This window comes from Neomonachus schauinslandi, chromosome 12 (genome assembly GCF_002201575.2).
Source record: "Neomonachus schauinslandi chromosome 12, ASM220157v2, whole genome shotgun sequence".
Taxonomy (NCBI): domain Eukaryota; kingdom Metazoa; phylum Chordata; class Mammalia; order Carnivora; family Phocidae; genus Neomonachus; species Neomonachus schauinslandi.
In genome coordinates, this window is record NC_058414.1 from 24,100,352 (window position 1) to 24,244,530 (window position 144,179).

The window sequence follows — 144,179 nt, forward strand, 5'->3', positions numbered from 1 at the left end:
CTAAACACAACGAAAACTATGTGAGCATTGTGAGAGATCATTTTTTACTGTGATAGGAAATTTACTGGAGAGACAATTGCTCAGGAGGAGATGATTAGCATCACACAGCATTTTAAGTGGATACTTGGAATACTCGAGCTCATTGTAATAGCAATAGGAGGTGACTACAAAATTATTACGGTACACTATGTACTATAGTGAATTTTATGTGGTTATGATTTAATACTTCATCTTTATATTTGCTGACTTTTCTCTCAACTGTGAATGGCATGTATGGTCCATGTGTATAAGTTTAAATAAATTTTAACTTATATTTAGTGTATATTTTATGGTTGTAAGTAAGACTAGTATCTATAATACATATATTATGCATTCATGTCATACCTAACTTTTTCATATTTTTTTTGTTATTTCTAGGCTATGTGGTTCATCTTTGAGTTTTTTCAAATTGTCAAAAGTCTCCAAAAGACTTTTCCAGCATATTTATTGAAAAAAAAATGCACATACAAGTGGACCCATGCAGTTCAAGCCCATGTTGTTCAAGGGTCAGCTGTCACTAAGTCTGGATTTTTATCCATCCATCCACCCTGGGTCTTTTAACCTGTGAGTTTACACACTGACATTGATATTTAGGGTGATTATTGATAAGTGAGGATTTACTACTGCCATTTTATCTTTTGTTTTCTGGTTATTTTGTTTCTCCATTTTTGTTATTCCATATCTGTCTAACTTTGTAAGTTGGTGGTTTTTCATGGTAATTTGTTCGGTCTCCCCCCTCCCTTTTTTTTTTTCTTCCTAGAGAGAGAGCAAGTAAGTGTGAGTGGGTGGGGGAGGGGCAGAGAGAGAGAGAGAGAATATCTCAAGCAGGTTTCACACCCAGCACAGAGTCTGATGCAGGGCTCAATCTCATGACCCTGAGATCATGACCCACGCTGAAATCAAGAGTCAGAGGCCTAACTGACTGAGGCACCCAGGTGCTTCCAGTCTCCCCTTTTTTTGTGGATTTGTATCTCTGCTCTAGATTTTTGCTTTGTGGTTACCAAGGTTTACATAAAACATCTCATAGTTGAAATAGTCCTTTTTCTGATGATAGCGATTTATCTTCATTTGCCTATAAGGGTTCCATTCTTTTATTCTTCCCCTTTTATTTTTTGATGTCACAAATTACCTTTTATGCTGTAATTTAATTACCCAGTGGTAGTAACTATTGTTATTTTTAATTTTCTTTTTCTTGAAACTTGATACGATAATTTCAGAATTTAATAGACTATTTACAAAAGAGTTTTCTAATTATGACTGTATGCTTATCACTTTGATCAGAGCTTTGTGTACTTTTGCCTTTTTGTTTCAGCTTGAAGACCTCCTTTTAACATTTTTTAAGCAGTTTGAAAGGTGATAAACTCCCTCAGCTTTTGTCTGTCTGGAAAAGCCTCTATTTTTCCTTCAAATCTGAAAGGTAACTTTGCCGAATAGAGTATTCTTGGCTGGCAATTTTTATCTTTCAATATTTTGAATATGTCACTTCATTCTCCTCCGGCTTATAGAATTTTTGCTGAAAAACTGGCTGGTAGACTAATGTGGGTTACTTTGCAGGCTACTATACAATTCCACCCCACCCCCCCCCCCCCCCCGCTGCCCTTTAACTTCTTTATCATTGATTTTTGGCAGTTTTAGTACAATGTGTCTGGGAGAAGGTCTTTTGCATTAAGATAATAAGATGTTCTATTAGCTTTGTGGATTTCTATATCCAATTCCTTCCCCAGGTTTGAGACGTTCTTAGCTGTTATTTCTTTAAATACACTTTCTGCCCTTACTCCCTCTGTTTTTCTTCTGGTATATCCATTAATCTTTTTTCGTGTTTTTAAGATATAATCTTTAAGTAATCTCTATACCCAATGTGGGGCTCAAACTCATGACCCTGTCACATCTCTACTGACTGAGCCAGCCAGGCACCCCTATTCATTAACCTGATGTTGACTTTCCTAATGGAGTCTGATAGTTCTCATGGAGTTTCTTTACTTTTTAAAATCTTACTTCTCTCTACTCTTCCACCTGAATTATTTCTATAGTCCTATCCTTGAGCTCACTTAATCTTCTCTATTTCCCAATCTTCTCTATTTCCAATGATTTCTAGTGCAGTTTTCATCTCATTTATTGAGTTCTTCAGCTCCAGAATTTCTGGTTTGCTTTTGAATATGAATCTCTTTGGTAATCCATCTGTTCACGAATTTTTATTCCTGAGAACATTGTATTACCTTTCTGAGTTTTCTTGTAGCTCATTGAAAACAACTATTTTGGATTCTGTATCAGTTAGATTGAATATTCCATGCTTTCGGTTCAGTTTGCTGGAAAATTGTCATTTTCTTCTTGTGAAACCGTAATACCATGATTTTTCATAGTGTTTGACAGGAAGTGCCTCTGCATGTGAAGTACTAACACCTTTCTTATTTAGGTAAGGTTTTGTTTACATTGATTCTAGCAATTCAACATGTTGGCAATTAGGAACCTTCCTTTTGTTTTCCAGAGAGTGGCACTAGAACACAAGTTTCTGGTTTCTTTGAACAGAGCTGACTCCATACTAAGGTTGGGAATGCTCGCATAAGAAAAGCTGGCAGAGAAAAAAAAAAGGGGTGTGGCAACAGACTGGGGTGAGCTGTGTGCTTAGCACTGGGGGTTTGAATGTGCCCAGGGCCTGGTAGTGTGGATCTTTCTAGGGGTGGGGGTAGGGGTCGCGGGCAGTGCTCTTGCCAGAATCTCAGGGCAGACAGCAAGAAACATTTCCCTTCAGTTCTTGTTCTTCCTTCTTTCCTTTCCTTTAGCACCCACCAGTCACTGAGGTCACTTCTCAGAGAAAGCAACGGGTCTCTCCTGCTGCAGGGCAGAACCAGGCAGACCCCCACTCACTACCTTCACCTTCCACCTCTTCTGCCAGAGAGGTTGTGCTGGCCACTGTGGGACCTGTGACTGTCACGACTCCCCTCATTCCACAGCCTATTCTGAAGTCAAATCCACCCATGTCAGGGTGCACAGATGGATGGACTCTCAGGTGTCCTGCGCAGAGGTGCTTTTCTAAGTTAAGAATGTTTGCTCAAGGCGCCTGGGTGGCTCAGTCGGTTAAGTGACTGCCTTCGGCTCAGGTCATGATCCCAGGGTCCTGGGATCGAGTCCCACATCAGGCTCCCTGCTTGGCGGGGAGCCTGCTTCTCCCTCTCCCTCTACTGTTCTCCCTGCTTGTGCTCTCTCGCTCTCTCTGTCAAATAAATAAATAAAATCTTAAAAAAAAAAAAAAAGAATGTTTGCTCAGCTGTAAATGGGAGAGACAAAACAACTCTTGCCACCATGATGCTGACCACACTCTGTCCCAGTTCTTAAAACCGTGTCTTTCTCATCCGAAACATCTTGAGATATACTGATAAGTATTCTGGAACTGTTTCTTAAAATATCTCTCAACGTAGACCAACCTGTCATGCCAAAGATAGTTGGCTAAAAGTAATTTGGGAAAGCAGAACAATAAACTATTCAGGAATCTATCAGAATTTGCAATGGTCTGACTTAATCCAAGGATATATTTTTCAGCATCTATAGGAATACTACATATCCCTCCAGCAAAACTCCGTAACTACTGTCTTGCTCAACTGAACAAATATTGACTAATAAGAAACACCGGTGTGTTTTATTCATCACTTAGATATAACACTTAGATATATGCTCATCACAAGTGCCCTCTTTAATACCCATCACTCATCTAGCCCATCCCCACCGACCTCCCTCCATCAACCCTCAGTTTGTTCTCTATCATTAAGAGTCTCTTAATGGGTTTTTTTCCCCTTTCTCCTCCCCCAATATGTTCATCGTTTTCTTTCTTAAATTCCAAATATCAGTGAGATCATATGGTATTTCTTTCTCTGACTTATTTTACTTAGCATAATACATTCTAGCTCCATCCACATCATTGCAAATGGCAAGATTTCATTCTTTTTGATGGCTGAATAATATTCTAGTGTGTGTGTGTGTGTGTTTGTGTTTGTAGCACATCTTCTTTATCCATTGAACAACTGATGGACATTTGGGCTGGGGTGAGCTGTGTGCTTAGCACTGTGTCTAGTAAGAAGTTGCTATGGCTAAGGTCAAAGATGTTGCTGCCTGTGTTGTCCTCTAGGATTTTAATGGTTTCCTGTCTCACATTTAGAATTTATTATAAATTTTGAATTTATTTTTGTATATGGTGTAAGAAAGTGGTCCACTTCCATTCTTTTGCATGTTGCTCTCCAGTTTTCCCAACACCACTTGTTGAAGAGATTATCTTTTTTCCATTGGACATTCTTTCCTGCTTTGTTGAAGATTAGTTGACCATAGAGTTGAGGGTCCATTTCTGGGCTCTCTACTCTGTTCCATTGATCGGTGTGTCTGTTTTTGTGCCAGTACCCTACTCTCTTGATGATGACAGCTTTGTAATCGAACTGGAAGTCCGGAATTGTGATGCCTCCTCCTGCTTTTCTTTTCTTTTTAGGATTGCTTTGGCTGTTCAGGGTCTTCTATGGTTCCATACAAATTTTAGGATTGTTTGTTCTAGCTCTGTGAAAAATGCTGATGGTATTTTGATAGGGATTGCATTAAATATACAGATTGCTTTGGGTAGTATAGGTATTTTGACAATGTTTTTCTTCCAAACCATGAGCATGGAATGCCTTTCCATTTCTTTGTGTCCTGTTCAATTTCTTTCATAAGCATTATATAGTTTTCAGAGTACAGTCTCTTTATGTCTTTAGTTAGGTTTATTCCTAAGTATCTTAAGGGTTTTGTTGTAATTGCAAATGGGATCGATTTCTTGATTTCTTTTTCTTCTGCTTCATTATTAGTGTATAGAAATGCAACAGATTTCTGCACACTCATTTTATATTCTGCAACTTTACTGAATTCAATATTTTAGCAATTTTTTTCAGGTTTTCTACGTAGAGTATCATATCATTGGCAAATAGTGAAAGTCTGACTTCTTCCTTGCCAATTTGGATGGCTTTTATTTCTTTTCATTGTCTGATTGCTGAGGCTAAGATTTCCAGTACTATGTTAAATTGTAATGGTGAAAATGGACATCCTTGTCTTGTTCCTGACTGTAGGGTAAAGGCTGGCTCTCAATTTTTCCCCATTGAGGATGATATTAGCTGTGGGTCTTGCATGTGTGACTTTTATGATGTTGAGGTATGTTCCATCTATCCCTACTTTGTTTATCAAGAAGGGATCCTGTATTTTATCAAATGTTTTTCTGCATCTATTGACAGAATTGTATGGTTCTTATCCTTATTTTATTAATCTGGTATATCATGTTGATTGATTTGTGGATATTAAACCACCCCTGCAGCCCAGGAATAAATCCCACTTTTAATGTAAGGTTGAATTCAATTTGCTAGTATTTTATTGAGAACTTTTGTATGCATGTTTATCAGGGATTTTGGCCTGTGATTCTTCTTTTTAGTGGGGTCTTTCTCTGGTTGTGGAATCAAGGGAATGCTGGCTTTGTAGAAAGAGTTTGGAAGTGTCCCTTCCATTTCTATATTTTGGAACAGTTTGAGAATAGGTTGACTCTTCTTCAAATGTTTGGTAGAATTCCCCTGGGAAGCCATCTGGCCCCGGATTTTGGTTTTTTGGGAGATTCAATTTCTTTGCTGGTTATAAGTCTGTTCAAAGTTTCTATTTCTTCCTGTTTCAGTTTTGGTAGTTTGTAGGTTTCTAGGAATTTGTCTATTTCTTTCAGATTTCCCAGTTTGTGGACATATAATTTTCATAATATTCTCTTATAATTGTTTTTATTTCTGTGGTGTTTGTTGTGATCTCTCCTCTTGCATTTGTGATTTTTATCTATCTGGGTCTTTTTTCTTTTTGATAAGTCTGGCTAGAGGTTTATCAGTTATATTAATTCTTTCAAAGAACCAGCTCTTAGTTTTGTCCATCTGTTCTACTGGTTTTTGTTTGTTTCTATATTTTGTTTATTCCTGATCTAATCTTTATTATTTCCTTCCTGCTGGCTTTAGGCTTTATTGCTGTTCCTTTTCTAGCTCCTTTAGGTGTAGGGTTAGGTTGTGTATTGGAGACTTTTCTTCCTTCTTGAGGTAGGACTGTATTGAAATATACTTCCCTCTTAGGACTGCCTTTGCTGCATCACAAATGTTTTGGACTGTCATATTCATTTTCATTTGGTTCCATGTATTTTTTTTTAATCTCTTCTTTAATTTTCTGGTTAACCCATTCATTCTTTAGGAGGTTGTTCTTTAACATCCATGTATTTGTGGTCTTTCCAAATTTTTTCTTGGGATGACTTCAAGTTTCATAGCATTGTTGTCCAAAAATATGCATGGCATCATCTTGATCTTTTTGTACATCTTGAGAGCTGATTTGTGACCCACCATGTGATCTATTCTGGAGAATGTTCCATGTGCATTCGAAAATGATGTGTATTCTGCTGCTTTAGGATGAAATGTTCTGAATATATCTGTTAAGTCCCTCTGGTCCAGTGTGTCATTCAAAGCCATTGTTTCCTTGTTGATTTTCTGCTTAGGTGATCTGTCCATTGCTGTAAGTGTGGTGTTAAAGTCCCCTGCTATTATTGTATTATAATACAATAAAAAAAGATTTTACTTATTTATTGGACAGAGAGGGAGCACAAGCAGGGGGAGTGGCAGGCAGAGGGAGAAGCAGGCTCCCCGCTGAGCAAGGAGCCGATGTGGGGCTCAATCCCAGGACCCTGGGATGATGACCTGAGCCAAAGGCAGACACTTAACTGACTGAGCCACCCAGGCACACATATTGATGAGTTTCTTTATGTTTATTATTAATTGACTTATATATCCGAGTGCTCCCAAGTTGGGTGCATAAATATTTACAATTGTTAAATCTTCTTGATGGTTAAACCCCTTAATTATGATAAAATGCCCTTTTATTTCTTGTTCTCTCTTGTTAAGTCTTCGATTTAAAATCTAGTTTGTCTGATATAAGTATGGCTACGTCAGCTTTCTTATTACATCCATTAGCATGATAGATGGTTCTTCATCCCCTTACTTTCAATCTGCAGATGCCTTTAGACTCTAAAATGAGTCTCTTGTATGCAACATATAAATGGATCTTGTTTTTTTTTTTTTAATCAATTCTGATACCCTATGTCTTTTGATTGGAGCATTTAGTCTATTTACATTCAGAGTGACTATTGAAAGATATAATTTAGTGCCATTTTGTTACCTGTAGAGTTGGTGTTTCTGGTGATGTTCTCTGTCCTTTCTAGTCTTTGTTGCTTTTGGTATTTTTCCCCACTCAGAGTGTCCCTCAATATTTCTTGCAGGGCTGGTTTAGTGGTCATGAACTCTTTTAGTTTTTGTTTGTCTGGGAAACTCTATCTTTCCTTCTATTCTGAATGGCTGCCTTGCTGGATAAAGAATTCTTGGCTGCAATTTTTTCCCATGTTGAATATATCCTGCCACTCTCTTCTGGCCTGCTGCAAACCTGACCTGTCTTCCCTTGTAGGTTAATGACTTTGTTCCCCCTTGCTGTTTTCAGGATTGTTTCTTTGTCCATCTATTTTGTGAATTTGACTATGATACGCCTTGGTGACAGTCAGCTTTTGTTGAATTTAGTGGGACTTCTCTGTGCTTCTTGGATTTTGATGTCTGTATCCTTCCCCAGGATAATTTGCTTGAGTAAACCTTCTGTCCCTTTTTCTCTCCCTTCATCTTCTGGGACTCCTATGATATGAATGTCATTTCATTTTAGTAAGTCACTAAGTTCCCTAAGTTTACCTTTATGATCCACTACCTTTGTTTCCCTCTTCTTTTCAGCTTCATTATTTTCCATAATTTTATCTTCTGTATCACTGATTTGTTCCTCTATTTTATCCATCCTTGTTTTTATATGTGTATTCTGCTGCTTTAGGATGAAATGTTCTGAATATATCTGTTAAGTCCCTCTGGTCCAGTGTGTCATCTTGGTTTTAGCATTTTTAACTTCAGCATGACTAGATCTTAGTTTTTTATCTCTGCAGTAAGGGATGCTTGTCATTTTGTAGGGGAAATCCCCCCCAAAAAAACCCTAAAAATTATAAAATAATATAAAAATAAAATACATATAGGAAGCTAGATCCTAGGTGTGTTTTGGTCTCCTTCTTATAAGAAGCTTGATAAAGCAGAGAAAGAAAGAAAAAATAAAAATTAAGCAATACACAAAATAAAATTCAAAAAAATTTTAAAAATTGCTTTCTGTATGCAAAAATATGAAACAAAACAAAAAAGGAAAGACAAGACAAAACAAAAAGAAATAACCAAACAACCAAAAAAAACCCCAAAGGACACAGGATTCTGTTTCCCCTAGAGCTGAAGCTTTGTAGTACTCTGAATTGGTAGACTTGATGTGGTTGAGGGGTTTGTGCTGGTCTTCTGGGGGAGGGGTCTCTTGCGCTGATTCTCAGGTAGAGTTGCTGGAGTGGATATGTGCCTGTAGGGGACAGGAAGGCAGGGCTTGGTGTAGCTGCTCCTTTCTTTACTTGGTGGTGCTGTTTAGCTCACTGGGGTGGCTTAAGCTTATGGGTTCCTGGAGAAAATGACTTTACCCTGTTCTCTCCTTTTCTGAGTCGAAAATACATGCCACCCCTCTTAGGTAAGCCCTCTCAGATGCCCAAACAATGACCCCTCCTTTGTCCCTGGTTTCCATCAGATCCCCACTTTCACCCTGTGCCCAAGCTGTCCGCCTGCCAAATTGGGCAGCATTCTGGTGTTTCATCTCAGGAGCGGCTGTGTTTCAAAACCTGACACTGGAGGCGCCTGGGTGGCTCAGTTGGTTGGGCGACTGCCTTCGGCTCAGGTCATGATCCTGGAGTCCCGGGATCGAGTCCCGCATCGGGCTCCCTGCAGGGCGGGGAGTCTGCTTCTCCATCTGACCCTCCCCCCTATCATGTGCTCTCTCTCTCTCATTCTCTCTCTGTCAAATAATAAATAAAATCTTTATAAAAAAATAATAAATAAAGTTTCATTGGGCGCCTGGATGGCTCAGTTGGTTAAGCGACTGCCTTCGGCTCAGGTCATGATCCTGGAGTCCCGGGATCGGGTCCGCATCGGGCTCCCTGCTCGGCGGGGAGTCTGCTTCTCCCTCTGACCCTCCCCCCTCTCATGTGCTCTCTCTCATCCTCTCTCACACAAATAAATGAATAAAATCTTTAAAAACAAAAAACAAAAAAACAAAACAACCTGACACTGCAGAGACTCCCGTGGCAGGTATCTGCATTGATCTCTGGGGGAGGGTCTCCCTGTGCTGTGGCCAGTGCCAGCTTGTCCCAGAAGACAGTTGCACAACCATACAGTGGTTTGTAGTTTATGGTAAATTGCAATACACAATGGCACTAGGGTTTGCTGCCCTCAGCTGTCATCTTCGTTTCTATACTGGTAAGTGGGATAGTTCTATGGAGACTCCAGAGTCCTTTGTCTGCAGGGGGCATATCACCTCTCCCAAATGCACTCCAAGAGAGGCAACCCCTTCTCCCCATGTGACCCTGGGCATCCTTGCTGCCTGCTGCTGTGGCTCCACCCTGCTCTACCACCAGAGCACTGTTCAGTTCCCCAGGTGCGAACCTGGCAATGTCACAGACCTCTGAAATTTGCGCTCTGCTCTTTATAGAATACTGGTGGTATTGTAACCCTTTCCTTTTTCCCTGTCAATGGTTTTGGGGAATTGTTTTCTTGCACAGTCCCCTGTGTGATTTTTTACTGCCCCCCCCCCCCCCCCCCCCCCCCAGTGCTTTCTCGCTCTTTTCTCCTTCTCTCTTGCTACTCCCCTCCGCAATCAGGGCTTCCTCCCCTGCAGCTCCCAGGGCTCTTTTCTCCCACCAATCAACTCTCCACAGTTCCTACCTTCCACGGGTCATTTTTCCGGTTGCAGCTTTCTCTTAAGACTCCTGATTGATTTCTTGGGTGTTCAGAACGACTTGATATTACCTAGCTGTGTTCAAGGGAGGAGGCAAGCTTAGGGTTGCCCTCCTTCCCCATCTTACCTCTCTCTACAATGAAACTTTTATTAGAAAATACAGAGTCAAAATCCTAATCACCTCTCCCTGACCTAATAGAAAAGTTAAAATTAGTCTTGGTTCAAGATACAAAATGATACTTGATGTATTTTGTTTTTCTACGGTAGATACGTTTTTTATTTAGAGAAGCAGAGAAGTGAGATAAGATAACTTTTAAAATATTCAGCTTATTTTAGCTTTAAATGTGGCCCAAATCTAGCTGGAAATGTTATTTTCCACCTTTAGTTGGTTCTTTTGTTGCACTCAATGCTACTTCTGATTACCCCGAATAGATTAATATAATGCATCTTTTGTTGAGTAAAAAAAAAATTCACTTATTTACTTCTTGATTTTCTTAAATTACTATGAAATGTATTATGCTATGATCATAGATTACAAAAAGGAAGGGGATATCTTTTTCTCTCTTTCAAAATCTAGCCTTTGAGAGCTTTGATTTTTTGACTCTTGAGCTCTTGTGAGGACTGACATTCAGTCTTGAGTTAGGGTAGGACAGGTATTGGGATTTTAAGTATTTATATTAATTTAATCCTAAATGTGCACATGAAGCCTTATGGATTGAAGATAATCATTTTTCACCTAAAAGTTAAGCAATGATAGTGTAATTCCCTACACTCTAATATTTACCTCTGAATAATGAAATGAAAGCTAGGTGTCATGTCCTATCAATGCAAATATCAAAATCTGTGTCATAGGAGGGAAACAGTAAAATAGATTTTCTCAGTTTTCATACAGGAGAAAGAGGCAGCTGCTTCCCCTATACTCCCAAAAGGAGAAAAATATTTTTTGCTCCTTGGAGATGAATGAAAAGTATCCTCTGTTCTCACTCTAAGCTTTTAGAATGTAAATATATCTCTCCCAAAGCCAGATAAGATACACTGTCTCTGGATTTTATGACTAAAGATGAGGTCCTGTGCCTCATTTTCCCCTTGAAATGTAAATTCATACCTCTAGAGTTAGGTCAGTATCTCTAGAGTTCTCTAGACCATCTATACAAATGCCAACTAACTCCCCAAGTTTTATTCCACGCTGAGAATCCCCCATTTCAACAAAATTCATTCAAAAAGCTCTAACTCTCCAGAAACATAAAAATCTTTTATTTCCTCTCAATAGATGATCTCAGGCTTTCTTGGAAAGAGGTCATAGGATGAAGATATTGGTAATCCATAAGTGGAGTAAGGACGATGATCAAGTAATACACAGTATGCAGATGTGGATGTTCATTTAGCCAGGAGAGAGGCTGTAGTGAGTACTTGCCATGTTTGGATGTCAGATTGTGGGATAAGATGAAGGGGGGGAATCAGAGGGGAAGAAAAGCCATGAGAGATTATGGACTCTGAGAAACAAACTGAGGGTTCTATAGGGGAGGGGGATGGGGGGATGGGTTAGCCCAGTGATGGGTATTAAGGAGGGCACATACTGAATGGAGCACTGGGTGTTATACGCAAACAATCATGGAACACTACATCAAAAACTAATGATGTAATGTATGGTGATTAACATAACATAATAAAATAACATTAAAAAAATTCTAACATGAAAGATGTCAGAGTCTGGCACAGAAACTCATAAAAGAAACTTTAAGTCATGGTACAGAAAGTAGTTTTTAAGAAAATGTATAAAATTGAAGAAAGTACTATCAAAAAATAAGAACAAGATATGGAATAAAGACTTAGTTCCTTATTATAAAATTTCTAAATTATATACCTAGATATGTGCATTCATTCTTTTTTTTTTTTTCCAGGGACAACTGGTTGAATATTTTTTTAAATTTTTTATTGTTATGTTAATCACCATATATTACATCATTAGTTTTTGATGTAGTGTTCCATGATTCATTGTTTGTGTATAACACCCAGTGCTCCATGCAGAATGTGCCCTCTTTAATACCCATCACCAGGCTAACCCATCCTCCCACCTCCCTCCCCTCTGGAACCCTCAGTTTGTTTTTCAGAGTCCATCATCTCTCATGGCTCGTCTCCCCTCCAATTTCCCCCCCTTCATTCTTCCCCTCCTGCTATCTTCTTCTTTTTTTTTTTTTTTTAACGTATATTGTATTATTTGTTTCAGAGGTACAGATCTGTGCGTTTCAACAGTCTTGCACAATTCACAGCGCTCACCATAGCACATACCCTCCCCAATGTCTATCACCCAGCCACCCCATCCCTCCCACCGCCCCCCCACCACTCCAGCAACCCTCAGTTTGTTTCCTGAGATTAAGAATTCTATAGACATTCATTTTTGGAGCACTTGTGGACCCTTACTGAAAATTCATGGCTCCCTTCTAAAAAATTTTCTTGTGTTATTTCTTTGGTAATTTCTTTCCCTCTATATTTTCCAATTGCATTTAAAAAAAAAATTTTCCCAATCAGGTTGATACTAGATTTGTTGGATTCGTCCTCTCCTTCCTCTTATACTTCCTCTATTTTTGCTTTTTTTGTTCTATGTTCTAGAAGATTTCCTTGACGATTGTTAAAACCTTTTAAAAAAAATTCTACAAATATACATTACAAAAACTCACTATTAGTGTATTGGTCATAGCTTTTTATTTGTATTTTGTGAGTGATATCTTCACACATGTATGAGGATATTAATCAGAATATTTAATTTTTTCTTTTTTTTAATTTAGGTTTCATCCAAGATGATTTTTTTTCCAGGTTTCCCATTTGTCTACTCATTCATATCCTTTTTTTTTTTTTTTATGTTATATGACCCTTGGTTGTCTGTCCCCACGTAACAATGAAAAGTGACTGGAGGCTCTAAGAGACAACTTCACTTTGGAGTGAATGCTATAGACGGTGTATCATTAAATGCTAAGAGAAGGGAATCTCAACTCTATAGGGCTAACTTCCACATAATTTTTCCTGATTCTTTCCAGACTTTTTTCTTTTTTTTTTTGGAGACCCTTGATGGTTTTTAGTTAAACTTAAACATGTGACTGTAGGTAATGTATTGAGTTATTATTGGAGGAAATGAACTTCCTTGTAGACTTCCAGTTCAACTTTTTAATGTGCCAGCCTCACTCAGGCCCTTCTTCAACATACAGTCCCTGAGTTCTGAGTTTCTCTTGAGCTACACTTCACTCTGTGGAGACTCTCCAGTTTCACTTCCCACTTAAAATATCTTAGGTAGAAGTTTCCTCTTTTCTGCTTCATCAGCTAACACCCTTCTCTCTTCCCTCTGCCATCTGTCTTTTGTGCCTTTGTTTAAACTCTAATCTGCGGAAGTTTCCTTCCCTGCTGCTGTATTGCTGTGCATGTGTATCATTTTTATTCCTTCCCTATCATTGTGTGTTACCTGGATGTTCTGGAATTAAACACAGGCACTTGGTTTCAAGTGAGGCACTAGGGTCAAGGTCTCACTTCCGTAGCTAAGAAGATGAAATCTGAGATTCTTTGTGAGAGAGCTTAGTGAGGAGGGAGCTAAAGTGAGAAGCCAGATCCATGTTATCTTAGCCTTAAACCAAATATCATCTGTCCTTAAACAAAATATCATCCAAACAAATGAGCAACAACAAACCCAAATGGGCAGTAAATGGGATGAAACCAAATATAAAATTACTGATTTTTAATTAACAATGTAATTTGACGGTTTAACAGCTAAGTATGAGTGAAAGAAACCAACAAATAAGCTGAGCAATCTCCCCTATGGGGATATGAAAGCTATGAGAATCTTACAGATCATCTTGATCCCCTGAAAGTAATTACTTTCGATTCTGTTTCTGTGATTATCGCATTTACTTCCTCCCCTGCTGTACCAACAATTCCTTGGGTACACTTAGAAGCTACAAATATTTCCTTTATAATCCCATATCAGACAGACCAAAGCACAATAATCAGAGCTAGGGTTGTTCTACATTTTAGAGGATCAATTTCTTGGTGTTAGGAGAAATCATTAGATTTAAATTTATGCTAATCATTACTGGTTTGAATGGACAGTAGATGGTACATTTGTACATTGGTACATAATTCAAAATTATGCTAATCATTACTGGTTTGAATGGACAGTAGATGGTACATTTAGGCAATCCAGGTGCCAACAGCTAATGATTTGGTTCTCTGCATGATAAATTAACATGTACATGAATATATGATTGGGACTACAAAACCATAAAGTTATGGTTTAGAAAATAGTTTATAATTAAATTTCAGATTCATTGAAGTGCTTTAACAAATACTGAAGACTATTTTCTAAGGATTCAGATAAAGTAAAATGATGTATTTTGTAAAATGAGCAATATTTAGGACTATATATGAAAGGTTTATGTAAAAAAAATAAAACTATAGTTTTAAAATAATAACACAATTATGATGAACAAGTTGAGTGGGTTCTAAAATAACAAGTATGCATATAGTTCTAAAATTTATAATACTTAAATGTTTTTAACAGGAGCGCTGCCTTGGTCCCCACCATCCAATATCATTCTCTTAAGGCAATTTATGAGATGATAGAGATATATATTACACTTTTCTTTTTGTCTTAAACACATATATTCCTATTTTTACTCAGATACAATTCACATACCACAAAATTCACCAATTTAAAGTACACAATTTGGGGTTATTACCTATCCACAAATCTATAACAGGATGAAACCATCACCATTATCGAATGCCAGTAGATTTTCATCACCTCTTAGCCCCACCCCCCTTGAAAATCCCATGCCCGTTAAGCAGTCATGACTCCCACCTCAACCAGCCCCAGGCAACCACTAATTTATTTTCTGTGCATTTACCTATACTGGACAATGCATATAAATAGAACCCTGACTTATTTAACCTTTACTGCCTGGCTTCTTTCACTTAGCATAAGGTTTTCAAAGTTCATCCATGCTTTATCAATACTTCATTCCTTTTTATTGCTGAGAAGTGTTCTATTATATGGGTATGCCACATTTTATTTACCTATCAAGCAGTTGATAGAATTTGGGTTGTTACCATTTTTTGGCTACTATGGATAATGCTGCTATGAACATGGATGTACAAGTTTCTGTGTAGGCATATATTTTAAAATTCTCTTGGGCATATACCCAAAAGTAGAGTGACTGGGTCATATGGAAATTTATGCTTAACTTTTTCTTTAAATCAAAGTAGAGTTGACATACAATATTAGTTTCAGGTGTACAGCATAGTGATTCAACAATTATATACATGAAAAATACCACAATAATGTAGTTACCATTTGCTGTCCTACAAAATTATTGCAACACTATTGACAGTAATTCCCATGCTGTATTTTTTCATCCCTGTGATTTATTTTATAATTGGAAGCTTGAACCTCTTAATCCCCTAACCTATTTCACCCATCAGTTTGTTCTCCATATTTATGAGTCTGATTTTGTTTTGTTTTTCAGATGTCAGATGCAAGTGAAATTATATGGCATTTGTTGTGCTCTGGATGACTTATTTCATGCAGCGTAATATGTTCTAGGTCCATCCCTGTTGTTGCGAGTGGCAAGATTGCATTCTTTTTTACGCCTGAATATTCCATTGTGTATATATACCACATAATTTTTATCTATTCATCTATTGATGAACACTTAGGTTGCTGCCATATCTTAGCTGTTGTAAATAATGCTGCAATAAACATAGTAGTGCACATATCTTTTTGAATTACTGTTTTTGTTTTGTTCAAGTAAATACTCAGAAATGGAATTATTGGATTCTATGGTATTTTTTTTAACTTTTTAAAGGAACATCCATACAGTGGCCCAGAGTGGCTGCACCAATTTACGTTCCTAAAAATAGAACACAAGTGTTCCTTTTTCATCACATCCTTGCCAACTCTTTTTATTTCTTGTCTTTTGATTTCTAGTCATTCTGATAGGTGTGAGGTGATACCTCATTGTGATTTTTATATGCGTTTCCTTGATGATTAGTGATGTTGAACATCTTTTCATGTATCTTTTGGTCACCTGTATGTCTTCTTTGAAGAAATGTCTGTCTGGGTCCTCTGCCCATTTTTCAATCGGATCGTGTGGCTTTTTTTGGTATCGAGTAACAGGAGTGCTTTACACATTTCGGATATTAACCCCTTAAACAATAAAGCGTTTGCAGATATCTTCTCCCATTCACTAGGTTGCCATTTTTATTTTGTCCATGATTTCCTTCACTGTGCAAAAGATTTTTGGTGTGATGTTCTAGTTTGTTTTTGCTTTTGTTTCTCTTGCCTGGCGAGACAGGTGCAGAAAAATTCGGCTATGACTAATGTCCAAGAGTTTACCGCCTATGTTTTCTTTTATGATTTTTATGGTTTCAGGCCTCACATTTAGATCTTTAATCCACTTTGAGTTTATATTTGTATATGGCATAAGAAAGTGGTCCAGTTTCATTCTTTTGCATGTAGCTGTCCGGTTTTCCCAGTACTGTTTATTAAAGAGACTCTTTGCCCCATTGAATATTCTTATCTCCATTATCATAGATTGAGTGACCATATAAGCATGAGTTTATGTATGAGTACCCCCTCCTGTTCCTTTGATCTGTATGTCTATTTTTGTGCCAGGACCATACTGTTTTGATTACTACTTTGTAGTGTATCTTGAAATTTGGGATGGTGATACCGCTGATCTGCTTCCCTTGTCAAGATTGCTTTGGCTATTCAAAGTCTTTATGATTCCATACAAATTTTGGCATCATCTGTTCTAGGTTTGTGAAATAATGCTGTTTGTATTTTGATAGTGATTGCATTAAATCTGCAGACTGCTTTGGGTAGTAAGGACATTTTACCCAATTTGAATTCTTCCAATCTGTGAGCACGAGCATGTCTAATTTGTTTGCATCATCTTCAATTTCTTTAATGAATTTTTATAGTTGAAGAGCTTTTAAATGAAAGTATTTGATCCATTATGAGATAATCTTCACATTTGGTGTGAGGAAGGAGTACAACAGACTTTATTCTTTGCTTGTGGCTGTCTTGTTCTAGCACTATTTGTTGAAAATATTATGTTCCCTCATTAAATTTTCTTGGGTTCTTTGTCAAAAATTGTTGTAATCTGGGGACACGTGGGTGGCTAAGTGTCTGCTTTCGGCTCAGGTCATGGTCCCAGGGTCCTGGGATTAAGTCCCACATGGGGCTCCCTGCTCAGTGGGGAGCCTGCTTCTCCCTCTACCCGCCTCCCCAAGTTTATAAGCCTGCTCTCTTGTGCGCACACGCTCTCTCCATCCCTCAAATACATAAATGAAATCTTTTTAAAAAATCATTGTAATTTGGAAGCATTAATATAGTATTTTAGGTTCTGGCATATAACTTTAGAAATCTGACATCAATTTTATATTTATTTGGTTATTTTCTCTTTCTGGACCCTTGTAGAAAAACACATTATTAAATTGTTTTGAATTTTACTATAAATGCTTTGGTGTAGGAATTTCTATACTCCTATGCTAGGCCTTTATTCTGACATTCAAGTGGTGGCAGTTTTAAAACATCTCTGCAGGGCGCCTGGGTGGCTCAGTCGTTAAGCGTCTGCCTTCGGCTCAGGTCATGATCCCAGGATCCTGGGATCGAGCCCCGCATCGGGCTCCCTGCTCAGCATCAGGCTCCCTGCTCAGCAGGAAGCCTGCTTCTCCCTCTCCCACTCCACCTGCTTGTGTTCCCTCTCTCGCTGTGTCTCTCTCTGTCAAATAAATAAATAAAATCTTTAAAAAAACAAAACAAAACAAAAACAACAACTCTGCAAATCTTTGACACTACTCCAACACAGAGATGGGGTCTGTGTCCTATCTGCTTGAATCTGGCTTTATTTAGTGACTTGTTTATAACTGACAGATACATTTTAAATGATGTTATGTGACCTCCCAAGAGTATGTTGTAAAAATGATGCAACTTCTACATGGCCTTCTGAAGCACTCACGCTGGTGGCTTGAGCCACAAGGTAAAAAACTTGACTGCCTTGTAACTTCTAGTCTATGGGGAAGGCCAGGCCACCTAGGGACACCAGATGGAGTTCATATGGATTCAGCTGAGGTCACAGCTGCAAGATGCATCTGTTGCAAGACACATGAGTGAAGATGACTTCAAATGATTCCTCATAATTCAATCACCCCTAACCACTGACTATTCCCAGCTGAGGGCCCAGAAACTGTGTAGCAGAGATAAGGCATTCTCATTGTTCCCTTCCACATTTTTATATTTTCTAGTGTTAATTGAAATTCCAGTTAATGTACAGTGTAATATTAGTTTTGGATGTACGGTACAGTGATTCAACACTTCCATACAACACCCGGTACTCACCGTAAGTTTATTCCTTAATCCCCATCACTTATTTATCCCATCCCCACTACTCACCTCCCTCTGGTAACCATCAGTTTGTGCTTTATAGTTAAGAGCCTGTTTGTTGGTTTGTCTCTTTCTCTCTCCCCCCCCACTTTGCTTGTTTGTTTTGTTGCTTGAATTCCACATAAGACTGAAATCATATGGTATTTGTCTTTCTCTGACTGATTTCACTTAACATAATACTCTCTAGTTCCATCCACATCATTGTAAATGGCAAGATTTCATTTTTTTATGGCTGAGTAATACTGATTATATATATATATATGATTATATAGATGTGATTATATATATAGATGTGATTTTATACATATATATAGATATAGATATAGATGTGATTATATATATAATCACATCTTCTTTATCCATTCATCAGTCAACAGACATTTGGGCTCTCTCCATTGTTTGGCTATTGTACATAATGCTGCTATAAACATTGGGCATGTATCCCTTCAAATAGAAACTTCTTTGTAGATATGTCCCTTGAGGCAAGGGAAACAAAAGCAAAAATAAACTATTGGGACTTCATCAAAATAAAAATCTTCCACACAGCACAAGAAAAAAATCAACAAAACTAAAAGGCAACCTACAGAATGGGAGAACATATTTGCAAATGATATATCTGATAAAGGGTTAGTGTCCAAAATACATAAAGAACCTATCAAACTCAACGCCCCAAAACCAAATAATCCAATTTAAAAATGGGCAGAGGACATGAAGACATTTTTCCAAAGAAGACCTACAGATGGCCAACAGACACATGAAAAGATGCTCAATATAATTGATCATCAGGGAAATAAAAGTCAAAACTACAATGATATATCACCTCACATCTGTCAGAATGGCTAAAATCAACAACATAAGAAACAATAGGTATTGGTGAGAATGTGGGGAAAGGAGAACCCTCTTGCACTGTTTTTGGGAATGCAAACTGGTACAGCCACTCTGGTTAAGAGTATGGAGGTTTTGGGATGCCTGGGTGGCTCAGTCAGTTAAGCATCTGCCTTCGGCTCAGGTCATGATTCCAGGGTCCTGGGATCGAGTCCCGCATCGGGCTCTCCGCTCAGCGGGGAGCCTGCTTCTCCCTCTCCCTCTGCCTGCTGCTCCCCCTGCTTGTGCTCTCTCTCTCTCTTTGTATGTGTCAAATAAATAAATAAAATCTTTAAAAGCATTTAAAAAAAGAGTATGGATGTTTCTCAAAAAGTTAAAAAAAAAAAATAGAACTACCCTATGATCCAGCAATTGCAGTACTAGGTAATTTACCTGTCCAAATTTTAAACCCTGAAACTGTGAGTGTGATTAAAGGATTATTCAAAGCAGCTAAATTTTAGGGTATAGCAGTAATACTGATTATTTCTATTAATATAAATAATATTTAACATAACTGAGCTTTTGTGATATCCAGTACTATACTTTGTCATTGATGGGTGCTTTTATTTTCTTTGTACTGTATTTAGAAACTCCTTTTATTTTTTGTACTGTCTCTAGAAACTTTTATTTTCTTTCAGAAACTATATATATATGTGTGTATATATACATTAGAAACTATATATATATAATATCACATATTTCACATTTTAAATCACATCTGTATTTCAAAATCTGTGAACATAGGTTTATATTTTTTCCTAGAAAGGTTGGAATCTAGGAGTTACAGAAGGTAAAGGAGGAACTGGGCAATTCTTTTACTCACAGTGCTTTGGGTCTGACTAGTAAATTAATTACAATACTTTCTGTTGACAATACACTTGGGGAATTTATTTAGATCTACTCTCAGGGCTGACTTCCCAAGGGAATGCAAGTCAATTATGGTTCAAGCTCTTCCTGTCTCATTAGCTATTTGAATAATAATATATTTGAATGATGGCCCAGGAGACTAAAATTAGGAACTGCTTGTCTCAGTCCCAAATGAGCTTCTTAGTCAGATAATCTTAAGTGTCCATTATTAGTTCAAGCTCTGCCATGACTGATTCCTGGATGGTCTACTCAATCCCAGAAAAACTGGTAGGATATATAGCTTTATTTCTTTTTAATAAACATCCAATTGTACTAGACATCTGCAGTTTAGCAAATTTTCAAATAATCAAAACTGCTAAATCAAGAGATCTGATAGGTCAGTTTTGCTCATTTTCAACTTATAAACATAACTAATGTGTTCTAAAAAAATAGGGAGTTTTAGAGATTTTTTCAAAATGACTATTGCTCTGTAACCAAAAGTAACACCTAGTGCAAAATTAGGTTGTATTATTGGTGGCTAGCTGTCCTGTGATGCATGGTGTGATGAGATGCAGATCAATCTATAGAGTTCCACAAATAATGATGACCTAGGTCATTATTTAAGTAAGTGGTTGAAGAGAAATTATTTTAAAAACTATATTCCAAATGCTTGGAAAAAAAAAAAAGGTAAACACAATACAGTATGATTGAAGTAAGACTATATAAAAGAAAAACATGAGCCATGCAGTAACAATGTGAACAGTAGTCCCAGAAAAAATAGGATGGCTCTTTTATAAGTTGCAATTTTAAGTATCTGTAAAAGTGAAACTAAGAATAAAATCAGCCTTTGAATTAATCTTTATAACACTCTAGAGAATAGCAGATAAAAGATAAAAAACCCAGCACTATATCCCATTCCCAAAGTAGGTGTTTCCTATGTGATTACTACTCCATTTTGATAATGTATTTAGCCAACTTGAAGACGTCATTCCTTACTTGTAGTAAAAGCTCTCTCTCATCCTATGACATGCTGATCCTTACTAGTTGGTACATTAACCCTTCATCTCAGAAACCTCAGAATTAACAGATAACATGAACTTAATCATCCTCTAGTTCTTTTTTTTTTTTAAGATTTTTTATTTATTTATTTGACAGAGAGAGACATAGCGAGAGCAGGAACACAAGCAGGGGGAGTGGGAGAGGGAGAAGCAGGCTTCCCGCTGAGCAGGGAGCCCGATGCGGGACTCGATCCCAGGACCCTGGGATCATGACCCAAGCCGAAGGCAGACGCCTAACGACTGAGCCACCCAGGCGCCCAATCATCCTCTAGTTCTATCTAAATTCTGTATCATTAAATTCTATCATGTGTTAATACAAAATGTTCTCATAGAAACACTAACACTAGAAAGGCCTACATTAACAGAATAATTTTTAATATTTTTAATATTTATTACTTATAAAGAGATTTCTGCTTTTTGTTTTCTACAGAATTTATGTACATTTTATGTATATTATGTACTTTTTTTTTTTAACATAGTATCTGGTGCTGAGTATACTGGATTTTATGAATTGATAGATTGCCCATGCATGTGAAATGACTAGATTATAGGTGAGTTTACTATTGATTTTGGCTTCTTTGTTGATAGATGGGAATTACCACACTATCAGTGACCTGTGTTGGTTAATACCGATCAGCACAGAAACTATAAAATGTAGCATACCTTTTGTAGGTGCAGTGACCAAGTGAAAACCTAACTTTAGTGAACATATATCATTTTAAGCATAAAGATCCCAACTAAAATGGAGATAGAATTATTTTAGAAAAGATTAGCATCGGGCGCCTGGGTGGCTCAGTTAGTTAAAAGAGTCTGCCTTCGGCTTGGGTCATGATCTCAGGGTCCTGGGATCAAGCCTCGTGGTTTGGGCTCCCTGCTCAGGGAGAGTCTGCTTCTCCCGCTCCCTCTCCCCTCCCCCTGCTTGTGTGCTTGTCCTCACACGCGCTCTCCCTCTCTCTCTCGTATAAATAAAATCTTTCCAAAAACAAACAAAAAGGATTAGCATCATCATTCTATGGTAAAATATATTTAACTCATCTTTCTGGTGGCCTGTCTTTGGATGCTGTCTGTAAACACATTGAACTTATTTCCATTAATTTAAAAAAGAGTGAAGAAACTTCACCTATAAATGTTTTAAATAGATCTCTAATGGTAAACATTCCATCATAACCGACAGCACCCTCCATCTGTTCTCATAGTTTGAAGACAAATGTCTTGGCCTATGTAAGTCTGTGTTTTCTCATGCTAATTCAAGAATCTATTCTCATTAAAATAACTTGCTGTATGTATTAGTACTAGACTTCGACTCGCTTGAATACTCTGAAAGCAGGCTGCCTATTAAAATATGATGACAATTCTCTCTAATTGTGCAGATGCTATGGACTAAACTGTGTTTCTGCAAAATTCATGTGTTGAAGCCCTAACCCGTAAGGTAACTGTATCTGGAGACAGGATCTTTAGGAAGTAATTAAGTTTCTATGGGGTCCTAAGGGTGGAACCCTAATTTGATAGGACTTTGGCCTTATAAGAAGAGGAAGAAATCTCTCCCTGTCTTCCTCTCCCCTTCTCCTCCTCTCCCCTCCTCCCTCACTCCACCCCCAAGCCATGTAAGGACTCAACAGGAAGTTGTAGGTGGCTCTCTACAAGCCAGGAAGAGAGCTCTCACCAGAAACTGAATCCTGCCAAACTTTGAACTTGGACTTTCTAGCCTCTAGAGATGTGAGAAAATAAATTTCTGCTGTTTAAAACACTCAGTCTATGGTATTTCACTGTGGCAGCCCAAGCTGACTAATACAGCAGTTTATAATTAGTGTGTTTTGATAGAAGATTTGCTGGCACATTGAACAAACTGCATCACAAGTTTTAAAACAAACTGATTAATTATGAATTGTACTTAATTGGACAATAGCTACAGACAAAAATCAACACTTTCTTACAATTATAGAATGAAAAGTATCTTTTAAAATGTCACTGCTGGGGCGCCTGGGTGGCTCAGATGGTTAAGCGTCTGCCTTCAGCTCAGGTCATGATCCCAGGGTCCTGAGTTCGAGTCCCACATCGGGCTCCCTGCTCAGCGGGGAGACTGCGTCTCCCTTTCCCTCTGCCTGCTGCTACCCCTGCTTGTGCTCTCTCTCTCCTGTCGAATAAATAAAAAAATCTTTAAAAAAAAATAAATAAAATAAATAAATAAATAAAATGTCACTGCTATATTTAACAAAGGCTTTAAAATACTGTGCTTACTAGGAGTATGTCTATCGCATCTGTAACAACAGTTTCAAATCTTTAAGTTTGATAACTCTAGAATAATTAAGATACCTCCTCCTTCTTGAGCACATATCTCCTAGGAGACAGTTACATTATTTAAATCTCCTATTATAAAGTAGATGCTGTTTTTCCCTTTTCACAAATGATGAAATTGACCATGGGCATGCAAATGAGAATACAGGGATTACACTTAACTCATTTAAGACCATGGTACCCAATGCTACACTTTTACCATATATATACATGCCTGCCACATAAAATATGTGTTTATGGGATAATGCTGAAGATAACATGCCAGTTTGTTCTTTGTTCTCTTTCTATAGATGATGTTTACACCATTTTCCTTCCATGAATATATTTTTTTCAATTCAAACAGAAAAAGAATTGACCGAGATAAGAGCTTTCTCACTTATAATCACTTTACAGTCTTTCATCCTTGAGCTTATACTCCGGGTTTGATTGAATACTTAGGTCATTTTTGGCAAAGGGCTATACTTGGTCCTTAGAAAGTTTCAACAGACAGGGGTGCCTGGGTGGCTCAGTTGGTTAGGCGTCCAACTCTTGGTTTCAGCTCAGGCTGTGATCTCAGAGTCCTGGGCTCGAGCCCTGCAACGGGTTCTGTGCTCAACAAGGAGTCTGCTTGAAGATTCTCTCCCTCTCCTCCTGCCACTCCCCCCTCAAATAAATCTTTAAAAAAAAAAGCTTCAACATATAATTTATTCTGAGAGTGACCATAATTTCAGTTTTTGAAAATGCTTTACTCTTTACCTATAGAGAAAAAGTTAAAAAAAAAAAAAAAAGTGTGAGAGAAACATCTGTCTCTGTATGCCAGGAAATACCCAGAACGGAGAGTTTCTGAAAATTTGTGGGAGACACCAGTAGGCAAATGACCACAGAAACCGTTTTTAGGATAACCTCCTGTCTATACAGCTTCTCCTAGACCATCAAAATGGAATGGGGCAAGGGAGAGTCATAGACTCAGCAAATTCTCCCATGGACTTTAGAAAAGCGAAGAGGGCCAAATTGCTAAGGAATACATTAGCAGGAAGCAAATGTTGAAATGGTAGCATTTTCTGGTGCTTTCTGCCACAAATGTCCACTGGGAGGATCAGTACTACCTGGCCCCTCATTCTTCCAAACATCAGCTTCTTAGCCAAAACAGGCTGTTGCCATATTTTCTCCAAGTCTAGTGTTTATATATGTCACAAAACATATATTAAACAAGCAAATACAAACACAAACTCATCAATATAAACAATCAGAGGTCTGTCATCCAAAAACAATATTTTAAGTATAACATCTCCATAGAGGGAATAATTTTTCCTAGGAGATAAAATATATTATTCTTAGGGGCTGCTTATGATAAGGACTTGTGGAAAGCATTCCTTGAGAAGATAGGAAATCCACGAGAGGGTTAGAGCAGTAGCTGTGTGGATAGTTGAGGCAGAGCAGGTTTCCCAGAACCCTGACTTATGCTGTGGACTTGAAGCATATGCCTAACCAAGGGCCATAATTATTGTGGCCATCTTAAGGAAATTAAAAAATAAAAGATAGGGAAAATTAAACTAAAAAGTAGAAAGCAGCCAGTTAAGTACAAATAAAAAGAAGGAAATAAAATAGGTACAAAAAGATGAGAGTTTTAAAGAGCAATCTGTGATTTAAAAAAATTGAAAATCAGAAAAATAAAAATTTAATTATAAGATAATTACAATATCAAAGAATATTAAAAGGAAAAGTTCATAAGTAAAAATAGAAATAAAATATTTCAATGTTTATAACATAAGTAGGTAAGATTGTAGAATGAGAGTAAGAATTAAGAACTAAAAATGTTGAGCGTAAATTACAATATAAAAACTGTGACAATAAACACAACCAAGAAAAATTTTTAAAAGGTAATGATTAGACAACTAGGTAATAGAATTAAAAAGATGAAAAGCAATGGAATTCAAGTCAATAAAAGAACTAAAAACATATCAAGACATTAGACTTGATTCTATCAAGAAGTGTGAGGCCTTGATGATATGCTGTGGATCAGCAGTGGCAGGGCCTGAGCTTAGTATGGCCATCCAAAACTTCTACAGAGCAGATATTAGTAATTCCACAGAAGAAGAAATTAATCTACATCTGTCTAAATACACCTATCTGTTTGTGTTTAAGAGATTAGCATTTCAGACTACATAGAAAAAACTTTGTAAACTGATTCTGCTAGATGGGAAAAGGAAAAACATTTCCATTTTAGTATAAACTGAAGTGTTTATCCATATCAAGATAAACTATGGATATCTCAGCTTGGGCATACTTCTTTGTGAATCTGTCTTGGCACCCAAGAATGATCTTCAAGTACCAGAAAAATGAACTCTGTGAATCAAACAGCTGAGCAATTTAGTAAGATATGGCCTTTCAAAGTTTCTTTGGTCTTGATCCTGGTGTGATGTCCTTTTCTGGATAAAGAAGATATCTGCTCTGTAATTTTTGAATAGGATATCTAGCCTTTCCTTTGCTTGGAGTTCAGTGGTGGAGAATGACACGGCCAACAGCCTTGAGTTGGTAGGATAATGAGCCTGTGTGAGCTATTAATGCCTACATTAGCTTGTCCATACAAAAAGGAGTTGAAACCAGAGAGATAGCAAGGGAAACAGGAAGTTGAGTCACAACAGAGGAAGCTCTGGGCTGTAGTGAAGGTGCTTGACAAAATGTCTGAAAGATGAAATGCATAGATTTATGAACTGGTCATTGGGGAACTTAACTAATGCTCTATAGAAGTCAAAAGTTTATAGATTAAGATGTTTGTTTTCTACCTTCCTTGTCCCCTTAAGGACCAGTCCCCTAGAGAGACTGCAAGTCACAATTTGGCTTTGGCTTCATCCCTGCGTTTCGTTGGTCCAGGCCAGCTTAGAGCAGTCTCCTTTCCCCTGCTCTTGGGCTCAGTGTCCTCTTAGTCCAAAACCACCTGCTGCACCAAGAATCCACACACGGCCACCTTCTTTACTCCCTTGGAAGCACTCTTCACTAAACCTTTTTTTTCTACTCAGACTCACGGTCCTCCCCTCAGTCTCACGTCAGCTGGGTCTAAAAGGAAAGCAATTAGATTATAGGAATTGATACCAAAAGTATGAATAGCTGATAACCCACACCCACCTCCAAACCCTTTGAGAAAAATTGGTATTTTAAAATAAGACACTTCAACCTCAATAAATACTCATTTGGTGGTAATGCAGTCACTATGAGCAAGTGAGAAAAGGAAAAACAGCAGGGATTGTGAGAGAACTCGGAAAAGGAAGGGCATAATTAATAACTTCTGAGGTGTGTGATATAAGTAGCTATGTAATTCATGTCCAAATCCCATTCTTGAAATGCTGATATTTGCCCATTAGTGCCTGGTCACATATTTCCTGTGATTTTTGCCCAATTTTGCATACGTCATTCAGTAATATTGTAGGTACAAGATTCCTCTTGGTTACTTCTTGGATGAAACACTTGGTCTTTATTGGCAGCACAAATTAGTGTAATCCTTGTCATGCGCCAGTTTCTTTCCAGGTCATAGTAATTTAATTTCTGCTCATTAGATGAGTGAGTTTTTGTTTTTGGTGGAACAAGTTCTATTTTGTTAAAAGGATAGCTGTAAATACAGGTGAAAGGATCTCTTATAGATAAGAATGAAAGAAAAACCAACATAACTATCAGCATAATTAGAGACATGTTCATATAGTTCGTTGACTGACATTATGATGTACAGATTTTATACACATACATTTCTCCCTAGTCTTTTCCATAATGAACATTTCCCACTATGGAAAAGCTATGTGTGCACAGCAGAACTGTGACAGGAGCCTTGTGTGTTTTCTGCTGGTATTTCTTGTTCTCCAACATTCTCTTCTTTTGCTGGGTATAAATGCATGATCCAGAGTGTTAGTTCCAAGGAAATGGATACACAGTTTGGAAATTGTCATATCTGAATTTGAAATGAATTTGGGGGGGAAGTATAATATGGAAAAAAGGTGAGACTGAGCAAACAAATAGGTACATACATAGTCTAAAGAAAATCCCAGAAGCAAAAGAGCTCTAGTTTTAAAGTGAACAGTTCACACTTCCTACATGGCCCTTCTTCTTTCTTTCTTTTTTTTTTTTAAGATTTTATTTATTTATTTGAGAGAGAGAATGAGATAGAGCATGAGAGGGGGGAGGGTCAGAGGGAGAAGCAGGTTCCCTGCTGAGCAGGGAGCCCGATGCGGGACTCGATCCCGGGACTCCAGGATCATGACCTGAGCCGAAGGCAGTCGCTTAACCAACTGAGCCACCCAGGCGCCCTGGCCCTTCTTATTTCTGAGTGCATCTGTGAAAATGGAAAATATTAACCATGGACTCCTACAGATCTGGGCCTGAATTCCAATTACGGTCTTACCTCAAATGTGAATTTGGAGGAGTATTTTTTAATCTCTATGCCTTGATTTCCTATTATATGAAAATACGGTTAAATATGTTTACTCTGTGTATTTTACATAGTCCTTGGAAGAACCAAATAGGATATTGATGAGAAACTTCTGTATGCTCTTAACTTTAAAAGATTTTTTTAATTTGAGAGAGAGATAGTAAGAGAGAGAGAGAGCATGAGTGGGTGGCAGGGAGAGGGAGAAGCAGGCTTCCTACTGAGCAGGGAGCTCAACTTGGGGCTCTATCCCAGGACCCCAGGATCATGACCTGAGCCGAAGGCAGATGCTCAACCAACCGAGCCACCCAGGCGCCTTAACTTCTTTAAGCACAAAGTTGTCACTCCTTCATAGAATTTCCCTTAAGAAACAAAAGTTAATAGCTCTACTATTTAAATTAATATGTGCTCATACTTACCAATACAGTTATTGATATCTGCAGGAACTGCCAAGTCAAGCATACAATGATACATAAAGAATATTCATTTTGGCAATAATTTAATGTTTTACTGGATCCATGTGGTAGATTAATATATGTCCATTCAGTTGTTGATTTAATATGTTTGTATTAATAGGGAGTATTTTACAAATATAGTTTATAAAAACAGTTTGCAGGAAAATATATATATAACTGTTATGGATCGAATGTTTGTATCCCTCCCAAATTCATAGGTTGAAGCCCTAACCCCCAATGCGATGCTATTTGGAGATAGAACCTTTGGGAGGTGATAGAGGTTAGATGGGGTCTTGAGGGCGAGCCCCTCTTGATGGGATTAGTGCCCTTACCAGAAGAGATACTAGAGAGCTTGCCCCTCTCTCCCCATGGGCCTTCAAAGAGGTCATGTGAGCACATAGCCAGATGGTGGCTACCTGAGGCCAAAAGAATAGGCCTTAGAAAGAAACTTGCCTTGCTTATATCTTGGACTGATCTTGGACTCTTCATCCTCCAGATGTGTGAGAGCTAAATTACTGTTGCTTAAGCCACACAGTCCCTGGTATTTGTTATGGCAGCTTGAGCCAAGATAGTTATATAGTTTACTTTGTTAAGAACCCTAATATGTGGGGCACCTGGGTGGCTCAGTTAAGCGTCTGCCTTCGGCTCAGGTCGTGATCCCAGGGTCCAGGGTCCCTGCCCAGCGGAGAGCCTGCTTCTCCCTCTGCTGCTCTCTCTCTCTCTCTGTCAAATAAATAAATAAAATCTTTAAAAAAAATCCTAATATGTGTGTATTAGGGCAATAAAGTGGAGGAGGAGACACCATACACTTAACGGTGGTTAGCAGTGGGATTTAACATTTGGGGCTTCTCACTTTTTACTCTCTAAATTTGTACAAGATATAGATATTTTCTAATGTGCATGCATTATCCTTCTGACTTGAAAAGAGAAAAAGATACTTTGATGTAAAAAGTAAATCACAATTAAAATCTTAGAATGCTTGAGTTTAAGGTTAAAAGAAGTGAAACTATTCTTGATCATGTTAGCCCCATGCATATCTTTGGCAACTTTGTCAAGCTTTCTAAGCCTCAGCCCCTTCATTTGTAAACTATGTATAATGATATCAGCCCTGCCCAAGATCCTGGAATTTTGCAGGGGGAAAACAGATCTAAAACATAAGAAAATTTTTAGAAACTATAAAAGTATTTTTCCTATGTACAGTATATCATAAATAACTTTGTCACTACATATGTTAAGAAAACCTATTTCTGAATAAAAAGGAAGGAGGAAACATTACTTAGACATGAGAACTTTAAGAATCAGCAACACACAAAGACGTTTTTAAAGTTATTCGACTGTATGGAAAGGAGTGAAAATTGAAACTGTTAACTTCACCAACCATGTCCGAGGACAAAGAGCACTTGCCTATTATTCTGAGATGTCACGTATTTCCAGTGGTATGTTCTTGTCTTGTTTAAATCATTATTCAGGTCTTCTTTGTCCGCTAATCTTATCTTCTATTCTTTCCAGTTTCTCTGCATTTCAGTCTTTGTATATTTCAGAAAATAGTTCATAGTTTTAGTTCTGATCAGACTAGATTAATCACGATCTGTGGCTCCTCATCCCTTTCAACAGTTCAACAGGACCTATTGACAGAAAACAATACTCTGGATTTTCCTAAGAAAAATAATATGTGCCATTAAAAAAAAAAAAAAACACCCAAACCCGTCTTTTATATCTTAATTGATGCTTAGTTAACTTTAGCACCGTGTACAGTAAGATATTAAAAACAATCTAGGGTTGATGTTGAGCAGCTTTGCTGTGTATTTGACAGATAATTTACTCTGAAAAATAGAGTACCATTTTCCTGTCACTTACCTTCTTTTTATTGTAGGAGTAAAACGTTTGGTGAAACACAGGTCATATATGGTATTAATTAAAAACACAAAACAAAAACGCTGCCATTGCTTCCTTAGAGGACAAGTTTTCTATGGAATAACGGGCATTTGTGGCTAAAAATAAGTCTGTCCTTGGGGTCCTCTTTTCCTCAATAGATACATCGCCTTGTTAGAAGACGTATGGATACCCTGTCATATATATGTAGTCATGGACATCCAAAAGCTCATATTTTCCATTGGAACATTAGAAGGATAAAAAATTTGCAAGAAAGAAGACTCAGGGTTTCAAGTTGTCACTGCAGATTAAAAATGTAGTATGTAGTGTTTTCACATTAAGTATGGAATGAATCTGGTGTTCTATTAGTTTCCTAAGTCTGTGCTTTTTTTTTTTTTTTAAGTCTGTGCTTTTTAAGAAAAAAGTAAATAGGGCGCCTCGGTGGCTCAGTTAGTTAAGCAACTGCCTTCGGCTCAGGTCATGATCCTGGAGTCCCGGGATTGAGTCCCGCATCGGGCTCCCTGCTCAGCGAGGAGCCTGCTTCTTCCCCCTGACCCTCCCCCCTCTCATGTACTCTCTCTCATTCTCGCTCTCTCAAATAAATAAATAAATCTTTAAAAAAAAAAAAAAGAAAAGAAAAAAGTAAATAAAAGTAGAATTCTCTCTCCAGGTTCTTTGGGTTCAAAGACTCCCTGCCTAACTAGAGAAGAAACAGGTATTGATATAAAACACAGGAAGATGTGAAAGTCACAATTTGAGCTTTCAAAATGAAAATGCTTTAAGGGAAAGTGGTTTTGTAAAAGGCTATTTGATGCTTACTAGTGTTTTATTTGTGTATGTACTTATTTTAATTTCAATAGCCTTGGGTTCTAATTCACATACCCTACAATTCACCCATTTAAAGCATACAATTCAGTATTTAATATACTCACGTGATTGTACAACAATTACCACAAACAAATTTTAGCACATTTTCTTCTCTCCTAAAAGAAACTCAGTCCTCATTAGCAGTCAATCACCATTCCCACCCTCTAACTCTGATGAATGGTTAATCTAAAGTCTGTCTCCATAGATTTGCCTAAATATTTCATATTTATAAGGAATCCCATAATACCTGGCCTTTTGTGATTAGCTTCTTTGACTTAGCAAAATGTTTTCAAGGTTTGTCTTTGTTGTCCTGTGTGCCAATACTTCATTTATATTTATTGTGAAATGATACTCTGTTTTATAGATACATCATATTTTATTTATCCATTCATCATTTGGACCTTTGGGTTGCTTCTACTTTTTTGGCTATTGTGAATAATGCTGCTCTGAACATTTATGTCTATTTTTGTGTGGCTGCATTTTTTCTCTTGGGTATATAAATAAGAATGGAACTGCTGGGTTATAATGGTAGGTGTGATGAAATACTGCTGGGGATGGTGAATTTGAGACTCATTTTTAGAAGGATGATGAGTGATAAGATAATATGAAAATAAAGATCACTAACAGTTCAGAGCAAAAGAGAAAGTGGCAAAATGCCTCAAGGGTATGTCCATAGTTAAGCAGTCAATGGAAAGGTGACATTGAAGGGAGTAAAACAGAGCTGTAGGGACACTGAAGAGGAAAGGCATGCCAATGCTGCAGAGAGTTCAGGAAGAGCAAGAATAGAGACGTGGATACTAAATGTGGCGCAAAGGAGATCAAGCATTGGTGACCTTGGGATGAACAGTTTTCGTAGATTGAAAAAAGTCGTCCTACATAACAAAGGCTTAAAGAGTAAGAGTCAGGGAGATGGCCAGTGTGGGGTAATATTTAGCAATTTTGATTTTTGAAAGGAAAGACAGTGACAGGACTATGGTTCAAAGTAGGAAAGCACGTTTGTAATCCGAGAAGGAAAGTCAGGACAAAGAAAGGAACTCTGAAAGAAAGGGAATTGTTCATTGAGGAAAATGACAAATGAGGTGAAGAGTATAAGGCAAAGAACACAACTAATTGCAGGGTGGAGCCTTTGAAAGAAGGAAATACCATTCTAACAAATACACATTTGTATTTGGGTAGGGAGAGAAGTTATTCTGTGAGGAATTTTTGTTTTAGTTCCAGAAAATACTAAGTAGCTCATTGAATGATTATTTGACATATATTAAGCATGTATTTTGTTCCAGAAACTATGTCAAGTACTTTATGCATGAAATCTAATTCTCACAGCCATTTTATAGAATAACATCAATTTACAGATGATAAAATTGAGGTTTAATGTTCAGGCAACTTAAAAGATCACAGAAAAATGAGGATATGATTTAAAACCCAGGCTTATGTAACTTTGCTTTTAACCAGTATATTAGTCTTTTTATTTTGTTGGCCTTCATCTTTTCTGTAAATTAGAAGATTTCAGTTGCTGACATTTGGAGTGTGCTATATGGCTGACTGAATCTGTGACTGTTTTAATGTGTAGGAATACAAATCTAGAGTAGATTAGAATATGAGAGCTGAAGCTGCTTCTGATTTCTAAATGTCTATCTTTAACAGTCCATGTGAAGACCAATGATGTGAAGTCTGGTTGAAGCAATGTCCTGCTCATGGAAACCTAGCTTTGCCCTTCTCCAGTAGGGGGCAGCACACACCAACATACGCCCCCATTCACTGTGCCTCCAACCAACACAAATAATACAAAGAAAGATCTTTGAAGAGTCCACTGTATAAAGGTAGTAAAAAAACTGAGCCTATAATAATAGGGTCCTGCCCTGAGGAAGCATTTTGTGAAAAACATAGATTAGTTTTGGTTCTTCCTATATGATTTATTCATTAGTTAGCAGAGCTATGTTGTCAATTCTCCTTGAGAGTCATATGGAGATACTAAGAAATTGACCTGATAATAAATTAATCTCCCTCAAATAAATTGAATATAAAAACATAATTCTTAAAACTCAGAACAAAGAATTTCACAACATCAGTGCTTGGAAATTGATGCATTTAAGATCTCCCAGCATCTAAAACTTTGGGATATGAATAAGGATATATTAGTTATTGGCTATATGAAAGACAACATAATAATACTAGAAGATGGAATTTATTTTTGTATTTTCAAGGCCACTCAGCTGTTTTAGGTTTTTGTTAATATGACACATCCTATGTTTGCTATTTTATTAGTTAGGTTCAAATCACCATTATTTCATCAGATACTTTGTTTTAAAAAATTATTTTAGTTTGGTATAATTAATTCACAGACCCCCCCCCATATATATGTATATAATTGGTTGCTGAGAACAGAGACTAGAAATTTTAGAAATAAAAGGAAAATAGAACGCATCTAGTGATAGTTTTTGCTTAAAACATCAAATTTCAAGGCAACTTTGGATATTTTCCTTAACACAAAACTTAAAAATACATTAATTCTAGTTCTAGAGTGTTCCATTACCCATACAAAATAAGCTTAGATTGGCTGAGTGACCTAATTATGTATTACTTAATAGACAATATTTTATAGCAGAAAAAAAAAAGGGGGGGCTACCCAGTGTCACATAGCTGGTGAAGCTAGGATTCAAACACAGGCCTACCTCCAGATCCCATGATCTTTCTGAAAAGCACACCACATCATTCCCACGATCCTACTATAAGTATTTGAATCTACCATATAGAATGCTTTCTCATGAGGTGAGAATCCTAAAGATTGAGGCCAAGATGTCTCAGAAGAGCCAGTAACAAAGTAGATTGCCTTCCCAAAGTTTCCTTTTCCCCCTTCTCCAGGATACTTCAGACCAAGTCTAAAAGCAAGGATGGGGTAGGAGGAGGACTCTAGATACAGACAGTGTCTATCATCCACAGAAGCAATTAAAGAGCCATGTCTTGAAAGAAGAACCTCTTCCTTTGGTTCCTATGCCTCTCTTCCCTGGAACACTGTCCTACTCAGGAAGCCAGTTTCCTTCAATCTTCTTCTCTTGGATCATTCCCTTTCATGTGCTATGCTGGGCTTCCTTCTCTTACTTGTAGTCCATTCCAACATTTTAGACAGACTCCATACCAAAAAAATTTCAGGCTTTGCCATGCAGACTAATAACCAATCTATGAGGTACATTTAATAATGGCTGCACCTTGTAATAGTTACTGCATATTTCACAAATTAACTGAAGCATAACTGAAATATAATCAACTGTACATATTTAAAGTATGCAATTGGATTATTTTTTACTTTGGCATATATCTGTAACACCAACACCTTAATGAGGGTAACACATATTTCCATAACTCCAAAAAGTTTCTTTGTGCCCCTTTGTGATATTGTAATTTATAATAAAAAAAATATTTGGCTCTTGTCCCCATCTCTGGTATGAAGCTTCTAAAACCCTTGGAATTTTCAAAGTGATAAGATCAACAAAGATGTCTTTTGTTATTCATAAGCCCTTTCAACCACCTGAGTTCACGTCAATGAGGTGATTTTCGGGAAGCCCCTAGTAACCACGGGATGGGGTTTGGTTAACAAAGGAACAAACAGTATGCTTTTTGGTTGCAGAGATGCACTGGAGGTTGAATTAATCATCAGTGGCTGATGATTTAATCAGTTATGCGTATGTAATGAAGCCTTCATAAAAACCCAAAAGGATGGGGGCCTGGGTGGTTCAGTTGGTTAAGCATCTGCCTTCGGCTCATGTCATGATCCTGGGGTCCTGGGTTCCAGTCCCACATTGGGCTCCCTGCTCAGCGGGAAGCCTACTTCTCCCTCTCCCTCTGCCCCTCCCCTCCTCCACCTTTGTTCATGTGCTTTCTATATATCTCAAATAAATAGATAAAAATCTTTAAATAAAATCCGAAAGGATAGGTTCCGAGAACTTTGGGGTGGTGAGTATGAGGACGTCCTGCCAGTGACATGCTTGGAGAGGATCTGGAAGCTCTGTGCCCTTCCCCACCTACTTTGCAGATGCATCTCTTCCATGTGGCTGTTTCTGAGTTGGATCCTTTTATAATAAGTTGGTATTCTAATAAGCAAACAGTTTTCCTGAATTCTGTGAGCCATTCTAGCAAATGATGGAGCTGAAGGAGGGGATGTGGAGCTTCTCATTTATAATGGGTTGGTCAGAAGCATGGATGACAACCTAGACTTTATTGTCATCTAAAGTTGGAGGAAGTCCCGTGTGACTGAGCCCGCCCTTAACCTGTGGGACCTGATGCTATCTCCAGAGAGATACTGTCAGAGCTGAGCTAAATAACACTCAGCTGGTGTCTGGAGAATCTGAGAATTGCTTAGTATGGCAAAACAATGAAAACAAGAAAAAAACAACAACAACAACAACAAAAAGCCCAAACCCAAACTCACGTATCTGGTGTCAAAAGTAAAATACTGAGGGTAGTAATGGAATTGTGAGTAGACAGAAAACAGGAGTTTTTCTTTGTACCCTTGCAACCCAGCTGTTACTCCATTCCTGTCCACAGGCAACCACTGATCTGTTTTTGGTCATCCTAGATTTGTTTACAAGATCTTGAATTTATATGAATAGAATTATACAATATGTAGATGGTATATGAATGGTCAAAAAACTACATGAAAAGATGTTTAATACTTTTAGTCATCAGCAAAAAGTAAATTAAAACTATAATGGGATACTGATACGTACTTATTTGATTAGCTAAAAGTACAAAGCTGGACTTTTTCAGATGTTGGCAATGATGTAAAGCCACTGAACCTCTCATCATGTACACAGCTATGGGGATGTCAAATGGTACAACCGCTTGCAAGAAACCGTTGGACAATTTTTTTTGTTTTATTTTATTATGTTAATTGCCATACATTACATCATTAGTTTTTGATGTAGTGTTCCATGATTCATTGTTTGCGTATAACACCCAGTGCTCCATGCAGTACGTGCCCTCTTTAATACCCATCACCAGGCTAACCCATCCCCCCACGCCCCTCCCCTCTAGAACTCTAGAATTCACAGAATTCTCAGAGTCCATAGTCTCTAATGGTTCCTCTCCCCCTCCGATTCCCCCCCCCTTTTTTTTTCCCTTCCTCCTTTTTTTTTTTTTTTTTTAACATATAATGTATTATTTGTTTCAGAGGTACAGGTCTGTGATTCATCAGTGTTACACAATTCACAGCGCTCACCATAGCACATACCCTCCCCAATGTCTATCATCCAGCCACCCCAACCCTCCCACCCCCCACCACTCCAGCAACTCTCAGTTTGTTTCCTGAAATTAAGAATTCCTCATATCAGTGAGGTCATATGATACATGTCTTTCTCTGATTGACTTATTTCGCTCAGCATAACACCCTCCAGTTCCATCCACGTCGTTGCAAATGGCAAGATCTCATTCCTTTTGATGGCTGCATAATATTCCATTGTATATATATGTATACGACATCTTCTTTTTCCATTCATCTGTCGATGGACATCTTGGCTCTTTCCATAGTTTGGCTATTGTGGACATTGCTGCTATAAACATTGGGGTGCATGTACCCCTTCAGATCTCTACATTGGTATCTTTGGGGTAAATACCCAGTAGTGCAATTGCTGGGTCGTATGGTGGCTCTATTTTCAACTTTTTGAGGAACCTCCATACTGTTTTCCAGAGTGGCTGCACCAGCTTGCATTCCCACCAACAGTGTAGGAGGGTTCCCCTTTCTCCGCATCCTCACCAACATCTGTCGTTTCCTGACTTGTTAATTTTAGCCATTCTGACTGGTGTGAGGTGATATCTCATTGAGGTTTTGATTTGGATTTCCCTCATGCCGAGTGATGTTGAGCACTTTTTCATGTGTCTGTTGGCCATTTGGATGTCTTCTTTGGAAAAATGTCTGTTCATGTCTTCTGCCCATTTCTTGATTGGATTCTTTGTTCTTTGGGTGTTGAGTTTGATGAGTTCTTTATAGATTTTGGATACTAGCCCTTTATCTGATATGTCATTTGCAAATATCTTCTCCCATTCTGTCGGTTGTCTTTTGGTTTTGTTGACTGTTTCCTTTGCTTTGCAAAAGCTTTTTATCTTGATGAAGTCCCAATAGTTCATTTTTGCCTTTGCTTCCCTTGCCTTTGGTGATGTGTCTAGGAAGAAGTTGCTGCAGCTGAGGTCGAAGAGGTTGCTGCCTGTGTTCTCCTTTAGGATTTTGATGGACTCCTGTCTCACATTTAGGTCTTTCAACCATTTGAGTCTATTTTTGTGTGTGGTGTAAGGAAATGGTCCAGTTTCATTTTTCTGCATGTGGCTGTCCAATTTTCCCAACACCATTTGTTGAAGAGAATGTCTTTTTTCCATTGGACATTCTTTAGTTGGAAAATTTCTTAAAAAGTGAAATGGCACCTACCTACTTTCAGAATTCATTTGAGAGAAATGAAAGCATATGTCCACACCAAGACTTGTACATGGGTATTCATAGCAGCTTCATTTGTCATAGCCCCAAACTTGAAAAACAAAAATCCATCCATATGTAAATGGATAAACAAAGTATGGTGTATTGACACAATGGAATATTCCTCAGCAATAAAAAGAATGAGCTACTGATATATTCAACAATATGGCTGAACCTTAAGGGGTTTATATTTTTAAAGCTACTGTCTGCCCTTAAGGGGTTTTTAGCGAGGAGGAGCCCGGGGGGAGAAAGGGAGAAGGGAGATATGGCTTTACTGTAATCATTTGAAGATTTTTCCCCAAATATACACACAAGATAGCTTCCCTGGTGTATATCAGGTGTAGGGGGTGGTATGCAGAGATAATTTGAAATGTTAGCCACCTTTTTTTTTTTGTCTTTCCTGTCTGCCTTCCTCCAGGGCAATTTCAAACATGAAAGGAGTATGGAACCTTCTTGGCATGTCTTGAGTCAAAATACATAGCCTCAGATCTTCTCAGGCAGAGCTAACTCTAGACAGTAACAGCATGAAAGTATCATTTTAAAGTCTTTGCCCAAAAAACCGTAGGTCTATGAGGAGTGACAGACAGCTAAGGAAACTCAGGAGCGTATGGATCTACTTGAGTTCCCAAGGCCCAAGTAAAGATCCAGCAACATCCTGAGAGCCAGGGTGCATTTTATTTGGGTAACATTACTTCAGATTTGTTCTACTTTGAAGAAACCCATCTTGAGTTATAGCAAAATAGGAACTATTTCAGGGTTAAGCAAAATCACTGTATTCCTTTAATTAAGAGTCTCTCCCATAGCCTAATTTTTTCTATAATTTGTCATCTTTTTCATAAAGCTCATTTAATTGGATAACCTCTTGCTATATATTCAGCCATCATCACTGAATCAAATGATCTTCCTATTATGAAAAATTCTTGATGATGCATTTTGATGTGGTCTGTTTGTCTAGAGGCTTCCAGTTGCTTCGTGAGCCCTGTGCCCTTTATTTTTCTCATTAAGAGCAAACCCCACTCTTCTCTAAGGTTTTTAGTTAGAGCAATTACGGAAATCAACAGAAGCTTTTCTTTACCCTCTCACTCTTTCCTGCTAAATTTCATCTTACTTTGTTGCAATAAACAAACCACATGCTCAACCCTCAAGCTGGTTGAACTGCACGGATGCAGTGACTCCCACATCTTTCTATGTGACCCAGGCCAGGGTCACTTCCCAAGCCAATCCTCCACATCTGCATGCAGCCTAGGTATTTCTCCATTTTTTGTTTTGTCCAGATGTTTTGTAATTGCTCTCATTCTCTACCCTACAAACGAAGACCCCATAATATTAATAAGAAGCAATCTTCTGCCGGGATCAGTTAAGGCCAGTATGTGAGAGGCAACACCTCCTGGATGAGAACAGGACCAGAATCTGCATCCAAGTTTGGAGAAGGCAGATGATTTGGAAAGTCTTGATCAGCATGCACTTAACACAAATGAAAATGCATGCTTGTGACTGTAAAGATTTCAGTAAAGGTAGAGGGAAAATAAACAGCTCCATACATTTTACAGCTAATGGGAAGAGCGTTACATTTTCGTTCTCTTTAATACGATAAACATTTTAATCTGGCTGAGATTATTCACTTGTTTATTTTTTTTTAATTTTATTATTTTTTTTTAAGATGTTATGAGAGAGAGAGACAGAGAGAGCATGAGGGAGGGAGGGGCAGAGGGTGGAGAACAAACAGACTTCCGAGTGGGAGCCAGACACAGGGCTCGATCCCGGGACCCTGAGATCATGACCTGAGCTCAAGTCAGATGCTTAACCGAGCCACCCAGGCCACCTGGCACCCCGAGACTATTCACTTCTGTTTAAACATGCTATCACAAGGTTGTAATTTAGAGTTCAAAAACATAATTATTAGGTTTTAAAGTATCTTTAATCAAATTAAATATACTAAAATTTGAGAAATGTAGATATGTTTTACATATGTATATTTTAAAGATTTTTATTTGTTTTAGGGTGAGACAGAGTGGGGGTGAGGGGCAGAGGAAGAGAGAATCTTCAGCAGACTCCCACTGAGCGGGGACCCCAATGTGGGGCCCAATCCCACAACCCTGAGATCATGACTGGAGACGAAATCAAGAGTCGGGGGCTTAACCGATTGAGCCACCCAGGCACCCCTGTTTTGCATATATTTTGTCCTAACCTGAGTTTTCCAGAGAGCAAACCTGAAGAGAAAAAATTCCTTAGGAATCACTTATTTGGGAAGTGATCCTGGGGAGTAGAGATGAAGAATAGGAGAAGTGAGAATGTACACCAGAGAAACCCAAGGTAAGGATGTAATGTTGAGTTGGCTATTACTCTACCTAGTGCTCCATCATTAGGGTTTTCTGAGGAGCCTAGAAACTGCCTCCCAGAACTATCTATCCAGAGAGGATAAAAGAGGAAAGCATTATGGATAAGCTTCTGACCTCCTTTGATGCTGGCTGGCCCCATCGGTGTTAACCACCCTTACTTCCCAAATGCACTTCTCTGAATGTCCAGTGGACTCCTGAGGGTGTCCCACAGCACAGGATTAGAGTTGTCCCCAGTCAGGAAGCAAAGGGATGCTGCATGGCCCAGACAAAGCACTGTACAGTTTCACAGGAATAAAGCTGGTGAAGCCCTGGCTGAGGTAAGAAGAGAGAAAGCCAAGAGGATGTGAGGAGGTTCTGATTCATAGCCATTGATATAAATGTCAGCACCAGTGGCAGCAGGTAAGAGAGTTCATGAGCCATTTGCTTAAAATGCAAATGTTACGAGGTAAAAGTGTATTTCCACATCTGGGTAGAAATGTAGATCTACAGCGATCTCAATACTGAGAGTGTACATACTTGACTAAATATAGTGATAACACAAATAGTGATTCCAATATAAGCTGGTTTAGAAACACAGTTTATAGACACTTCCTAAGTTTGATTAGTCAAATCCCAACAAATGCAAGACCACCCAACTGTCTCTGCCATTTTGTGCTTTCTCAAAATGTGAATCTAATGTGCGATGGTTCAAAGAAATTTTTATCCCCTTTAACATTTTATTTCTTATACAAGTAATACTCTAATGACATCAGTGAGATTTCACATGGCTCAGAAACTGAATCATAGTAACCTATCTCCTAAATGGTTATATATATCCTTCTAGCACTTAACCCTATGCTTGTAACGTGGACAAAATTGCAGTCAGACCGAGTATTCTCTTTATATTCTGTTTTAACATTTTCTTGTTGTTCTGCAGTGGTCGTTATTATGATTTTTAACCTGGACATTTTATTATATCAAATTGAACTATCATGTATCTGGCTATTCTTCTACCATTGTACACTTAGTATGTTTCAAAATATAATCCATATTTAGGCCCAAAATATGTTGTAGTGAATGTTTTCATAGCCATAATCTTTTCCTTCTTTTGCATTACTTCTGTAGATAAATGTCTGGATTTTAGACAACTACATTTAAAAAAGTGGGCATATTTATTCTTAGGATATATTGTCTAAAAGGCCTGTATTGAATGGAGCACTGGGTGTTATATGCAAACAATGAATCATGGAACACTACGTCAAAAATAAATAAATAAATAAAAATAAAAATAAAAAAAATAAAAGGCCTGTATAAATTGTTCTTAGCACATTCTCATGAGCATTAGGAGTTACATCATTATACTCATTAGCATTAAGAATTTTTTAAAAATTATTGTCAAATTAATAGTTGATAAGATTTCTTGACATACCTTGTGGCTTTACAGTTTACTCTTTTGTTATTACCAGAATTTTTTCATTTGACTTTTTTCTGGGTGTTAATTTTTTTTTTTAAAGATTTTATTTATTTATTTGACAGAGAGATAGCAAAAGCAGGAACACAAGCAGGGGGAGTGGGAGAGGGAGAAGCAGGCTTCCCGCCGAGCAGGGAGCCCGATGTGGGACTCGATCCCAGGACCCTGGGATCATGACCTGAGCTGAAGGCAGATGCTTAACGACTGAGCCACCCAGGTGCCCCCTGGGTGTTAATTTTTTAATGCTACAAATAACAAACTGAGTGACTTGAAACATTATAGTTTTATTATCTTATAAATTCTCTTGATCAGGAGTCTGGGTATTGGTTAGATGGATTTTGCTACCTCATGTCTCACCAGGCTGAAATCAAGCTGTTAAGCAGGGTTGCAGTTTCATCTGAGGCTTGGGGTGTTCTCTTCTAAGCTCAGTTCTTGGCAGAAATCAGTCCCTAATTGCTATGTGACTGAGGTCCCTGTTTTCTTGTTATCACCTCCTAGAGACCACAGATCGCCCACCCACTCATAGGCCCTCTCACAACATGACAAAGTACTTCATCTTTCAGACCAATGGAAGAGCATCTCTCTGACAGTGCCGTTTTTAAAGAGCTCATCTGATTAGGTCAGGCCCACCGAGTGTATTATCCCTTTTGATCACCTCAAAATCAACTGATAACTAATCACAGGAGTGATATCTAATTATATTCACAGTCCTGCCCACACTCAGAGGAGGGTATTCCACAAGCTGTGTACACCGGAGGGTAGAAATCTTGGAGCCATCTTAGATTTCTGCCTACTACATTGAGCTAAAGTTAGAACTTAAGATTCTATATTGAACAGATAGAAAATTATGTATTGAACAGGTCAGGAGACCTGTTGAATGATGAAATGGAAGACAAACATAATCATATAAGAAATAAGGAAGTAAACATTTTAACCTCAGTTACATGACGGTAAGGATAATTGCCTTAATTTTTCACATGGATTTGAAATGTCCTAATGTTAAAAGTTGTCAAAGAACTATCCATTTTCATGTCATGGGAAAACCATATTGATTATAGACATGTCAGTCCAGGTAATTACTTTAAAATACAATTTAAGCTATAGGCATAATAGCGACATAATAAAAACTAGAGAGAAATGAGAAAAGAAAAAAAAAAATGAATTACTCATGAGGTCAAACCCGAGCCTCTCCACTGTATCTCACCGATCTCCCTAATTCTTGCCTGGATGGCTTGCTCATGATGTTCATCCTTACCTGCTTCCCTGCCCTTCCTCTGCTGTTCTCTGTCAGACCCCAGACAGCGCATTCACTTGCTTTTTCTCTAATTACACCCCTTTGACTCCAGCTCATCATCCATATCAATTCCTGCCATCTGCGGTCATGCTGAGTGCATACGGAGTCCGGCCTGACTTCTTCCCATTACCTTGTGCCATTTCACAGGATTTTCAGTATGGCTTTATGTATGAATACCTCTAGGTCGTGTCCACTGAGCTTCCATATTGGTATTGAAAAAACTGCACATCACTTTTCCCTTGAGAATTAGCTGAAGTGGACACAGGTCTTGGTAGTCTCTGGTACAACTTGGAGATTTTCTGTTGATTTGCAAGGTCAGGTTTCTATATTGTCATTTCTGTATTTCTTGGAAGGCTGAAATCACAAATACGAGAGCATTTATCTGATGTTTAATATGTCTCAAGCACTGTACAATATGCTTTATATACACTACTTCTTGTATCAGCTCAGTAAATGAGAAAACCATTATCACCACTGCTCTAGATTGAATGTTTGTGTCCCCCTAAAATCCATATGTTAAAATCCTAACTCCCAATGTAATGGTATTAACTGGTGAGGTATTTGATAGGTGATTAGGGTGTGAGAGTAGAGCACTCATGAATGGCTTGTGCCCCACCCACTTTTGACAAGTGAGGATGTGGTGAAGAGTGAACCAGGAAGTAAGTTGTCACCAGACACTGAATCTGCCAGCATCCTGGCCTCCAGAATTGCAAAGCAAATTTCTGTTGTTTATAAACCACCCAGTCTTTGGTATTCTGTGATAGCAGCTCCAACAGACTAAGACGTACTCATTAAGGATGAAGAAAGTGAAGCTCAGAGGTGAGGTCACACATTTAGTAAGTGGTAGGGCTGGGATTTGAACTCAGGGAGACTGCATCCTACGTTGGCATTCTAGATCTGACAGGGCTTGGCAGTGGGTTGACTGATCACACAGAATCATTTTCTTCAAAGACAGCAGTCTAGGAGAGCAAGGAGAGAGTGGATAATAGGATTTCTCTCACTTAATAGTCTGATTCCCTGCCAGGGTTCCACTGATTGTAGGTGCCTCTCCTACAGAAAGTTATGATTTACCCTCTAAGCTACAATCTCATAAATGTTTTCTCCTTATTTATGTCATGTTCAGTTAATCAACAGTGTATTAAAATCTCTATTACTGCTACCTCAATTTTTTTTCCCTAGAATCATTGCTCCTATCTTGGAAATTTTCCAACTTTATACCAAAATTTAATGAGAGTATAAAGAGACATTCTTTCTATTCTTTTTCACTTTATTAGATCACCTTTTTCTAATTTAGTTCTGTTTGAGATCTCAAAGACCTATCATTCACACAAAGGAAAATGTATACTTTTAAAAAAATTAATGCATGATTTTCCACTATTCTTTGGTAAAATGGCTCTTGATTTTTCTCCTCCCATGTTCTTTTACTTTTCCACATATAGGCTTGTTTTTTCTTTTTAATTTGCAAACCCAAGTGAGTGAGTGGAAATTATGTCTCTGCTCCTCTAAATAGAATAACTTTTGCCCATCCCAAATATTAAAAATAAAAGTGATAAACTCTAAACTTTAATTTTTGTCACATCACTGCAAATTTATTTTTAAAATTCTCCTGAAGTGAAAAAGATTATAAATTATCGAATTATTTTAAAGTTAGCCTCTTAACCTTTCAGTAAATAATGATAGAAAAAATATACATGACTTGAACTAATTTACCCTCAGTTTGATTTTTGTTTGTTTTTAGAATACTTGGATTGAATTAGTTGAGTCTAGGAAATGGACCTTGCTTCACTTCCTATCCTAAGGATTTACAGTTCTTACAGATTCATGAGATTGGAGTTGAAAAGACAGAAATAACATCATACTCCAAAGTTAGCATTAAAATATTCCTGAAAAAAGACATGAGATCTACACTCGAAATGAATAAAATATTTATTCTTCAAAAAAAAAATACTTAGATTGAAATAGCATACCACATATCTATTTAAGGTAATGTGATTATTACAAAATTTAGAGGACTATTTTGTGATTCACCTTAATTTGAACTGCTATTTAAAGGTTAATTTTCTCAGCTGCATTTTAGATCATTCCTACTCATTTATACATGTAGTTAGTGGAAACTGAGTAAATAAATGAATAAGTAAATGATTTAATAAATGCAAGATTGGAGATAATACCTTTATTATAGAATTCTTCTTGAGATACCTGGCTTATCTCCTTTGCTAGAATAGTTGGTTTTGAAAGTAGATACTAATCTAATCCACTCACATTTCCCTCAGAGGTCTAAATCGGAACATAGTTTAAGGGCTTTGTTAACATTTAAACTAAAAAATTTTTTTAAAAAGAAATTAAACTGACTAAAATTTTAAAGATCTTACTAGCTGTGTTCACTGACTTAGGAATCAGACAAAACCCAATCTAACAGATGGAAAGGAGCTCCAAGGAGCAGTACAAGATGAAAAACTTCTATAGGCAGAAAGGAATGAGAACAAGGAAGTCCCACGATGGCTGAGGGAGGGACAGAAGGAGAAGCAGACTCCCTGCTGAGGGGGGAGCCACACATGTTGCTCGATCCCAGGGTCCTGGGATCTCAACCTGAGCCAAAGGCAGATGCTAAACCGAGTCACCCAGGCACCCCTCCTGTGTAGAACTACTGATAGTTCTTCTCCAGTTTTGAAAATTTCTCCTGTGTTGTCTTGTCCCTGTACTCTCCCTGGTCTGAATCTTAGCTGTATTTTTCTTGACTTTTGACTCTCTTCTGCAATCTCCCCCTCTTGGCCAAATAACTGTTAACAATGTCCCAAGCTCTTTTTGATTTCTACTCTGGATCCTCAGACAATCTCATTTGCATCCGCAGTTTCTATTTCTCTCTATTTCTTGATGCTTCACAAAAATACCTGTCTCTGATCTGGACTGCTCCTCAAAGTCATCATGTTCAACACCATTTTCCTATACTCCTCCTTCCTTCCCCACGCTTGGTGCTCTTGACCATTCCCTATCTTGGTAACTCACCACTATCCCTAACATTTTCTCTCCCTAACTGTCCACCATGTCTCATAGTGATGAATTAATCACGTCTGTTGCAATGGCCTCCAGAATACATTATAAGTCTGTCTGCCATTTTATTCTCCATCTCTGTAGTCCTAGGTTAGGTTATTATCTCCTTTTGGAGCATTTTGAATAGCTTCTCACAGATCTGTACAAGTCCAGTCTTCTTTTAGTCATTTTTCCACAGCATGGCCAAGGTGAACTTTTCTAATTGTTAATCTTATCCCACCGTCTCATTTCTGAACACTCATCCTAGCCCAGAATAGTTCCCTTCCTCCCTTCATCTCATTACTGCATCCTCATTCCTGGGTCAAGTTTATTTACTCAGAAAAGAACTTGCCCCATCTGAGTAGATCACTGTTTGCATGTTATGTGCTAATGAGATCACATTCACTGCTTTCATAACATACATTGCATTTTATACTCACTATGTTATTAATTTGTGTAATGGCTTTCTCCCTCCCAGAGTAGGAATTTGATGAAGGCAGAACAAGTGCTTGTTTTTGCTCACGATTATAGACCCCTAATTTGACTTAATGCCTATGCTGTAGCCGGTGAGTGACACATATTTACTGAGTAAATAAATGAATAAGAAAATGATTTAACAAATGCAAGAGATAATACCTTTATTACAGAATTCCTCTTGAGATACCTGGCTTATCTCCCTTACTAGAATAGTTGGTTTTGAAAGTAGACACTAATCTAATCCACTCACTTTTCCCTCAAAGGTCTAAGTTAGAACACAGTTTAAGTGCTTCGTTAACATTTAAACTAAAAAAATATATAAGTGGAAATAAAAATTTAAATCCGTGTTTCCTTTTTGATGTTTTAAGCAATGTTTCCCCTACTACCTAATCATAGCAATCACAAATTCATGGATGTTCTTCAGCAGAATCAGAGTGGGAACCTCAAATACACATTTTTAAACAGTCCTCTCTGGTGTTAGCAAGACTAGTTTGAGAGATACCAATTTAATATCATTAATGTATTTATATTTATAATAGACATAGTAATGAGCAAAAAATGACATCATTCACACACGTCCAAAAAAAATACATTCTTCTATTTTTCTTAGCTTCTTTTTTTCCAACCATACATTCATACTGATGTATTCCAAAATCAAAATCAAGTTTATTTACAGCAGACTTGCAAATTGTGTCGTCTTTTTCCTGAATCATAAGTACACTTGGGATTTCCTCTATCAATTTTTTGCTAAAGGAAGAAACATGTTTGTCTTCCTGTGTGATAAAGGAATTGTTACTTAGGTCTTCAGGTTGGGGATATGCTACTTAAGATTGGCTGCTGATAGTGTGGTTGTACTTAATGTATAATTTATTTTGCTCTGCAGTGGTGCAATTAGTCTCATACATCTTTTGTATATTCTTTTGGGAAATCTCAACCTAAGTGCTAACGTTTTTCTAGGTTCAACTGTGTGGGTTAAATTGTCTGGAAAATAGCTAAGCTGAGAAAGTCATGTTAGGATTATTACAACAGCATTTTAGTGAAAATTTAGAGTGTCAAGGAAGAGTTGTACTGAGATGAATGACCTCATATTGATTTTTATACAAAGGGGCAAGGGGTTTCCTAGGGAAAGAGAGAAAGGATCTTGTTTCTGTCTCAGCATTTTAAAATGATAATAAATTAGATTAATGACATTCTGATGGTTTCAGTTTTAGAACAGTAAGATTTCTGCTAGAGTTGGATCTGAGTTTCTGAATTAGGATTTCATAACTTAAAGATGGCTGTTCAATGTAGTTCAGAGTCAGGATGAAAGTCAAAGCCCTGGAGAACCACAAAGGCCTCCCCTTATTCACAGCTTTTTGTTTTTTTAAAGAAAATTGCCACACAAAATGGTATCTATGATCCATTCTGTTAAAAAAAAAAAAAAAGGCAGTGCTGACTCCCAGCACAAAAGCATTACCTACAAGATGGCCATACCATGCCCAGGACATGGCTCCTTGTCTTGCTACCTGGACTTGGTCAGTTATTAAAACTGCTTTTTACTGTGCTGCAATCTGTTTCCCATGTGTGTGGTCTAAAGGAATACAAAATAGGGCCCTTATTTCACTGAAATTTAGTTTGTGGCCATGTCACCTTATGCTGACCAAAAGTGAAAACCATGAAGTAAGTAGAAAAGACCTTTGCCCAAAAAACCTGTCACAAAATCCATGCAATAATGTTATTGCTGTGAATTTATTATCTAATATTGCCCAGACTGTATTTCCCAGAACTACCTGCAACAATAGGGGTTCCAAAAAGGAAGCTTTATACTGTGTCTTCTCAAAAAAACACAGCATTAAAGAAATGTTTAACTTTATTTAACCTATGTTAAAAATTTGTCTGAGAAAGCTCACCCCTCAATCCTTACTTTTACTGATGTTGTCCTATGTGGGAAACAGTTCTATGAATTTGAAAGTATATTGGTAACAGAGACCTCATATTAAACTTGAATGATTTCACAGAAATTTTCAAAGTGCCAATTTGCAGTAGTTGAAAAATTTAATAAATGAATGGGTTAGTGGATGGATGGATAGATGGAAGGATGAGCAAGTAAATAAATTAATAAAAACTCTTAAGCCTAATACAATGAATGTAACATAGATATAGTAAAGATGAAATCAAGTTTGCTAAACTCAGATGCTACCAGTAAAATGAACCAATATTTGCAATATATATATATATATTTATATATCCTCTAATATCCTTTTTAATCAATGTATTAACCTTTTAGAGGACATTTCTTCCAAATCTCTTCCTTTTTTACCTCCACTTTCCTTCATTCCCTTCCTCCTACCCAACCAGGTTCTCTGTTATACCAAGAACCATCTTCATATTTCTGTATACGACATTGTAATTGCATGTTAATTTTTCTGCTCCCTCCGTTAATAACCAATAATCTCTAACATGGAGCAGGCATTCTTCTAAACACTCCACACATATTACCTCATTTAGTCCTGGACTCTGACCTGTAGCTGTTGTTACTCTAATTTTATGAATGTGGATACTGAGGAGTTAAGGACCTTGCTCCAGGTTGGCAGCTAATCAGTGAGAGTTGTTATCAGCCCAGATGTCTAACTAAAGGACCCTTACTTGGCACTGCTCTTTTCTGTTTATGTTATCTCCACACTAAAGAGGAGGTTTCTCTTGCCTCTTTGTCTTTAAAGCTAAGAGCACTTTTGCCAGATCACTCATATTAGCTCCTCACATGTATAAGTTCTTATGACAATGAATAAAATAAAACCCACATGCCTAAAACGAAACTAAGGCTATTGTTGTATTTCAATATAGTAATTATTGTTCATCATAATGATGATGGGACATTAAAGAAAGAAGAAAATATGTTGAATATATCCTATCTCAGAAGATAGAGTAGTCTCTAGTACAGTTGAATAATTCATTATGGTTTAAGATACCAGGGTTTGAAAGGAGCAGATACTCTAGTAGTTTGAAAACACCCTATTTAGTAAGAAATCTCCCATTAGACAGATGATAGTGTCCTTTGAGTTCCAGATGGCACAGTTTTATCATATTCTGCTTATACAACTTGTGTATCAAAACAGAGCTTTTTTTGTTTAAAATTCATACTCAGCTATACTATTCTTGCTCCCCTTGTTGGAATAGTAATAAAATGTGGCACCAGATGAGTTACTTGATGAAGCAATTTAAAACTGCAACATGTTTCCAATACAGTTCTAACACCCGGAGTCAGCTGATGGTTACAGATTAATGTCACAATTAGTATGTGGATGTATGATATGCCAATCTCCTGGGTTTGGAGCACTTGTAAAATGCTATGGGCTCAGCTGGGCGTTGTGTTGTCTTTGCTCACAAAGGTAATATAAACAGACATCTTCTGGGCTTCTGCTGAGATGGGGTTTCAAGATGGGCCTCTCCTGAAGTAAGACTTGATTTGACTTCAAGGAGAAAAAAGAATTCCAAAGTGAAAATATTTTTTTCAGAAGGCAAATATCACAACACCTTTTATAGACAATTAAATGATCATCAGGAAGTCAAATTGTGTACATTCACCATTCACACTGTGGGAGTTTAATAGATGGCAGAGCTGTTGTAGTTTGGTCATTATGCATGAGAGAAAATCTGCCCCTTCAAATGTCTTTAAAAATTGAAACTTGGGCGCCTGGGTGGCTCAGTTGGTTAAGCGACTGCCTTCGGCTCAGGTCATGATCCCAGAGTCCTGGGATCGAGTCCCACATCGAGCTCCTGGCTCGGCGGAGCGCCTGCTTCTCCCTCTGACCCTATCCCCTCTCATGCTGTTTCTCTCTCTCTCTCTCTCTCAAATAAATAAATAAATAAAATCTAAAAAAAAAAAATTGAAACATGCTGGTTATATTTTTAGAATCGAAACACAACTGAGAGAGAGCACAGAGTACATGCACAGTAAATTCCTTGAATCTTTCTTTAAAGTTTTTTATTGACCTTTTTTTAGATTCAATTTTTGACTTTTTTAAAATTCAATTTTATTGAATTTTTTTAAAAAGCCCTGGAAATTGAATAAAACGTTTACAACCCTTAACTGGTTGGACTTTAGCTGCTGATTTAAAGGACTAAGCAACTGGCAGGTTTCATTAGTTTAAAAGACACTTTTTAAACTGTGTTTAGCAAAGGTGTTTTAGGTCTTCCTGAAGCATGAGATGATTTAGGCAATTATATTTAGCAACTTGCCTGCATACTTTATAGCAAGGAGATAAAATTACTGAAACTCTCTAGATTTGGTGAGTTTATAAATTTAAGGGATGGCAGTAAAAGAAATCAAAAATCTCATGATTAAACACCCTCTAATGGAAATGATGAAATTCCCAAATCTATATCAAAGATCATGATCGCTAAACTTCATTGAGAAAAAGTATTGATTTTCAACTGAAATCTACCCCGAACAACTAAATATATTCATGTACATCTCAGTGAAGGAAATGTTTTTTTACATAAAAACATGTTAAAATGTGAGAAACTTGAAAGAAAAAATATATTTGGATTATAGAAAATATAGAAGTAAGCGTTTCATTATTACCTACTCGTGTTTATAGGCATTGAAAGGTAATTTATTCATTAACTTTACAAGTTATATTGTAAATTTTGAGATGTAAGCATTTTCCAAAGCTCTGTGATAGAACTTTGATTGCACATATGATTTGCGCTCTTTTGGAAAGTTACAGATGGGGTCATTTCTACTACAGTTGCTATTAGTGTTAAAAGTGACTGATACTTTGGTAAAAATCTGATTTATGTTTGTAAAGCAGTTGGATACATATGCAGTTCAAAATCTGTCCTGTTTTTAAGAACAGAATTGCTTTTGCAAGGCTTAAAGACAGTGTTTTTTTCTTTTTTTTATAAAAAGAACATAAAAATATTAGTAAATCTGAACAGGTTAACATCTATCATAAAGCATAAAAAGCTATGAAATGTCTAAAGATTCTAAAGGTTGGTTCCTTTATTATTGTGTTTTGCTGTTCCAGGGACAGTGCTTCATGTGACAATTCTATCTTTATAAGCTGGTAGAAAAGAGAAATGCTCACATTTTAAGGTTTGTTTTTCATGTAATGGACGAATTATTACAGGCTTTTGTGATATGCTGCTATTCATTATCCAAAGCCTCAAAAAAAAAATCTGTTTGATGTACATGTCTGCTCTGGATCAGCAGTCTCATTTCAAGCCTTCTGAGTTATGCTAGACAGGTTTCTTTTTATGAAGGGACCAGTGTGGCAGCAAAGGCAAGAGTGGTGTTGCTTTCTTTTCAAATGTCTTTAGGATGATACTGTTATTTCTTAGAATAGTGATGGGTTTGACTTCCTCTCTAGAAGCTTGTGTAATTCATATTCTACTAAGAAGCCATGGTAAATAGCTTTGAGAAAACAGAGATTGCTAAATATTCCTGTAGCCTCCTTTGGAATATAAAATAGAGAGGTAAAGAATGGCTGATTGGAAACTTTACCAAATGCATTCAAGATTTTTTTTTAGGTTTGAATTGGGTAGAAAATAGGTTGGTTTTTTTTTTTTTTTTTTTTGGTCATGATACATGACTTTCTTTAGACACTTTTATTATCCCTTGCTACTGCATCAAGAACATTGACAGAGCTGTGAACTTTAAAACACATGGACACAAATCAGATGGTGTAAATGATGGGGTTTTGGAATATAGGTGAAGTTCAGTGGGGTGAGGTCCGGAGCTGACGACCAAGAAAGAATTCTTGAGGCATCTTTGGTGCAAAATGGTGGTTTATTAAAGCACGTGGACGGGACCCTTGGGCAGAAAAAGCTGCTGCCCCAAGGTTGTGAAAGGTGGCTGATTATATACTATGGGGTTGGGGGAGGCAAGGAAAAAAAGGGAGGTTTTGAAAGAACTTTCCTGTATTAAAGAAGACACACAGGACACCAGAGGCTTTGCTATTTGTCAAGTTAAGGTTGTTTTTCCTGCTAGTAAGACCTTAACAGTAAGATAGTTGGGAGCTTCCTGGAGGAATGTTGCATTCCTCCTATCACAAGTCCTTATCAATGGGCTATAGAGTTACAAGAAATTCAATTTTATTTACATTTCCTTCTGCCTCAGCCTCCCTCAATTTTATGGAGGGGAGGGTGATATTAGGGCTTCAGGAAACTGAGTTATGGGTCTCTGGAAGTTAGGCTATTGATAAGAAAGCTTCTTCCTTGTAAATCACTAGGACATTTGTAAACTGAGGGAGACTCAGGTCTTGCAGGATTGTGATCTCTACAAGTTAACTATTTGTTTTTCCTTTAGGGCAGCCAGCAGTGCCTGAGGAATGTCACACATATCCCAAGGCGGTGGAAGGGGTGGGAGGGTTGGTTTACAGGGTGTCAGCTTCAGCTTTGTCCTCAGCTTGCCTTCTGTTCCCTCATCATAAACAGAGCCTACATATAACTATGCTTATCTTAAAGTGGATTTTGTACTCTTCACAAGGACTGACACGGATTTACTTGACTTCATTATCATGATAAGGCTTACAAAGGAGACATAAGGTGGTCAGGGAGCACAAAGGACAGACAGGTAGCCAAGACCTGGGAGGTAAGGAGAGAATGTCTGAAAAAAAGTAAAAACTTAAAGATTGAGTTAATCAGTCAACAAATGGGGAGAAGGAGGAATATTCTAGGAAGGAGCAAATTTGCCAGTGGATTTAGATTGAAGAATGGCAAAAGATTGAACTAGAGAGGTGAAAAGGTTTTGGGGCATAGAGGACATTTAAGCATCATGGCAGTTGGACTTGATTCTGTAATAGTGGAGAACCAGGGAAGCACTTGAAGCTCTACATGAAGTTGTTTTGCAATTTAAAACGAGCACCATCATCTTGTCAGTTGGTTGGAAAATAGATTGGAAGTGGTGAGAACAGATGCAGTGTAGACAGTTTAAGGCGCTGTCCCAGAAATTTCTGCAAGAGAGAGACTTGAATTCAACAAGGAATAATGATGATGGAAAATGCAGGCAATTAAAGAAATACTTAGCATGCAGAATCACTAGAACTTGTGAGTAATTAGAGTTGGGTATCAGATGAGGGGGGAAAAAAGACAAAACCTAAAGTTGGCATTGAACAACTGAGAGACATCATAGGAGGAGGGATAGATTCAGTGAGTTTAAATTTAATTAAACTCATTAAATCATGACTTTAATTTTTGAGTGTTGAGTTTTATTTGTATATGTCTCAAGAGGCAGTTAAGGTATACATCTAGAGATCAGAAGACTGATCTTACCTACAAAAGAATGAAGTCATAAAAAGTACTTAAGATTCCTAATAGAGAATGTGTAGAGTAGTAAAAGATGGTCTAGATACATATTTTTAGTAATACTAATATTTATAGGATGGCCAGAGGAGTTGGAGGAGAAGACACTAGATAGGAGGAAAATCGGGAAAGTATTGTATTCCAAAGGCAAAGAGAATAGAAGCTTTCCAGGAGAAATTAGTAAACAACCATTGATTCATCCATTAATTCACAAATACTCAATAAATTTCTACTTTGCATCAAGCACAATTGTGGAAAACCCCTATAAGGGCTCTGCCCTCAGGGAACTTACAGAAAGGTGGGAAAATAAATGTAAATTAAATAATCACAAACATTTCATTGTAAATTGCAATTAGTCAAAAAGAGTAAAATTATCATAAAGAACTCTAAAAAATATAAAGCAGTTGAACTTCTGTAAGTTTTGGGAGCCCCTGTCTGAAGAGGTAAACTCTGATTTAAGATTTAAGGAGGAGCTAACAAGGCATGAAGTGGGAGGGGGCAGTTCTGGCAATGAAATAGCAAACATTATGCACCTACTATGTGAGGGACTTGGCCATGTACCCTGAGCTCTACGAGTTAACTTGAAACTTTTAGCGTGAGAATGATCTCAGCTTCCAGGAATTTTTAAAAAATAAATTATTACTTTTAGGGAACCAACCATGCAGGATGGTGGTCCTAGACCAACAGGGATGTTGGAGTTTGGTACATTTCGATTTTAGGCTGAGAGGTAATTAATTATGGGAAATATGAACTTAATAATTTATTAAATATTTATTCCATTACATATAATATGTGTGAGGTACTATGGGGAAGAATGAGTTCCGTATTTTTTTAAATCAACTTTATTATAATTTGAGGGACAACTTATATATTCACCCATTTTAAGTGCATAAGTCAAAAATTTGGTAATTTTACTAAGTTGTCACATTATCTTTAATGAAATTTTTATACCTTAATTGATGTGTTTTTCCTCCCTTGGATGGCAAAAGCCTCTACCAGGCTTAACGATGAAATCTTGCCTTGTCAAGCCTTTACTAGGGCCAGTGTTAGATGCTTGAATGTTCTACCCAGCAATAAATAACATTTCTAAGCCCTCAACTTAAAACTGAAAAGTAAAGGAGATCACGAATTTTAAACATTAAGTCACATATTGTTAACCAAAAAATAATCCATTTTTCTTCCTATTTCTATTTTCTTTAAGTAAATCAAACAAGAATGCTCAATAAATATTGATGACAGTGAAAAAAAATAATAATTCAAACAAGAAAGAAAATATAGCCACCTTGTAAAATTAGGGATTGTTCAAGTTTCCATAGGGAGAGAGTTCATCCTAGAACTGATACTTAGGTTCAAGTTCTCAAGCACAGTGCAGAGTTCCCTAAAGTTACCATGTCACCTGTTCCAGAGACAAGATACAGTTCAGGAGAACTTTTTACCACAGATTCACAATGAAACACCCGACAAGTAATTTGCTGTTGGAATCTCTGAGTTTAATGGAGGCTTCTAAGCATGGTGGTCCAGAATAGAACTGCCCAGATATCTACATTACTGTTTCATAGAAAAATAATACTTCTTTTTTTATATTTAGAAAAGGAATAGACGTTTGTGTCTGTTTTGGGGTGATGTATATGGTAGACATATAGAGAGAGAGTTCCTCACATGAACTGAGATCAAGAGTCGGAGGCTCAACTGACTGAGTCACCTACACGCTCCAGATTATATATATACTTTTCATAATAAAATTCTCTGCCTTTTGTTTCAAGAGGTGGGGGTGATAATTCTCCACCACTACAGCTATCATTGGGGGGCAAACCATATACGTGAATAAAAAATGTGAAGTGATTATTTCTTGAATGTAATAGAGACCAACTAAAGATTTGTAGACTCACTATGATGAATTAACTTGACTTTATGAGGGAAATAAAATTGTTTCTTTTGTTGGAAAACTATCTCACATAATTTGTGCTATTGCAGGCGTATCTCAGAGATATTGCAGGTTTGGTTACAGACCACCACAATAAAGTGAATATCATACTAAAGTGAGTCCAGTGAACTTTTTGGTTTCCCAGTGCATGTAAGTTAGGTTTACACTATTCTGTAGTCTATTAAATGTGCAATAGCATTATGTCTAGAAACAATGTACAAACCTTAATTTAAAAATACTTTATTGCTTAAAAATGCTGGCCATCATTTGAGCTTGCAGCGAGTTGTAATCTTTTTATTGGTAGAGGGTCTTGCCTTGATGTTGATGCTGCTGATTGATCAGGGTGGTGGTTGCTAAAGGTTGGGGTGGCTGTGGTAACTTCTTAAAATAAGACAACAATAAATTTTTCCTCATCTATTGATTCTTCCTTTCACAAATAATTTCTCTGTAGCATGCAGTGCTGTTTGATAGCATTTGACCCACAGTAGAACTTTTCTCAAATTTGGGTTCAATCCTCTCAAACCCTGCTGCTGCTTTATCAGCTAAGTTCCTGGAATATTCTAACTCCTTTGTGGTCATTTCAACAATCTTCACAGCATCTTCACCAGGATTAAGTTCCATCTCAAGAAACTACTTTCTTTCCTCACACGTAAGAAACAACTCCTCATTCATTCAAGACTTCTCAGGGATTACGGCCATTCAGTCACATCTCTAGGCTCCACCTCTAATTCTAATTCTTGTGCTGTTTCCACCCCATCTGTAGTTATTTTCTCCACTGAATTCTTGAACCCCTCAAATTCCTCCATGAGAATTGTAATTAACTTCTTCCAAACTCCTGTTCAGTTTGATATTCGACCTCTTCCCATGAATCACAAATGTTCATTATGGTATCTAGAATGGTGAATCCTTTCCAGAAGGTCTTGATTTTGCCCAGATCCATCAGAGGAATCACTATCTATGGCAGCTAGAGCCTTATGAATTGTCTCTTCAGTAATAAGACTTGGAAGTAGAAGTAACTCCTTGATCTATGGGCTATAGAAAGGACATTGTGTTAACAGACATGAAAACATTAATCTTGCTGTACATCTCCATCAGAGCTCTTAGATGACCAGGTGCATTGTCAATGAGCAATGTTATTTTGAAGGGATTTTTTTTTTTTTTCCTGAGCAGTGGTTCTCAACAGCGGGCTTCAAATATAGTAAACACGTTGTAAACAGATGTGCTGCTGTCATCCAAGCTTTGTTGTTCCACTGATGGAGCACAAGCAGAGTAGATTTAGCGTAATTCTTATGGGCCCTAGGATTTTCAGACTGGCCGATGAGCACTGCCTTCAAATAAAAGTCATCAGCCGCTTTGGCCCCTAATAAGAGAGTCAGCCAGGCATTGACTTCTCTTCTCTAGCTATGAAAGTCCTGGATGGCATCTTCCAAAATAAAGCAGTTTTCTCTACATCAAAAATCTGTTGTTTCGTGTAACCGCTTTCCTGAATTAGGTCTTCTGGTGAACTTGCTATAGCTTCTCCAATAGCACTTGGTGCTTCACTTTGTACTTTTATGTTATGGAGACAGCTTCCTTCTTTGAATGTTAATAACCAACCTCTGCTAGCTTCAAATTTTTGTTATGCGGCTTCCTTCCCTCACTCAGCTCACATAAAATTAAAGAGAGTCAGGGTCTTGCTCTGGATTAGGCTTTGGTTTAAGAGAATGTTGTGGCTGGTTAGACCTCCTATCCAGACCACTAAAATTTTCTCCATATTAGCAATAAGGCTATTTCGCTTTCTTGTCTTTCATGTGTTCACTGGAGTAGCACTTCTGATATCCTTCAAGAGCTTATCTTTTACTTTCACAACTTGGCTAACCATTTGGTGCAAGAGGCCTAGCTTTTGGCTTATCTCCACTTTGGACATGCCTTCCTCACTAAGCTTAATCATTTCTAGCTTTTGATTTAAAGTGAGAGATGTGCAGCTCTTTAACTTGAACATTTAGAGGTCATCGTGATGTGGGAAACAAAGGCAGAAGGAAAATTATTAAATTTCCTTACTACTTACGGCCCATTGACAAGTCCTTGAAAGAAAAGGCAGAGTGACATTCTTCTAGGGACTCAGCTGCCTCGATGTTAAGACTGTGCTAAGGGCAAAGGCAATCTTAGCCCAACCCTCCAGGATCCTGTAAATCAACTTTAACTTATAAAAATTCCTTTGGGAACTTTATCTCTGCCCCCAAGATATATGTTGGCAATCATCCCCCAAGCGTATGACCCACTGAGACACATGGGAAGGGTCTCATGACTAAGGTTTTGTTAGACGGTAATAAATGACCTTTTCCTAAGAATAGCCAGCCCCCTTAAGGTCCTGGAATCCTTGCTTCCAAACTTCCTTCGAGACTTACCCTATCCCTAACTCCTCCTGCCCAACTTGAAAGTATATGATGGGCCACTCCTCCTGACCCCGGTGCAGCTCCTTCTGCCCAAGGGTCCTGTCCCCTGCTCTAATAAAACCACTTTTTTTTTTTTTTTTTTGCACCGAAGACATCTCAAGAATGCTTTCTTGGCTATCAGCTTCTAACCCTAAGGTCTTTCCTACATCAGTTGTAGGGTGGATAAGCTGCCTAATTTCAATATTATTGTGTCTCAGAGAATAGGGAGGTCCAAGGAGAAGGAGAGAGAGATGAGGGGGAATGGCTGGTGGGCAGAGTAGTCAGTCACAGATCACCACAACAAATACAACAATGAAAAAGTTTGAAATATTGCCAGAATTACCAAAATGTAAAGAGACGAAGTGAACAAATGCTGTCAGAAAAGTGGCCCCGACAGACTTGCTGGAGACAGGGTCAAACCTTGAGAAACCTTCAAATTGTAAGCAAAAGATACTGCAAAGCACAGTAAAGCAAAGTGCAATAAAACAAGATACACCAGCATATAAATGTACACTTCTACAACGGTATTTTTTAAGTGTAGTAAAATATTCAGATTTTAATTGGATAGGATAAATAATCCTAGCATACAGCACCTTTTTCTTTGGCATTCTGCATGTGGGGCTTTTTATGCCAAACTTTCTTACGCTAATTCTAAGTACCATCATCTATTGTTTTCTCCAACGTAAGGCTTTTAATATGTTAAGGTAGAAACGGTCACCACTGTTTTTGATGTTCTAATGCAATGTCTTATTTGGCCATTTTTCTTTATCAAAAAAGAAAACACCACAATCTACCCTGAAAAATACTTTCCATCACATATATGTGCTAGGTTTAGTTCCAATCTGATGAATTTAAAAAACATCAATGTCTTTCAAATAATCACTTGGCCTGTGTGTCTCATATATTATTTGCTTTCTGAAGGGTGTCAAAATTAGAGGGCTATTACTGTCCGTCTGAAGTAAACTGGGGCCTTTTTATTTCCTCTTTCTTTCGTGTGACTCTATTTACTTCTTAACTAGTGTGACAAATGTGGTTTCGAGTAAAAATTGTGCTATTTAATGAAAAATGCGTTGGCAGCCGCAGAGCTGAGAATCGCAAAATGTCACAGGGCACTTATTTTCCTGTCGATTTGGTGGAGTGGTAGTTAAGGAAAAAGTTGTAATCAACATAATAATGGGATGGTTAATGTTCTAGCAGAGTGGAATTTTACTTTGATTTACTGAAAAGAAACCCATCGAAAAGCAGCCATTTAATTACTATTCATGAAACAAGAGTTGTTAAACATCAAATTATTTTTTCTCCTACATTTCACCATAAGCTAATCAAGATTTTGGAAACAATATAGATGAATGGAAAACCCCACTGTACAAAATGAATGGTAATTTAGATTTAAACAAGAGCTTGGAAATGGCAAAAAAAAAAAAAAAAAAATTAGAGCATGAGCAAAGACTAAATACCTGTATAACACTGAACAAATTTGGAGCTGTTATCATAGCTTTGTTACTCACAGATTTGACTAAAGTAGCGTGTATTATGATCAGAAGATTATCGTATGCTGCTGAGCTGGAAGCACAAAATGAGCTATGTTTCTTAATAGGATTTGATTATCTGTCCCATTAAAGCTATTGGTAATCTAAATTTATTATGTTTGCAACATTTGGGTAGAAAAACACATGATGTTAGTGTGCCCCCGTGTGGCTGTAGACTGGTCAGTAAGCATGTCAGAAAAGGCCGACAAAGAAAGAGGGTCATAACTGGTTAGATTATCAATTGAATACTTGCTGCATCCAGGCAGAGGGTGGCATCTCCTGTTTTTAAAGTTATTCTGAGAGGATTCACAATTGCTTCTATAGTTCTTATGAATATTTTACTTTTAGTAGTTACTCCTGCTAACTAGCACATCCGTCTCTGATTCTGAAGTCGTGTCACATCGGAAAAACACATATCTCTACAAGAAAGATTTCTTTTTTCTCATGTATGTAGCGTGTGATTAAGTCAAGCCTGATGGATCTGTGCAAGTATTTGCAACTATAGTTCGTGATTCAATAGGATAGTAAGAAAACTTGTCTTAGGACAGGCCCATAGCCTGAAAGAAACTAGTTTGCCAATTTGTATGATGTACATGAAGACTGGTGTTCGTTTTTAAGTTTTGCGAACCAATAGGATATGGGATATCTATAACGTATGCTGTAGACTTCACAGAATTTGAAACCCCTTTTCTATAGAGCTGCTTTTAGAGTCACCAACTTCAATATTTTGACTCCAGGGTATTACCAATGAATACTCTTCTTCATTTAACTCTCTAGTCACTAGTCCCAAGATGCAAAGACTTATCTGTTGACCAGTTCATGCTTCTGGAAAAACTCAGTTGTCAGTGACTCTGTTAGCCATAAGCCTGCTCCAGATCCCTGAGGTGGTGCAGTGTATCTACAACTGGACACATTTTAGAAATGAATGAGTTGGAAGTGTTAAAAATCTGAGGCAAGAGGATTTAAGGACATTCTGAGTGAGGAAGAGAAACCTCAAATAACAGAAAAGGAAAATAGTATAATAACATTTGAACTTTGATAAACACGAAGACTGCTTCTTTGAGACACGTCAAACAAGAACACTACCTGTACAGCTGGAAGGTTGAAATTTCCATTGAAATAGGTATTTGAATTCTAACCAACTTTAATATTGCTAGTCTCAGGGCAACTTTCTTCTGGCTAAAGCATGGTTTTCCAGATTTTCCATTTTGTTACTCTCTTTAATTAGTTCAAAATACTCTGTGTCTAGGCCAACCTTTTTTGTTAAAAATTTAAAAAGTGAAATCAGACATAGACTCACTTTTAAGGAGGGTGATCACTAAAGTCATAATGCAAACATCTATTTTCTCTACTAAAGATTTCTCTTTTTAATTAAAATGAATTGTTTGGCATAACAAGTGTTGTGATTGTGAAGGAATTTTTAAAATTCCAATCATTGGGTTGGAAAGAATAGGTTTTGTTTTGTTTTCCTGTAATCCAAAGTAACCTCTAATTTTAGTTTGATCACTTAACATATTTTTTTAATTTCTCACAGAATAGTATTTTATAAATATTGATACTTGTCAAATTTTTGCACATAATGAAATGAGTTACATATTTTTAAAAGACAAATTGAGGGCGCCTGGGTGGCTCAGATGGTTAAGCGTCTGCCTTCGGCTCAGGTCATGATCCCAGGGTCCTGGGATCGAGTCCCACATCGGGCTCCCGGCTCAGCGGGGAGCCTGCTTCTCCCTCTGACCCTCTCCCCTCTCATGCTGTTTCTCTCGCTCGCTCTCTAAAAAATAAATAAAAATCTTAAATAAATAAATAAATAAATAAATAAATAAAAGACAAATTGAACCATTTCTGACCCCACCATTTACACCGAAAAGAGAAATCCTAAGGGTAAGACAAAGTCAAAATCCAAATAAAATAGTAATACTTCTCAAACTATCTAACTCCATTATGGAAAATTCTCTTCACACTGTTAGAGAAAAGCAGGTTAAAGTAGAATGGGAAAAAATAAAAAGACAAAGCAAAAGATGAAATGATAGCATTTGTGATCTTAATTTAGAATCTCTGAGCATTGAATATCTCCTAGCAAAATGTTGGGTTTTTGTCATATAGATATTGGTTCTTAGCCAGAAAATTTTATTGAATTCTTGAACTAAATGTTTTCTCTTTTTTCTGTCCTTGCTATCTTAGGCTCCTTAATAATTTATATTCTGCAAAGAAATTTCCAATTAATTTTTCTTACTATCACATTTTTATTGGATTATATTTGTTGATAACTCCTTTGTGTTCTTTGAAAGTAAAGCCAGAAGCACTCCAGTCAAGGCTATTTATTGAATAATGATCATTCCTAAGTGTTTAGAATGGAAATGTTACAGAACCAGGAAGAAGTGACCCTGAGACATAGCTACCTAAACCCATCTAAGCTACAGATTGGCAAATTGCTTAATTTCTGATTTCCTAATTTAGCTTGTAAAACACTAATTAGCTCTCTTTTCAGGGTAGTTATAAATCTCATCCACTGACCTACTATTCTGACCTACATATCACCTTCTACTAGGATAGAGAGTAAACAATATTGAGACCTGCTTGAAAAGGATATGTTGTAAGTGGTACATACTTTAAAAAGGAGAGGTCATCTTTTCTGTTTGCAAATGACATCTTTTCTGTTTGTAAGGCACCAAATTAGCTTTTATAAAGTAGGCTTGACCATTATCATGCAGTCGAACATTTAGAATGGACCCTACGGTACCAATAGAGAAGCTCAATATTTCTCTTCTACAAAATCTCCTAATTATTAACTCTTACTTCCTACTTCTTAGTCACAAAACCAAAACATACTAAATGCCAAGAAACGGAATTATTTTTCTCTCTTGTGGTCTAAAATTATTGTCCCTCAACCATCAGTTGTAATAATGCTCCATGCCACGTTGGAGTAAAATGTGGGAAATGAGTACTCCATTAAGGACTGTTGTTCAGCCTGATCAGCCTTACCCTATATATTGACCGCACACAGTCCCATTTTCTACTAGGCTGGTACAAAAAAGATGGATTGTTAAAATCTCCAATTCTAAGGGTAAATTCAGCATGAATGACTTTTTTCCCTAAGAAAAATGTAGCAGATAAAATTGCATGCATTTCTTTTGCATATGGAATTTCTCATCGACAAGTACATGTCTAGTGAACATTTCATTAACAACTTACTGATTGGAGGAATTGACCAATAATGAATAGTCGTTATAGTAAAGACACAGTTACGTATCAGTGAAAACAAATGTCTCTCAAAATGTGGCCAGTGAAATAATACGGGATACCTTGCATTTTTTGTTGTTCTATGATTAGAAATAGATCACAATACAGAAATTTACTACCAAGCAAATTCACTGTCATTAATATGTACCAATACATTACCAAAATGTACGTTTTCAGACCTGAGGACACGGAAGACACCCCCCATCCTCAATGTCCCAGAGAAATTGAAACTTAACCAGACAGAGCCGACAACATAGTAAAATTTTTGTATGAAAACTTTTTGTTTTAGAACACTAATCTGTTAAAACTAAACACATCGCACAACACCTTTCCTTCTGTATCTTGAGAAGTGTACATGAGCAAGAGTGGAAGAAAATAAGGACTGATTAGAAAAGCCCACAGTCTTTTATTTCTTTTATTTTTATTTTTTTTAAAGATTTTTATTTATTTATTGAGAGAGAGAGAATGAGAGAGAGAGAATCATAGAGAGAGAGCATGAGAAGGTGGAGGGTCAGAGGGAGAAGCAGACTCCCTGCTGAGCAGGGAGCCCGATGCGGGATTTGATCCCGGGACTCCAGGATCATGACCTGAGCCGAAGACAGTCGCTTAACTGACTGAGCCACCCAGGCGCCCAAGCCCACAGTCTTTTAGGTTCTCTTTGATTATTATATCTGTAACTGCATCCAACACGAACTTGACATCTTGGGTATCTGTAGCACAGGTCATGCGGGAATAAATTTCCTTATCTTCTTTCTTTAAATTCAGGTCTAGAAACTGGTTTTTGATGTAGTTCCCTGCATCTTCAAATGTATTTGGTCCTTGTTAAAAAAAAAAAAAAAAGAAAAGAAACATTAATTGCATTTTAAAAGGAATAAAATTAGAAATATCACTGAGTTTTAGGATTTTACTTTGTGTGCTGCTATTTGATACACTCAGTGTTGAAAAATCAAGATGGCAATGGTCAGTTATCTGGGATTTATGCGATACTAAATTTGTGCGGGGAACCATGCATGCCCCACTGAGTGGGGGCTTCACTTGCCTCAAATACTCACAATACAGTAAAAATACTAACATATATACATAAATGAGCAGTAAAGTCTATGTATATGACAAAGGCTGTTCATTTATCTGTGTACGTGGGTGTGTGTGTGTGTGTGTTAATATGAACTACAAGAAGAATGGCATTTGTAGATGAGTGGACCGCAGAACGAGGTGGTGTTTGAGCTGGATCTTGACGGGGAGCTAGAAGAGAAAAGGAAGCAGTCTGAGTGAGGCCAAAAAGTGGGAGTGAGAATGGCCTGTATCACTGGACTTGAGGGTGGGGTTGAGAGTCAAATGTGCACTTTGGAGAGTCTAGTTGGACGGAAAGGACAGATTTTTGCAGAGGAATTGTAGCAAATCAAGTAGAATGGATGGTACGGGTCAGATTATGGACTATGTTGCTAACCAAACGAAGGAGTTGAGATGACATAGGTCAAACCAGAGAGAGCTGTTCTTGACTGATGCTTTAGTGGAGCTAAATGGAAAGTTGATGAAGGGTGGGCTCGGGCATGGTTAGCCCTGTAGCAGGACATACAACGGATCAACTGGGAAAAGGCAGAAATAAAATACGAATGCTAAGAAACACAAGGCAGCTAAAAGTGATCCATGTTGATGGGCTTTATAACAGAATATACTTTCAGGGAACCTAACATAGGATAGGGCAGCAACGTGAAAATTTTCCAAGGAGATACAATTTGTGTTCCTCACTTTATTGTAACTAGGAGAAAAATTCCATGAGAGACAATCTTTAAAACCGTGTAACGTGGCTAAAGTCCAAAACACTAATAATACCAAATGCTGGCGAAGATGTGGAGCCACAGGAACTCAAAATGGTACAGCCACTTTGGACGGCAGTTGGGCAGTTTCTTACAAAGCTAAACATAGTTTTACTATACAGCCCAACACATGTGCTTCTAGATATTTGCACAAAAACTTACACGTACATAGAATCCTGAACATAGATGTTTATAGCAGCTTTATTCATAATTGCCAAAAGTTGGAAGTAACTAAGATGTCTTTCGATAGGTGAAAGATTAAACAAACTGGTTTTTGGAGTGAATTATTATTTAGCAATAAAAGGAAATGGACTATCAACCCATGAAAAGACACGGAGGAAATTTAAATGCATATAGTTTTTATAATGGAAAGTGAAAGCCGTCTGTCAGAAAATGCCATATATTGTAGGATTACAGCTCTGTGACATTCTGGAAAGGGCACAACTGTAAAAAAGATCAGAGGTTGCCACAAGCTGGATAGGAGAGGTAAAGCATAGATTTATAGTGGAACACAGATGATTTTTATGGCAGTGGAACTATTCTGTATGTTATTATAATGGTAGGGACGTGACATGAATTTGCAAAGCACACAGAACTGCATGACACAGAGTGCCCCTAGTAAACTATGGACTTTAGTCATAACGTATCAATACCTGTTAGTCAATTGTCACAAATATACCACATCAATGCAAAATGTGAATAGTAAGGGGAATGGGAAGCTGACCAGAGAGGGAGTAGGTGAGAACTCTGCCTTTTCCATTCATTTGTCCTGTAAATGAAAAACTGCTCTAAGAAATAAAGCCTATTAGTTAGAAGAAAATATACAGAGCTTTATTGAGTCTATATTTAGTTTGTAAAAATCAACATGGAATCATGATTATATTTAATCACATGATAAATGTGTTAACACATAATTAATATTTACAAAGCTAGAAGGAAGATAGAAGCACTAGTTTTAGATTAGCATAAATAGCTACTATGACAGAATGCCATGCTTCTAGTAACATCTGGGCTACCCATGAAACAAAGTGGTGGAATTGGGCTTCTATTTGTGCTTTTTTAAATTAATTTTTATTTTTTTAGAAGATTTTATTTCTTTGAGAGAGCAAGAGTGCACATGGGGGGGGGGAGGGGCAGAGGGAGAGGGAGAAGCAAATCCCCCACGGAGCAGGGGGCCTGACAAGGGGCTCCATCCCAGGACCTAGAGATCATGACCTGAGCCAAAGGCAGATGCTTAACTGACTGAGCCACCCAGGCATGCCTACTTGTCGTTTAATTCATAAGTATTTCCATCTTACACATAGTTTCATTAACAGAGCATGTAGCTATATTAAAAAAAAAAGTGTCTCTGAAGGAAAAAAAACCCACTTATAGAACCTGACATTTATAGTCATTAGCAGGATCAGCACTAACATTCTAGGAGCTAGGAAAACTGGAAAATGAAAACTGGAAAGAGAAAATGTCACTATTCTCAAAAATCATTCAAACTGTCCCTCAGGAAACTTAATTCAGACTTTGAGAAACAACTGCATGATAAAGTTTCATCAGGAGATACATAAAGAGTGCCAATCTGGGGGGGGATGCTGGGTGGTGTAGTCAGCTGGGCCTCTGACTCTTGGTTTCAGCTCAGGTCATGATCTCTGGATCTTGAGACTGGGCCCTGCATCAGACTCCCCACTCAGCGCAGAGTCTGCTTAGGACTCTCTCTGCTCCTCCTGCTTGTTCTCTCCTCTCTCTTGAATAAAATTAATCTTTAAAAAAAAATGCCAATTTGTAATATATTATATTGTTTATAATGTTTAAGAGAACACAGTTTGCGGTGTTGTTTAATACATAGATTAGCAACGCTGGTCCATCTAATCTCCCATTTTTTCATTAGAGCTTTTCTTTAATGCCGACAGTGTAGAGAGGCATTTCCTATTTAGCTGCAAGACTTCTTCCAGTTTGGATCATACATGTGACTCAAGCAATTATCATAAGCCTCAACTTCATAAATGTTACCTGTCAAGATGAAGACGGGAAAATAGAGGTCTATATAAGAGTTTTGTATGGAATTAAAAAAGTATCTTATCAGTGTATTCCGGAAAGCAGACACTAAGATGCACTTTGGTTACTTTTTCTTGAAAAAGATCTTTTTTATTGAGAAACAGGACAATGGAGGTGGTCACAAAGTACTTGTGATTACAGATGCTGTTGAGCAAGTGAAGGCTCTCGTGCATTCTGTTCTGTTAGGGATAAAGATGAGCATGTGTAGGATTATTATTGGCAAAATATTAACATTGGGCATTATAAGCAAGGATCTAGAAGTAACATCTATGTTTGGAAGATCTTCCCTGAGTTGGGGAATGTGGTAGTCATGTTGGGAAGCACCGATGCTTGGTTTTTTGTTTGTTTGTTTGTTTTACCCTGGCTTTATTTTCCTTTGAGACTTACCACTTCCTCATCTTCCACCAGGACCATGTCATAGGCACTGAGTGCTGCGCAAAATATAATACATGTAACACCTTCAAAGCAGTGAATCCATTTCTTTCTCTCAGATCTCTGTCCTCCTACATCGAACATTCTTTAAAAAAATAAAAACAGAATAACAAGTCTCAGAAATACCCACCGAAAGTTACATTAATATTAACATTTAGAACTATAAACGAACGCTCTCATATCTTTAAAAGATAGTCTTTCGTTTTCATTGATTATAAAATATTTTATTTGACCAATTTGCAGCTCAAGGACTACAGAAAAAAAAGGTCATCTTTTTTTCTTTCTTTTTTTTTGTATCCATGCACGCTAGATAAAATCGCATACTGACTTTGAGGGACTGGGCAATTTTTAGCAGTTTACAGTTTTAGTAAGAAATTTACTAGACTTGAGAGATTTTTGATCAAAGTCTATGCAGAGTGTGGAAGTATTACATCGCTATGTTGTACACCTAAAACTAATAGAACACTGCATGTGAACTGTACAGGAACTAAAATTAAAAAAAGTCTACGCATAGTCTTAAATGAACAGAACCTACAAAAAGATTGGAAGCTAACATAATTCTAATACTATGATTCTTGCTTCTTCTCTTAGTTCTTCCTACATTCATTCATTCATTCATTCATTCAATTATTGTTTGCATTTTTTGTGCAAGACACTGTGTTAGGCCTACCAACAGAAAGATGAAAAAATATGGTCACTCTCTTCAAAGAGCCTGTTGTCTCGGAGAGAGAAAACCAGAATGTTATTATAGGATTATATGATAAATAATCTTTTATTTTAAAGATTGTATTTATTTGAGAGAGAGAGGGAGAGAGAGAAAGCGAGGGGAGGGGCAGAGGGAGAGGGAATCTCAAGCAGACTCCTTGCCCTGACAGGGGGCTCGACCCCATGACCCTGAGATCATGACCCCAGCCGAAATCAACTGTCGGACACTTAACTGACTGAGCCATCCCGGTGCCCATCACTATATAACGAGTATCCTAATACTCATTTACAAGGTAAAATGTGAGCCCAGAGGAAAACCTAAATCAGCCTGAGTCATCTTGGAACTTCCTCAGAGGAGGTGTTTGAAAATGTGCCTCTCCCCCAGTGCTAGCATTTTGGTAAATGTCCCCATCATGGACCTAGTAACTCAGTAAAGAAACGAGGAGCTATTCTTTTTTTTTTTTTTTTTAAAGGATTTATTTATTTATTTGACAGAGAGAGACACAGCAAAGAGAGCGAACACAGCAGGGGGAGTGGGAGAGGGAGAAGCAGGCTTCCCGCTGAGCAAGGAGCCTCATGCAGGGCTCAATCCCAGCACCCTGGGATCATGACCTGAGCCGAAGGCAGACGCTTAATGGCTGAGCCACCCAGACGCCCCACAAGGAGCTATTCTTAAGACCTTCCTTTCCCTTACCCTCCATATAACACCCATACAAAATGCAGTTCCCAATTCATCCACTTCTCTCCAAGGCCCCGTCTCTTGTCCCAGCCACCAACATTTCTCAGCACAGCCACGGCCAGAGTTCTGCAACTTCCTGCAGGCTTCTCAGCCATAGGACAACACACAGGCTGGTCTGATGACCCCTAAAGCTCTGGAGATTTTGGTTCCTGCTTACTTTTCCCAGCTTAATTCATACCACTTCCTTCTTTAATACAGTGAGATCACAAGGCTACTCTAGAAACTCCTTTAGTATAAACCTAACTTTTTGCTGCTTCAGGACTTTGGCACAGCCCGTCTCCTTCCCAGGTGACATGATTCCTTTCTTCATGACATGACCCTGCCTCATTCTCACCTCACAGGTCTTACAGTCAGTGTCTCCTCCACAAGAAAGCCGCCTTCAGCCTCCATGTGAATTGTGTCTCTCCCCATCTCCATTTACTTTCTCTCACATCATTTTCTTTCCTATAAAGGATTGCTTTATAGGATAGTATTAATGGGACCGGGGGGGGGTTTGATATCAAGTGCACATGTCAGTTATCAAGGAAAGAGAGAACATGGCATGTCTGGGATAAGCACAGAATTTATATTTTCAGGAACGTGAAAACTTAGCTAAAACCATTGAGATAAATGGCCTGATAATTATTCATTTATTCAATGAATATTTATTGATCATGCCAGGCATTAGAGATTCAACCTCAAGAAGTTTCTAATCTATGTGGGGGTGGTGGTGGCAGTGGTGGTGGGGCGTGTGTGTGTGTGTGTGTGTGTGTTTGTGCACAGACTTAGGATATAGATAGAGGGAGTGTAGGGGTGGGCCATAATTTGAACTAAACTAACTGGAAACTGCTAATTAAAAATTTAAGGAGTTGAAGGATTAAGCCAAGCAAATGTCTGGGGAAACGTTCCAGGTAGAGGCAGTGGAGGAAACAGGAAGAGCAAAGGATTTGAGCAGACAAGAGTAAACCTGACATGTTAGCCCTGAAATGGATTAACTGGATCTTTTGTATTACACAAGAAGATGACATTTATATTGCAATCAGTGGGGGAGCTATGGGAGATTTGGGGGCAGAGAATTAACATTGTTTGTTTGCTTGTTGTTATGTTAGGTCACTTTGATCTGAGTCCATAAGATAGATTTGATAAGGAAGAGACTAGAGGCAGAAAAAGAAATTATGGGGCTTTCATAGTTTAACCACAACATGTTAATTACCGAGAAACATCCAAGCTGTACAGAGATTTCAAAGGCAATAACTGTACCTGGGGTAATAAATGCCAATCAGCTGACTTGTTGAAGATAATCAAAAGTAGAATACATTGTAGAGTACATTCTACTTACTTTACACTTGATGTGTGAGCCAGGCAGAGAACAGACATATAGAACTGAGTTCCTCAAATCTACACACACACACACACACACACACACACACACACACACACACACACACCAACCAATGCAAAAAGATTTCAGTAGTAGATTGAAAGAAGAGATGCTCACAATATTCAAGATAATGTTGAAGAGTTCAGTAGTTGGGTGCTTTGGAAATTTAAATCTAATGTCAATAAACACTATTATAGATGTTGCTAATACCAAACCTTCTGCAATATCAGACTTGTAATATAAACAGAGGAAGAGGACAAAATTTTGACTTCATGTTTATATTATGTATAAACCAACCAACACATTTAATTTTTAAAAATGAGTCAACACTCGTATGGAAGCAAAGATAATTAATATGCAGTCAGACCTTTAAATTTTAGTCAAATAATTTGTTGATCTATAAAAGTAGTTTTTTTTCAGAATTTGAAAAATCATTTTATCTATAGTTTTGTTGAAATTATAAAATGTAGTACACACGGAAATAATTTAGATCATGACTTTTATTTCCCCCTTCCCACCAATTGTAATGTCTTAATCTTAATTTAACATGCCTAATGAGAGTTTATTTGCCAGGCATGTGAGCAATCTACAACAATTGACTCAAATTTTAAACTATAATAAACTCATAAGGTAGGTACAATTATTATTTCTTTTCATTTTATTTTATTTTTTTTATTTATTAGAGGGAGAGAGAGCATGAGAGGGAGGAGGGTCGGAGGGAGAAGCAGACTCCCTGCCGAGCAGGGAGCCCGATGAGGGACTCGATCCCGGGACTCCAGGATCATGACCTGAGCCGACGGCAGTCGCTTAACCAACTGAGCCACCCAGGCACCCCACAATTATTATTTCTATTTTTCATATGAAATGTTAAAGCAACTAGGCCACGGCTTATTAATTCAAGTCATATTTGTGGATGCTATTATGTACCAGGCACCGTGATAGGTTCTGTGGGTATGATCGTGAAGCTTTGTTGTGAAGCTCATCAAGTGTAAATTTATTTATTTAGACCAGAGTTCCTCAGTTAATACCTAGTGTCCACAGTTAGCTTTAAAACTCTTAAACTCTTACCAGTTGGCTGGAATTACCTTCGCTGTAGCCTGTCCTTTTTCCCTTAGGGTCAGACACTAGTTCTATATGTTGTCAAACTGGGCAAAAATGTAAAATTCTCCCCTTCCCAGGTGTTTTGTTCCATGATTTTAATGGTGATAGTACAGACTGTCAGGATTCTAGGTGTTGTGTATATTCTCCATTTGGTCATAGACAAATATATGATGGATCATTTGTTGGCAAAGAAATGTGATACTGTGATTGAACAAAAATACATCAACTTGTGGATTTTGGCGTGTTGAGGATTGAATATGCATCAGTAGGTTTAAACTCCTGGTAAGCTTTTCAAACTAAAACCACCTGCTGTGTCTCCACCCACTAGATTTGGATATGCAAGTATCTCCATAATTCTTGTTTTCTCTTTTGTTCTAGTCCTCTCTTCAGGGTTTGCTTCCATCATGGGCATCCCACAATGGAGAGTGAACAGAATGAGGAGAAAAGTTGCTGGATGAATAGAATGTCAGTGCTGAGAGCCTGATAATGAATTTCTACAGTAGAAATGATATTGCTGTAGGAACCAAACTCCAGGACACCTTGGTTAAGTTTTCTCCACCAGATAAATGGGACGTGGGTTTGTCTAACTAACATTTCTTTTTGAGTCTTTTTTTCTTTGCTTTTATGGCCAACTAAATAAGCTATCTCCATCTATCTGATGATTTCTTTTTTTTAATTACTTCTATATTTTCAATTAGATTATATTCAAAACTTACAAATCTGAGGATATTCTACTAGTAGAACTGCTCAGATTCCTGGCACAGTGATCAAATATTTTATCTCAAAGAGGATAACCTTATTGCTCTCATGTTAATAGTTTTTAAATCAGAAAAAAAATTGCAGGGAGTCCCTTGCAATGAAAACAGTAATAAGAATTATCAAGATATGGATATCACCAATTTATGAACTCTGGGGGGGGGAATTTAAACTCCCCAGGAAAAGGGAAAAACAGAAACTTCATGTACTTTCTATGTTTTTCTTTTCTACAATGTAATGATCTCAAATGACTTTCCCAAGAAATAGAATGTTTGAAAAATCTTTTGAGATGAAATTCAGAGCAAGCCCAGCAAACTCGCTGGCTCTCTCCTGATGTTTTCTGATCATTCAGCTTCTTCACAGCCTACTGTTGACATTAACACCTTTGTGTAAGGGTAGCTATTCTCCTCTTCAGGTAAATATATACAATTCTTGAGGGGTATAATGTGTAATATGACCCTTAGACCACTGTTCTTTTAATGTATCATGCAGCCTTCAGTAAACGTGTTTTAATAGGCTTAGCTTTCTCCTGAGGAAGGGAAGACAAAGATTTGTCCTCTGAGGGTTTTGTGATATTGATAAAAATGGCTTTCGAAAGTCTTAGATGGCATGCTAATTACCTTCTCATTTTATGACTCACTTGATCAACACTGGTGCGTGTCTATGTGCATGTGCTCAGGTTGATGTTAGAGACAAAGGTCCAGGGAGCATAGAATATGCCATCTGCCATTACAGAATTTAAATGTTCATTAGCAAATCAGAACAACAGCCGGAGTTTTGATTTCATACTGAGTCTACTGGATATTAAGTTAGCCCTAAGAAGTTACGTGTTGTTTTGCTGCTATTGTAGTAATTTCTTTTCATACGTCTCTCCTCACTTTTAGCTCTTCCTCTAAATTTTAACTTGCGACTTACTTTAGAGGTGTAAAGCATTAAAGCCTATTGAAACAATTTAGAGATTCCCAAAGTAGAAGCCTTTACTTAAATTATTGAATAAGAAATATCTATCTAAAAAAAATATGTAAGGATATATGAGTACAGAAATATATCAGAATAGGGGTGCCTGGGTGGCTCAGTCGTTAAGCGTCTGCCTTTGGCTCAGGTCATGATCCCAGGGTCCTGGGATCGAGCCCCACATCAGGCTCCCTGCTCAGCAGGAAGCCTGCTTCTCCCTCTCCCACTCCCCCTGCTTGTGTTCCCTCTCTTCGCTGTGTCTCTCTCTGTCAAATAAATAAAATCTTAAAAAAAAAAGTATATCAGAATATACATGAATGTGAATACATGTATATTCCATCATGACCATTTTGTGAAAAACAGAAGGAGAAATCCAAGAAAAACATGCATGCTCACTGACTGAACATTTGGATTGGTCAAATCTACAGGAACAATTAATGAGATAAACTTACATGTGATACAGATTGAGTCCCCTTGATTCCCTGAGGAGTGAAAGTAACCAGAGTCTTCATGATAGTGAATGGAACGTGCAGTTCTCATTTTTGTGTGAAGAAGTTTTGTTTTACTTATTTATTTGTTTGGTAATACATATTTCCTTATTAAGTCTGATATTTCAGTTAGAATTCTTAAATTAAAAAAAAAAAAAGGTTTTAAATGCCTGAGCTGTACAATACAGCTAAAAATCCACAGGCAAGACTTTTAAGTGACTGTTGAACATTGATTATTTGTTAAACTACCTATAGCATTGACACAGGGCAAGTCATCAAGGTTTTATGGCTTTATATTCAGCAGTTGAGTTGTGTAGTCTATTTTAAACAACTGAGGAAGCTGTTGAGTTTTATGGCTTTATGTCAAACAGTTGGCTAAATATTTAACCACACCACATTATTCACACTTATTATTAGAATAGATTATAATGAAGTAATCTGTACTTTGTAGTGCTTAGAAAATTATTACATAATCTAGGATAGCCAAAAATTACTAATGCTACTGCAGCTAATTTGTTAGAAGTCTTTGCTCTTCTTCTAAGTATATGACTTCTCTTGGAAAAAAAAAAAATCACAATTTCTGACATCTATATATTTGACCACAGAAAAAGCAGACCTAATCTGAGTTGGAATTTATTTTAAATTATTATGTTGAGTGGAGTTGTTCCAAGATAATTGGTTGTATCAGAATTGGCATAACTTCTTTAGATGGCCATATAAATCTGTGTCATCACTATACAGACATAACAAAGTGGCCTAACCAAGTCTTTCCCTTGTGTCAAGTTCTGAAAATAGATCAGGGTAAATATTTTCAGACAAAAGAGATATGCACAGAGATCATTCTAGATCCCTCAATTGCTTGTGATTAAAAAACGGAATCAAAAGGACTTATAACCATAAAAAAGTCAGGTCTCTAAATGCTCATAGTTGTTAATAACATGATGTACTTTCTACCAATGTGTGTGTGTCTGTTCGGAACTTAAAATGCCCACTAGATAATCCTCTAATTACTGAATAACATAATTCATAAAATCACTAAAATATATTACTAGAATAAATTAGACATGTTATAAAGCTTACTGTTTGGATAATATTGACCATGAACATACCTGAAACAAATAGATAGTTATATATGAGTTATTGCTCTGTGAGATTTAATAGATAATGACAATGCTAATTTGGGATCTAGCAGCTGGGTAAACAATCAGACTCACTCCTAAGCTAATACCCCCACAAAAAGGAACCCAGTGCACATGATCAATTTAAAATTCAAGAAAATTATAATTTATGTCATATCATAGATCCACTCAAACGTTGTTGAGAATAGTTATGTTGAACTTAGAAAACCTAAAGCTCCACATTGTAATAGCTGCTGACTTCTCTTCTTTGACTTCCACATAGTTTTATGTCCTTTCAGTTCTCTTTTTAATTGTGGAACAATTAGGAAAAAAGTGACTTCTCTATAATTGTTTGATAAAGTCTTGTAAATCTTTAAGTTCTTTGTCCTGAGGAATTATTTTATAACAAATGAAAGAGCTCACACTTGTGTTTTCCATTTACATAGTACTTTCACATCTGTAAAAATAATTTCTTTTATGTTTGACTGTTGGAGTTCTGGTTTGATAAGAACTCTAATGTAATTTCCATTAAATTAGGTGATACAGGAAGATGATACAGTATATTGGCAGAGAGAATTTTTCATTTTGATGTTCCTGTTTAAAATTCTAGAGTTCTCTAATTTAATATGCAAATTAAATCTTTAGTTTTAAATAATCATAGGATGATGTATGCTATGTGAATACAAATCAATGCTAATGCAATATATTTTAATACCTGGGCACTTACTGAAACGAAGTTGGAAGGTATCTTATTTTTATACTTTCTATTTTGAAATACTACCGAATTTTACACTACAAAAGCCTGTGTGCACTTTTAGATAATCCTATTCAACCCTTCAAAAAAAAAAGTTATTTAACTGTGGGAATTTATTAAGGGATTAATATATCTCAGTTGCTGTGATCAAACTTAAAAATGCAATTAAGTGATTTTAAATAGTTCCTTAAGAAAGAAGAGTTGCCTTTTTTATATTTGGTAGTAAAACCTAAATATTTTCAAAATTTCATTGTTTAAATACTTGTGTTTAGAGACACTCCCTGCATTTGAGTAATTAATATTCTCCATTTCTTTATAGAAGATGCCTTTTGTTAACAAACCCTCTTGAGCGGGAGGAAATACAGAACCTATTAAAAGAGTTAAAAACCTGTTTTAATGAATGGCAAAGAGGTAGCAGTTGGGTAGTATAGAGAATGGTAGGTCAAAAGAAGTCCTAACTTGGCTTTACAATCCAGTTCACAAACACCTTCCATTTTCAGCATTGATGCTGTCATAGAGCATCTAACAGGACCTTTCCTACTCCTTCGTAAGGGCCAGCGAGATACGAAAGCAGCGTAGGCACTCACCTACCTGTAGGACTCAGACACTGTCTCACAAACCACAGAACTGCAAAAGGACAGGAAAATGATGATGCACCAATGGGAGTTTAGAGGTATAATCTGAAGAGGCCTATCATGAGGTCATATATCTTTAAAATGATGTTTTATTTTTTAAAAATTAATGCAAATACTGTATTCTACTCAGAATATAATTTTTAAAATTTTATGACTATTATTTGGTACTGAGAGAAATAGATGTTCCAGGAAATGAATGTGACTTTCTGAGGTTTTGGGTGCTCATTGGTAGTCGTCATGTCCCTTGGTTTCAGAAGCACAGACGTGCGAAGGTACCAGAGCCTGTCAACTCAGAGATAGCTCCCCAACAGGCTGTCGTTTTATTCCCTGTTCCCTCTTCTCTCCGAAGGGAGTTACGGAGGACCAACAACATTGGAAGGAGCATTTACTCAGTGGAAGAAAGAACGGTTTCTGCTCCAATTTACCTCGTAGCGCACAGAGATATGCAGTGTAAGAAGTGTGGTCTTGGAAGTTAGAAAGATGTGTTCTATTCACATTTCTAGCACTTCTATGTATGATCGTGGGGAAATCTTTTACCTCATTTAGCCTTCATTTTTTTTTTTTTTTTTGACTCTTGGTCCAACATAAGGGCAGCATTGCTCAGTTCAACATGTTACAAGGGGTGTGTACAAATAGGGTCCATACAGTGATTGGCATAGCACATTTATTCATCCGGCAAGAACTGACTGTAAGCCTACTCTGTGATAGCCACCATGATAATCACATGAGATGGTACTGTGAAGACATGGCCCCTACCCTCCGGGAGCTCAGAGCATATGAGACAGAAACAGAAACCAAAGAGCAAACAAATAAAGAAGTCGATTTCACATATTAGTAAGGATTTTTTTTTTTTTTTAAAGAACAAAATAGTGTGGTATTTCAATCCTTGAAGGCATTGGCTCACATTGGTATGGCAAGTGAGAGCTGTTTGTGTTTCTTCCTGGTACCGCCCTTAGTGACCTCACACTGCTAGGTTGCAATTAGCCACTGTTAAGGTATTTTTATACCAAGGGAAGCTGCAGGGGCCACACATCGGGCTTTCCTTCTCTCCCTGTCCCAGAGAGCCTACTGATATGTTTACCAGCACACTATTGGGTATAGTAGTGACAAGTATATGCAGGGATGGCAGACAGAATGATCAAGGCTCCATGAGGAGACAGCATCTCATTTCGGAACTCAATGATAACAAGGAGCCAGTCCTTGCAGAGATCCAGGGTCAGAGCATTTTAGGCAAAGAGAACAGCAAGTACAAAGGCCCTAAGGTTTGGAATGTTCAAGGAACAGATATATACAGCAGATAATTTATGATAGTGACTATTTCAGAGAAGATACTAAATTGGTGTTGCATAGACTGACTGGAGTTGTAAACTTCTAGGTATTCAATATGTGATAGTAATTTTCATAACTGGTTCATGATCCAGTCTAAACTCTAGAAAATTCCATTAACTTGTGTAATGCTTTGACGGGCTTAGGAGGGGCAAACGGTCCAAGCAATTGGACTTGGATTCCCATAGGAAAACCTTAGAAACTGGATCGAAAACAAGGAGTCTGGAGAAAGTAGTTGCCAAAGAGGAATTGTACAGCAGCCATAACAGGACTGAAGACAAACTGCTTACATCTGCCAAGAGTAGATGTCGATCTAAATCTTGGCAGTCTCTTTATCCTGGTTTGATCTTTGACTCATCTGTCAGAAAATTCACTATTTGTGGACCTGAAATTCAGGTGTAAATTTTGAAGAGCTTTCTTTGATATTAACTTGGAAATATACTGGCTATCTATATAACATCTATTCTAGTTAGATATTCTGTCTCACCAATGTTAATAATAAAATTTTTTGTGTGTTTTTAAGATTATATTTATTTATTTGACAGAGAAAGAGGTAGCGACAGCAGGAACACAAGCAGGGGGAGTGGGAAAGAGACAAGCAGGCTTCCCGACGAGCAGGGAGCCCAACGCGGGGCTCGCTCCTGGGACCCTGGGATCATGACCTGAGCCGAAGGCAGACGCTTAATGACTGAGCCACCCAGGTGCCCCAATAATAAAAAAATTTTTAAGGTTTTGTCCCACTGAAGTAAGTTTTGCTTCACAAATGGATATAGATAACTCGTGTCACTTCTGTTCGGTTTTTCTACTTTTAAAAAATATTCCCAGTTTGCATACATGAATGAGTTTATTAATTGCATTTTTAATTAATTTTTTCATTTATTAAGTGGTACATCTGGAACCTGGTTTTGATGTTTAATAGTCCATCTTATCCACAATCCACAGGGAGAGGCACTTAAGTGTCGTGACATTTTATAACAACTACGGTTTGGATTTCCATTTCTTGGTGTAGTAGATGAGTGGTTTTGCAATAGCATTTCTAGAAAGGTCTTGATAATGTGACGGCAATAAAAATAGTGGACTCATTTTCATACCCAAACCATGCTTATAAAATAGGTCTTGTTATTTCAGTAAATAGCATCACATTCCAATAGTTCTCTCAATTATTTGCATTTTTTAAATTAAGGAAATGAATAAGAATATTTCAGGCAAATGGGAGATCAGACAGCAAAGGACATACTATCTCTGGCACCTTTCTTTTTCTCTCCTTTTTTTTCAAAGTAGGATATCAGTTTCTAGAGGAAAATGAACTCAAGCACTCACCTAGTTAAGACAAGGCATGTTTCTTTTTTTTTTTTTTTGAAGATTTTATTTATTTATTTGAGAGAGAGAGAATGAGAGAGAGCACATGAGAGGGGGGAGGGTCAGAGGGAGAAGCAGACTCCCTGCCGAGCAGGGAGCCCGATGCGGGACTCGATCCAGGGACCCCAGGATCACAACCTGAGCCAAAGGCAGTCGCTTAACCGACTGAGCCACCCAGGCGCCCGACAAGGCATGTTTCTTGGAGGGAGGGATGGAGCTTAGGCTGAAGGGTAGGTGTAGGGTCACAGGAAGGCAGTAAGAGCAGGTGGTAGCGAAAGCGAACCAGGCCTGGGAAGGATGCCCAAGCGCTCACTTGGCTCGAATCTGGGTTAGACCTTTCTCTGTGAAAAAATATTGAATATTTTTGTTGATGGTTAGAAAAGACACGGTGCATACCTGAAATGCAAGTCTTTAAAGGAGAATTGAGTTTCAATGATTCCGGTTGTTTTCACTCGAGAATGCAGCACATCTTGCTCATTTGGGACATACCCAGGAGCTGTGATTCTGTCGACATCATTCAGATAGCTAATAAAACAACAAAAATAGCATACATTTTTTAAATTTTTGTTTGAACAGACCAGGAGTCGGTACAAATGAAGCTTTACTTCAAGGTCCATTAAAATTACTAAGCTCCAGACTGGTGCTTTTTAAATTCTGCTCGTCAGAGCTTGGTGGCTGGTTGTGGCAGAGGGCAGCTGACCCATGGAGGCCTCTTATACAGATTGCTAGATTGATGCTGCCTTAGCCTGTATTTTATGAGGTGTATGTAACAGAATTGATGGTGTATGGATATATTTCAGAGAAAAGTTCTATTTTTGGGTTTTGATCATCCAAAAAAAAAATGCTATCATGTAATGCTAGGCACTAGACTATTCTAAAAATGCTGTGGTTTGAATTTAGGCACTTTGAATTTTAAGAGAGTAATTGGTTGCAATAATGTTGTTCTCCACAGATTGTCTAGCTTAGGGGTCTGGACCATTTGTGTTAAGTGCCATGATTATATACAGTTAATGCAGTTAAAAAAAGAAAACAACAAAAAACTTTTGACTTTCTTGCTGGTTCACATTGGAACTAACTCATGACATTGGTAACCCATCCAGGGGACAGAAGGCTGAACTTAGACATTACACCCACTCTACTACTCTTCTCTTCCACCCATGTGTCAGTGTCCTTAACTCTTTCCTGGAGGACATATTTAAAAACCCTACCGTTACCAAGCTGAATACTGCCCTCTTTTTGCCCACAGAATCTAGGGGTCCTGAGAAGGAGGAACAGGTCTGAGTAAACTGTGTGCTCTATTAGAGTCTGTTAGATGAGAGGAAAGGAACTGCTCTTTGCCTCCTTCTTGAAACCAAATCATGTCTTTAAACTAAAAGTATTTCATTGCTTTCAAAAACATTTGACAACCACTCTTCTAGACTTTCAATACTAAGGCTTCAGTGGCTTAGCAATATGGCTATTTCTGTGAAAATGCTAAATAGAGATAGTAAAAGTCTGGTAAGGTTTCTATGACAAAATTGGCCATTATATTAAATGAAGTTTACATTATGTAGCTAAACAGGAAGATCGTGATGGGTATACCTCCAACCCGACAGAATTCGAGGGGTAGAATCCAGCTAAATATTACACATTATTCAAAAGTTGAATTTTTCAGGGACTTAGTTGAAGAGTTGTTATGTGTTAGCACCTCACACAGTGCCTTAAACAGCAAAACTATGTCATCATTTTTTAAAAAAATAAATTCAACAGCAATATGGATAATTTATTCTTGGAGGATCCTTCTGCTTTTGAGCCGAAACAAACGTAGTGAATGCCCCAAAGAGATTTTGGCCAAATGACAAATAGGCGATCATAGTTCAGAAACACATGTATGTGTGATGTGAAAATTTATCACCATGCTTGATTCTAAAAAAGCTGAATTTTTCTTCAAAGCAAGAGACAAATCAAGATACAGATCTATCAGAAGAAAATATTAGAAGATTTTTCCAGTTTATCTGTTTTCTATTTTGTGACGTCAGGCCCTTTGTGAATTCCCTACTAAGTCTTCACATAGGGTAAAGTCTACTTTTGGTCAGGTGGTTTAGGCGGGAACAACAACAACAAAAGCAAACTTGTCAACATAGCGGTTAAATTCATTTTAATGATAGCTAAGTGAATACTTTGGTAAAGACACATTTAATGTACTTTCATTTGCGTATACAAATGATTTCAAGCAAAGCAGAAGCATTAGCAGAGTGACAAATTTGCATTTAAGATGCCTGCTTTCAATAAGTACAAGATTTGAGTGCTCAGGCCTGTGGTCTAGAACTTAAGCCGTAAGCCCAAAATACATACAGCTCGAATCGTTAAAAATAAATAAATAAATAAATAAGCCTGATTCTTTTTCTAATCATGTAAAAATAGTATTTTTTTCCTGTTAGTCTGTGTTAAATCTTAAGGCTTGTAGAATTTAAATAGCACATTAGATGGCCTCAATCAGTAAACCATGAAGTATTAATAACAAAATCGTTCCCCTGTTTGTCACTGTCATGCCCTTCTTCTTTCCGTTTGCTAGTGCTGATGAAGGCAGTCCTGTTGGCCACGGACATTACCTTCCCTGCTCTGACTAGGACTCACCTCTTTGTTAGCCTAAACTTGAAGGGGCCATAGGGTTTTTCTCTTTCTTTCTTTTTTTTTTTTAAGATTTATTTACTTGAGAGAGAGTGAGAGAACGCGTGTGCATGCACACCTGCGTGGGGGTAGGTAGGGACAGGGTGATTGGCGGTGGGGAGTAAGGGGGAGGGGCAGAGGCAGAGGCAGAGGGAGTCCTAAGCAGACTCCTTCTTAGCACCGAGCCTGACCTGGGCTGGTCTCACAATCCTGAGATCTCGCCCTGACCCCGGAGATCTGGACCTGAGCCGAAACCAAGAGTCAGAAGGTCAACCGACTGCACCACGCAGGCGCCCTGAAGAGGCTCTAGGTTTGAAAAAATAATAAATATCCTATTTTGACTGAAAAAAGAAAAAAAAAGGAAAAAGGGGAAAAGGTAGAGAGAGGGAGAGGAGAAAGAAAAACGGAGGGAGGGAGCGAGGGAAGAGGCCATTGCCGTGTATAGTACATGTGAAATAGACATGGGTTTGGTACCTATCTGATATTGTATTTAGCTGTAAAATGTGAATGTGATGCGGTATTTGAAAAAAAGCGTTAATTGTTGGAAGAAAGCAATGGCCGTTCAGCTGTTTTTCTTTGTGTTTTACTTAATCTTTCTTTTAAGGGCCTCTAGGGGCAGAAAATGATAATATTTAAATTTGGAGGTGTTTTTAATAATGACAGTTTTCTTAGATATGGAGGTGGGAGTAAAGGTGGAGGAGTGGGTCAGATTTCTTGTTCTACTGCTCTGTAAATTAGTCAGGGTATTTAAAACCATTATAATATGGGCAACATTCACAAAATGGGTACAAATGTGTAATTGCATTTAACCTGAACAGAGAAATGCTTTGAATATGAATCTATAATGTGACACTTCCACTGTAAATTTTATATTTTGTGTGCCAAAACAGAAAAACTGAAACTAAAGTTTAGAAAGATTAGAAAATAAAATGTCATTTCATCTACCCATTTTAACAATACAATATGTAAAATGTTTTTGCTAATAAAGAGCACAGTGTTTGGTAAACATAATGATAGTATAATTGCAAACACACTTAGAATTTGTGAATGGAAAAATAAAGCTTAATTGCTAATGTATATCTAAAACTAAATCTATTAAGTACAGCTATTGAAGGGGTTCAGGAAAGCACATCCCCCCATACCCCAGAATGTGCCACTTTGGCATGTGGATTATTTTGAGCTGAAGGCACCTGAGACCCTGGAGTCTCAAGAGAACATTTGCCCCTCCCTCAACTACATAGAAGAATCTTAACTGAGAGTCGTTGCCCTCAGTTTAGCAGAGATACATTTTATCTGAGTGACCCATCTGCATGGCAGGGCAAACATCTAATTACCAAACATCTGCTCTTCTTAACCAACTGAGCCACCCAGGCGCCCCTTTTTTTTAATTTTTTTTATTTTTTAAAGATTTTATTTATTTATTTGAGAGAGAGAGAATGAGAGACAGAGAGCACGAGAGGGAAGAGGGTCAGAGGGAGAAGCAGACCCCCCGCTGAGCCGGGAGCCTGATGCGGGACTCGATCCCGGGACTCCAGGATCACGACCTGAGCCGAAGGCAGTCGCTTACATCTGCTCTTCTTATCACTCTGTGAAACACATTACTTTCCTCTCAAGTCTCAAACCACTACCCCCTCCTCTTTAGTTCAGAATAACATATATACCTCATTTCGCCTGACTTTGAAATTTCCACGTCCATGTAGATTCCCTGTAGGTATGCCTATTACATTTTATTTTCTCCTGTTAATCTGTCTCATGTCAATATGATTCTTAGGCCAGCTAAAAGGACCTTGGAGGGGACAGGAATTCTTTGTCCCCAACACTATCTTGTGCTCGTTTCGGCAGCACATATGCCAACACCATTAATCTCTCACTTCTTCCCTAGAATTTTGTTAAACAACATTTTAGGAGACTATTCCACAATTCAGTTTCTTATTGTGACTGCCCTTATCAATGATTTATATAGAAAAGCAGTGTTTCCTATACTACAGAGAGTTCTGTTAGTATTAAGATGTGGCTAGGTGCTGGGACACATAAAATAATTCTTTGAGTTTGTGTAATCACATGATGATATGCATTCTCCACTCCACCAAAGAGGCTTTGGTGGACTTTCCTCCAAGGGCTTTAGAATTTAAAATGAACATGAGTGAGTAATCACAGAAGACTGTTGTTGTTATTAGTTTTTCCTAAAATGTATATGGTTTGTTTTCTCTCTATAATCCTTCTGACCATCATGATCAGAAGTCTGAAGTATCATGCAAGTTTCATTGTTCTGTCTTCATACAATCTTTCATTTGTTTCATTTTTACTGTATATATATTTTTTAAAGTATTACTAACATGTTCTGTTGGGAGTTCATCAAAAGGACTGTATTTATACCTTTTTAGACATTGCTATGCATGTCTAAATATAATTAATATAGGGCGCCTGGGTGGCTCAGTTGGTTAAGCGACTGCCTTCGGCTCAGGTCATGATCCTGGAGTCCCTGGATCAAGTCCCGCATCGGGCTCCCTGCTCGGCGGGGAGTCTGCTTCTCCCTCTGACCCTCCCCCTCTCATGTGCTCTCTCTCATTCTCTCTCTCTCAAATAAATAAATAAAATCTTTTAAAAAAAATAATAAATAAATAAATATAATTAATATAGAATAATTAAATTATATTTGCATCCATGTGCACACACAGCACAGGTTAAAAATTGCTTACTAAAATAGAAATTTAAAATAATTTTGATAATGAAATTATTCAGACTGTCATAACCTCCTAACTTCCTTATGGCTGATAACTGCCAACTGGATGATAGCTGTGAAAATTATATAATCTTTCTCAAGACTCAAACAGAATCCCACAATACACAAATGTTTTGGAAATCATTATTTTCCTTCTAGAATTCAGCATCCTAATCATCGAAACAAAGGAGCGAAAGAATGTGTCATTAATAAAATTATTTTGGAAGATGATTTCAGCAATAGGACTAGAAATGAAATGAATAGCCCAAAACCTCAGTATGATGTCAACAATCTGCGTTAACATTGAGCACAGTGCACAGTGATTAATTCCTTTCAATTGGGAGAAAATATTTGCAAAATAGGGGTCTCAGGCAAATAGTTTCAAAATTAGTTATTTTAAATGCTCCTTTGCTTAGATTTTTAAATCTCATGATGTCACCTTGATCTTTATTTCTCTTCAATTACTTTTTATTTTAGTCTAACAAAATGTGAAGCTGTTTGCATTCCTCATTGGTGATTACAAAAGCAGAGTTTGAAGAATTAGAATTCCTAATATAAAATGTTTCAACTATAATTGTTGTCAAACGCATTCACTTACTAAGCTGCTGAGTCGTTGAGGTGATACTCAGATGCCCTTTCAAAGCAGGCCTGAACTCCAGGGTCCCTCCAGAGTCATTTTATTACCTCAGCCAGTTCGGGTGTCATGCCGCCATCTTGCAGAGTGTTCGCCATCGCACAGAGTTGTTGTTGGTCTTCCTAGAACAATGTTTTTGTGACATTGATAAAAATGTGTTGTTATTTGGAATCACGTAACTTTTTTTAAATAGAGCACTTTCATTTTATTATTTTTATCTTATTCTTTTAGGTAATAATTTTGTTGAGCATCTATTCAGTGTATCTTGAGGTCAATGGAATCTTAAGCGTCCTTATAATGGCTGGGTGAAGAGTTCTCGGTTGCAAAAACTATGTATCGTTATATGGTGAAAATAAGATATTTTGGAATATATCATTAACTTCTGAATATGGTGTCAAAGGGATTAATAATATTTCAATGTAAATCCATTGAGATCTCAGTCAAAATTCAAGGAGAAAATATAGTGTCTTTTACAAATGAATCCAAACCTAGGAGGCTAATTTGCGAAACCAAGAAAGACAATGAGCATCAGAAGAAGAGTCAGACTTAGACTATTTTGTGCAGTGTGAGGTGGCTCCCAGTGAAGAACGGCCAATGAGAACTTGCTGTTTTTCTGATACAATTCAATTTATTATTTTAAAATACTAATAATAGTTTATTTCACCATTTTATTAAAAATCTGTTCTTTGCATTAAAAATGAAAGTATGTCTCTCATTGTCAAAAAGAGGCTCTGTTAAGACTAAAAATCTTATTACATCTGTCTTCACATTCAGTTTTATTGCTAACCCAAATTGATCAGATGACTATTAAGTCAAAAGTTGTAAATGGCCCAAATCCAAGGACTGACCCCATTTTCATATATTGGCACAGAGTAAATTTTTGAGTCCTTCTTCCCAATAAGTTGGATGTGAGAGAGGGCTGCAAATCCAGAGAAGTATGACCCAGCCAGCTTAGCTGGCATCCTCCCATTTGTCTCCTTTCACTGTTAAGGTACCATTTAGGACAAATTTAGGATGCAGTGAAACAGCTGCTCAGACTAGTTTGTCACTAAAGGGAAAAAATGACATGCCCTGTCAGCATTCCTTTACAAACCAAACTAATTTCTAATACACTCTTTTACTAAAAATTTTTTTCTCATTTCAGTTTACACTTTATTTGAATAGATATCATGAAAATAGTCTCATCTTGAACATGTAAATGTGTTAAAGTATTCTTCGACCACCACCTCAGTCCTTGTGCTTCCCCCAAAGGGCAGGTCATCGTATCAGCTTGGTTTTTTGTCTTTCAAGACCTTTTATTACTTAGCTTATTGCTTGCATAGGTAAAGCCAATGGTGGGGGTTTTCAAACCAGCTGTGCCTTATAAGCATGTGGGGCACTTTTTAAAAATACTGATACCAGGACCTCAACTCAAACAAAATGAGGCAGAACCTCTGGATGTCAGATTCTACAAAGGTATTTTTGAAAATCTTGCAGGTGGCTCAAATGCGCAGCCTGAGTTGAGAATCCCTGACAATAAACAGTTTTCTTTAACCATAAATAATATCTTATTGGACATATGGTATTTTAATTTGTGAATTAAAAAAAGGGCTGACATGGTAATTTAAAGAATCAAAATTCATGTGTTTAAGGAGTTGGGCCCCCCAATCATATTTGAATTTTTTAAATATATAATACCAAAATCAACCAGTATTATGAAAAGACGTCTTCTACATAAATAGCCAAAGTGATGGAAAACGGATTTCTACTGATAATCTTACTCTCATATTTTAAAAGCTCCAGTAATTTCCCATGCACATTTTCAACCACTTACACGTGTGGACATGTTACAGAGCTCACAAACACACCACTTCTTGAAAGAAATGTACTAGTTCTGTCCTATCCCCACTGGTGATAGCATTTCCTTTTTTCAGTAATTCTTTCCATCAATGAGGATTTGGCTCCCCATCCCAGCTGTGCTGCACTTTTGAAATAGCTGATGCTTTGTAATTACTTGTTCAGCTTCAGACTTCCCTCTCTTGAGAGCAGATACTGCTTCTGTTTTATTTACTGCTGATCCCTCAGTGTATCCCCAGTGTCCAGTCAGGTATCTGCCATATAAATCATAGTTTAATATAATTTTTTCAAATGATATTAGATGTGTAGATTTTAGTACATAAATGTTAATGAGCTTACATTCAGAGTGATTATTGGAAAATAAATACTCAATATTTACTAGAATCATGACCTGAGCCGAAGGCAGATGCTTAACTGACTGAGCCACCCAGGTGCCCCAACTTCTCACATTTTTCGAATAGCTCCAAAGAAGCTGTTTTGTTTTTAAGTGGATTTCCTATATTTCTGTTTGCTTCTGTAATAGTCCTTGAAACTTAGTGAAAAAAGCACTAAGCTTTCGTGGATAAAGAAACCCAAATGTAGAGAGATTAAGTAACTCATCCAAATTTACAGAACCAGTAACCAATAAAGCTTATGGACATTTTCCTTTAGGGCTATAGTGTAAAAATATATGAATTATATAAATAGCTAAATTGAAAGCTATAGAAAACTACTTTCAGAGTACACACACATAGATGTTTAGCAATTAATCTGTTAAAGAAACAGTTCAAGCCAGGTATTGAGTACATTAATCTTAAAATCAAATACTAAAGAAGGTCACTGAAATTACTATAGTTTTCAACAACTGAAATCAAAATTTGAGTTACATGGTACCCTGCCAACTGATGTTTGACACTTAAGGGCCTAGGTCCTCCTGAGAAGTCGTGTCAGTCCTTCAGTGCTGCATAAATTACTCTTTTACCGTTTAATGTACAGTTTGAATAAATTGCATTTATCTTAATTTTTTGTCAGCATAGTGGCAGCAATCTACAGAGTCTATATTATTTTCACTCCACCTGCATGCCAGATCATTCAGATGTTAATCAGTGGAGGATTAGCAATCATTCCTGATCATTCAAAGTATTTTGACAAAAATCCCTTCATTGGGAAAAGCGCTCTAGTGGAAGCCAGAAGTGGGTTTTGCCAAAACACTGGCTATGCAATGCAAGCCACCTTGCTAATCCTCTTTGGCCTTTATTTTTCACATCTATAAATATGAGGCTTATACCAGGTTGTTTCTGAAGGGCCAATTTAAAGTCTCAGATGCTTAGGAACAGCCAAGGTCAGAGGGATAACCAAACTACCCTTAAATAAAAAGGGGATCACCAAGTCATGGAATGGTAAAGAATGCAAGGATATTGGAGTTGAGCTCTTGTAAGTTCCCCTCTTACACGTGAGTGGGAAACTGTAACCTAAAGAAGGAGATGACTTACTGGAGCCCACTTTGAGGAAAACTAAAAATGGAAGAGGAGTCTAGCCGAACTCCTGACTCTGCTTTACAAAGGATCTGCCCTAAGAACATACTTAGAATTTTTGTGCTCTTTGTTGGAAAACGGCAGAACAAGATGAGGGTTTACCATTTCCTTTAAAATTAACAGCACGAAAGAGGTATTTTTCTTTTTATCCTAATGGTGTCCAATGGTAATTTACATGGTCTAACCCTAAACTCCTGGAGGGGTAGGAAGAGGAAAGTACAAGAGTGATATTCTTCTCTATACTTAACATGCTGTTCCTCTCTTTCTTATTGTTAGTGTACCAGGTATCTAAGTTACACTGGGAGCAGTTCAGTTGATATCATCTGGGGGCACCCAGCTGCTCCAGGACAGGACAAACGGAAATGAGTGTTTTCCTGTTGATTGTACACTCTTACTCCTTTTTTTGCGTGTGGTTAACTATTGTTCTTTGGAGAACGCTATATGTTTCAGTTGCCAACTAAAATAGTTCTATACGCTTGCACATAAACTGTTTGAAACTAAGTGGGTTTTTAATGTATTTTAACATAAAATAATTATATTACAGAATATAAAATAGAATGAAATGAAACTGTTTAGATGCTACCTTGTGAACATAACTCTGACTACTTGAGTATATTTATTATACAAAAATCTTACTTAGTCACACAATTTTGAATTCTTTTTTAAAAAATTAACACTATAAAATAATCATTTCCCTGTCCAACATTGTCTTATAATTATTGTTGAACAATAATGATAATTAGAATATTATTACTATTACTCTAATGTTATAAATATAATCACTCTATGAAATGACTCATAATTAAACTAAGAAAATAAAAGTAGAGCTATTGCAGTTTGATTTTATGGGATGAACTCTTCTGTATTTAGTAAACATCAATATTTTACTCTAATACAGTATATTATTTGATACTAGGTTTGATTCCTAGGAAAAAATGCTGAATAATATTATGGCACACAAAGTTTCATTTGAAGAAGAAAAGGATATCTTACACTAAACAGAATTAAAGTTCCCCAAATTCATATTTTATATTCTTAAATTTTTGGTATAGATTAGTACTACAAATTTAGTTCTGTTTTACGGCTCAAACTCCATTGTAGGACTACAACTGTCATTATTTGCATACTTACTGCACTTGTGGGATTTACATAATCAATCCCAAGGGTAGTCATGGCTTTCACAATAGCTAGGATGGATTGCAATGTATTACTGTATATTACTGCTTTGAACTCCATGCATTCTTGCTCACTGTAACCATTCTTATGGATGATCCTATAATTTAAACATGAAAAGCTTTTGTGAGTTGAGCAATTTTTTAAAATAATATTAAAACACATCAACAGTAATTTGCTTGACTAAAATTCCAGTATTTATTTGTTACAAAAAATATTGTCCATATGTATATGTTAAATCTGAACAATTACATGGCTTTGGACTTTTATTATTATCATTGGGACTTAATACAGTATTTTCTTTGTGAGCTCCTTGTGCAAAATATAAAGAGGACTTAGAATTTGTCCAAAGTAAACCAGTATTTAAAATGAGTAAATCATGAGAATTTTACTTAGAAAGGTTATTATTTTCAAAAAACAAATTTCCAGTTTCCCAGGACAAAGATACATAACGGAGTTCTGAAACTGGTCTTTATAACGCGATGTCTAGAGGAAGCAAAGTAATATAGTAGAACATTCAATCCTTTTCCTATCACTTAAGACACACTGGAAAATAGGAGTGACTGCTTTCTATTTATAGCATTAACAACAGCATCTTTTTTTTAAATGTAGGTAATTACCTATTAAATGCTATTAAATCCCTTGCTACTTTTCCATCTGTGTTCGTGCCACTAGTTCTCAAAGTTGAAAGGCTCACTTTATTTGGCTGAACTCTTCTTTTCCTTCCATTCACTCAATCGAAACTCAAAGTTTTATTTTTTAGGAATGTTAGATTGAAATAGATTTACCTTCAAAAGCTAAAATTTCTGCATATGCTAATTACTTTATTGCTTCTTTATTGTATAATATGTTATTGCTCCTTTTCGTCGTTGTTGTTTTTGAAGTTCTTTGTGTACATTAGGCATCATTTTGGAAGTCATATTCTGAAGGGTTTGTGTTTTATCTATACACAGAGAAGCTTTAGCATAGGGGAAAAAGAATACAAATGCCCCCCAAGATATTAAAACTTTTTTTAAATTATGTTATGGTAATCACCATACAGTACATCATTAGTTTTTGATGTAGTGTTCCATGATTCATTGTTTGCGTATAACACCATGCTCCATGCAGTATGTACCCTCCTTAGTAGCCATCACTGGGCTAACTATACCCCCCATCCCCTCCCCCCTAAAACCCAAATACAAGAATTTCTGCAGTGAAAATAGAGGTAGCCCCTATATCCATTATTGACTCTTTTTGCCATTTGCTTGCCAATTTCTATTTCTTGCTGTATTTCTATTTTAAGCATGGCCATGTTTATCTTGCTATATTAAACACATAACTTTAATAAGTAAATAAAGTAGGCAACTAAAGGTTGTAGAAAAATGCAGTAAAATGTCTTTGTGGATAGATCAAGAATAAGTTCATTAAATCTCAGTTCTTCCTCAAAAACTGAAATTGGAAAGTTATTTTAATTACTAAATTAAAATGGCAGTTACCACTAAACTTGGGGGCATTTAGGTTTTCTAACTGGAACAAGTTCTGATTCCTATCTTTTTATCATAGGATAAGGAAACATCACAAAGCAAAATGGCAAGAGCAGACTTTAAAAAATCCAGCTGTAGTGGGACTTTAAGCAACGTTGTTTTTCTAGGAACTGCGTAAATCCATTTCTGTGAGATAGAGCTTTCTACTTGCAAGTTGGTTCCTAAATCTGTTCCAGTTAATGAGCTTTTACTGGGCATTTTCTGTAACATACTGCATTATGTGCTGAAAAGAATGAATTATACTTTCTCTCCTCCCCAAAAACCTATAGACTAGAGTTCCACTGTCCAATACAGTAGCCACTAGATGTTAATTAAAATTAAAGCAATTCCTCATTGGGGCGCCTGGGTGGCTCAGTTGGTTAAGCGACTGCCTTCGGCTCAGGTCATGATCCTGGAGTCCCTGGATCGAGTCCCGCATTGGGCTCCCTGTTCGGCAGGGAGTCTGCTTCTCCCTCTGACCCTCCCCCCTCTCATGTGCTCTCTCTCATTCTCTCTCTCTCAAATAAATAAATAAAATCTTTAAAAAATAAAAAAATAAAATAAAAAAATAAAATAAAATAATTCCTCATTCACACTAGCCACATTTCAAATGCTTAATGGCCACATATGACTAGGAGCTGCCATATTGGAGAGCACAGACAGAGAATCTTCCTGTCATCACGGAACATTCTATTGGACAGTACTAGATTATAGAAAGGTAGAGCATAAAATCCATTTTTATGCAGTGATAGTATATAACCACAATGTCTGCATGTGGCACCATAAACTAGAAAAGAAAAAGTGATAAACTTTATTGGGAGTAGGTGTAAGGGATCACAGGAGACTGCCTGGGAGCAGTGATGATCAGTTGAGTTTTCAAGGAGAAGTCGTTATTTCCAGATAGTGAAAAGGAAGAACATTCTAGGCAGAAGGATCAGTATGACCACATAGTTGGTTACCATCATCAAGCTCTCAGTGTGTGCAAAGCATTGTGTTAAGTCCTTTATACGTCTTCTCATTTCTTGCAATAAGTCCTTTAAAGAAGGTAAAATTGTTACCTACATTTTACAGGAAAGTAATGTAGGCACAGATAAATGAAGGAACTACCCCTAACTTATTCAGTACATGGTACAGTTGGGCAACGAATGCAGTCTGGTTTGGGAGCCTGTGATCTTAGCTGCTAAACTGTACTGCCTTCTGTAGTCCACGGAACTATGTGAGTTCAGCACTTCTGGGGTAGAAAGCAGGAAGGGGGAAGTCATGGGACATTAGAATGAAGAGACAGCTAAGAGCTGGATTCTAAAGTATCTTATGTATCCTTCAAGGAGTCTGTTCTTGATAGTTCATGAAGAGTACAATTCGGGAAAGAGATGCAGTTTTCTTTTTAAAGAAATCGGTTGGTGTTGGTGTGGATGTTGCAGTGGAAGAAAGAGGAGGGAGGGGAAAAGTGTTTTGCGGGATATTGTATTAATCCAGTTCAGAAATGCAGGAGTTTTAAGCTAAGGCAGCAACAATAGGGATAAATGACAGCCTTGAAGACAAGAGTTGTGTAGATGTGGCAAAACTTAGAAAGTGAATGTCAACCTATCTACACTGAGATTAATTGCTTTAGAGACCTGTGCTGCTATTTAATTCATTGTAGGGACAAGGAGGCCAGATGGGGAGATAACTTACTGTTGTTTGTTCTGATTTGGACCTATCCATAGAATATGGAGGACGCAGGAGGTACCTGCTTCCCTAGTTTAGACAAAGTGAATTGAAAGAAATATCCTGAGACAGTCCACTTGAAGATGAGAGTAAAAATCATTGTACCTTAGCAGTTTTCATTTGAAGGTATAAAGTAAGCAGAGAAGGGGGCCAAGTGCATTAGATACACCAGTAGTTAGGATGTGGTCAGAGAATCTGAGAATAAAGCAGGCAATTAGGAAGTAAACTAGGGAAGAGTTATTCTAAAAGCCAGGGTGAAGTTTTAGAAGAGAAAAGCCCAGTGGAGTTGAATGGAATTGAAATAGGCACCGGGTATTATACACAAACAATGAATCATGGAACACTACATCAAAAACTAATGATGTAATGTATGGTGATTGACATAACATAATAAAATAAAATTAAAAAAAAAAGGAACTCATGATGGGGTGCCTGGGTGGCTCAGTCGTTAAGCGTCTGCCTTTGGCTCAGGTCATGATCCCAGGGTCCTGGGATCGAGCCCCTCGTTGGGCTCCCTGCTCAGTGGGGAGCCTGCTTCTCCCTCTCCTACTCCCCCTGCTTGTGTTCCCTCTCTCGCTGTGTCTCACTGTGTCACATAAATAAATAAAATCTTTAAAAAATAAAATAGGAACTCATGAGCATTTCAGACAAAATGGCAATTAGGAGCTAATACTGATGTTTATAAGGGCAATTGATGTGGCATGCCAGAGGCAGGAGTGATGGAAATGGTTTAAGAGCAAATGGAAGGTGGAAGAGTGAAGAGACCTAATGGCAATAATTCTTCGTAGAGTCTACTGAGAAAAGGAAGGAGGAGATAGAATGAGGAGACTCTTTGTTACTAACAAAAGCAATACTTGCTCATTGTAGAAAATGTGAAAAGTCCAGCAGTATTCAAAATGAAGGTGCAATGTAACTTTAAATCCCGGTATTGAGAAATAAATATCATTGAACATTGGCCTATATTCTTCCCTTTTGAAAAACTATTTTGTCATAGTTGAGGTAAAGATGTTTATGCAATTTTGGATCTTAGTTTTTTTAACTAGCATAAGTATTTTCTGCTATTAAAACTTTCTCATATACTTATAACTTGTAATGGATGCAAAATATTGCAGTTGAAAGGTGAATTGTTCCATACTTTTGCAATCTATTTCCTTGTGTTTTATTTTAATTTAGGGTACTTTATTCTGTCTCATATTTCATTATTTTAAATAAGACGAATCTAAATCTCTTGGGGCATAAATGTTCATATTTTCTTGTTTACATTATTTTATTTTTGTGCTTTTTCAAATTTAAATTATTTTACTAAAATTCTCAGAAATATATTTAGATCAATAATTATTATTTTCCCAGTTTCCTATGTAGATTGCAAAAATTATTTCTATAAATATGCTGTAACAAATTATTTTACTGGTAGTAATGAGAAATATTAACTTCTCAAAACCTCACCTTTATTGGGTAATATTATTTAAAATTGTTTGCTAATCTGCTAAGATAAAGCATAGCTCATTATTGCTTTAAATAGATACTTGAATTTTGTCTTGTGTGAATTGTCTGTTCATAGTCTCTTTCCGTTTATATATATTGGGCAGCTAATTTTTCTTACCAGTCTATATGACTGTTTATATTATGATAGTCAATTATATTCATTATAGATTTTTTCTTTTCTTTTTTAAAACTTATTTATGGTTTAATATATTTAAAAGTTTTAATTTTTAAATAGCCAAATAATTGGTTATGTCTTGTTTTACTGCATTTAACTTCATAGAGAATGAAGAGGTAAAAAGGATAGGGATTCGAGCATGATTAGAACCAGAAAGAAAAGAACAGGTGAACACAGTGGGAGTGTGATGGGGGGTGTGAGATGATTTGGGTGCACGGATGGAGCCGAGAACCCAAAAGCGGTCTGAGCAATGACCAGGAGGAAGGAGTGTCCTGTTCTTCAAAGACAGAAGAAAAGGAACAAAAGTTGGTTGCAAGTACACCTGTCAAGAAATTCCAAAAGTGGGACTTAAATAATTGTTTGTATGGAACTTACATGACATTATTATTTGAAAAGAAAGAGAAGACCAGTGATTTAGATTCTAAACAGACAATCGCATCATTGACTGGGATGATGTCATCATGTGACATATTCCAAAGAACAAGATCCTCCAACATAGAACAAAAAATCAGCCAAAAAAAAAAGATGATCTTCTTCTCCTATAGCAATAGTTGTCCTTGAAAATTCTCCAGCAGTGACAGAGCCATGAGGTTTTACATAATCACCTCCACTTACCAATTGAAATTTTATTCATTTAGACATTATATTCTTGAATTTTAGCACTTTTGTGTTTGTTGTCTCATTAAGGAATCCACGTCTAGTTATTTCACTATAAAAAGATTTTTAAAAAGTAGAGAAAAGAGGTGCAAAAACAAATTGAAATCCACGATAGTAAGAACTTTAAATAAGCACTTTATTCCCAGGTAGGCAAAATGCCAATTAAAAATACCATTTCCTCTTAAATTCAATTGGGTCATCGATGGACGTATTTTGAAATGTTTATGGCTTCTGCCCACAATACCGAAGCCCTAGATGAGGCCCAGATTAATATATTTAAAACATGACTGCTTTGAGTATTCATCTTGTTGAGAGGCAAAATTTAAAAGAAAAATGGAAATTCCAATACCACACATAAGTTACACTCCCTGCTGAAGGATAGGAGGGAGGCTTGCACGGGAATTGAGCTAGCTCTGCCACCACCTGCATGGATAGACCATCAGTCAGATTTTCCCAAAGTATTTCTTTTCAGACTGGTCGAGTACACAGACAGACTTCAAATATCAAACATGTAAAATAGTGTATACCTACTTCATTTGTTTAACAATCGTACTTTTTCCAGATTCTCCGGCACCTGCAACAGAAAGAGGGGAGTGTTATCAATTGCTACACTAAATTCATATAGATAATAAAATCTGGGATTGTCACTTTCTTGTGGGTAAATCTTGACCAGACAACTCTCCTATATAAAGAAGAAAAATAATCTCTCTCAAGTCTTGAAAGATGTTAGCTGCCTACTTTCCAGGAGAGCAGAAGAAAATAAAACCCTCTATGATTGATGTTAAATCCAGATATCGGTCTGGCTTCAAGGGAAAGGGTATCTTCTAAAACAAGAATCATATACTCTCAGGAAAAAAAAAATATTATTGCATTTGAACATAATTTGGAAAGCTCATGTCTCCTGGGTTTGCACCCCAAGGAAAGTGGTCCCAACTTTGCAGTCTCTAGAAAACTCTGTCTCCCAGAATGTCTCCTCATATATCCTATTTGATTAAATAGCAATAAAAAAGAGCACTAGACAATTGTCTTTTATTTCCAGAATTGTTTAAAGCCTATTCTAATTGAAGAATGGACTCTTGTCTTTATTATTGTGTTTACCTTGGTACGTAGGTGTTTTCTCTTCTGCTTAAATAAAGGAGTTAATAACACTAACAACACTAAGCAAACCTAAAGAGCCTGCAGATAACAATGATGCAGGAGTATCTGCAAATGGATTGCATACTCCAGGGGGAGGAACAAGGGGTGGCAGTAATACCATAGAGAACCAGTTGCATTTACCTGGAACGTTTATTTTAGTAGATGATATACAATATACAACTTTATTTTGGTATGTTTGGCAAACATTGTATAAAGAGATGCAAAATTCACATGATTTTTTTTTAAAGATTTTATTTATTAGAGAGAGAGAATGAGCAGGGGGAAGGGGCAGAGGGAGAGGGAGAAGCAGACCCCCTGCTGAGCTGAGAGCCCGATGCTGGGCTCGATCCCAGGACCTCGGGATCATGCCTGAGCTGAAGGCAGACACTAAAGCAACTGAACTACCCAAGCACCCCAAAATTCACATGATTTTTAAAATACAAAAGATGAAACTTTGATGAAAAAATCTGATTGTTTCCAGCTATGTCTCAAGGCCTTTTGAGCATATTTCTCGAGTGTCCTTTGCCATTAATGAGTGTTGACTTGGGAAATGAAACTCAAGAAGTACTGAAATGACCTAGGTTTGAGGATTTGGCTCTGTCCCCATGTGTGCACACATATGTGTTTGTGTGGAGCTGTGATATCTTTGGTAAATTCGTTAGCCCCTTAATTTCCTTATCTATAAACTGAGAATATTTACCTCACAAGATTATTAGAAGACTATAATGACATAATAAGCATGAATTTATCTGCCAACTACCATGCAAAATAAAACATAGAGCAATGTACTTAAGAATCCAGGGATGAAAGAAATTCTGTGGTGTTTTGTAAAGAGAACAGTGTCAAGATACCCGACATGTACTAGGTGAATGATGCTGAAGCAACTGGGTGTTCATGTGGAAAAACAACACTGACTTTTATATAACAGTAGCCAAAATTAATTCGAACTGATTTTTGTGTATAATGAAACTCTAAAAGTTCTAGAGCAATATGTAGATGCAAAATCTTTCCAAACTTGTAGTCAAAATGCTCTTAGATAGGACATAAAAAAAGAACCCAAAACAACAAAAAATTGAAAATTGATAAATTGGACTTGTTCATGGTTAAAAATGTTTGCTCTCCAAACACTATCAAGAAAATAAAACGACAAGCCAATGTTTCCTAGGAGGAAACGTTCACACCATGTATGTCAGGCAAAGGACAGGTAACCAGATTTATAAAAATTATTGTAAGTTCATAATGAGAAGACATAAAAATCTAATAAAAATTAGGCAAAAAAAATTAAATTGATGTTTCTCAAAAAGAGATATATGTGACTAATAATCTTATAAAAAGATGCCCAATATTACTAGTAATTGAGGAAGTGCAAATGGCACCATAGAGAGATGGCATTACATATCCAATAAAGTTGGCTAAAATTTAAGATTCACAATACCAACCATTGACAAGGACATAGAGCAACTGGAAGACTCTAGCATTGCTGGTAGAAGAGTACATAGTATAGCTACTTTGAAATATAGTTGGCAGCTCCTAAGATGTTAAACATAAACCTATCATATGATCCAGTCATTATACTCCTAGGCATTTACTTCAAATAAATGAAAATGTACATCCTCACAAGGATTTGTACATGAATGGTCATGAAACTTATTTGATAGCCCCAGAGCAGTAATACCCAAATGCCCATTAACAGGGATAATAAAATGTAGCCTATTTTTATAATGAAATGCTACAAGCAGTAAAAAGGAACACATTATTGACTCATGCAACAACATTAATAAACTTAAAATGATTATGCTGAGTGAAAGAAGACACAAAAAAGTATATTTATCCCATATATTCCATAGTATATTTATTTCGTTTATATAAAACTCTAGAAAGTACAAACCAAAGCATAGTGACGGAATGCAGACCAGTGCTTCCTACTCATGGGAGAGGAGAAAGGCAAGGATTGTAAAGGCACTTGAGGAAAATTTGGGGGTGATGAAAATGTTCAGCATCTTTAATCATGGTAATAATGATTTCATGGTGTGTACGTCTATCAAAACTCATCAAGTTGTACCCTTTCAGTATTTGTAGTTTATTATATATAGATTTTATCTCAATCTTGCTTAAAAAACATACATCCTCACCAACTTAGAACAACAACATTGTAGGTCATTATCCAGAATAATACAGAACATAAAACACCAACAATTTTTGAGGTCTAATAGTGCCATAATATCATTAATGTGTGTTTTATGAAGTAGGATATTACATATTTATAGTTATACTTTAAGATAAATGCAGTGGGACTCAGGAATGTTCATGTAAGAGTGTTGATTAAAATGATGACTAATGTGAGGATGGCTGCCATATGAAGAGTCTAAAAATGGGTATGACTCTTGAGAGTGAAAATGATGGGAGAATTTGGTTAAAATTACTGCAAGATGTAGGACATATTGTATAGATAAAATGGGATATAATGACATACCTTTTAGTGTATTTATGTGATAAATACCTATGTATTTATCTTTAGTGTATGTGATAAATATGTATTTATCTTTATGGAAAGGAGAAAATTCAGGCAACCACTTGAACTTTGAATGTTCTGATTTTATAGATAGGAGAAAAGCAGAGAGTCACCAAGAGTTGGCAAAACCTGATAATACAAATTTGTTCATAAAATTTTTAGATATAATCACCAATAAATCTTGAAAGTACTGGGGGGGAAATTCAGTATTTTGTAACTGATATGAAATATTTTTTAGAATGTATACTCAGGTTACAACTATAACTTTTCTTGGAAATTTGACATTAAAATATGGTATGTGACCAAGCACCTGAACTAAAATACCAATGACTAGATTTTTTGGTTTTTTCATCCTAATTTTTGTATCTTTAAGAGAAGCAAGAAACCGATATATTACTGTCAGCTCCAAAAATTGGGTCACAGGACACATTCGAAGTCTCTGTGTGCCTGTTAATTTTGGCAGTTTAAAAATTTTCCAGGAAAAATCCCAATTCAGGAAAACTAATAAACATATATATCCCTTACCAGCATGTCGGTCAACTGCCTTGTTTTACCTCTGTTTTTATGTAAGCAAAAGTAATATGACTTTTGGTAACCCTGAATCTCAGAATTTTATTTAAATTTATATCAAAATATATACTGAATCAGAGGACCCTGCCTACCCTGTTTCAATTTTCAACTCCACTGTCACTCACTTTATTCTATTTTCCCTACTCCAGTTTTTCCTAGCGCTTATCTTATTCTACAAACTTACAAATTACTCACATGCTGTTTTTAATTTTTCTTGTCAGTCTTCCAATGCTGTGAGGTCAACTGCACAAGGGCGGGGGTTTTTGTTTTGTTCCCTGATGGATCTAAAGCATCTAGAAGAGTGCCTAATCGTAGAATTTCAATGAAATAAATGAATTCTTTAAATTCGTGCTTCAAAACTAAAATTTTGCCCTCTGTCTTGTATATTATATTTTTCACATTGCAACATTTCTCCCCAATTGGCACTATTTTCTTAAGCCGTGATAAACAGATATAATGGCAGCTAAATTGAATTCTACCTCACAATGAATCTGTAGTGTCTCAGCCTATCTAAGTGCATCTAGTTCCTGCAGTTTATCTGCAACGGCTGCCCACCTTATATAGCCAGGATATCAGAGTGGCAAAGCTATGGGAAATGAAATTTTATTGCCTGGTGGGGATAAATGGATTCTTTTTTTTTTTTTGCTTTATTTATTTATTTATTTTATTCTTATGTTAATCCCCATACATGACATCATTAGTTTTAGATGAAGTGTTCCATGATTCATTGTTTGTGCATAACACCCAGTGCTCCATGCAGAATGTGGGGGATAAATGGATTCTTCCTCTTGGGTAAGCCTCCGGCATACTTCTCCTCATGGCTTTATACTGGTGCGGTCTACACCACACAGCATAAAATTTGATGAATGCAAAATCAACCACAGCCACTTGCTAATCTTTCTTTGACTGACAGATGGGGCAAAACCATCTCATTTAATAGTGACTGCTATGTCCAAGAGTAAAACTTTTGGGGATCAAATAAAAATCACATTATCACCTCACCTATCTTCAGAAGACAACTGGCTATGTTATTTTGCATGGCTGAGCATTGCTTGTTTGCAACAGTGGTAAGAGCAAATCGATGAGCTTTGTACAATATCTTGGTTTGCTGGCTTCAGGAAATTTGCTCTTTTGCTCCAGGCTGTGCATTACTTTGGAAAAATAAAAAAGGTATCTGGCAAGATTATAAAACTGTTCTTGGTAGTTTTGTTTTAAATTCTCTAACAGTAGATGTGGACATGAGAAATTATAGCATCAACCTCTATAGCTGACATATTTGGAGAATATCTCACTTCTCCATATTTATATTTATATTAGTTATATTTATGTTTATATTTATATTTATGTTAATAATTTTGCTATATGGAAAATTACAGAGTGATAGGGATGTGGGAGGAAAGCCGATGGACCCAATAGGAACTCCCTTGCTTGTTCATGCAGGTGTATTTAGTCTTACATTTTGTTGAATCAGAATGGAAATATTGGGGGGAAAAGAACTTTGGAGAAAATCTGAGACTGAGAAAAGGAGCTCATATCTATTATATTTAATTGTGAATCATACTGACAACACTAAGATCTGGCACATTTCCAAAATTATTTCTGAGTCTAGAGGGCATCTTATTATAAAATGATTCTTTCTGGGTTAGTTGATCATTCATGACCTTTCTTGGGTAAGCAGAATAATCAGTCATGTTTAAAAAATAGTATGTAAGGTTTTTTTTTTTTAATGAAACTACATATGAAATATGAGTATTTTCTTTGGAAGACTTTACAAAAGGTATCCGGAACATTCCTTGCTCTATGTAGTGTCTCCAGTCTTTTATATGAAGGTCTAGTATAGTCAGCTACAGCATTAACAGGAAAATTTCTGAAGAAAAGTGAATCTCTCTAAAATCTCATTTATTATCTGAAACAATTATAAAGTTATTTCCAAAATAAATTATCAAGTCCCATAGTCACAATGATTCTGGGTCATGGTTCACAATAACATTCCATTCTTGTATGATGAGATCATGTTACAGAGTCAAATATAGACATCAAAACAGCATGTTCACATAGGCTGAGGGCGTCCCGAAATAATCTCTTCCTTCCAAACTGGTCATCACTAAAATTATTTTCTGGGCCAAGGGGTACTAAGGGAATTTTATCTCTTGGAAGTGGATAAATGTTTCAAATAATTAAATATTTAGGTTTACGCCTCATATTTTAATACTTATAAATTGTTCCTAAGAATTAGAGATTTTATTCCACGTTTTTATTTGCAAATATTAAAAACAATTTTAAAGCTGTATAGATACTTGTAACTGAACTTCAGCTGAACACATTCATTTGCTAAAAGAGGCAAAATGAGAATAAACACTCCAACTTGTTATCCTGCATAAGATTTTTTGTAGGTGGTTTTAAACATCACACAACTGTGCAGTAGAATAAAACCTCAGAAATCAACCAGTTACCTGTGCATCTCTCTTCATTCCATGCATTGAGAAAAATGGGTCCAGTAGAAATTTTTGATACGCACCCAAAGTCCCACATCTACCTTAAAACAGAGAAGCTATGTCTTCTGACTCCCATATTAACGCTGTAATGTTGCTTTTTTTAAAAAATAAGCACTGGTAATGTCAATATCAATATGATTTCAACACGGAAATTATTTTAAATTCCTTCATTTTAAATTAATATGAAAGCAGTGTACTTTTCATAGATCCTGGTATGCAGTGTCTGCTTGTCATGCATTTATAGACTGCAGCATGGAAGGTTTTTAGGGTAGCCCTTTTGAACAACTTAATTTTATTGCAGGGACTCTTCCTCTTTCTTATGGAGCAACAACAAAATTATGTTTCTTCTGCATGACAACCCTTCAAATCGTCTAAACTGAAGGTAGGAAAATGTGATGAGCATTTTGGAATTAAACAAATGTGGGCTCGCAGTTATGTCTGATCTTGATCAAATTTTATCAGAGAGTCCGTTTTCTCCTTTATAAAATGGAGCTATTAATATCTACCTCTTAGGGTCAGGACAGGTTAAATTAGAGATATGAAATACCCATGACATACTTTAACTCATGGTGAGTTCTCAATATTTTCTCTTGATTGAAGCATGCTCTCTTTTCTAAGAGACTTTTCAAGTTTAATATGTTCTGTTCCTTTAATCCTTTCTCGTGGAACGTGATATTTAGACCCATTCCACTCGGAACTGCGCTCCATGTGAAAGTCAGTGTATGAAGTACTGGTACTGAAAATTGTGTCGTAGATATCAGGAGATTTATCAACATCACTGATATTCTGATGTAGTAGGATAGGAATGCAACCTAGGCTGCCCTTGCTCTTGGTGCTTGTTTTTAAATAGAACACTGAATTCGGACCATGATTCATTTGCCTTTTTTTTTTTTCCCCCTGTATCTTTACCACATTCTTTACCTATATTGAGTTTGTAGTATTTAAGATTTTTCTACTTTTCTTCCACACCACCTCTTAGCAAACAGATTCTTTCACATAGTACACATGTATCATCTTTTTTAAACCTCACTTGAAGATTTCTGTTAAATTCCATTTTGTTTATTTGGACCAGTCATTTCTGGTAGTTCAAGTCAGTTAGAATTTTGATTTTGTTTGTCACTATATGTTGCCAAACTCTGAATCTAACTTGAGTGTGAAATGCTGCCTATCCACCTTCACCCAAATCCCCGGTACGAGCATTGAATAGGAAAGGGTGAGGGGCAGGAAACTGCATCAAGTGCCTGAATCATCACTAGCCCTTGTTCACTATTTGTAGTAACAATGCTAACAGTGTAGTAAACAGGGCTAACAGTAGTTAACTATGACAACCACTGAAGGGTTTTACACATACTACTTATCTGGTTAAGGGAATTGCCTTTATAGCTTGTTTGATAAGAGTTTTTATCAGGAACAGATGAAGGAAGTTTATTATTTGTGTTTGGTTCCGCTTCTAACATAACTATAATGATTTTTCTCCTTTAATGTGACAATGTAGTGAATGATATTAATGTTCTAATACTATTTTAACCATGCAATCTTGAGATAACACCCCTCCCGCCCACACACACACTTTTTTTCCCTTATATTTCATGCATTGTTAGAATCAGCTTGCTAATATTGGCTTTGGTCTTTGTATTTATGTTTCTAAGGAGGGAGATAGGCCCGTCACTGTCTGTTAAATTTTGTTGTCAAGGTTATCAAATAATGCATTAAGAGGTATTTCTTTCTTCATGTAATTTTTAAATGATTTGTTCATGAGATAATTGGTCGGATTTATTTGTAAAGTCATATACTGAATTTGTAGATAAATTTGTACATTTTCTTTTGCCAGATAATAATTATCACTTATTACACTTATTTTTCCCAGACATTTTATTCTAATAATCTTAAAACCTGCAGAAATTTGAGAAAATAGTACATTGGAAACCTCTATTTTATTTTTTAAATTGAAGTATAATTAACATACAGTGTTATATTAGTTTCAGGTATACAACATATTGATTCAACAGTTCTATACATTCTTCAATGGTATATATTGAGTATATAATAAATGCTCACCAAAATAAGTATATTCGTCATCTGTCACCATACAGTGTTATTACAATAGTATTGACTATATTCCCTCTGCTGTACTTTTCATCTCCGTGACTTATATATTTTATGACTGGAAGCTTGTAATCCTCTTTATCTGTTTCGCCCGTCTTCCCAACACATTACTCCTCTGGCAACCACCACTTCTCTGTATTTAAGAGTCTGTTTGGTTTTGGTTTGTTCCCATGTTTTGCTTTTTAGATTCCACATAGGAGTGAAATCATATGGTATGCATCTTTCTCTGACTTGTTTTACTTAGCATGATACCTTTAGGTCCATTCATGTTGTAGACAGCAAGATTTCATTCTTTTTTATGGCTGAGTGAGAGTCCATTGTATTTACCACATCTTATTTATCCATTTAGCAATTGGTAGACACTTGGGTTGCTTTTATATATTGCCTATTGTAAATGATGTTGCAGTAAATAGAGGGGTGCATATGTCTTTTCAAATTAGCGTTTTCATTTTCTTTGGGTAAATATCCAGCAGTGAAATTACTAGATCATACAACATTTCAATTTTTAATTTTTTGAGGAAACTGCAAGCTGTCTTCCACAGTAGCTGAACCGACTTCCATTCTCACCAACAGTGCATATGGGTTCCCTTCTCCACATCCTTGTCAACACTGGTTATTTCTTGTCTTTTTTGATACTAGCGTTTCTGACTGGTATGAGGTGATAGGTCACCATGGTTTCGATTTGCATCACTGATGATGATTAGTGATATGGAGCATCTCTTAATGTGTCTTTTGGCCATCTGTAGGTCTTTGGGAAAATGTCTATTCAGGTTCTCTGTTCATTTTTTAATTGGATGATGATGATGATGATTTGGTATTGTTATATAAGGTCTTTATACATTTTGGATATTAACTCCTTATAAGAGATAACATCTGCAAATATCTTCTCTCATTCACCAGGGTGCCTTTTTTTGTTGATGGTTTCCATTACTGTGCATATATATATATGTTTTTTTTATTTTGTTGTAGTCCCAGTAGTTTATTTTTGCTTTTGTTTCCCTTGCCTGAGGAGACATTTCCATAAATAAATTGCTAAGAGTGATGTCCAAGAGATTACTGCCTATTTTTTTTTTTCAGGAGTTTTATGTTTTGGGTCTCCCATTTAGGTCTTTAATCCATTTTGAGTTTATTTTTGTAGTCTAGTTTCATTCTTGTGCATGTAACTCTCCACTTTTCCCAACACCCTTTATTCAAAAAGCTGTCTTTTCCCCATTGTATATTCTTTCCTCCTTAGTCATAGATTAGTTGATCTTATAGGCATGTGTTTATTTCTTGGCTCTCTATCCTGTTCCATTGATCTATTTGTCTATTTTTATGCCAGTACCATACTATTTTGAATACTAAAACTCAGTAGTATATCATGAAATCTGTGATTGTGATGCCTCCAGCTTTGTTCTTTCTCAAAATTGCTTTCGTTATTCAGGGTTTTTGTGATTTCATAAATATTTTAGGATAATTTATTCTAGTTCTGTGAAAAATACTGTTGGTATTCTGCTAGAAATTGTATTGAATCTGTAGATTGCTTTGGGTAGTATGGCCATTTTAATGGCATTAATTCTTTCAATGCATGAGCATTGAACCTATAGGTTTGTGTTGTCTTCAATTTCTTTCCTCAATATTGTATAGTTTTCAATGTATAGGTCTTTCACCTCCTTGGTGAAATTTATTCCTAGGTATTTTATTCTTTTTGGTGCAATTGTAAATGGGGCTTTTTAAAAGTCTGCTACTCCATTGTTAGTGTATAGAAATGCAACTGATTATGTATATTAATTTTGTATGCTGTAAATTTACTGAATTAATTTATCAGTTGTAGTAATATTTTTGGTGGAATCTTTGGGGGTTTCTACATACAGTAACATGTCATCTGCAAATAGTGTGTTTTACTTCTTCCTTACCAATTTGGATGCCCTTTATTTCTTTTTCTTATCTGATTGCTGTGCCCAGAACTTCCAGTACTGTGTTGAATAAAAGTTGTAAAGTGAATATCTTTATCTTGTTGTTGATCTTAGAGGAAAAGTTTTTAGTTATTCACCATTGAGTATGTTTCCTGTAGGCCCACTTTGTTAAAAGTTCTTATCATGGATGTATATTCTATTTTGTCAAAAGCTTTTTCAGATGATCATGTGTTTTTTATCCCTTCTCTTATTAATGTGATATATCACATTGATTTTGTGAATATTGAACCACATTTGCATCCCTGGAATAAATTCCACTTGATTGTGGTGAATGATTCTTTTAATGTATTGTTGAATTCAATTTAATATTTTTTAAGGACTTTTGCATGTACGTTCATCAGAGATACTGGCCTGGTAGTTGTTTTTTTTTTCTTTTTTCCTTTTTTTTTTTTTTTTTGTGGTGTCTTTGTCTGGTTTTGGTATTAGAGTATGCTGGTCTCATAGAAGACATTTGGAAGTTTTCCTTCCTCTTCCTTTTTTTGGACTAGCTTGAGAAGAATAGGTATTCACTCTTAATGCTTGGTAGAGTTTACCTTTGAAGGCATCTGGTCCCAGACTTTTGTTTGTTTTTTTAATCCATTTGGTCACCCACACCTTTTGACTAGAGCATATAGTCCATTTACATTTAAAGTAATTATTCGTAGATATGTACTTATTGCCATTTTGTGAATTGTTTTCTGGTTGTTTTTGTAGTTCTCTGTTCCTTTCTTCTCTTGCCCTCTTCCCTTGTGATTTGATGGCTTTCTTTAAATGTTACGCTTGTATTCCTTTTTCTTTATTTTTTGTGTATCTGTTACAGGTTTTTGATTTATGATTACCTTTAGGTTCATATATAACATCTCACATGTACAGTAGTCTGTATTAAGCTAATAGTCATTAAGTTCAAGCACATTCTAAAAACATGAAATTTTCCCTCCCTCATTGATGTTTTAGGTATATAAAGTTATATTTTATATACTTAATTTTCTATATCCCTTGACTTATTTTTTGTAGATGTAATTGATTTTAACTGCTTTTGTGTTTTAACCTTTCACACTGGCTTTATAAGTGAGAAATCCATTACCTTTACTCTGTATTTACTTTTACCTGTGAAATCTTTTCCTTTCATAATTTTCATCTAGTTATGACCTTTTCTTTCCACTCAAAGAATTTCCTTTAACATTACTTGTAAGGCTGATTTAGTGGCAATGAACTCCTCTAACTTTGTTCATCTGGGAAGCTCTGTATCCCTCCTTCTATTCCAAATGATAACCTTGATGGGCATAGTATCCTTGGTTGCAGGTTTTTACCTTTCTTGGAATATATTATGCCCCTCTCTTCTGGTCTCCAATGTTTCTGCTGAAAAATCTGCAAAGAGCCTTATGGGGTTGTCCTGTATATAACGGTTTTCTTTTTTTCTAGCTGCTTTTAAAATTCTCTCTTTATCATCACTTTTTGCTATTTTAATTATTATGTGTCTTGGCATGGACATCCTTGGGTTAATCTTGTTAGGGACTTTCTGTGATTCCTAGTCCTGAATGTTTGTTTCCTCTCCCAGACATGATTACTCTTGATGATGTCACTGAGTTCCCTTAACCGATTCCCATTTTTTACTCTTTCTGCTGTTCAGCTTGCTTGCTTTCCATTACTCTCTTCTACATTGCTGATTTGTTCTTCTGCATCTTCCAATCTGCTCTTGATTCCCTGTGGAGTATTTTTTATTTTCACTATTGAATGCTTCATCTCTGACTGATTGTTTTTTATATTTTGTATCTTTGTGAAAGCTCTCACTGAGTTTATCCATTCTTCTCAAGTCCAGTGAGTATTCTTATGACAATTACTTTGAATTCTCTACCACACATATTTATCTTTGTTTCACTTAGCTTGTTTTGCTGTGATTTTGTCTTATTCTTTCATTTGAGACCTATTCCTCTGTCTCATTTTGTCTAATTCTGTGTTTGCCTCTGTGTAATAGGGTGATCAGCTACATCTCCTGGTCTTCAAAATAGTGGCCTTGTGTAGAAGAGGTCCTGTGGTACCCTGTATCACAATGCCCCCCCCCCCTGGTCACCAGAACCAGATGATCCAGAGGTGTCTCCTGTGTGGCTGCAGGTGCCCCACTGTCGTCACTGAGTTGTGCTTGTTTTCTGCCCAGCCAGCTGCAATGTATTGGGTGCAGACATATCCAGTGGCAGGGCTTGCTCCCTGTGTGGACAGCTATGAAGCTTGGATGCAGGAATTGTGGTGTGCTGGTGTTGGGGGTTATCTTCCCTTCTCCCCAAGACAGGAATCATTTTGGAATGGTGCCGTTCCCTGCTGGGGCTGCTTGCACAGTGTGGTGGGGGGGGGGGGCTCTTTAAGGGCAGAGACTCAGTTTCCTATTGCCTTCTGACTCTCCTGGAGTTAAGCCCACTGATTTTTAAAGTAATCGGGGTTAAACCCCACTGATTGTAAAACCTCTCAAATTTAAGCCCCACTGGTTTTCAAAGCCAGACCTTATGGAAACGTGTCCTCCCACCGTGAGTTCCCTGTTCCTGGGGTACCTGGGGTGGAATTTGATCCTCTTGCTTTGCTGCACTTGTGGTGTCCCTCCTGTTTGTAGTTAGTCTCACTGGGGGTTTGGTTCACAACTGCATCTCCACCCCTCCTGCCCTTTTTGATGTGGACTCCTCTCTACAATTAACTGTGGAAGGTCTGTTTGGCCAGTCTTCAGGTCATTGTCAGAGTTAGTTGCATATGTGTAGCTGTTCTCTCAGTGTGTCCAAGGAACAAGGTGAGCTGAGCATCCTCCTACTCTACCATCTTCCCTGGACTCCCCTAAAAACCTGTATTTTATATCATTTACCAATTGTTAATGTTTTGTCATGTTTCTTTTCTTGCATATATATATATGAAATAATGTTATATATGTATATACATATATATAATATGCTTTGTTTTGCTGAACCTTTGGAAGCAGCACTTTACCCAGAAATACTTCAGAATGCATAAGAATAAGGTCATTTTTTTTCTATAAAATCACAATACTAGTTTCATGTTTGAGAAAATTTATATTAATCCAAAATGTGATCTAATATATTTTCTTTTTTTTTTTAAAGGTTTTATTTATTTATTTGACAGAGACACAGCGGGAGAGGGAACACAAGCAGGGGGAGTGGGAGAGGGAGAAGCAGGCTTCCTGAAGAGCAGGGAGCCTGATGTGGGGCTTGATCCCAGGACCCTGGGATCATGACCTGAGCTGAAGGCAGACGCTTAACAACTGAGCCGCTCAGGCACCCTTGATCTACTATATTTTCTACATCCAGTTTTATCTGATTGTTCCAAAAATTGTTTTTCATACCTTTTATATTTCTTGGATCCAAGATCCAGTCAAGGTTTATATATTCTCTCTGGTTATTATGACATTTAAATTTGTTTAATTTAGGGTGCCTGGGTGGCTCAGTTTGTTAAGCGACTGCCTTCGGCTCAGGTCATGATCCTTGAGTCCCTGGATCGAGTCCCGCATCGGGCTCCCTGCTCGGCAGGGAGTCTGCTTCTCCCTCTGGCCCTCCCCCCTCTCATGTGCTCTCTCTCATTCTCTCTCTCTCAAATAAATAAATAAAATCTTTAAAATAAATAAATAAATAATAAATAAATAAATAAATTTGTTTAATTTAGAATATTTCCATTTTCATATTGTTTTTATTTTGTTTTTATGACATTAGCATTTTTGTAAGGTCTAGGGTAACTTCTTTTATTTATTTATTTATTTATTTATTTATTTATTTATTTATTTATTTTAAAGATTTATTTATTTGACAGAGAGAACACGAGAGCAGGAACACAAGCAGGGGGAGTGGGAGAAGGAGAAGCAGGCTTCCCGCCAAGCCAGGAGCCCAATGCGGGGCTCGTTCCCAGGACCCTGAGATCATGACCTGAGCCAAAGGCAGACGCCTAATGATTGAGCCACCCAGGGGCCCCTAGGATAGCTTCTTATATAATGTCCAGTATTCTGTATTTATCTGATTAGATTCGACATAAATATTTTAGCATAAATATGATATAAATAATATGGGTTTTTTTGTGCATCACATCAGTATGGTTATGTGTTAGATATATTTCTATGACTATTAGTATGTCTGAGTACCTATTTCTGTGATAGAATACTAATAAGCATCACAAATCTATAAGATACCTTATCAGGCAAACTAAGCATGTTTCATTTGTGAGAAATATTGTGGCTATGTACTATCTTTTCTAATGAAATTTTATTTAAGTACTTCCAATTTTATACTTGTTTTAAAAATATAATATTTAAAAGATGATATGAGCCTTTTTGGATTTTAAGAAGTATTTTAGGGGTGCCTGGGTGGCTCAGTCGTTGAGCATCTGCCTTCGGCTCAGGTCGTGATCCCAGGGTCCTGGGACCGAGCCCCGCATCGGGCTCCCTGCTCAGTGGGGAGCCTGCTTCTCCCTCTCCCACTCCCCCTGCTTGTGTTTCCTCTCTCGCTGTGTCTCTCTGTCAAATAAATAAAATCTTAAAAGAAAAAAAAAGTATTTTAAAAATATGTCCTCTTTCTTATTACTATATGTTTTAGGCTGAAAAGGGAAGAAACTAAAATACAGAATTATGTGGTTTTCCCCAAAGAGGCCTATTTTAATTAGAAATATAGATGATAGATAGATTTGTCTAAATGTTCATTAATTGTGGAACAGGCATTTAAACACCTTTTTTTTTTAAATAATAAAGTTTCAAAAAAAAAGGCCTTGGTTAATTACATGGTTATTTTATCCACATTTGATAATTGGGCAAAGGAAAACAGAGGATTGAATATATGAAATCTTTAGTGCTCACTGGAGTTGTCCCTCCTAATTTCCAGACCCATATATTCATCTATTTAATAGGTATTCCACTTGACTGTGCTATAAACATCACCCATTTGAATGTCCTAAATCATTTCTCCTTTCATATCTTCCCCAACTTAAACTTTGTCTTGCCTTTCACATACCAATGAATAAAATGATCACCATATTCAATTTCACCTTTAATCATTCCTTTGACTTAAAACCCATATGCAGGGGCGCCTGGGGGGCTCAGTTGGTTAAACCGCTGCCTTCAGCTCAGGTCATGATTCCAGAGTCCTGGAATCGAGCCCCGCATTGGGCTCCTTGCTCAGTGGGGAGCCTGCTTCTCCCTCTCCCTCTGCTGCCTCTCCCCCGCTTGTGATCTCTGTCTCTCTCACTATCTCTCTCTGTCAAATATATAAATAAAATCTTTAAAAAAAAAAAAAACCATATGCAGTCAGCTACCAAGTTCTGTTGACCTTGTCTCTGGATGTCCCTCAAATCTTACTTCCAAACTTGTAATTTCCACCTTAATTTACAATCTCATCAAGTATTTGCATAGTAGTGACAGTTTCCTAGATGGCCCACCTACCTCAATCATTCTTATAAAATCTTTGTCTCATAGTATAGCCAGGATGGTTTTTGACCCCCCCCCCCAAAAAAATCCAAATATTATCATTCTCACTTACATTCTGAAAACCTATCAATATCTTCCAATTGAATTAAACAAGCTCTTTATGGGAAGACATACGGCTTTTTTAAGATCTGTTTCCACATATCAAATGTATGTGTATGCTTTAGACACTATGAACAGCTTACAGAAATATTTTAGATTCCGATTCTGTCATTCTTCCATACATACATCATGCATGCATGCATTCTTGTGCTAAGCCATAGGAATTCAATGAGGAACAAAGCCTGACATGTTTGTTTTCATAGACCTTAGAATGCAGATAAGAATTTAAAACTGTCATGGATAAAAATAAGAGGCTTTGTTTTCTTGTAAGCTAATTTGTGATCTTAGAAACTGAATTATCTTCTTAATTTCTTAAGATTCTTATCTGTATAATGAAAATAATATCTATTTCATAGCGGTGTTTTTGTAGATTGAAAACAATAGCAAGCAGTGGAGAAATATGAGATCCATTCTATCAGAGATAGAGATAAAACTCAACTTTGCCACAAGGTTGCCCTCAGGCAATGGACAAAGAATGATCACAAAGGAGTTAAAGAAGATTGAAGTACAGAATTGATATAAGGAGAAAGAATATAATGGGGAGCCTCATAAAATACAAAGTTTAAGGATAAATAGGCAGCAAGATAAACCTGAAAAATAATTTTGAGATCTCCTAAGTTGCAATCAGTTCACTGATAAATAACAGAAATTTGCAAATATGGATCAAAACATGGGCAAAGGAAGGATATTAGTGTCCTTCTTCCAGAAGAGATCATTAACTTCTGATGTGAGGTCCCCAAGAGGACAGATTGCAAAACATATGATCCAAGGACAAACTTTGATAGGTGAAACCACTTAAGAATGGGGAGAAGAAGCAAGTTTCAATAAAGGGAGCAGTGAGAGGATATAAAACACTAGAGGGTATTGCAGTCTTACAGGATGAAGAAAGAAGAGAGATGCAAAATTACCGAGGTCTTAGTTTTGTGAATTGGGGGTTATCAGGGCTCTATGAGAGATAACATTTTAGTAGAGAGGAAGATACACAGGTAGATTGTAATTAACTGAAGAGAATGTAGAGGGTAAGAAAACAAGCAATGAGCAAACACTATGAGAAGTATTTCAATGCAAAAACATGTTTAAAAAGATACCTGTGTAAGGTCAATTCAAGGAGATTATGGAGTCAAAGAATGTTTTTTAGGCTAATGGAGAGAAATATTTCTATATGCCAAGAGGAAGGAGCCAGTAGAGAACTCTGAAAATTCACTTAATAAACTTCTATTGCTTTAAAAAAAAGGAAAAGAAAAAATAATTCAAAAAGCAAAATTCTTAAGATATGGAAGAGGATAAAATTTATAACAGAGAGGATGAAATTAGCTTTAAACTGAAAATGGAATAGTTCAGTGAGATTTGGAGATGATGATTGATCACTATCTGGTACACGGATGTTCATCTAGGGTGAGGCGAGAGGAGGAGGAGTTTTAGATGAAAGTGGTATCGGGAATACAGAAACAGCTTCCCTTTGGATGACTTTAGGAGAAAACTAGGACTAAGTAAAATAATTATCAGCCCAGCTGAAGTTAAAAACAGAAATTTGTCAGCCAGGAAACAGAAAATGATACCATTTTATTCTACAACACCTGGGAATGAAGGAAATTAGGAGTATGCGTGGGGGTCAGGGTTAGGTCATCCCTAAGGGCTGAAAAGATGTTGAATAGCATCACTTTGGTGGAACTTGGTTGGCTTCAGTGTATTAGAACAATGGTGAATGGAGAATTTTGAGGAATTAGCTAGGGTTGAGGGTATGAATCTCAAGGCAAAAGATTAAAGGGACAGGATATTTCAGAACTGTCAGAGGAATGAAGCTAAAATGGCTGATTCTGATTGAAGGGGTAAGGAAAGTATATGAAATCGAAGAACTAACTCAGCAAGAGTCAAAAAGAATGAGAGAATATAAAATGCTGGTCAGAGATTGAAACTTTCAGGTATCTTAAAAAAGGAACAATTCTAAGTAGCACATTTATTCTATTTGAATATGAAATACTGAGGCAGGAATGAAAGCTGTGAAATCTGCTTTAAAGCATCAGAATCTAATGAACAGAATGGGTGTTTTTCCACATCTTGGTGGGTCTCATCCTCAGTTTCAAATTGAATCAATCCTACTTCTATAGGTTCAAGGCTACACTGATGTATTTACACATCAATACTTGGAGAAAACTTAGATAAGCAGATGGATTCTGAGTTTGAGTCTAAAATCTTAACTGGAGGTATATTTTATGTGAAATCTATCATGGAGTTATTATGCTCTCAAAAGTTCACTACCCTCCTATCTCTCTAACAGTTTGGAGGTGTAAATGACTTTTTGTTAGCTGCTCCTGGTGCTTATGTAAATGTTTTTAAAGGTACAGTATCGCTTGCTCTTGAATCAGTAATTCAGAGTTTGAATGAAAAAAAGTGAATGCAAAAAATTCTGTGATATTACTAGAGAGGTTCTGTTAAGTTAGAGTTAACCAGTCTTTTCCAGAGTACTTAATCTCATTAGCAAATACTGTCATTTGGCTAAATATGGAATGCCTTAATAAATGGTTTGCATCTTTTATGTGAGAGACCTGAGTCTATGTATAAGATGTGCTGCTTATTTAAGATAGATTAACTTAAAACAAACAACCAAATATATGCAAAACATTTGTCTAAGTGCTTTTTGCCTGTTGGAAAAGAGGACATTATATAGAGCTCTTTGATACTGCCATGTGTCATTCTTGGCAAATAAATACAACATTATAAATATTTGGCTTTGCTTTTGGAACTTACAAATTGTTATGGTGCAAATGGTTCATCGCATTTTGGAGAAAATTTGAAAACTCTCCAAGTAGACCTACTTTAAAAAGGAAAGAATAAAAGTAAGAACTTTGATTTAACCTGAATTTCTGTCTTCTTTTCTCTTAGGTATACATAAGAGGAAAACAAAAGGAAGAAAAATTGTATACATTGACATTCAACTTATTTCAGTTTTGCAAATCTGTTACACAACAAAAATCACATTTGTCTGGATTTTTACAGTTTATAAAATACTTTGATACCCACCATTTCTCTGAGGTTATGTGGCTAGCCTGAGGTACCTCAGAGATGTGAAAAAGGCATAACATAATGAAAGCATTAAATCAATTTTTTTTTTAATCTCACATGGCTTAAAAACACATTGTACTCATTTGTTTTGAATTACATTCTCTCCACTCTGCCAGGTAGATACGCCTATTTAGTCAATTCTGCTGTGCAGATTTTGTTTTACCAATTATTTTGAAATAAGCTTTTAGACAGTGTCAGAATTATTATAATTCTCCTACTGTCATACTGGAAAAATGATACACTTTCTAAAATATCCATTTGTTGAGTAAGTGGGGCCATTTGAAAAATTTGAAAATGTTGATTACCTAAGTAAATATAAACACATTTAAAGTAGATATTCTTTTGTATTTGGATGTTCAGGTTCATGTTTCTAAGAGTTAGATGATTGCAATAATATTTTAAGACAATAAAGCTCAAATAGCACCATTAAAAAGTTATGTGACATTTATAATATAGCACATAGAAAAATAAAGAATATAAAGGTTTAGAGCTAAAAGAAAATGAATGATGAACAGTCCAGGATAGTGCTGGAAATCACTGGCTAAAAGCTAATTATAATATCATAACTGAAAATTGTAGAATAAATATGACTGTGTTTCAAATATGAAGAGAAAACAAAGCTCAGTTTTCCTTATATTTCCCATTAAGCTCTGAACTTACAGAAGTACTAAAGAAGTTAATGTAAAATATAAAGAGAAGGGACATGGAAAGAATGGAAATGATCCACACTGATTCTGCAATTTAATGACAGGTATTTCTTTTCAATAGAAATAAAGTTTAATCAGACATTTATAAATTAAGTCTTTAAAAAATAACTAACTTAGGAATTCTCCAAAAGAGAACATGTTATTCATTAGAATTTGTTCTTCTTATTAAAATGTACTCTTTCTGGGGCATCTTTACAGGCTTTTTTCCCCCTCTTTTTAAAGCATATGACATTATTGTCCTGATAGCAATTTTCACATGTGGCCGGGATGTCTGAGTCATCTCCAGTGTTTCCTAGAAGCCTGCTTTTTGCGAAGGAAAAAGATGTGGCATCTCTTCTGTAATATTACTAAATGTCTGAAAGGCATAATAAAGAGGGAACCTGTCTGCAAGGTGATTCTTTATTTGTAAAATAGCCATTAGATAGCTCTTTAACTTCAGTGAAGTCTTGTGTCCTGCAATAATACCAAATGGTACATCTGCTTTACAGCACATGTTAAATTTGGTAAGTTGTGTTATGTGTTTAAGCACCTATAATTTATTAGATAAGAGGATCAGCATAAAGCATGACTTATGTCAAAAATATTTTTCAATTTGAATCTTTTAAAAAATTGAGTTAGAATCAGGATCTGATCACTACCAAGCCTTAACTGGTCGGTCCCGCATGACACACACATGTTGATACACATAAAAACTGTTGTTTAGACTGCTCTCATGAATAGGAATCATTGTTTCAATGAGGGGAGAGGTTAAATTTCATTCGTGAGGGGATTTGAGTGTAGGAGGATGGCAAGGTTTAGGTTAGTTCCACTGAACGCTTGTATGTCTTAACGAGGCCATATTGCATATAAAAAATGACTGTTTAGAGAATTTGAGTTCAAGGAAAAAATGAGGATTGAAGCAGAGTTTTTACAAGACTTTGTTGTTTTGAACTTGACAATTGAACGATCATGCATAGAACTCAAGAGTCCAGAAGGGAAAACTTAAGACAAATATTTGGACTAAACTGAAAGAGGAAGACTTGAGAATTTGATTCACTTGTGTAAATAAGAAGTTCGGTGCACATATTGTCGGAACCAAATAAATCCAAGCGTATTGTCTGGTAACTTTGGAACTGAATTTATGAAACTGCGACTGTCTGGGAAAAGTAAAAGATAAAATAGTGCTCCTAGTGATTCTTTTTTTATCTCTGGTATTAAAAGTTACCCTCTTTTCTTGATCTAACTCAACCGCTTTAATCTAAAAATAACTGGTGTATTGAGAATAGGTCTAGTCTTTTGGAAATTTTATTCAAACATAGGGATTTTTTTTAAAAGATTTTATTTATTTATTTGACAGAGAGAGAGGGAACACAAGCAGGGGGAGTGGGACAGGGAGAAGCAGACCTCCCACTGAGCAGGGAGCCCGATGCGGGGCTCGATCCCAGGACCCTGGGATCCTGACCTGAGCCGAAGGCAGACGCTTAACGACTGAGCCACCCAGGCGCCCCTCAACATAGGGATTTTTAAATATATTTTATCATTACTCTTCTATCACTGTTCTTAGTACAAGAGAGGGACACCGAATGCATTTGTAGAAGTGCTTGGCTTTCCCTCTCTTCTTTTATTTGCTTTTTCTATGTCCACATTACTTTTACTCTTGATCAAAGCCTCAGGGAATACTCTGGAGTGTGAGGGAAAATATATTCGGTGCTTTCATAAGAGCTGGCCCCAACATCTTTCTACGTTCCCATCCTTAGGTGGTTACTTGTGAGTGCTGTGGGCAAGTGTGAGCCACAGAACTTGTGCATAAAGGGAGAGAATGTTTTCTTTTCTTTGAGGAGCAGGTGCTGGGAATCCCACAGTTGGTTTCTGAGACACTCTTGCTACTGGGAGCAAACTAGACACAGGAAAGGGGGCACTTAGAAAAATGAGGGTATTTCATGTGAACGATACACAATTCTGAAATAAAATGAAGTCCTTTTGTGTGTAACTAAGCAGGAGGAACACACAACTGATTAAAGTTCTTGTTTTGATCTCTTTATATAGGTCTTGATTTTTATTTCAAAAACATTTTTTCTTGCTGTGACCACTATATGTTAGATTTTTTATGTTTAGAAAAATGTGCAGCATACAGATTTCCTTCAACTCATTAAACATTTGTTGAATTTAGAGTTGTGGTAAAACGTTGTGCTGAGTTTTAAAAGGATAAAAAGATAGAAGGAACATAATTCCTGACCTGAACCAATATATAAATATCCTAAAAGACTTTAAATGGAGTATTTTACAAGTGTAAAACAGTATCACAGGCAATATTCAGAAGCCTGAACAGTGTTATTAATATAAAGTACCTTATCATTCATTACTCTCTAAATAACTTGAGACTAATTGGTTTTCACAGCTCAAGTAATTAAATAACATATTAAATTTGGTATCAAACAACTCAACATGTTTCTGTTCAAACAAAATAATGTAACTCTTTATAACTTGTAATTAAAGGATTGTTTTCAGTACTAAATAACTGACATTCAGAAAATGATTAGGGTGAGATAAAATAATAAATGGATATGAGTTTTATTTTAATAATAGTAAATTGTATTATTAACAAAGAGGAATTGAATCATCTCATAAATATTTGTCTCTCTGCTTAAGCAAAAAAATAAAATATTAAACAAGCAAAGTAAACATTTATAGAGGGCATATAAAATCTTTTTAAGTTTCCAAGCACATATTCATTATACATCCCCCATATGGTAATATACCTGAAATTAAAATTTGAGAAAAGGAAATACATCATAATTGAAAAAAAAGTGGGGGTTTTGAAAGCAAAAGGGAAAAAAAAATATTACCTAATAACAGCAACTTTACAGTTCTTGCATCTCGCTCAGCGTCTTCCTGAAGCTTTTTCTCCAGTTCTTTGGATCTTTTGGCTGACTCCTTGCTCTCTGAACTAATTCCGCTCCCCATCTTGTGGTGTTAGATACTTGTTAATTTATTTGCCCAAACTTTTCCAAACGTCGAGCACAGCTCTGCCTTGGACATAGGATGCAGAAGCACTGCTCTCCTGAGCTTCCTAACAGCCCACTCCCTTACTCTCTGAGATTCTGCTTTGACTAAGGAGATGCTTTCTGAGCTGTCACCTGATCAAAGGGTAAAGCCACAAAACCCCATGGTTGTATGGCTGGAAGCAAAAGGGGAAATTCATTATGCTTTCAAATTAAATGACCACTCATGGCATATCTTCAACAACTTGCCCATCTTGTTTAAAGAATAGTGCATAATAATGTAGAACGTGGTCCAAATCTATACACTAAAGATAATCTGCAATGAACAGTTCAATTGGAACATGCTCTTTATTACTGTGATTTAAAGTTATTACTAATCAACAAGCTTGTATCTTCAGATATTTGAGTCTTCAGATTCTTCATAATCATTCCAGTATCACTATCAGAATATTTATATTGATTCATCCAAATTTCTAGTCTTGTATATTCAGATTATCACTCAAAATTATTGGGAATCTCTTAGTATTAACTAGAAAACATTTTTTTTTAAAAATGGAAACAAATAAATGTAGTTTTTAGATTTATAACACATTGTTGTATTGCCACAAACCTAGAATTCAACACACACCCTGCTTTGGAATTACTGATTTTAGTCTTACAGGAGCCATCTCTAAAAATTGAGTTTTTACTGCTTGTGAGAAAGCCAATCCATCAACATTACTTGAGGGCCCACTTGGTGTAGACACTGAACTGTGTTCAATTTAGGCAGTGCTTTCACTCTTTGGGGCCATTAAGCAACAGCTGTTGTTGACTTTTATTGATTTGGTACCAAGGAAATAAAAAACAATGTTCTTTGAAATGGTAGGTAATTTGGTTCTCCCTGAAAAGTAAGAACAGTAAATATGTCTAAATATGTTCCCTGCCTTTCAGCTATCCCAATAGGTATCATGCACTTGAAGACCTCCAAGGTTGGGGACAAAGATTATGTTGTACAACTTTTTGTTTATATGAGGCATAGAAAAGTACTTGTTAGGTAGTTGAGATATATTTATATCTTATATATAATAATATAATTGAGATATATATAATTATATATATAACTGATATATATAAAGTATTATATGTAATACTTTATATATACTTATATATGTAGTATATATATACTATAGAATACTTTATATAGAATACTTTATATATACTTATATATAGTATATATATACTATATAATACTTTATATAGAATACTAATACTTTGTATATAATACTGAGATATATATCTCAATTATATAATTACTATATATAATATAATATAATTATATAATTACTATATAATATATATTATACATATAGAATATATATAATTTTATAAGCAGGGTTGGCTACCTGTGGCAGCAGGCAAGTCTTTCAGTGAATATGTTGGGATTTGTGAATGTGCCCTAACCAGGAAATGATAGAACACAGTCAGTCCATCATCATGTCAGTGTTGTCCTTCTTTTAAATCTTGTGCAAAGTTAGAACAGGTGGGGTTTTGCATATTCATAAAACAAAGAAATTTAGGCTTCCAAATTAAATACATATTCCTGATTTGTTTACTTTTTCACATACAATATTAGGCTGTAGATATATAAGCATAGTCAAAACTCCTGGATTTCACCTCTCCAAAGCCATGTTATGATAGCATAAAGATGTGGAAAGGTAGGTACGCAAGGCTTTGTGCAAATCGTGTGGTACTGTTTTTACAATGCAAAAGGCCTGCCCCAAAGGAATAAGATTTGCACTGCTTAGTTTATTTGTACCCATCCCTGAACACAGAGTTTACTATGACAGCATTGCAAAATAGCAAACATTAAAATAAATTTGTTTTCGCCTATTGTTTTTATATCAAAATCAAATATACCTAGTACATTGACTATACAAGATTCCTGTATGTTTCATAACAATTATGAACTAAGACACTTCATATAATTTGCATTTAAGTAAATATACCCCACAGCTTTTTGGTGGGGACATACCTGGGCTTTGAAAAGGTGTGCATTTTACTCCGCCTCCCTAAGTAGGTTATTAACTTAAACTGACCAACTCCTTCAGGGCTGTATGCAATTTTCTGCACTGTATAAAGTTATAAACTTCTCCTTTTCTGTGTAACCCAGAAGGTTCAGTCATCAACTTGGAGATGATTATATGATTTCTTTTCATCAGTGATTCAAATAAGCTTGATACAAAATTCAAGATGTTTCTATATTCAGGGGAGGCAGGCTGGGGAGGACCAGGGAGCGGAGAAAGGTTCCTTTTACAGCTCTCTCCCCTGGGTACCTGGGCCACAGCCTTACTAATGAGCTGGGGTTGTTAATATAGCTATTAGTCCTGTGGCTTCATTTAGGATTATAGTTTTCCAGGCCTAAGAAAATGATGAAAGTAAAATAATAAACTCCACTAGAGTGGGGACAATATCTTCCTAGCTTGGATGTGGTCCACAGTATTTGGCAGTGTTATCCATAGGAAATGTTCAAAAATTATTTCTTGCTAATAAATTGAGGCCTGGAGTCCTCTTTATTTCTTATGCTCTGCTGAGGTGACAGTATGGTTAGGGCTCCTTTCCAAGGTTCATTGTCATAGTGGGTCTATCTCAACAACCTAGAAATTTTAGAGTGTCTCCAAAAATCAATGAAAAAGCCCAATTTTGGTCTGAAATAATGTCAATATATACAGTTACAACTGTTAGCCCAACATTTACCTTTTTTTTCCTCAGCCTTAAGAATAACATTAGCATAATCCCTTTCTATGGTTAAACCTCATTTCATAGTGAGAGAAAATTGATAAAAGTTGACAGTGAGAAAGGTAATTAAATTAGAAGCTTTTTTTTTCAAGATTTTATTTATTTATTTGAGAGAGAATGAGAGAGAGCACATGAGAGGGGGGAGGGTCAGAGGGAGAAGCAGACTCCCTGCCGAGCAGGGAGCCCGATGCGGGACTCGATCCCGGGACTCCAGGATCATGACCTGAGCCGAAGGCAGTCGCTTAACCAACTGAGCCACCCAGGCGCCCCAATTAGAAGCTTTTTATTCAGGGAAAAGTGCAGCCATAAATTTTGTTCTTGAAAACGAACATAAAGTTATCTAAGACACTATAATGTTAGAGTTCTATGTATTAGCCAGCTGAAGGGATAGATCGCTCTGTGTACACACACACACACACACACACACACACCTCGAAAGCAGGAGACATTGTACTGGAATGTCATGGTCTTTTAGAATAATCATTTAGAATGACTTCTAAGAGCCTTGTTTTTTTTTTTTTAATTATGTTATGTTAATCCCCATACATTACATCATCAGTTTTTGATGTAGTGTTCCATGATTCATTGTTTGCATATAACACCCAGTGCTCCATTCAATACATGCCCTCTTTAATAACCCATCGCCAGGCTAACCCATCCCCCTACCCCCCTCCCCTCTAGAACCCTCAGTTTGTTTCTCAGAGTCCTTAGTAGAACCTTGTTGCTTTTTAATTTTTTTTTTCCCCACAGCATCAGCCTGCCTGAGAATATCTTCTTTCCTCTTGATATTTTTGGTCAGGGTCTCAGTGTAATCTTCAGAAGGGGACATTAGCCTTTAAAAAAGTTTGAGTAATCACTATTTTACATTTATAATTTCACATCTAGCTTGAGAGGACATGCAATTATTCCCCACCTGCTTTTCATAATGAGATTTCAAACCATGTTTTTGTAGGTGTCTCTTTTGCCAGTATTACCTGGGCTTCAAGCTGGATTTCTTCCAAGGATGTGATATGTGGCTGATTTTCATAAGTGACTTCAGTGGCTCAGCTCCTTCTGGAAATTGTAAATGCAGGCTACCATCTGTATTACTCTTTATTTTGTTTCCACATATTATAGGAACTGTTGACTTCAGACACTGGGTCCCTGGGTGGATTGTCTGGCTGCCTTAGCAATGACCTTTATCCTTATATATTCCCATGAAATTTGAGGCAAACCATCCCTCCTTTGCTAATGGTACTCAAATGTGCAATTCTGGGAGCTATGTGCATGGTATTTCCTCCAGAGAGTTCACATCTTTGGGGACTTCCTGAGAGCAATCTTTTGATCTTGAGGGAATAAGGCAAAACTTGCTGTTTCAAGTTAGTACATTCATGTGGTGCAATAAATTTACAATACCAGCATTAAGCAGCTCCTATGTCTTAAGAGATAATACAAATATGTGTTTTTATTCATTGGAATGGATTTCTACATTTACTTATTCTACATGTTCTTTTTAGACTAGAATATGCTTATATATAATGATTATTTGAAATTAAAAAATGCTATAAGCTTAATCGACAAAGGTGAGAATCATAATTATCTCCAAGGGACCACTTCCTGGCCCAGATTCTGATCTTATTTAAGATGTTTTTTACTATGTCTTTTTAACGCAGTATTTCTACCACTTACCCCCTTACTCTTACTCTTCAGTCACTTCAGTTCTGGTAATTGTAACCATCTCTTACTTAGGTTTGCGGATTCTAGTCTCTGCTCTATTCCAATGTAACTTGTCTAATTGTGCTAGGTTAAATTCCCTCAAACCCAAGTTTCATGATTATACTTTTCTTGTTGAAAAAAATCAAAGAACTCCTTCACTGTGACTGTTTCCTGCCACCATATACTCAGAATCCAGTTAGCACTATCCAAATATCCCAATATATTTCCCATTACTTCTCATAACACATTCTCTATTATAGCCAGGCTTTTATCTTTTTCCTAACTAGATGTCCCAACTTAACTTTCACACATGCTTTCTTTCCTCAGTAGGAATATCTTGCCTTCCCATAGCTAACTTTTTCTGTAGTATCCATTCTTTAAGAACCTAATATGTATATTCTCCATTATGCCTCACAACTGCTACCACCCATTGGGTGATCCTTTACTTTCCAAATTCCTAAGAGGAATCTATCACTGATTAGTTTGTTCTTCCTCATTAATGAGGCAGAATACTTTCCAGTGACCGTGCCTTCTGCTTCTCTTCTGTTTGCAAGCTCCAAACTAAGAGTACAAAGGAGGAAATCTTCCTTATTGAAATAGTTGGTGAATAGTAAGTAATTGATGGAAATATGGTATTTGACACCTCTTTGCTCTGTCTTGGAAATACGTGATTCTCCTTTCCACGTGATTGCAAGTATGAAATATTACCTCTAGAATTGCAGGAATTTATTTGACAATTGATATATTTAACAACTGTTATGTACCAGGCATGGCAGATTCAGCAGTAAACAAATTAAATAACACCTCTTATATAGCTTAAATTCTAGAGGGTGAGTATGTATGGGGGCTCACACAGACAATAAACATGATAAATATTTAAAGTATGTAGAGTTATAGATGGTGACAAGTGTTAAAGAAAACAAAATGGAAAAAAAAGGGGGGGTGCACCTGGGTGGCTTAGTCAATTAAGCGTCTGCCTTTGGCTCAGGTCATGATCTCAGGGTCCTGGTATCGAGACCTACGTCAGGCTCCCTGCTCAGCGGGGAGTCTGCTTCTCACTCTCACTCTCCCTCTGTGCTCTCCCCCCTCCAAATAAAATAAAATCTAAAACAAAACAAACCCAGAATGAAATAAGGAGTATGAAAATTGTAATGAGGATGAGAGATTAGAATTTTATATAACTTGTCCAGGGAAGACCTAACTGAAAAAGTAATTATTTTAGATCAAGTTTTCTAAAATCTGACTTTAATATGAAAAATCATGCAGGGAGTTTACCAGAAAGTGTTTTTGGAACAATCCATGTGAGTGGGTAAAGAAAGCAATATTGACAGAAGTAGAAATTAGATTGCAATGCAGTTGCAACAGAGAATTCAGCCATTCCTATGGGGAGCTCAAAAGCTGAGATGGTCCCTCAGATTTATATTGAAATGAGCCACAATGGACCAGTACACCTCCTTTAAGGACCGTAACAGCCAGGGGCTGGGTGGGGCAATATCATAGGCATCTATTTGATATTCACTGTGTTAACTCTTACTGAATAAACCAGAAAAGTGATATGAGGATTTTGCCAATTGCCATATTTATTTATTCCAACTATGCATTTAGGGAGTTGAGAAATGAGTACTGACTGAGTCTGTGAATCCAGTGGATCCACTGTAACCTCGATATGGTCCAGGATACCATTTATTACCTGCTTCCCATATGTCTCCGTTCTAACATGAGGGGCATGATGCTGTTGCTGGTCCCCAAGTATCACGGTTCACATAGACCCCATAAGATATCTTTTGTGAATCTTCACCCTATACATATCTCATGGTGTTGAAGTTTTGTCATTCATGAGGATCTTTCAGTAATTGGGTCCTGGCTTTGAGAAATAGCTCAGGTATAGAAATAGAACAAGAGTTCATAACATTTTTTTGAGAGTGACCACTCTTATCCTCTAATAATTACCCTTCACTTTTCTGGTTGTTTAACTTGAGCAATACTTATGTTGCCTACTCATTTATTTGGGCTTTAAGAACATTCTGTTCTATTAACTTTTTTCATAGATCTCTGCATATAAGGGTCTCCGGGCTGCCACTCTGAATTTGACTCTCATTACAATATTATACTTAGTTTTGTTCTCATAATTAAGTGCTGAAACCTGGTCTTTCTTATTTTGGGATCTTATTATTCTTATTGCTTTGAGGAAGCCTAGGTCTGTAATTGAATGTTTTATTAACCCCTGCTTATAAAGAGCTATCTCAATAATGCTGAAATTTTCTTCACTAGTGTATTTCTTATTATTTTAATACATAGAAAACTTTTTGGTCATTTCCTAAAGTCTGGTTGGTTTTCCAATCCAGGATGCCAACTTCTTTAAGCCTCTTGTTGCTCTTCTCTGCCGTCTTCCATGGGACACCACTATATCCAGTCTTCTAAGAGCCATCCTATAAAACGTGTTAATACCATCTGCCAGGGTGCTGGCACCCTGTATCATAGGAACAAGCTTCTGTATGGTACCTCTCCTTTGTCTAACTTTATGTCCCACCTTCCTTTGATCTAGCAACCTTAGAATCCAGTTGTATATGTATATGATATATATGTATATGCATTCCAGCTCCTGTACATGTTGGTTAATTTCTGTAGTTCTTTTGGTATGTGGGCTCTTCTGATGGCAGGTCCAGAGCTTCCCTGGCCAGGTTATGTCATAAGTAGATTATAGTTATTTACTTGATCTATAGGAGCAGTGGTTATAGATCTTCATTAGGTTAAATGTTATAAGACAAAGGCCTCTGTATTGTCTTCACGCAAGGGGGAGTGCTAGCCTTTAAAAAAGAAGAGTATTCTACTTTTGCTAGTCCAGATGGTCCAAATCTAAGGATTCAAGGTTTTTTGATGCTTCAGACCAGGCACTGCTTTCCAATGAGGACTTTGATTTTGGTGTAAGAGTCTTGCCAAGGTTGAAAATTCAATCTTCTTTGGAACTCTCCTACCCTTATAGTTAAGTCCTACACCTGATCATCACTTTTTCCATCCTCATCTTTACTACAGGAGATGAGAGTCTCTTTCTATGCAGCACGAGAGATCTGTTGGCTTTTGTACTTTGCATTTAACTGTTGATTAATCACTTTTGGCCTTTCATTGTCTTTCTCCAGTGAATTGATAGTCCACCACTACAGTCCTTATAATTTCTATTTCCCTTAACTCAAACATTAAGATTTTGCTCATCTATACATTGACTTTCACTGGTATGCCACCTCAGGTGAAAAGCCTACAAACTAAACTGCTACTGAAGCCAGCGGCTATCACCAGTAAAGGGAGTCTAATAGTTCAGCTGGCTAGAGATTGAGGGTAAGGGGTGGGTAATCTTTTTCTAATGTCCCATTTTTGAGTCTGCTTCTTAGGTACACTCCTCGAACTAACTAACTCAGATTAAGTTTCCTGGAAACAGAATCTGAGACAGATTTACATGACGAAGTGGAGTGGAATACCCTTGGCAGATATGCCTCTATGGAACTAGAGTCAAAACTTGGCAGGAGCAAAGGCTGAAGTACAATGCATTTACAAGGAGTCTTTAATTAGAATGAGTCTTCAAAGTCATAACTGAGAAGGGAGATGAAGCCTTATACTCCCAAGTTGTCCAATCATTAGATGGGGGATTCCCTCAGATAGGAGTTAAAGCCTTGGGAAAGACAGCTCCTTTTGGTCAAGCACAGTTCCTGAAGAGGGACTCAGCTGCCAACACTCCCATTAGCTGAAAGAACAAGTGTCTCAGTCAGGAAAAGAGTTCTAAGTGGTGAAGCAGAATGTTCACTTCAGTAACATTTAGGCAGGGGCATCAAAGAGATGAGGAATAAAAACAAAGTCATCTGGAGAAAGACAAATCTGAGCAAAGGGAATGGTAACGTGAAAGCCGTGAGGCAGACACTTGCCTAGTGTGATTGAAGAATTGTAAGAGAACCAGACTGCCTTGAGTAGAATGAGTACAGGGACCATAGTAGAACAATAAAGCATAGTTAGTAGGTAGGGGGATGGGTGGTCCAGATTGTTGAGAGACTCCTAGGTTAACTCAGACTTTGACTTTTTCTCTGAGATATTAGAAAACATTGCAGGGTTAGCAGAATTCTGGATAGCATGTTGAAAATTAACTAGGAAAATTTCACAATAATGAAAGTGAAAGGCAACATGATTTCGGCTAGAATCTCACCATGGTAACAAATGGTCAGATTTTGGATACAGGTTATAGGTAGAACTGACACGGTATGAGAGGTGCAACATTTGAAAGAAAGAGAGAAGCCTGAGTAATTGTAAGAGTGTAGTTGCTGTGTATTGAGATGGGAAACATTGTGAAACAAATTTGGAGGAGAAAGATCATGAGCTCAATTTTGAATATTTGAGCTCAAAATATCTTGAATATTTGGAATAATTATTAACCAAACTTAAGTGTTTAAGCAGGCCATTTGTACATGAGTCTATGGGTATAGGACTGTCTCAAGTAAAATTCTAGCTAGAATATAATTCTGGATAGATTATAATTTAGGAGTCATCAGCAGATGATGGTATTCAAAGCATTCAGAAGTAGATGATACAATCAAGGGAATATGTAAAGATAGAAAATAGGTTCAGAGGTTGTGCCCAAGACTTTAAAGAAGTCTGAGAAGTTGTTGCTAGTGTGAAAGGAGAAGAGCCAGGAAAACATACTGTCGTCCTAGAAGCCAAGGAAAGGGAGGGTTCTTAAGTGAAGGCAATGATTCACTCTGTCAAATGCTACTGATAAGTAAAATATATTGAGAATTAATCATTGATTCTAATCAGGCCTACCGCTAACATTTTCAAGGAAGAATATCATTCAAAGCACATATACTACACAACTAAATATTTATTATAAATCAAGCTAACAATGAAAAAAAAAGGTATTCTTTCCTCTTAAAAAAAAAAGTAACTTCATAGTGCTGTAAAAAGGCATTCAAATTTAGCATACTGAGTGCTTTTCAGTACCAAAATATGAAAGAATGAGGATCCTGCCCCTCTTCTCTTCCTACCATCAACTCTATGTTCTGCCATGACAGAATTCTTGCACAGGCAAGCTCTGGCCAAGCTTCTTAACACCATACAAACAGGGGCTTATTGCCAATCTTTCTAGACTAGGGATAAGTATACAGTTGGTGTGATCAACTCTTGAGGAGTCAAACTCAAGAAAGAGGCCCATACAGATCCTGAAGTGGGCTGAAGTGATTTTAGCAGGAAATTAGGGGATTCTGGTTTCCTGAAGTGTGGTCTAGAGGAAGAGCATAGGCTCCAAGAGGTCATGTCCACTTGGCCTCATGAACTCCTTGCTTTATGAGGGAAGAGCTCAGCCAGTGAAGGGCCAGAGCAGGGATTTCTAAGTTGTGGGGCTCAGGAAAGTGTCCCCTCTTAACTGAATATAGAGGTGGTACAGAATTTAGAAGTGTTGACCTTGATAACAGTTGTTTGAAAGCCGTGTTAAGAGTGAAAAAATGGGGAGAGAAATTAGAGACTGCAGTGGACATTGCTTTCCAGGTTTTCTTCTATAAAGGAAAGGAGAAGACTGGCATGGTAACTGACAGGGAGCTTTGGTCAAGGGCTATGCTTTTGTACATACTGATGAGAACACAGTGCAGAGGGAAAACGTTAAGATTTGATAATGCGTAATAGAGAAGGGATTGTGTTGTTGAAGTGATCTTCTTGAGTAGGTGAGAAAGAATGAGAGGTAGTACACAAGTGGATGGTAGTTCTCTACTGGAAGACCAGACCATTCATCTACGGTAACAAGAAAGAAGGAAAAGTAAATTGATCCTGAAACAGACAGGTATTAAGATTTGATGCTGGAAGGGTTCCCATTTACAGTTGAACCCAAAATAATGATATATCGAGGAATAAACTTAACCAAAGAGGTAAAAGAACTGAACCCTGAAAACTATGAAACATTGATGAAAGAAATTAAAGATGACACAAACAAATGAAAAGATATTCATTCCATGCTCATAGATTGGAAGAACCAATATTGTTAAAATGCCCATACTACCTAAAGCAATCTACAGGTTTAATGCAACATCTATCAAAATACCAGTAACATTTTTCATAGAACTAGAACAAATAATCCTGAAACTTGCATGGAGCTATAGAAGACCCTAAGAAGACAAAGCCATCTTGAAAAAGAACAAAGGTGGAACTATCACAATCCCAAATTTCAAGATACACTACCAAAGCTGTAGTAACGAAAGCAATATGGTACTGGCACAAAAACAGGCACATAGATCAAAGGAACGGGATAGGGTACCATATACAAACCCATGCTTATATGGCTGATTAATCTATGACAAAGGAGACAAGACTATACAATGGGTAAAAGACAATCTTTTCAATAAATAGTGCTGGGAAAGCTGGACCACTTTTTTTATATCAAACACAAAAATAAAGTCAAAGTGGATTAAAGACCTAACAGTGAGACCTGAAGCCATAAAACTCCTAGAAGAAAATGTTAACAGTAATTTCTTTAACTTTGGCTGTGGAAGCATTTTTCTAGATATGTCTCCTCAGGCAAGGGAAACAAAAGCAAAATTAAACAACTAGGACTACATTAAAAAAAAAAAAACTTTTGTGCAGGGAAGGAAACCATCAACAAAACAAAAAGGCAACCTAATGAATGGGAGAAGATACTTTCAAATGATATATCTGATAAAAGGTTAATATCCAAAATATATAAAGAACTTATACAACTCTACAGCAAAAACAAGAAACAAAACAAAACAAAAAAAACCACCAAATAATCTGATTAAAATGGGCAGAGAAACTGAATAAACATTTTTCCAAAAAAGACTTACAGATGGCCAACAGACACATAAAAAGATCACTATTCATCAGGGAAATGCAAATTAAAACCACAATGAAATATCACTTTATAACTGTCAGAAGGGTTAAAATAAAAAACACCAGAAATAATAAGTGTTGGAGCGGAAGTGGAGAAGAGGGAACCCTTGTGCACTGTTGGTAGAAATGCAAACTGGTACAGCCACTGTGGAAAACAGTATGTGGGGGTCCTCAAAAAAGTAAAAATAGAATTACCATATGATCCAGTAATTGTACTATTGGGGATTTACCCAAAGGAAAACAAAAACACTAATTCAAAAAGATATATGTTTACCCCTATGTTTACTGCAGCAATATTTACAAGATTACTATTTACAAGATTATTATTTACATTATTTACATTCCATGCCAAGATACGGAAGCAACCCAAGGGTCCATCCATAGATGAATGGATAAAGAAGATGTGGTATGTATACACAATGGAATATCACTCAGCCATAAAAAAGAATGAAATCTTGCCTTTTGCAACAACATGGATGGAGCTAGAGAGTATAATGCTAAGTGAAATAAGTCAGGGAAGAACAAATCCCATATGATTTCACTCGTATGTGGAATTTAAGAAATAAAACAAGGGCGATAAAAGACTCTTAAACAGAGGGAACAAACTGGTGGTTGCCGGGTAAGGAGGTGGGTGGGGCATATGGGTGAAAGAGATAAAGGGATTAAGAGTACACTTACCTTGGTGAGCACTGAGAAATGTATAGAATTGTTGAATCATTATATTGTACACCTAAAGTTAACATAACAGTATATGTTATACTTCAGTAAAAAGATAACAAATACAAATAAAATATATTTCTCTTCTGATTGCTTCTGTTTTCTCACTGAAATAGAAAGCAAGAGTGGGAGCTTGTATTGGAGATACCAAAGGAGAAAGAGTGAAATAGTCATCCGGTTTGTTACCAGTTCTATCCAAACAGTCCTTTATATCAGTCACATAACCCCACCCATTCAACTCTACCAAAGTTGCCTCATCAGTCATTGTGGTGTACAAATCACCAAGTCCTTTTTCCCTTAGGGGTTGTCCTTGAATCCCTTGAGCATTTGGAGATCGCTAAACTGTTCATTCTTCTGAAACATCTGTCACACAGGGTTTCATGTTCTGGCTAATAACCTTTTATGCCTCACACCTGGTCTTCTGTCGTCACTGTATTCTTTCCCTGTTACTTTTTCTAAAACCACGTTCTTTCACATTTCTGTCTTTAAATCCCATGCTCCTTCTTCAGGCAATCTCATTGCCTCTTTAGGCTTCAACTGTTATAAGATGAAGCCCCAAATGTTTACTTCCACCTCAACCGACCCTCCTCAGTTTGTGGCTAGTCCTATAGCACTTCAAAATTAACATGTTTGAAATCACCATGTTTCTCTATAAACTCCTTATTCCCTTGTGCAGCATCACGTACTGGGCATCTGAGTCATTTCTGATTTTTTTCTTCCTGCATTTAATATAGGTTCTGTAGCACTCATGAGTTCTTTAAAATCCTTTGTTCCCTTTCTGTTTCTTATCCAGGTACATACTTCACCCTCTCTCCTTGATTATTGGAGCAGACTCCTAAAGTTTCCTACTTCCTCTTTTCTTTCAACTAAATTCTTATGGATCTGACATCATAGGGATAGAAGATTTATCTTCCCAAGGAATGAGTGGCAATGTCCCTTATAACATGTCCATTGTTTAAATTAAAAACTTTTAGAAGGCCCAAAGAACAGAAACTAGTTTTTTTTCTAGTTTTTAAGTTTTTAGTAATTTAAACAGTAGGATTTGAGAAACCATTATCCTAAAAACTTGAAATGCTCAGTAATGGAAATTACACAATTTCCACTCCCCACTTCTGACCGTACTTTCCCAGAACTGTTGAATTACGAGTTCAAATAAAACTGAGGTCCATCCTACACCAAAACTTACCACTAAGACCAAAGAGCTGCAAGCCTACTGAAGTTATCCATTATAGAAGACCTTCCATTTCCAAATATCTCTGTAAATATTTACTTCGTGTTTCCAGCTTGAAGGAAGTCATCATAAAATAAAATGCCTTGTAAAAACAACAACAACATCAAAAACTTTTAAGTCTCTACGAGTTTATCTCAATCTACCTCTCTCCTGAATTTTACATTTCTCTCCTACATTTATTCTAAATCCTAGTCAAAATTAATCACTATTTTTCATACCTTTTTTTGTTAGCCCTTCATGCCTTTCATCATTAATCTTGTGCTATTCTTGTTGCCTCAATGCCCTTTCCCATCTCAAAAATATTTGATGCCTAATTCAATGTCACTGCATCTACTACTCTCAACTCTACCCAAACTTGAGCAATTTATATATTGTCTGAAAATATAGAATTTTATTGGGACCACTTTTATAATAATTGTTGAACTTACTGCAACTCATTTGAATTATTGATATATCTGGTTTATTATTTCTTTTTGGTTTGCAAGTAGCTCAGGGGATTTCCAGGTATAATCTGAAACTGGTCCCCCAACATGGAGGGCAGAGAAAGACTGAAGAAAGAGGTTGCTCCAGATTGGTAGGTGGCAATTTTAAGAAGGAAAGGAACTTATATACGAGGCTTATCCCGGGTGGCTGCAAGATGAGTAGTTTTCTGCACCTGCCCATGAAATTGTAAAAGTTTATATAGAGGACTTAACTGGGTTCAGTCTCATATTCCAACTAGATGGTCTCAACTGCACATCACTAGCTCAAGGCTATGTCCTTGGAGCAGCCTCTGGGATCAGGGAAGGCAAGTGGACCCCATAATCCAAGGACAGAGGAGAGGGTGAGGAGTCTTCAGTTGCTGGGTCCATCTCACAGGCCAACCAGCAGTCACATCTTCTTAATGACCTCCCCCAACAATTATTCATACTAATTGATGAGCTGTAGGCTCTGGAGACAGAGAAATCTGAAAAAAAACCTGCATGTTACTTGCACTTTAGTCAGAACTCTGAAATAGAATCTTCTGCAATGGTGGGAATATTCTGTATTTGCACAGTCCAATACACTAGCCACTAGCTGCATGTGGCTACTGAGCACTTGAGGTGTGTGCAAATAAAAACTAAATTTAAAATTTGATTCAATTTTAATTATTTTGGTTTTAAATTTAAATAGGTACAAGTAGGTAATGGCTTTCAGTTACTACACGTTTGGCCTGCATGTGTACACTGAGATTTCCTGTGTAACTGTCACCACAATCCATTCATCTCATCACATGCAAACTCTCGAGGTGATGCTGCTATAAGAGTCACATCTCACCCAGCCATTGAAAAACTGCACTGTACATACCACCTTTGGCCTCCTTTCTATGACTCATGCTAACTAACCCTAATCTGAGTGTTTTGCTCTTTCCTCCACACTACCCAAAACACATGAAAGCCTAAAAACAGTCACAAAGCCATTACTCATCGAACACTAGCCCATGATCTAGTATTTTCATTTCTATTTGTGGGGTGGTTTCTATTTTCTATGCATCTAGGGGTCAGAGAGACATTACTGGGTGCTTGATGGAGCAGGAAGAAAAGTTAATCTGTTTCAATGACTATGCATTTTTCTCTTCCTTTGCTGTGTTAGCAAAATAATGATTTCATGTCTCCATTGAATTATTTTTTCCCTAGAAAATCCTCAAATGATTTCTCTACCTGTTCAACCCTTTTTATGTCTCTACCAAAGTTTTGAACTGTAGTCATACCACAGAATGATATTCCTAAAGAATATTAAAAGATGGCTAAGTCAATAATACAAGTGCACAAGAAAAGAAAACTGTGGTACAAGAAGTTTATGGTTAATGTCAAAAGAATTGTAAGGGGCACCTAGGTGGTTCAGTCAGTTAAGTGTCTGACTCTTGGTTTCGGCTCAAGTTGTGATCTCAGGGTTGTGAGATTGAGCCCTGTGTTGGGCTCCATGCTTAGCGGGGAGTCTGCTTGAGATTCTCTCCCTCTCCCTTTGCCACTTTCCCTGCTCCTACTGTCTTTCTCTCTAAAACAAATATTTTATTTTATTTTTTTAAAGATTTTATTTATTTATTTGAGAGAGAGAGAATGAGAAACAGAGAGCATGAGAGGGAGGAGGGTCAGAGGGAGAAGCAGACTCCCTGCCGAGCAGGGAGCCCGATGCGGGACTCGATCCCGGGACTCCAGGATCATGACCTGAGCCGAAGGCAGTCGCTTAACCAACTGAGCCACCCAGGCGCCCCTAAAACAAATATTTTTAAAAAATTGTACACACACATGCACACAAAGATTCAAAGAGTTCAGAGGAGAGACCTATATCCTTTACATATAAGGAATCTTGTATGAAGAAGTAATGATTTTAGCTATTCTTTGAATTATAGGTAAAATTTCAAATGGATAAAATAAAAGGCATGCAGAACACAGTATAGACTACTCCAAAGACATGGAATTTGTAGGCACGCCATTCTCTTGGTAGTTGTGTCACCCTTTGCAAATTTCTTAATATTTAAAAACTGATTTTTCTTTCCTTCTAAAGTGAGAGACTTAACACCATTCTTTTTGTTATTTGAAGATTAGATACAATGTCTGCAAAACTCCTCGCATGGTGCTTAGAGGATCACTGGATTTCAGTATAGAGTGGCATTATGACTTTTCCAGATGCAGGAAGCTGCATGTCCTGAGAACCAGAGGCAGGAATTCCCACAGACACAAGAGAGTTTAAGGGACACCGTGGTGAGTTACCATGAACAGATCAGTTTGGCTCAAGGATTGTGTATATTTGGGAGCAATGTGAGACATACTTAGAAAAATAGATTGAAACAAGATTGTGAAAGGCATTTTATTCCAAGGTAAGGAGTTTATCTATATGATAAACTGGAAAACTTGGAAAGAGCCAATGAATGTTCTTCAGTAACGCAGTAGCCAAGTAGAAGTGGTGTTTTGAGAATAGAAATTGATCTACCATACTCGGAAGAAAGAGGAATAGAAATAAAGCCTCAAGTCTGGAGTCCAGTATGGTAATTGAAACATTAGAAAATAAGGAATAGAATTAAGGTATCAAATATGGAAAAGTAACTTAAAAGTGATATACAAATGGAAGAAATATTACCTACAGAAAGGTAATAAATGCTTGATAAAAAGGGGAACATGGAATGAAAATTTGGTGTAATGAAAGGAATTTTTTGGAGTCAGAGAGTCTTAGGCTTAAAATCCTGCCTTCACTCTTTGCATGAATTTAATCACATACCCAATCTCCCTGAGTCTTGGTTATCTCCTCTGTAAAGTAAAACTAACGATACCAGGCACCTGGGTGGCTCAGTCGTTAAGTGTCTGCCTTCGGCTCAGGTCATGATCCCAGGGTCCTGGGATCGAGTCCCACATCGGGCTCCCTGCTCGGTGGGAAGCCTGCTTCTCCCTCTCCCACTCCCCCTGCTTGTGTTACTGCTCTCGCTATCTCTCTCTCTGTCAAATAAATAAATAAAATCTTTAAAAAAAAAAAAACTAACGATACCAGTGAATTTGCTGTGTAACTATAATATGATGGAATGGTAATGCATTTTGTATTTTGAATTGGAATGATGATGGTGTAAATGAACAGGATTTGGAAAAAAGAGCAACATATTTGAAATAGGAAATAAGAAGACTAACATTTATTTAATTTGACATTATAGAAGGATCTCCTTGAGGCAACATAAAATAGGTATTTGAAAATTCATGACTAGTACTCAAGAGAGACACCATTATTTTATTTTGAAAATGGAGGTTATTTTGGAAGAATGGGGTAGAAATCTCAGCCTGGAATGTCAGAATTGTGAGGTTCATGAACTCTCTCCTCCCTTCCTCAGTGCAGCTCATGATGAAGTCTGCTATAGACCAAGGTAATAGATTTCTTAGTCTGTAACTCTTACCTTTCCCATTCAGTCTCCACACTATGACTAAATATATTTTTCTAAGCCTCATTTGAAAATTTCCATTAATTTTGGAGATGTGGCATTCTGATCTCTCTGCTAGATAGCTCCAATATCCCCATTTTGGCTCATACTTTACCATATTTCCATAAGTTCTTTGCTGTTCAAGGCAAAATCTCCCAGGACTTTTCAGTCTTCCTCAAAAACAAACTCTTCGCTTTATCTCTCTATTTCCTGAAGTTATTTCTATGTGAAATGTCATTATGAATTCCAAACATGCCCAGGATATCAGGGTTATGCAACATTCATTTAAAAGTTGAAAATGTGGAGTATGTAAATTAGAAAATCTATTTTAGAGAAGTGCAGATCTAGCAGTCAGGGTAGCAGATTTATACTGCATTCTGTGTTGACTCAAACAATTTGGGTCAGATGCAAAAAGTTTAAGAATTAGGTTTTCCTTTCCCTTTCTTAGCTTTAAAAAAATAAGGTAAACCCAAATGTTTCCCACTGAGGGCGATAATGGATCATTGGCAGAATGCAAAGAAGGCTTTATTATCCACCACGATGTTTACCTGGAATGAAGAGCCAACATTACTAAATAATCATTCCCTTAGTTTTATTTGACCTGAGACCAATCCCTTTAAAGAGAGTTACCCTGTTAGGAAATGAGTGACATCATTATTTGCACACCCTACCTCCCTTTTGAGAGTTTTTCTTTTCCTTTCTCTTGGTACATTCTTCCTTAAAAGCTCAGAGACCCAGAATACTTCCCATTTTCTAAATGACACACTTCCTTCAAACCCTCCCACAAAACAGAACCTCTTAATTCAGACCTACTCTACCCTGTAAAGATCACACAATTAAAGCTGTTGTAGTAGGCAGTATAGGGGAATGGAAAGTCAAGCAGATCTCACCGAGTTTAAGTAATCTCTAAAAATGACAATAATAAAATCTGTCTATTGTCACAACTGAGTTAACACATGAGAGAATATTAAAATAGTGCCTTGCCTATGGCACTTTTTTAAAAAAGTATATTCTTCCTGGTCCTGTGCCAAAAAGAGATGTTCTGATAGGACTCCCCTAAGTAACCACTGATGATTATATCTCCAGCACAATTCTTTTTTTTTTTTTTTTTTTTTTTTAGTGACAGGACAGATCCAGCACAATTCTTTATCCTGTGGGTGGCCTAACGGACATGTTTACTAGGATTTTGCATAGATATCCTGTTGTGGATCCTGTGCCTAGTCATCCACACCCTTATTCAGGGTTGAAGGTTACTCCCCTTCAATTGCTAGAATGTTGTTGCCTGATGATAGCTGTGGGATTGTCAGTTTTTTCCAGAGATTTCCAGCAGCCGAATATACCTATTACACCCAAGGTCATACACCCCCAAAGGGGATAGTCTGCATCCAATGACTGGGGCTTCCAGTCAAGACAAATCTGAAGAACCATCCCAGTTTCAGAGCTCCGATGGGCTTTGTGGAAACATTATTACTGCATGGCACCCTACCTTTCCCTTCTACCTAATTCTTAATACTTTTACTTCCCTCATAGATGTTGATCCTGGGAGCACGCCCTAATAAACTTCCTTTACATGGTCTTGTTTCAGAGTTGGCTTCCTAGGAAACCACACCAAATACCATGCTCCAAGCCAAAACAGACTACCACCAATAACAACAGCACAACTTCTAGCAAACCTGTAGTTACCTGACATTTTGTGCACTGAACATTATGACTCAATCAACCAAGGTATTTTTGCCACTTTATTTCCACATCCAAGGAAAGAAAGAATCTATTCAATTTTTAACAGACTTTATTTTTTAAACAATTTTAGATTTATAGCAAAATTGAACAGAAAGCACAGAGATTTCTCATATACCTCTGTCCCTATATTCATAGCCTCCCCCATTACTACCATCCCCACCAAAATGGTACATTTGTTACAATTAATGAACCTACATTGACACATCATTATCACCCAAAGTCCATAGCTTAAATTAGGGTTCACTCCTAGTATTGTACATTCTCTGGGTTTGGACAAATATATAATGGCGTATCTCCATCATTATAGTATACAGAGTAGTTTCATTGCCCTCAAAATCCTTTGTGTTCTACTTATACATCCCTTTTCCCCCTAACCCTTGACAATCACTGACTTTCTTTTTTACCATCTCCATAGTTTTGCCTTTTCCAGAATGGCATGTAGTTGGAATCATAAAGTATATAGCCTTTACAGATTGTTTTCTTTCACTTAGCAATATGTATTTAAGTTTTCTCCATGTCTATGGCTTGACAGCTCATTTCTTTTCAGCAATGAATAATATTCCATTGTGTGGTTGTACCACAGTTTATTTTTTTCATCACCCACTGGGCAACATCTTGGTTGCTTCCAAATTTTGGCAATTACAAATAAAACTGCTATATATCCACCTGTAGATTTTTGTATGGACATAAGTTTTGAACTCTTTTGGATAAATACCAAGGGGCACAATTGCTGGATTAAATGGTGAAGATATGTTTACTTTTGTAGGAAACCACCAAAATGTCTTCCAAAACGGCTGTACCATTTTTCATTCCTACCAGCAACGGATGAGAGTTCCTGTTGCTCCACATCATTGTAAGCATGTAGTGTGTCAGTATTCTGGATTTTGACCATTTTCATAAATGTGTAGCACTATCTCTTTTTTTAATTTGCACATCCCTGATGACATACGATGTGGAGCATCTTTTCATATGCTTATTTGCTATCTAAATATCCACTTTTGTGTCTTTTAAGGAATTGGTCTAGGTTATCAAATTCATAAAAGCTATCAAATTTGTGGGCATACAGCTGTTCCTTCTAATGTAAATGGGAATGATGTCCTTTCTTTCATTTCTAACATTAGTGATTTGTCCACTGTCTTTTTTCTGTTAGTCTGTATAGAGGCTTATTGATTTTATTGATCTTTTCAAAGAACCAGATTTTGGTTTCATTTATTTTTCTCCATTGATTTCCTGTTTTCAATTTCATCAATTTCTGTTGTAATTTTTATTACTTATTTTATTCTACTCTTTGTATTTTTTTTTGCACTTTTTTTTCTAGTTTTCTAAGATGGGAGTTTAGGTGATTAATTTTAGATCCTTATTCTTTTGTAATATATGCATTTAATGTTATAAATTATCCTCTAAGTATGACTTCACTTCATCCCACAAATTTTGATATGTTGTGTGTTCATTTTCATTTAATTCCAATGTTTTAGTATTTCTCTTGAGATTTCTTCTTTGACCCATGTGTTATTTAAAAGTGTGCTCTTTGATTTCCAAGTATTTGGCAGAATTTCTACCTATCTTTTTGTTATTGATTTCTAGTTTAATTGCATTGTGTGATTTCTACCCTTTTAAACTGGTGAGGTGTGCTTCATGGTACAGACTATGATCTATCTTGATGAATGTTCCATGCAAGCATGAGGAGATTTTGTATTCTGCTGCTGTTGTATCAAGTAGTCTATAGATGCCTATTATAATCAGTTGATTGATGGTATTGTTTTTTCAACTATGTCCTTATTAGTTTTCTGCCTGCTAGATCTGTCCATTTCTGATGAAGGATGTTGAAGTCTCTAACTATGCTAGTGGATCCATCTATTTGTCTTTGCAATTCTACTTTTATCTTGTTTTGTTGTTAGGCACATATACCTTAAGGATCATGATGGAGAATTGACACCTTTATCATTATGTAATGTCCTTACTTTATTATTATTTCTCCTTCAGTTTTGAAGAATGATACCTTAGAGTACAGAATTTTAGGGTTTTTTTTTTTCTCAACACTTTAAATATTTTTATCCCACTCTTTTCTTACTTACATGGTTTCTGAGAAGGTGGATAATTTAATTCTTATCTTTGTTTCTTTATAGGGAAGGTATTTCCTCCCCCACCCCCTCCACTGACTTTTTCAGGATCTGTGTTTTATCTTTGATTTTCTGTAGTTTGGATATAATATGTCCAGGTGTACTCCTGTTTTTTGTTTGTTTTTTATTTGTTTGTTTGTTTGTTTTGGCATTTATCCTTCTTGGTGTTCTCTGAACTTTCTGCATTTGTGGTTTGGTGTAGGACATTAATATGGGGAAATTCTTAGTCATTATTGTTTCAAGTATTTCTTCTGTTTCTTTTTTCTCCTTCTCCTAATGGTAGTCCCATTATGCATATGTTATACCTTTTGTACTTGTCCCACAGTTCTTGAATATTCTGTTCTGCTTTTATTCATTCTTTTTTCTCTTTGCTTTTCAGTTTTTGGAGTTTTCTACCAGGATATCCTCAAGCTCAGAAATTTTATTCTCACTCACTTGCTCATTCATACAGACTGCCTGCTGGAGAGCTTGTCTGATTTGGTATTCAGTTCAACAAGCAGCAGGATGCCTTACTACAGTGCACAGGGCTCTTCATGATCCAGCTCTTCCTTCACTCCCCAGTCACATTTCTTGTCATTACACCACACCCCCACTGTAGTCATACTAAGTTACTTATAGTCATGACATTCTTTTCTTTTTTTTTAAGATTTTATTTATTTATTTGACACACAGAGAGAGAGAGCACAAGCAGGGGGAGTGGCAGGCAGAGGCAGAGGGAGAAGCAGGCTCCCCGCAGAGCAGGGAGCCCGATGTGGGACTTGATCCCAGGACCCCAGGATCATGACCTGAGCCGAAGGCAGTTGCTTAACCAACTGAGCCACCCAGGCACCCCTAGTCATGACATTCTTTCTCTATTTTGCACAAACTGCTCCCTCTGTCTTGGCTTATCTTGCTAATATTATTCACCAATACATAAAATTGCTTAGTTGTTAATTTCTTAAATTAGTTTCCAAAATAACTAGGGAAGATTCTACGTATTATATACTATCCTAGTCTCTGATCTTGACATAATGCCTGACATGGTATACACTCAAATTAAAAAAAAAAAAGTGATTTCTGTGTTGAAATGGTTTTTTGTTTGTTTGTTTCTTTTGCTAAATTGATATAATCAAATTGTTTTGAATGTGGTTAGGCATAGTTCTAAGCTATGGACATTTTGGGGAGAAATTTTTTTCTCTTAAAGTTATTGATACAATTTTAGGGCTCTGCCTCAAGCAAAATAGAACAAGAAATAATGCATTAACAAATAATGCCAAAATCTCAGGAACTTGAAACAACGATGATTTCATATAGTCATTACATGGAGACAATATTCATGGAATGAAAAGACCAGAATTCTGAGGACAGAGTACTGGGGAATGTTTCACAAGTAAAATAAAGAAGAAACTTTTTCTGTATTCCAGTATAATTACAAGAAGATAATTATTTCTATATTTTCTACTGCACAGAAACTGCATTTATGTGCACCTATATGAATTTATAAACTCCTACATATAGTTTATAATTGAATGTTTAAGAATATGTAGATATCGGGCGCCTGGGTGGCTCAGTTGGTTAAGCGACTGCCTTCGGCTCAGGTCATGGTCCTGGAGTCCCGGGATCGAGTCCCGCATCGCGCTACCTGCTCAGCAGGGAGTCTGCTTCTCCCTCTCCCGCTCCCCCCTCTTGCGCTCTTTCTCTCTCTCACTCTCTCTCTCAAATAAATAAATAAAATCTTTAAAAAAAAAAGAATATGTAGATATCTAAGACATTGTTATTAATTACATTTTTCTAGAAAGTGAGACATTTGTATTTTGAAATATATGACTATTTTGTCTAAAGGAGTGATTATTTAGTTTTTTTCCGAATATTCCAGAATAAACATATGTGAAGTATATTTTCTCTTTAGGTATCTGAATTAGCAAGAATGAAACACTTTCTCACAGAAGACTTTAGTGATGGTTTACAAATTGTTTGCATTTTACCATATTTTTTCCAGGTTTTATGTTGTAGATTAGTTCTAATTAAATTCTAAGACCTTATTATTATTTTTTTTAATATTTGGTTATAGCAGTTATTCCAGTTATTTAGAGAACTGTTGATTTTCTAAGTGGTGTGCTAGCATTCTCTAGCTTATTTCCCAGAAATGGAGAGAATGTCTTACTTTAGGAATTTTATTTTTTAGGTCTATTACTACTGATAATGCAGATTATAGCACATTCGATAAATGAAAGCATATATTACCTCCAGTTATTGCTCAATTTCTTCTAGCTTATTGCTTCTTTCTATAGGCAATATTCTCAAGAAAAGATCCACTCAGCTTATGAGTAGATTAAGTGGATTGATAAGCATACCATATCTTTTGACTAGTTCCAGATTTCTCCCCCACCCAGTTCCAGTGTCTCACATTGCCACACTGGGCAGGCTTCTTAAGCTATTTTGGCACATTTATAATGTTAACTCCCACAAATGTTTTTTTTCTGTTTTCTCTATGTTGTTGCTCTGTTTTCACATTTTATTTCTCAGAATATTAAAAAGAAATGTTAAATTGTTGAGTCATTTTATAACTGTAAATAAAAAGGAAAGGAAGAGAAAGGCTTTAGTCATAGGCCAGAAACTATTAGCACAGCTCAAATCACTCACTCTTTTGTTCTATAAGAATTATTGACCAAGGGAAGATTAGAAAGGGTCAAGGAAAGCTATCCTTCTTCCATGCCTTAGGAATACATATTTTCTTCTATGAAGGAGGATATCCTCCTTCATAGAAGAAATATAAATATACATATATAATTTATATATATATATTTATTAATCCTTATTTTATTCACTATTTCAAAGTCTTCCAATAATATATCTTTCTAATTAAGTTGAAAGGTAAATGATAGTGGAAGGCACCCAGTTCTATTATAACTATTTCCAGCTAATCTTGTATAGCTAAGATTGTGTCTCCTGAATTGGACTGAGAACTTCCTGGGTAGAATGATTTCATTTTTTTTTCCTTTTAATTTCCATAGTACCTGGCACATCAAGACCTTCAGTAAATCTTGCTAAAGTAATGAATGAAAAAATACATTGATGGATATACTTTAAAATGTTATTCAATTATTAAAGAGCTTTCTGGCATAAAAACCTAGAAAATCTATTCTTTTGAGTAGTTTTAAAGCAGATTTAAAATTCATTTCCCAACAAGTAGTTCAGAATACTCAGGTGAATTCATAAGATTGTTGTGAATAATAAATAATGTGGGTCAGACATCCCTCTGTGAAAGACACAAGGTGCTCAGTAAATGAGTTACCTTTTTTAAAGTCTTTTCTAAGGTCCTTTTTTTTTTTATTCTTATTTTAATCCCCATACATTACATCATTAGTTTTAGATGTAGTGTTCCATGATTCATTGTTTGTGCATAACACCCAGTGCTCCATGCAGAATGTGCCCTCCTCAATACCCATCACCAGGCTAACCCATCCTCCCACCCCCCTCCCCTCTAGAACCCTCAGTTTGTTTTTCAGAGTCCATCGTCTCTCATGGTTCGTCTACCCCTCCGATTTCCCCCCCTTCATTCTTCCCCTCTTGCTACCTTCTTCTTCTTCTTCTTCTTTTTTTTCCTTAACATATATTGCATTATTTGTTTCAGAGGTACAGATCTGAGATTCAACAGTCTTGCACAATTCACAGCGCTTACCAGAGCACAAACCCTCCCCAGCGTCTATCACCCAATCACCCCATCCCTCCCACCCCACCCCCCACTCCAGCAACCCTCAGTTTGTTTCCTGAGATTAAGAATTCCTCATATCGGGGCGCCTGGGTGGCTCAGTTGGTTAAGCGACTGCCTTCGGCTCAGGTCATGATCCTGGAGTCCCGGGATCGAGTCCCACATCGGGATCCTGGCTCAGCGGGAAGCCTGCTTCTCCCTTTCCCACGCCCCCTGCTTGTGTTCCTTCTCTCGCTGTCTCTCTCTCTCTCTGTCAAATAAATAAATAAAATCTTAAAAAAAAAATCCTCATATCAGTGAGGTCATATGATACATGTCTTTCTCTGTTTGACTTATTTCGCTCAACATAATACTCTCCAGTTCCATCCACGTCGTTGCAAATGGCAAGATCTCATTCTCTAAGGTCCTTTTAACAAGTGAGCTAGGATATACCAACCATAGAGGACACATAATCTGCTGACCAATTCTACCAAGCAAACCACATCCATATCTGTCCCAACAGGCAATGACTGGGGCACCCGATATCTCCTTGGGGGAGATTAATTGCAGTGTTTATAGAAAGCTGGCTAGGTAGTGAAGTTAATTTGGGGCTTCATTTTGAAGGAGCATGACAGAAGCCTCACAATCCCATAACCTCTCCACTCAATGCACTTAGATCTGCTGTGTTACTTAATTCATGCCTAGTCCTCTGTCTCCTTTTCACATGACTGCATCTAGTCTTAGTTGCACTGGGTTCATCAACTTTGGGGGTCTTAAACATGGATATATTGATCTTTGTGGATATATGCAAAAAGTATTTATAAACATGTGCTTTAGCCTTTCTTCAAAAGAATAAAAAAAAACATTTCAATGCAAACTCATATGAAGACTAAAAATCCTTACTGTGTAGATTAGTTATCAGGCCTATCTGAGGGATATGCAAAGGAATCACATGAAAGAGAAAATGAAATTTGAATTTAGGAAATCAAAGGAATGTAATGCCTGAGGCTAATTTACCATCAATCACTCATGCTCTCATTATTACTCAAATTGTCATTGACAGAGGAGAATTAAGACATTTTTATTTTTGTTATCATTTGCATGCAGTATTGTTCTATAATAATATAAGTAGTTTTAAAAGTTTGGTAAAGAAATCCTGCTATAAAGTAGCTCATTTATATCCTTTAATGTATACCTTGAGATAAACTTTCTTGTGTTTTATTATTTTAGAGGCAATGTGAGTGCAGAGGAGAATACTGGGGCATCACTGGACCAATAAGAAACTAATTTTTTTTTTCGTTGACTACATCTGCTATTTGCCTGTAGTCTGACTTCTTTAGGGCTTTCTTCAATTGACTCATCTTGAGAACCAGCTAAAAGGAATTTCAAGGCAAACACAGTGAAAAGACACATTCAGCTTTTTCTTCACTCCAGATCACAAAGCTACTGTTGATTTCTCTTAGTTAAATATCTCATCTAGAAAAATTTATGGAGTACAAAATTTGGGGATTTGGGGTTTTAAACTTGTGGAAACTCATAATATCATCCTGAAGCTCTAATCCTTATTAGAACCTCCCTCTCCCTCACCTCCACCTGTCTTCCCCTCCCGACCCCAGTAGTTTTACTGATTCACCCTCAATTTCCTGGAGGTTCAGTCCCAACTGTGGAAGTTGAGGGCTGGAAGATCCTGCTGAGCGGGGAATATATTTATGTATCTTTTTTTATTTTGTCTCTCCTAGAGTCCCTGAGGCATGGAAGGCCCTTAACACTTATTTACTGATTTTTCTGACTGCTTTACTGTCCACTTAAATGAGAGAATAAATCAATGAATAAATGAATAATCATAGTTTTTTTATCATGTTATATTAGTCACCAGATAGTACCTCCATATAGTACCACCATGTAGTGTTCCATGATTCATTGTTTGAGTATAACACTCAGTATCCACGAAATACGTGCCCTCCTTAATAGCCATCACTGGGCTAACCGATCCCTTGACCCCCTCCCCTCTAAAACCCTCAGTTTGTTTCTTGGAGTCCATAGTCTCTCATGGTTCGTCTCCCCCTCCAATTCCGCCCCCCTTCATTTTTCCCTTCCTTCTCCTAATGTCCTCCATGCTATTCCTTATGTTCCACAAATAAGTGAAACCATATGATAATTGGCTTTCTCTGCTTGACTTATTTCACTTAGCATAATCTCCTCCAGTCCCATCCATGTTGATGTAAAAGTTGGGTATTCATCCTTTCTGATGGCTGAGTAATATTCCATTATATATGAACCACATCTTCTTTATCCATTCGTC

The 144,179-nt window shown here is 36.8% G+C and overlaps 1 protein-coding gene across 1 annotated transcript; it reads right to left on the reverse strand.

Moving 5' to 3' along the window:
• Nucleotides 1–56,412: 56,412 nt before the first annotated feature.
• GNAT3 (G protein subunit alpha transducin 3) lies at nucleotides 56,413–117,096 on the reverse strand. Its single transcript, XM_021689523.1, is given in 9 exon segments — nucleotides 56,413–56,486; nucleotides 63,046–63,243; nucleotides 66,311–66,464; nucleotides 66,673–66,802; nucleotides 78,409–78,537; nucleotides 83,982–84,139; nucleotides 88,499–88,640; nucleotides 94,601–94,643; nucleotides 116,979–117,096. Coding segments are annotated over 9 exon segments (1,146 nt in total).
• Between the last annotated feature and the right edge of the window lie 27,083 nt (nucleotides 117,097–144,179).